This window comes from Megalobrama amblycephala, linkage group LG14, assembly GCF_018812025.1.
Source record: "Megalobrama amblycephala isolate DHTTF-2021 linkage group LG14, ASM1881202v1, whole genome shotgun sequence".
Lineage (NCBI taxonomy): Eukaryota > Metazoa > Chordata > Actinopteri > Cypriniformes > Xenocyprididae > Megalobrama > Megalobrama amblycephala.
The window spans coordinates 28,391,004-28,535,182 of NC_063057.1; the positions used below are offsets into that span (position 1 = coordinate 28,391,004).

Consider the following 144,179-nt stretch of genomic DNA (forward strand, 5'->3'; position numbering starts at 1 on the left):
ACTGTTCCATGTTTTTGCCATTTGTGGATAATGGCTCTCACTGTTGTTCGCTGGAGTCCCAAAGCTTTAGAAATGGCTTTATAACCTTTTCCAGACTGATCTCAATTACTTTCTTTCTCATTTGTTCCTGAATTTCTTTGGATCTCAACATGATGTGAAGCTTTTGAGGATCTTTTGGTCTACTTCACTTTGTCAGGCAGATCCTATTTAAGTGATTTCTTGATTGCGAACAGGTGTGACAGAAATCAGGCCTGGATGTGGCTAGAGAAACTGAACTCAGGTGTGATAAACCACAGTTATGTTTTAACAGCTGGGGGCAAGCACTTTTTCACACAGGGCCATGTGAGTTTGGATTTTGTTTTCCCTTCATAATAAAAACCTTCATTTAAAAATGCATGGTGTGTTTAATTGTGTTATCTTTGATTCATATTTAAATTTGTTTGATGATCTAAAACATTAAAGTGTGACAAACATGCAAAAAATTTAAAAAAATGAGGAAGGGAGCAAGCACTTTTTCACACCACTGTATTGAGCTTCTAGACAGAAACAGATCAAAACTATTTAAACTTTGTTTTACAACAATGTGAAATCCATGAACTTGATGATACCAGTTTCACCCAGCTAGATTTCCCATCATTCTTTATTTTTCTTCACTACAAATTTTGTAATGTTTCCCAAATCAGATAATCTTTTTATAATAATGTAACTATTTCCCAGTAACATTAATTTGACAGTGAAGTGAGGTTGTATATTATAAATGCTTCAGTGTATTTAAACTACAAAACCTGACCTTGTGATCGTGTCCTAAGAGTCCTTGTGAATTTCAGAGCCACTAACTGTTCAAAAGTTATAAAAAATGGTCAATCTACTTGTTGCCTTTGAACTGCTTTTCCTGCTCAAATCTACTCAACCCTTCCATGTGACGCCATTGATGAACTTGATCTGTCACATTTGTGTTATTGGCATGTTTGATAATCAAGTGTTTTCCTAGAAAGTTCACACATAGTGTAAGTGTCAAACACTAGAACTTATAGCTCTAACATGATGTAATGAATATGAGAAGAATGAAGCTGATGCTGTGAAAGTGCTGGATTGAGGAGAGTTACTAAAGATCAACAAGATCTGCTCAAATCTGACAGCAGTGCAGGTTATTGGCTGAAGTGTGGAGGTGATGAGCTTTGATTTCTGTTTTCTGTAGAGTTTCCAGTCTCTCTCAGCTCCTCCTGAATCTACAGATGTAAATGACGATCCCTTCAGTTCTCTCTCCTCTTTTGATGAAGTGAGAAAATCTGTCCGTCAGCTGAGAGACAAACTGGAGGATTTCTGCAAAGCGGAGCTCAACAAGACCTCTGACAGAGGTAAAGGCCATCATCTCGTATCATGTAGATCATCATAATAAAAACCTCTTATGCTGGGTACACACCACTGATAATCGGGCTGGATTTGGGCCGATTCCTCCCCTTCCGACAATAATGTCCTGATTATCTTGATGGTTCTATAGATTACCTTATCAGATTTTCCTGTGGTGTGATGTATGTTGAGTGACTGAACCTGCTCGGAAGAACTTTGGAGCCGCCCTGATCGCAAATCATAAATATTCAACATGATATTTCTCTTAATATGATAATCACACTTTTCATGTCTGTTGATTTCCACAGTCACTTTCACCAACATTGTTCCCAGAACCAGGAACGACTTCCTACAATGTAAGCCACTAAGAAAACAAGCAGAAAAACTCACTGAGTGTGTTCATGTTCTTCCTGTAGAAGGAGAAAGAAAACATGATAGAAGAGATTTATAGTTGATCATGTAAATGATGATTTGCACAGGATATCTGGTAAACTGTACTGAGACACTGCTGACATATTGAACATGAAGAGTTCAGATACATTAAAAGATCAGATTCATAATTCCTGATTCTGATGTGTTTTATCTCCATCAGATTACCATCAGTTCACTCTGGATCTGAACACAGTGAATAAACGCCTCCATCTGTCTGAGAGGAACAGAGTGATTACTGTCACTAAAACAGATCAGCCGTATCCTGATCATCCAGAAAGATTTGATTATTATCTTGAGGTGTTGTGTAGAGAGAGTGTGTGTGGACGCTGTTACTGGGAGATTGAGTGGAGTGGTGATGATGTTTTTGGTGTGTCTATATCAGTGTCATATAAGAGCATCAGCAGGAAGGGACGAGGTTATGAGTGTTGGTTTGGATATAATGATCAGTCCTGGAGTTTGATCTGCTCTTCCTCCAGTTACTCATTCAAACACAATAACATAGAAACTGAACTCCCTGAAGAGTTCATCAGCCGTAGAATAGGAGTGTATGTGGATCACAGTGCAGGAACTCTGTCCTTCTACAGCATCTCTGGAGACACAATGAGCCTCATCCACACAGTCCAGACCACATTCACTCAACCGCTCTATCCTGGGTTTTGGATTGGTTCTGGATCATCAGTGAAACTGTGTTGATGAATCAGAATAGACGTTAGAGAGATTCTAGAGAGATGTTATTGATGAGCTTTGCTACTTCCTGCTTCACTACTGTTTGGACGCTCTTGCTTACAGCTCCGCGCTTTGCTCTATTGCTTTTATATTTTATCTCCTAATTTTAACTACAGCAAATCAGCACAGTGCTCAAACGACAAATCTTGGCACCAACAAACTTTTTAACTAAAAGATTGCTACAAAAAGGGGGAATTTTTATCCGACCAACCTCCCACTGACAGCAGCCATCAGCTTACATTCCGGAGAAGGGAAAACACAGCTGCCTACATCCAAAAGGATTAGAAATAATATGCCTCCTCTGATTGAAGAATCTACCTGCTGCACAAACTGCACAGACTTCTACAAAGGATTGCAGTTCTTGAAACAAAGTTACTTGCGGGACTACCAAACCAGGAGGAACACACAACAGAGCTTCATCATGGACGTCCTCAGCACAGTCGGTGAGTCCCATGAATCTAATGCTCCTAAACAGGCCATACTGAGTGCCGTAACTGATCAACATACTAATCGATGGCACAAACGGAGCAAGACCCAAAGGCACTTGAGACATCAGATTGTTACGAGTATCACATATTAATGCAGTAGCATCCTCTACTCCAAACACTAGCTCCCTACCACCGCCAATACATCTGGAGAACAGATTTGAAGTGTTAATGAATGTGGGTGAGGAATCTCCAGACATGATGAATGTGGGTGATGAATCCCCAAACATGATCGGACACAGATCAAATCAGCCAGCAGCTAACACCGATGCTAACTGCCGCTCAAGGTCGAGCAGACAGCGGCACTCAGCTCATAGAGCAGCCGAGCCCAGGACTCTGATAGTGGGTGACTCTATTATCAGAAACATTAGCAGCAGGGATACAACTACATGCTGCCTTCCACAAGCAACAGTTTCTGATGTAAACAGGGAACTTAAGAGCATTCTGGTGAAATATAAGACTGCAAATCGACTAATCATTCATGTGGGGAAGAATGATATTCGGAAGGAGCAGTCAGAACTCCTTAAGAGGGATTTCAATGAACATTTTGAAATGGTCAGAAGACTAAAAGTTCAGTCGTTCATCAGTGGACCACTCCCAGCAAGAGGAACAAATAGATTTACACGGTTGCTTGGTCTTAACACATGGCTGCAAAAAACCTGCAACTTAAAAGGACTGAATTTCATCGACAACTTCAATCTGTTCTGGAGTCAGAGACAACTGTTCACTCATGATGGCCTGCACCCAAACAAACTGCTCCAAGAGTGCTAAAGGACAATATCTACTTCTCCCTCCATCATCCTTCAGCAGTGTGTGCAAATCCACTCAACCTGAATGGCACAAACACACCTGGACAGAGTACAACTGACCACAGGACTTCACTTCAGCACCTGAATGGAAATGCGGCTGACACATCCCACAAGGATAATGATAACACCACGCAGCCACAACAACTACCGCTCACGGACACAATCCTGACTGAACCCTGCCCACAGAGCTCACCAATAGACAGAGTCGTGTTAGAACTTCTCCAAGATTCAGCACCCAAGGACGACTTTCAGGAAAACAGCCAGGGAAGCCAGGACAACATATTACAGCCTCTGGTAACACTAGAGCAACAGCCTCTCTCACCGGACACATTATCCCTCTCTCCAGCATCCCCTCTTCTGTGCTTCTCTGAGAAAATGGAGGAACTGGTGTATGCTGGAACCAAACTCTCCCACTCTTTTGCTGCGAGCCCCCAGATATCAACAACAAAGCGAGTCCCGCAACCACCAAAGCCTGTGGGCCCAGCTTGCCCTCCCCCTCCTCCTGCGAGAGCTCTTCGGCCCCTGCCACAACGCCAGGGCCCTCACCCTCCTCCATCTGTTCTAGGTGAACCAAAAACAACCGATAACAGCTCTCAGTGATGTGTGTCGGGTCCCCGCTATGATAACAGTGACTTTATCAAATGTTTACAGAACAAGCGGGAACCCAGTGTGCCTGTTGCTTTCTCTATTTCTGTTTTATTACGTGATAGAAAGCCAAAGGCCTTCTCAAACCGTTGGCAAACCCATCTAATCTGCTGACTATTACACATCAAACTAAGATTACTGTAGAAATACAGAATTAAGACTGTTACTTTCTCCAAAAGGGGAGACTGAAACTTTGTGTATCAGTTTGAAGTGCCTTAACAGGTAGAGCTAGGCAGTGGTCCTGACATGTGAGGAAGATCCATTTAGATCCGCTCTGATGGATAGATCCGTTTAGACAAAATCCGCTCTGACAAAAAAAAAAGAAAAAAGAAAAAAAACGGCAACTTCCTAGCTCTTCCATCCAGATTTACTGTTATTTCTATTTATGTTATTATTACCATTGTGTATGAAATACTATACAAATAAAATTGCCTTGCCTTGCCTTACAGAGTCTCTTATTTTCTCTTCATTACATTAATACTACAGATGAACTTCTTTCAGTGAAATAACATGTCAGAATAAATGTGTGTAATGAATTCTCTTATTAGGCCTCATTTATGAAATGAACGGTGCGTATGGTTGTTTCTACTCAACTTGACGTTTATCAGTATGGACATGAGCAGTGGCTACGATCAAATCTCACGTCAGGTCTCAGTGTAATCTGGCGGAGAATTGTGATTAGAATTATACTGTGATGTATAACTCTTGTGAAATATGTTAAGAAATGTGAGTTAAGTGATAAATTAACTGTTGATTTGCTGTTTAAAAGTGTTTGTTTTTGCTAACTATGCAGACTCGTGTGCTACGAGCTATAAGCTAATCGATCGCACGTACGTCATTCTAAGACATTATTCTTCATTAATATAGTTATATTTCTTTTAAGGAAATATGTTAAAGGTGCTAAAGAGGATGTTTTGTTTTATACATTTTTGCAATATTACTTGAAGCCGTCTTTACTAACAGATAAAAGACTATTTATTAGGTGCACTGAAAGGAATAATATTAATATACATCATCTGTGCACGAGGTAGGGCCTTAAAAACATCAGCCAATCGTTTACACGATCGTCGCGTAAACGATTGGCCCTCTGGCTTGTCAATCACTGCCGTGACGTTCCTTGTGAGAGACGTGCGCGGCTGCATGCTCCAGTAACTTTCCACACTCCACATGTGCCGCATGCAATGTTTTTGTCAGGAGACAGGAGTAACAACTGCAGATTATGAGTTACCTGCGGTGAGTCCGACATAATGAATCCAAAAAACACGACACAGTGAATGCCGGTGGTATTTTTTGGGAGTTTTGGGAGGCGTTCCTTTGAAGTGAGCTGTGAAGGAGGGAGGTTGTTGTTACGCATGCGCTCATTTGAAAAACTCAGTAACAGTCTTTGGATTCTCAGTCGACGAAAAAATCCTCTCTATCACCTTTAAAGAAGGAAACAAGTGTTGGGATATATGTGTATTGATGCATTTTTAAACATTCATTGTGTTGAAAATGATCATTTTAAAATGTGAAATGGGAATTCATTGTAATTAACCCTTTGATGCGTACGGTCACACTGGTGTGATTAAAACATTCAGCACATCATGTGATCAACTGCCAAATTCAAATGTGCGTGCGCGCTTTGGCTTGCGCTAACCACAGTCGGACGTGCACAGCACTGTTCATATATCACAAATATGCAGTGTTTTCAACCATATAATGTGGTTTCAGACATTTAAATACACATGAGTACTAACAAAACAATACATTTAGAGTGTGTGACGTGACCAGCAATGACGTGCCACAGTGGAAACAATAAAGTGGTACATCCTAAATAACGGTCACCTTAAAAAAACTCACGCTGGGGGGGTCAGCCAGAATATTTTAAACTTAAGTGCGAAAGGGTTAATTGATTTTTCTGCCTTGTCTTGTCTTACCCTTACCCTTCTGTTTGTTGGACTCTTGTATAAAATCAATGTCACATTGAGTTTTAAATTGATCTAAATGCACATATATTTACGTCATTTTGCCTGCTGGAAATACATAATTGGTTTTAATGTTGTTTAATTTGCGTACCCCATACGATCATCCATAAAATGGGATTATCTACTGTATGACAGAATTATATATTGTGCACTAAATGATCCCAATTATAAAACATACACATGACAATATAGCCTTGTTCTTGTAAGTGTACACATTTTCAACATTTCACACTTCTAGTACAACATGACAGAACTGAACAAATTAGCATTTTAATACTTCATCAACAAGGGAAGAAGTTGGCCTCTAGATGTCATGTCTTCTATTAGCCTTTTTATTAGAGCTAATGTGGGTTGCACTTTTTCATCAAACTTCAGGCTTTTGAAGGTTTCTGGGTCCTGAAATGTGGAGCTCTGCGATTGGAGCCGTCGTCTTCCACACCATTGATCCTGAAGTCTTCTGTCATTGTGTGTTTTTGATGTTTGGCTGGGAGCAGCACATATTTCACATGAGAAGAACATTCAGAAGAAGAAGAAGAAATTCATATTTGAATGAAGTTCAACACAAACACTTTTAATCATATTGTGATTATATATTTTTACTTGTAAATCATATTTCTCACTGTTTGCATTTTAATTGGTATAAATGGTTTCTACACCCAGACAGTTTTACCTTTGAGACAGAATCTCACACTCGTTCATTAGTTTGGACAACATGTATTTAAATAAGTATTTCACCGAGAAATCAACTCTGAACTCATCTGACATGAATTTTAAATCTTCTCTGCGTTTGTCTGATTGAAAACAGGACTTTTATTTTGATCTAATGGTGTGACGCCATAAGGCTGCGTCGGCTGGGATTCGGCTGAAGAAAGGTCTGTGTTTTAAGCTTTTATTAACTTTTAAACTTATAGGAACCGTTCAATTGTTTTCAACGTTTTACAAGCGACGCAGTTTAACATGTATTAACGTTATATGAGCATACAGAATGAAATCACACGAGTTACATTAAAGACGCGTCTCATTTCCCTCCTTATATCGTGAATCAGTTTATCATAAACACGAATTCAGTCATGGCGAGTAGTGAGCTTTGAATGAATGAGCTTTTGATGAAAATGCAGCAAACACAAACATGAATATCACTGATTCTTGAGATAAGGAACAAAACATGTCCTACACACAAAAAATAAATACATTCATCAAAATAAGTTAAAGAAAATCTGGATAGGCTACTCAGGACATTCATTACTTTAATTTTTAAATAATTGTGTTAGTATTATTTTAATACATGCTCTAAATTTGAAAGATACATGCAATTTAGCCTGTCTAAATTTGTTAATTTTTAAAGAAACATCTTTTCCACCCTGGTTCATTGTGTTAAAATATTAAAACAGAAACTGAATTACATGATATCATGTCTGATTCACCTAAGATCATTGATTATATATGTTTAAGAAAAAGAAGAAAGAAAAACATTTACAGTTTTTATTTATTTATTTATTTTTTCACTTAGCTGCATTACTGAACACCAATATTACATAATTGAAGATTTTACACTGTTGTTGGATGGACCAAATTAAAATATCATGCCTTTTAATGCATCTGATGGAGTTGACACAAATTAAACTATGAACTGAGTAAATGTAAACACATTTCTGAGAAAAATATTTTCAAAACAAAAATGTTCCCTTGCATGGTTCATTAGCTGAGACCTTTGTCTAAAAAATATATCAGTTTAAAATAATGCATACTTAAATAATAAAGACTAACTTCTAAAACATGCTTTGTCTCTTATCTCAAGAATCAGTGCTAGTCTGTATAGTTTGTGTTCTTTGTAGTGTTAGTTTTGAGTGTTTTTATTCTAATCAGGTCATTTAAGTCCATTAACTCTCACTCTGACACACTTACCAGTGCGCTGAACTACTGAACTAGACCTGATTGAGACACACTCAGAGATTTAATTTTGAGTGTTTTTCTTTCTGTTAATTATTCTCATTTTATACATGACAGAGAGTCCAAACACACAGAGAAACTGCTGGTGAAGCGACTGAGATCCACTGACACACTATTATAAAGATGGCGTTTATTAGAGAGGACAGTGAAGACCTGAGGATTGAAGAAGTATTCAGTTTGAAACCAGAAGAAACTAAGGAACAATTGAAGATGGCGTTTATTAGAGATGACAGTGAAGACCTGAGGATTGAAGAAGTGTTCAGTTTGAAACCAGAAGAAACTGAGGAACAAACTAAGATGGCATTTATTAAAGAAGAGAGTGAAGACATGAAGATTGAAGAAGTATTCAGTTTGAAACCGGAAGATCCTGAGGAACAAACAGGTTGGTTTCATTCTCAAAGCTGAACTCTATCCAGTGTTGAGCATCAGTTAGTGTAATGCTTGATTTATAATCAGAATATAGTCACTTAAATAGTAAGGCATTGCATTAATTAGGGCTGCACGATTAATCGCATGAGATTGTCATGCGTGTCTCATCAGTAAAGCCGGTTCTGTGATTAGCGGTAAATGTCCATCACCTGCTTTCAAGTGGAGCGGCACTTAATACACAGAGCCGTAGTTCGCGGACAAGCTACGCAATATCGCGTTCATAATCGAAGGCGATTCATCTGCGATTATGAACGCGATATTGCGTAGCTTGTCCGCGAACTACGGCTCTGTGTATTAAGTGCCGCTCCACTTGAAAGCAGGTGATGGACATTTACCGCTAATCACAGAACCGGCTTTACTGATGAGACACGCATGACAATCTCATGCGATTAATCGTGCAGCCCTAGCATTAATTTAGTATTCAAACGTAAGACAGCATAGAAAATAAAGACATACCTCATTGTTCCTCGGCTAAATTCAATTCGACCATCCGTTTTCACACTTTCGTGTGATGTTAAACGACATGGTTTAACAGACAGAGATTTAAGACAGTTTAATTTGGTCCATGCTCGAAGTCCTTTGTTCATCAGAATAATCGTGTCATCGCGTTCCGATACACCACTGTATCAGTGTCCAGTTTGCACATGTTATTAATTTGAAGAAGATTTGATAAATATGTGTGCATACACTGTGCTGGTTAATATTTGGTGCAGGAGAATGTGTGAAATATGTCTTTAAAACTTTAAACATGGATACTTTATTCAGAATGAGCTATAATCCATGTGGCTAGTGTTGTTAAACACAACGCGAAGCTCTGCGCTGAAACCGATCATATGCGCGCTCTGATGTATATCATAATAACAATCGATTTTTCATGTGTTCGTATTCAAACTTCAGTTTTGACTGCATCGTGAGCAAAATACAAACAACACTCATGTGCTGCTGTGCTGAGGGAAACATACATACGGCTCGTGAGTCCGAACGCAGAGGTGAAGGAGTTGCACTTTTGTGACATGTAATGTGTAATGCAATCTTATGCCAACATATTTTCCATTTGTGCTGGTAAATTACAGCAAAACAATCCACATGCACCCTCTGGTCGCAGGAAAATGCATTTTTGTGTTTTAGCACTGAGGAAACGAGCACCAACAATATGTCTCTGAATGACGAGACTGAGGCGAGAGAAGTGATACTTCCTCATGCATAATACAGCAATTATAATCTTATACATACTACACCACATTGATTGGATTGAATGTGCTTTTTCTCATGCATAAATGCAGAAACTTTTGACATCAGCATGTTCGAGCAGCACATACATTGAGCCAAGCGGCAATCTGAATCTTGCGGTAGTACACGATGACTTCAGATTTTGTGACATTGGTCCAACATTGCTTTTCAAACCGGCAGACAGAAATCACTCAGAAAAATGCAAAAATAACTTATGTCAAATTATAAATAAAATTGAGTACCTTGATGTGCAGCCTATACATATCTGTTTTCTATCAAATGTTGAATTTCCTATATTTTGAAACATCCGGTTTTACAATGGGGACAATCTTAGAAGGATGAACAAATAATGTTTGTGGTCATCACATTAAAAATAACATTTTAAGTGCTGGAAAATAAACGTGTGTGTGTAATTACAGTCCCAATAGCTTTGTCTTTATTGCAATCAATAAAACTGGTTTATTGGCAAATTAGGTAAATGTGAAACTGCATTAAAATATGAATACAACATTAAAAAGTCAACCACTGATGGTTTTGTGTCGATGTACAGCGACTACAGAATGAACAGCTAAAAGTTCACCGGAAATGCCCAAGCTGGCTTAACAACAACTAGGAAGTAACCGTGCATATAGTCCATTATCCCTGAGGGGGAATTTAGGCATTACAAGTAACACTCCAAACAATAATAATAAAAGTTTGACCATAATAACAGAAATATCATTAAATGTAAATCATTAAATACAAATAAAAAGTGGTTAATATCCTTATTTAAATGTCCAGCAGAAAATGAATGATATTTTGCAGAAATTAATGATATTTTTGAAGAACGTCATGCGCACAATTCCCAGGGGTGAACTTTTTGAAAATAGCCCTGTAGTGAACAGCACATTCTAGGGCCTAGTTTATGGCCGGGCCACTCTCTGTCCATAACAGCGGACAAAGGATTGCTACATTTTGATTGGATCTTGGTGGACTAACACAAACAAACTGTCCAACGCCATCAGATAAAGTTGTAAGGACAACATCCAGACCTCTATTTGAGGGCAAGAAGAAAACCTCTTGTACCAAGCCTGGGAAGGACAGGACTTCTCATTGGTCCACAGGCAGTTTCTGCCCTTCACCCATCTAGAGACTACTTCCTAAGGTTGGCCAGAGACTGCCATAAAAATTCCTCAGGACCTTAGCAGCAATGGGTGAAACAAAGAGAGATCACAAAGATCCATCCAAATCCATTCAAAACTATGTTTGAAAACCTTAGAACTGATGCAAAACTACACATCCACTTCATACTTATTCACAGAAATAAGTATTCTCAGTGACAGCCATTCGTAGTGCAACATCTGACACAAATACAGCTGTTAATGTACAAATGAATGAATGCATGACAATTCATTCTTTTTCCATCATGTTTAGTCTCTATTTGTTTAGAATACAGGTTCTTCTCAAAAAATTAGCATATTGTGATAAAGTTCATTATTTTCCATAATGTAATGATAAAAATTAAACTTTCATATATTTTAGATTCATTGCACACCAACTGAAATATTTCAGGTCTTTTATTGTTTTAATACTGATGATTTTGGCATACAGCTCATGAAAACCCAAAATTCCTATCTCAAAAAATTAGCATATTTCATCCGACCAATAAAAGAAAAGTGTTTTTAATACAAAAAAAGTCAACCTTCAAATAATTATGTTCAGTTATGCACTCAATACTTGGTCGGGAATCCTTTTGCAGAAATGACTGCTTCAATGCGGCGTGGCATGGAGGCAATCAGCCTGTGGCACTGCTGAGGTGTTATGGAGGCCCAGGATGCTTCGATAGCGGCCTTAAGCTCATCCAGAGTGTTGGGTCTTGCGTCTCTCAACTTTCTCTTCACAATATCCCACAGATTCTCTATGGGGTTCAGGTCAGGAGAGTTGGCAGGCCAATTGAGCACAGTAATACCATGGTCAGTAAACCATTTACCAGTGGTTTTGGCACTGTGAGCAGGTGCCAGGTCGTGCTGAAAAACGAAATCTTCATCTCCATAAAGCTTTTCAGCAGATAGAAGCATGAAGTGCTCCAAAATCTCCTGATAGCTAGCTGCATTGACCCTGCCCTTGATAAAACACAGTGGACCAACACCAGCAGCTGACATGGCACCCCAGACCATCACTGACTGTGGGTACTTGACACTGGACTTCAGGCATTTTGGCATTTCCTTCTCCCCAGTCTTCCTCCAGACTCTGGCACCTTGATTTCCGAATGACATGCAAAATTTGCTTTCATCCGAAAAAAGTACTTTGGACCACTGAGCAACAGTCCAGTGCTGCTTCTCTGTAGCCCAGGTCAGGCGCTTCTGCCGCTGTTTCTGGTTCAAAAGTGGCTTGGCCTGGGGAATGCGGCACCTGTCCACCTGTCTGACTCAGTCCACTGCTTCCGCAGGTCCCCAAGGTCTGGAATCGGTCCTTCTCCACAATCTTCCTCAGGGTCCGGTCACCTCTTCTCGTTGTGCAGCGTTTTTTGCCACACTTTTTCCTTCCCACAGACTTCCCACTGAGGTGCCTTGATACAGCACTCTGGGAACAGCCTATTCGTTCAGAAATTTCTTTCTGTGTCTTACCCTCTCGCTTGAGGGTGTCAATGATGGCCTTCTGGTCGGCAGTCTTACCCATGATTGCGGTTTTGAGTAATGAACCAGGCTGGGAGTTTTTAAAAGCCTCAGGAATCTTTTGCAGGTGTTTAGAGTTAATTAGTTGATTCAGATGATTAGGTTAATAGCTCGTTTAGAGAACCTTTTCATGATATGCTAATTTTTTGAGATAGGAATTTTGGGTTTTCATGAGCTGTATGCCAAAATCATCAGTATTAAAACAATAAAAGACCTGAAATATTTCAGTTGGTGTGCAATGAATCTAAAATATATGAAAGTTTAATTTTTATCATTACATTATGGAAAATAATGAACTTTATCACAATATGCTAATTTTTTGAGAAGGACCTGTATTGCCAAAGGTATTCTGGTGGTGGTTTGGAAAGTGAGAAATGCATTGGTAAAATTTAAAGACACTGCAAAGACTTCCAACTTTGTGCTTGATGCAAATGAGTTCCACAGGGGAGAGAAGGGTGGGTCACATTCTGTGTGTCCCCTCTGATGCCAGCGGCCAATCACAGCACTCGAATGGAGAAGCGCCAAAATGCAATCTCCTCCTCATTGGAAAGGGATAAAGGTACCCTTTCAACAGACACTCCTTGTTCTGAGTCTTAACTATGTAAGGAGTAAGACATTAACAGATATAGCGTTCTGAGTCCCGGCTTGCGAAGCTGAGACACAACAGATACATCGTTCTGAGTCTGCCCTGCGAAGGGAGAAGACATAACAGATATACCATTCTGACCCTCTGGTCCATCCAGAAGAGACAACAATAGATCCCATGATCTGAGCCTACAGCTTGTGAGGCAGCAACAGAGACGACCACGTTCTGAGCCTCTAGCCTGTGAGGAAAGAGACATTAACAAACACTACGTTCAGAGTTTCCGTCCAGCAAGACAGTAACGACATCTGCAACAAGGTTAAGCTCAGGAGAGCAAACCTTCAATCCAAGGTCTGCGTGTTCCAGACTGTTAAGGACCTTCTGCACCTACACCAGGGCCTCATCTGCGTGTTCCAGATTTTAGGACCCTTTGGTGCTCCAGGAGATCAGCATCCCACAGAGCTTCGTGTTCAAGACTGTTGAAACAGATTCTGGCTCCTCTCCCCACTGCATTGTCACCCAGCACAACCAGTGGAAGACATCACCGTCATCGGACTCAACCACGTGGAACGTAAATATCACTTAACCAAACCTCTATCCAGAGACCTTGGCAGTGCTGTATATTATCAGTATATAATTTCTTAATTCCCATTAGATGATATAGCTGATGTTAGTTAATGACAAATAATCTCTCGGTTATTTGTTTGGTGCATAAGGTTCTCCATCTTCTTATTTTCAGAGAAACAGTTTATCTTTCCATAAGATAACGTAACTCTTCCATAGCCAAACCCAACTTAATCACTTGTATTTTTATGTATCTTATGCACTTTATTCCTTTATCATTCATGGTATTCATTTAGTAGTTGTGTTAGTTATTCTTGTTTATCTTTTTGTTAATAAAATTTATTTTATTACACTTGTGTCTTCCTTGTGCTGATAATACAGAAAAGGCTCTACAAGTTAGCAATATCACCAATCTTTCAAATAAATCAGTTGACCACTTAACATTAACTCTAAATGAATGAAAAGCCCCTGTTGAGAGTGTTCTCATACTGTCAAGGTAAAAGACCTTAAATAGTGCCCTGAACTAAGGTAGTGGTTATCTGATACTCATAACCACACCTTAAGAGACGTTTGATCCAAAATCACAACGTCAGCGGTGACGTGAGTACCAATCCCTATTTTACTTCGCGTCCTTGGATGGACAAAGTAAAAATCACTACAGCCCCCTTCGACTTGTAGTTAATTTTTGACTCAACACAAAGTTTGTTGGACCTAGAAAGGTGTGTGAAAAGTAAAAATAAAGAAAAATTAAGTCTCCGCACAAAAAAAAAAAAATCGATAAAACGCAAAAGTGTATGAGATGACAGAGAGGCACGACCTTTTCCAAAGTGTGGGTATCTGCACGTTGGAGTCACCTTTCAGTGAAATTTTGCAGTTTAAAACTTAAAATGCTGAGTTCTGCACGCTCATAGATCCTCTCAAAATAACAAGCGATTTTGATAATTTTCACAATTTTAATGCCCCCCAAAATATTTTGTTGTATGAATATCTGAACATGCAGTATATCAAAAAAAAAGAACAGACCTTCTGCTTTTAATTTCCCCCTGAATCCCCTCAGAATACACAATGGTATCGCTCTTTACAATGTCGGACACTGTGCTAATTGTTCAAAATCTGCGTCTGCGCCCTCTACTGGCAATTGTAACGATACATAACGTATATGTGTTATTTATTGTGTTTCTTACATTGTAGTATAACAGTCTTGTTCAATAAAACGTCTCAGGTTACGTATGTAACCATAGTTCCCTGAGAACAGGGAACGAGACTGTCTGTTAGATTGAACGATCTGGGGGAAAAAAACATACATTTACCCGCCCATAGACACTCCCCTCAAAAAATTAGGAAAGAAGTGGACAAAGAGACAGATTAAAGTACCAGGTGTATTCGGCAAGCCAACCTAGGTGTATATGGCTTTCTTCTTTCTGATGACATAAAAATCCTGACACCTCCAAGCTTTATAATGGCAGTGACAGGGATCAGTGAGTATGAGCTGAAGAAATTGCTTCCATCCACTATAAACGTATGCTCCGGAGGGTTAATAATATAGTGTTTGTGTAAAAAAAAAATAAAATCAATATTTAAACAAGTTATGAAGTAAAATTTCTAGCTTCAGCCAGACTGCCTTCTGGGTTTCTCTTGCAGTTCACTGGCAGAAGCTAGATATTTTACTTGTAATAATCTGGACCAGAGGACTTGGGTCAAGGGGTTCTGGAAGAGCAGTAGTGGACTGGGGCTTGCAAACCTAATTAATAAAATTAAACAGTAAAATTCTACTATTGTGTATTATCAGTTGGCTGATAAAGCCACAAAATCAATGATACCCTGCATTAACAGTGGACAGTGCAATTTCATCATGTTGTGATCTAAGGATATATTCTGAGAAAAGTAGAGGACCTAATACTGAGCCTTGTTGCACTTCATACTAGTTTTAAGATGTTGATATGTTTACACAAAATATAAGCAGATAGATTTAACCTAAACCATGTTTATGCTTATCAACAAATGACTCTCAAGTTTATACTTATCAACATGACTCTCAAGCTATCCAGTAAAATGTTTGTGATCCATTGTCAAAGAGCTAATAGTATTTATGCACTCATGATCAGATGCCAAAAGCAGGTCACGTATCACTTTAATAAATTATGGTGCTTAAATTCTTAATTGAAATTGTTTACAAGTACCATAGCAAAGAGAGGGGACTCTATTTCCTAATATTATAGAGATGAATGGCAAATTCTGGACTGGTCAATAATAGCAACCCAGTTTTGTTACTTTCATACTTTTGATTTCTGTTGATTTGAGGCACTTAACTGCCATTAACCTGCATTTATCTTTTTTGCATTAGACCTGATGGCACTGAAAGAAGAGAATCAAGAACTGAAAGAAATAGAAGAGAAAGATCTACATAATAGTCATGATTTCATGGATGTAGGAAAATCCACACAGACTGAGAAAATTGAATATAACAGTGACTTAACCTGCTCTTGTTGTGGAAAGAGTTTCGCTGAAAAATATAAACTTAAAACCACATGAGAGTTCACACTGGAGAGAAGCCTTACACCTGCCAACAGTGTGGAAAGAGTTTCAGTCAGAAAGCAAGCCTTAATCGACACATGAAGATTCACACTGGAGAGAAGCCGTTCACATGTCAACAGTGTGGAATGAGTTTAAGTAATAAAGGAAGCCTTGATCGACACATGAAGATTCACACTGGAGAGAAGCCTTACACATGTCAACAGTGTGGAAAGAGTTTCACTGATAAGGGAAACTTTAAACGACACATGATAATTCACACTGGAGAAAAGCCTTACACATGTGATCAGTGTGGAATGAGTTTCAGACTTAAATCAACCCGTGATTCACACATGATGATTCACACTGGAGAGAAGCCTTTCACATGTGGTCAGTGTGGAATCAGTTTCGTTGATAAAGGAAACCTTAAACAACACATGAAAATTCACACTGGAGTGAAACCTTTCACATGTCAACAGTGTGGAAAGAGTTTCAATGATAAAGGAAACCTTAATCGACACAAGATGATTCACACTGGAGAAAAGCCTTACACATGTGATCAGTGTGGAAAGAGTTTCAGACTTAAATCAACCCGTGATTCACACATGATGATTCACACTGGAGAGAAGCCTTTCACATGTGGTCAGTGTGGAATCAGTTTCGTTGATAAAGGAAACCTTAAACAACACATGAAAATTCACACTGGAGAGAAGCCGTTCACATGTGATCAATGTGGAAAGAGTTTCAGACTTAAATCAACCCTTGATTCACATAAGAGGATTCACACTGGAGAGAAGCCGTTTGGTTGTGTTCAGTGTGGAAAAAGATTCACTGATAAAGGAAACCTTAGACACCACATGAACAGTCACCCTGGAGAGAAGCTGTTTACACGTGATCAGTATGGAAAGTTTCTCCAATGTAAAGTAATCCTTAATTCCCAATTTCCCAATAGAAAACACTCAGGTGAGTTATGTTTTATGTCATTAGTGTGGAAAGAGTTTCAAACATAAAGCTACTCATGATTCACACATGAATAGTCACACTTAGACAGTTGCAGTTTCATCACATTGTGAGGAAATGTAAATCCAGGTTTTATTGGCTTTACATTTGATCATTTAACAGACATTTATCCCAAGTGACTTATAGATGAGGAGAGCAGTAGAAGCAATCAAACTGACAATAGGGCATACTTGTGTTTTAAAGGGGTGGTTAAGTGTTTTTTTTCTAGGCTTAACTGTGTTCTTGGGGCAGAGTTCATCATGTCTTAATGCTTTGTTTTTTTGAAAACGCTGTATTTTTCATATATTTGACCTTTTATTCTACACCTCTGTTTCCACTGTCATATGAACGGCTCGTTTGACTTCCTGCTTCTATGAAGCCACTCCCTCCGAAATACACAATGTGCTCAGATTGGTCAGCAAGGTTGGTAGCTGGCCCAGTGTATCTTGATTCGCTGAAACGACACGCCCCTTACCATCCGTTGCTTCAGTCAAAATGTAAATAATGGCGTCTATATTGCTGTATCAAATTGAGCCGAATTAGACCCAGATGAAGGGGGTCAATCGCAATCGCGGCTTTTAAATGACGTTTATTAATGGTATTTCATTTTGTATTTGTGTCAAAGTGTTTAGATGCTGTCACTGCTGTTTGTTAGCTTTCAATATACAGTTTTATCCTGATTAAAGCTTTACTGTAGCCGAATACATGACTGAGTAGTCGCGTTTTTGTAAAGGTAGAGTTTAATTTATAGCATGAACAACTGTTTGTCTATGAACATAGAAGTTTGTTGGTGTTTGTTGAATTTAGCTAACTGGCTAGCGAATCAAAAACGAGTTGCTCTTTGTTTGCGTCCTTGATGCAACCAAAAACAGCAACAGAACTATAGGTTTAAAAGACATGTACAAACAATAAAACGTACTTACAGTTTGAAGCCAATAAACAGCAGCTTCTGCTTTTAAAGTGGGAACTGCTTCATCTTTCAGTAATAGCCTTTGTGCATTCAGTAATAGCCATCCAGCATTGAACTTGTGTAGATTCTGGAAGCTGTCTTCAGCGCCACATCCAGTGTATAACATATCACAGATTATTATTATAATGGGTTCTATTATCTTTTGACGTGCCACTCGCGTCCGGTTTAAACAACTCTTGCTTCCACATGCTGCACCACATGGCCTCGCCCACTTTGTTGTGCATTCCCGGGGGCATGTTCTGCAAGGTTTATGATGACACCAACCCGGGAAGAAGCTTGTTGTAGTCCAAACCGGTCGTTTTTGTAGGCATTAAACTGCCATAACTTTAAAAGACAATATCTCCGTTTGCATTGAACTTTCAGCACTGTAACTTTGCAGATACTGTTTATGCTCAAGCAGCAACATTACACACTAACTAAAGTTAAAAAAGTGAAATAAATCGCATTTAACCACCCCTTTAAGATGTCTATTTGTTTATTTGGATAGATTTGACTTAAACCGTGCTAATGCTTATCCACAAGTGACAACATAATTCTAAAACTATCTAATAGAATGTTGTGATCTGTTGTCAAAAGACCTAATAGCACTAGAAGAAGGATGCCCTTGTGATAAGATGTGAAAAGCAGGTACTTTATAGCTTTATTAAATGATGGTGCTTAAATCCTGAATTTACCTGAATGGCAGATTCAGGAAGGCAATGCAGTTTTGTTACACAATGTTGATTTTGATATTTTAATATTTTAATCCTGGATATGATGTCTTCTTGTTGTTAAACCGCTATTAACTTGTATTTTTTTGCTTTGGACCTGATGGCACTGAAAGAAGGGAATCAAGAACTGAAAGAAGGGGATCAAGAACTGAAAGAAGGGAATCAAAAACTGAAAGAAGGGGATGAAGAACTGAAAGAAGGGAATCAAAAACTGAAAGAAGGGAATCAAAAACTGAAAGAAGGGAATCAAGAACTGAAAGAAGGGGATCAAGAACTGAAAGAAGGGAATCAAGAACTGAAAGAAACAGAAGAGAAAGATCAGTATAAGATATGTGATTTCATTGATGTTGAAAAATCCATACCGACTGAAACGACTTCATCACAAGTTCTGAAGACTGAATTTGACAGTAACTTCACTTGCTCTCATTTTGGAAAGGGTTTCGATCAAAAACAAAACCTTAACAACCACATGAAAATTCACGCTGAACAGAAGTCTTTCACATGTCAACAGTATGGGATAAGTTTAACTAAAAAAAGAAACCTTAAACAACACAAAATTCACACTGGAGAGACGCCGTTCACATGTGATCAATGTGGAAAGAGTTTCAGACTTAAATCAACCCTTGATTCACATAAGAGGATTCACACTGGAGAGAAGCCGTTTGGTTGTGTTCAGTGTGGAAAAAGATTCACTGATAAAGGAAACCTTAAACACCACATGAACAGTCACCCTGGAGAGAAGCTGTTTACACGTGATCAGTATGGAAAGTTTCTCCAATGTAAAGTAATTCTTAATTCCCAATTTCCCGAGAGAAAACACTCAGGTGAGTTATGTTTTATACGTCATTAGTGTGGAAAGAGTTTCAAACATAAAGCAACTCATGATTCACACATGAATAGTCACACAGGTGAGAGTCCTTACACCTGCAAACAGTGTGGGATCCACAGAAATGCACCATCACTACTGTAAAGTGACATGACTGGGGGATTTTGTTCCATGCACTGTGTGTAGATGTGATTAATAAACAATAAATTGGTGATTATTTTCGTTGTCTATCATCAGTTGGTTGATACAGCTGCAAAATCAACAATACTCTCTCCTAACTTGGACAGTTGCCATTTCATCATCACATTGTGAGGAAATGTAAATCCTGGTTTTATTGGCTTTACATTTTATCATTTAGCAGACATTTATCCCATGTGAATTACAGATGAGAAGAGCAGTAGAAGCAATCAAACTAATAATAGGGCAACAATATTCAAGTGCTGTCATCAGTCCCCAGTTACTCTAGTACATTACATGTTCATGTAGTGAGTTTTTTTAATAGATATAAAAAAACATAGTGAACTCTAATGATAATGTGCCTCAGGGACAGCATATATTAGGAGAAAAGCAGAGGACCTAATACTGAGCCCTGTTGAACTCCATACTTGTGTTTTAAGATGTCTATTTGTTTATTTGAATAGATTTGACTTAAAGGTGCCCTAGAACATTCTTTCACAAGATGTAATATAAGTCTAAGGTGTCCCCCTGAATGGGTCTGTGAAGTTTCAGCTCAAAATACCCCATAGATTTTTTTTAATTAATTTTTTTAACTGCCTATTTTGAGGCATCATTAACCATGCGCCGATTCAGGCTGCGCGGCCCCTTTAAATCTAACACTACCTGCCCCACGAGCTCTCTACTGTAATACAGTGCATTTACAAAGTTCACATGGCTAATATAACCCTCAAATGGATCTTTACAAGATGTTCGTCATGCATGCTGCATGCATGCTTTGGACCATGTGAGTATAGTATTTATTTGGATGTTTACATTTGATTCTGAATGAGTTTGATAGTGTTCTGTGGCTAAAGCTAACAATACACACTGTTGGAGAGTTTTATAAAGAATGAAGTTGTTTATGAATTATACAGACTGCAAGTGTTTAATAATGAAAATAGCGACGCTCTTGTCTCTGTGAATACAGTAATAAACGATGGTAACTTTAACCACATTTAACAGTACATTAGCAACATGCTAACGAAACATTTAGAAAGACAATTTACAAATATCACTAAAAATATCATGATATCATGGATCATGTCAGTTATTATCGCTCCATCTGCCATTTTTCGCTGCTGTTCTTGCTTGCTTACCTAGTCTGATGATTCAGCTGTGCACAGATCCAGGCGTTAATACTGGCTTGTCTAATGTCTTGAACATGGGTTGGCATATGCAAATATTGTGAGTGTACATATTAATGATCCCAACTGTTACGTAACAGTCGGTGTTATGTTGAGATTCGCCTGTTCTTCGAAAGTCTTTTAAACAAATGAGATTTACATAAGAAGGAGGAAGCAATGGAGTTGAAACCCAATGTATGTATTTTCCATGTACTGAACACTTGTTATTCAACTATGCCAAGGTAAATTTAATTTTTGATTCTAGGGCACTTTTAAACCGTGCTAATGCTTATCCACAAGTGACTACATAATTCTAAAGCTATCTAATAGAATGTTGTGATCTGTTGTCAAAAGACCTAATAGCACTAGAAGAAGGATGCCCTTGTGATAAGATGTGAAAAGCAGGTACTTTATAGCTTTATTAAATGATGGTGCTTAAATCCTGAATTTATCTGAATGGCAGATTTAGGAAGGCAATGCAGTTTTGTTACACAATGTTGGTTTTGATATTTTAATAATTTAATGCTGGATGTGATGTCTGTTGCTTGTGGGCCATTAAACTGCTATTAACTTTTTTTTTTTTTTTGCTTTAGACCTGATGGCACTGAAAGAAGGGAATCAAGAACTGAAAGAAACAGAAGAGAAAGATCAGTATAAGATATGTGATTTCATTGATGTTGAAAAATCCATAAAGACTGAAACGACTTCATCACAAATTCTGAAGACTGAATTTGACAGTAACTTCACTTGCTCTCATTTTGGAAAGGGTTTCGATCAAAAACAAAACCTTAACAACAGTGAGAAAATTCACGCTGAACAGAAGTCTTTCACATGTCAACAGTGTGGGATAAGTTTAACTAAAAGAAGAAACCTTAAACGACACATGATGATTCACACTGGAGAGAAGCCTTTCACATGTGATCAGTATGGAAAGGGTTTTAGACTTAAATCAATCTATGATTCACACAAGAGGATTCACACTGGAGAGAAGCCTTTCACATGTCAACAATGTGGAATGAGTTTCACTGAAAAAGGAAACCTTAAACAACACATGAAAATTCACACTGGAGAGAGGCCTTTCACATGTGATCAGTGTGGAAAGAGTTTCCGACGTAAAGAAACCCTTAATTACCACACAAAGATAAAACATTCAGGTGAGTAATGTTTTATTTGTCATTGGTGTGGAAAGAGTTTTAAACTTAAAGCAACTCATGATTCACAGTGAACAGTCACACAGGTGAGAGTCCTTACACCTGCAAACAGTGGGGATTCACAGAAATGCATTATTCATTACTGTAAAGTGATCTGACTGGGGGATTTTTTTCCCATGCGCTCCATGCAGACGTGATTAATAAGCAATAATTATATAGTAAATAAATTATACATATCCGACAGCCTATGACTTCACTACTAGTGCGACCCCAATGCACATAAGGGGCGCCTAGAGAACCAGTCATCCACTTATCATCTGAAGGGACTGTTCAGCAGGCAGTCCTGAGGCATGACAGGGAGATGCAGTGTCTCATTCCCTGATCTCAGGGAACAATGGTTACATGCACAACCTGAGATCTTCCCTTTCAAAAGTAGGTATGGGGAATGAAATACCCACACAGCCATGCTGAGGGGAGTGCGTGCAAAAGAATAGCTGACAAAAAACTGAAAATTTCAACAGAAATGTCAAAATCGCTCCTCCTACGGGTTGAATAGGCTGTCAGTGACTGTATTCCCTAAGGCCAACACCCAAGCTATAAGCCTCACAGAGGACCCCAGAAATATCTAGAGGCCTACCAAAGCTGCTCACAGGCTTGGAACCAAAACTTCAAACAGAAGGGTACCTTTTAAGGGAATGTGGCCAGGGAGCTGAAAGAAGGCCTGGCCAGTCACTTCTCAGGGGAGCATGTCTACACCTAGCCAGGCCAATAAACTGACGTCTAGAGAGAAGGACTGCAAACTGACAGTAACCAGCTCAGACCAGATCGCAGAGACGTGCATCCTGGGGCATCCTCAGCATAGCACTATGAACCCTTGCAATCAAGGGGAGTTATTTTGCTCAAATTAGGACCTACAGAGTGCTTCTTAAACAAGGCACTCTGGAGGCTGAGTACTCTACATAGGGTCCCTAATGAGAGGCAAATCTCCAGCTCCAACAGGGGCTGATCTACCATGGAAGTTCTTACTAAAAAATAATCTCTTAAAGAATTTCTTAATAACGATCTACCAGGGAGGTCTCACAAAAGGCCTTTAACCTGGACTGTACTCTAAGAATGACCCTTAATACGAGGAGAGTACCATCTGGACTCAACTGAGACGAGTATTGACCAAGCTCAATGCAAGTGATGATATAACTCTAGGGAGTAAAGATACTAACTTGGTCAGAAGTTATAAGGACCTACTCAACCCAAAGGATTGCCTTCAAGGAGGCCAGCTTGAGGGGCAACTACTTAGTAGCAGATCTAGAATTCTGGGGCTAGTATCAGGGAGGCTGTACTGGAGCCTGAGCTACCTGATTACCATCTGCTCAACTCTAGGGAACTAGAACATCAGGAACCTAGCTCAACCTGGAGGATCGCTGTCAAGGAGGGCCAACTACTTGGTAGCAATCTATCTAACTCAAGCAGCAACTAGAGGTTTGCAGGCTTGGAATACTCGTTTGAATTGCCATCACAAGGCGTGTACTCTGCATATCACTTTTTAACTTTAAAACGAGGGGAGTACAAATCTATGCGACCAGGCTTATGAGGAGGCCCCAGATAGGGCAGACTACTCTAGCATAACACGACCACAGCCCCGGGACTAATGCTCAAGCTCTAAGGGAGAAATTAAATTTTTTGATGAAAACATTCCAGGATTTTTTCCATATAGTAGACTTCAATGGGCACCAATCAAAATTAGTTTCACTGCAGCTTCAAATTGTTCTACACGATCCCAGATGAGAAATAAGGGTCTTATCTAGTGAAACCATCGCTCATTTTCTGAAAAAAATTGAAAATTATATAAGTTTTATCCATAAATACTCATCTTGAACTGGCTCTCCTCTTCTTCTCTATTTGAATTCCAGCATTGTAGACACTGCTAAGCATATTACTGCCCTCCGCAGGTCAAAGTTTTGAACTAATTTTTATATGCAATATGCTAGTTCAATAGTACATAACAATTAGTTCAAACTTTAACCTGTGGAGGGCAGTAATACGCTTAGCAGTGTCTACAATGTTGGAATTCAAATAGAGAAGTAGATGAGAGCTTGTTCAAGATGAGCATTTATGATTAAAACTTATATAATTTTCCTTTTTTTTTCAGAAAATGAGCGATGGTTTCACTAGATAGGACCCTTATTTCTCATCTGGGATAGTGTAGAACAATTTGAAGCTGCAATAAAACTTACTTTGACCTTCAACTGTTTGGTGCCCATTGAAGTCTACTATAAGGAGAAAAGTCCTGGAATGTTTTCATCGAAAACTTTAATTTCTTTTCGACTGAAGAAAGAAAGACATGGACATCTTGGATGACATGGGGGTAAGTAAATTATCAGGAAAAGTATTTAAAAGTGGAATAATCCTTTAATAGCCATAATGCAGAAGGTCGGCCCCGGTCATGGACGACTCTCACAATGACAGGAGGAGTATTAGGATCACTAGTTGCCAGTCCTAAGCTTGAGAGGCTCTCATAGGAGCAGCCAACTCCAAGCTACGGCATGCTAGGAGGCGGGAAAGCTACAGCAAAACTGCCTCTGTCTAAAGACATGTTCTTAAAGTACTAGTCTAGTCTCTTGATAAGATGCCAAAAGCAGGTCATTTTTAGTTTTATTAAATGATGGTGCTTAAATCCTGACTGAAATTGTTCACAAGTACCATTGCATTAGTGAAGAGAACAGTTTTTTTTTTTTTTTTTTTTTTTTTTTTTTTTTTTTAAACCTGAATGGCAGTTTCAGGATTGGTCTATGACAATTCAGTTTTGTTGCACAATGTTGGTTTTTATATCTTTATATTTATATCCTGGTTGTGATTTCTGTTGCTTTGAGCTGTTAACTTTTTTTTTTTTTGCTTTAGACCCGATGGCACTGAAAGAAGAGGATCAAGAACTGAAAGAAACAGAAGAGAAAGATGAATATAAGAGATGTGATTTCATTAATGTTGAAAAATCCATACAGACTGAATTTGACAGCAACTTCACTTGCTCTCATTGTGGAAAGAGTTTCAAACAAAAACAAAACCTTAACAACCACATGAAAATTCACACTGAACAGAATCCTTTCACATGTCAACAGTGTGGGATGGGTTTCACTAGAAAGGGAAACCTTAAACGACACATGATCGTTCACACTAGAGAGAAGCCTTTCAAATGTCAACAGTGTGGACTGAGTTTCACTGACAAAGGAAACCTTAAACAACACATGAAAATTCATTCCGGAGAGAAGCCTTACACATGTCAACAGTGTGGAAAGCGTTTCACTGATAAAGGAAACCTTAATCGACACATGATGATTCACACTGGAGAAAAGCCTTACGCATGTGATCAGTGTGGAAAGAGTTTCGTTGATAAAGGAAACTTTAAACAACACATGAAAATTCACACTGGAGAGAAGCCGTTCACATGTGATCAGTGTGGAAAGAGTTTCAGACTTAAATCAACCCGTGATTCACACAAGAGGATTCACACTGGAGAGAAGCCTTTCACATGTCAACAGTGTGGAAGGAGTTTTGCTGATAAAGGAAACCTTAAACAACACATGAACCGTCACAATGGAGATGAGAGAAAGCGTTTCCGACGTAAAGTAACCCTTAATTCCCACACAAAGAGAAACCACTCAGGTGAGTAATGTTTTATACGTCATTAGTGTGGAAAGAGTTTCCGAAGTAAAGTAACCCTTAATTCCCACACAAAGAGAAAACACTCAGGTGAGTTATGTTTTATACGTCATTAGTGTGGAAAGAGTTTCAAACATAAAGCAACTCATGATTCACACAAGAACAGTCACACAGGTGAGAGTCCTTACACCTGCAAACAGTGTGGGATTCACAGAAATGCATTACTCACTACAGTAAAGTGACATGACTGGGGGATTTTTTTCCATGCACTGTGTGCAGATGTGATTAATAAACAATTAATTGGTGATTATTTTCGTTATGTATCATCAGTTGGTTGATAAAGCTGCAACACTCTCTCCTAACTTGGAAAGTTGTCATTTCATCACATTGTGAGGAAATTTAAATCCATTGGCTTGACATTTAATCATTTAACAGATGCTTTTATCCCAAGTGACTTACATATGAGGAGAGCAGTAGAAGAAATCAAACTAACAATAGGGCAACAATATATCTAAGTGCTATCACCAGTCTAGCACAGTCCATGTAGTGAGTTTTTAAATGGGTGGTTCAGTGTTTTGTTTTTTTTCTAGGCTTGATTGTGTTTATGGGGCGCAGTTTAACATGTCTTAATGCTTCGTTTAAAAATATATATATTTTACCTTTTTACACCACTGTTTCCCTTCTCCTAAAAATGAGTTTCTGGTTCCATGAAGCCCCTCCCTCAGAAATATGCAATGGACTGAGATTGGTTAGCTGGCCCAGTCTATTGCAATTCGCTGTCTGGAATACGTTGTCATGATTCACGTAGTCCGGAAACGCCATGACCCTTACCATTACGGGTAAAAGTCATAGTCTTTGCTTCGGTGGAAATGTAATTAATGGCAGTAATGATGAAGAGCATCAAGCAGAATCTTTTTTAGCACAGTTTTTAATGTACGTTTAATGTCACTAGAAAATGTTACTGCTGCTCCATATTGTTCTGATTAAAGCTTTACTGTAGCTGAATACATTACTGAGTAGTAGCATTTTTGTAAAGGTAATAAACAGGGTTTATGATGTCACCAACCTGGGAAGAAGCATGTTGTAGACCAAACCGGTCGTTTTTGTAGGCATTAAACTGCCATAACTTTAAAAGACAATATCTCCATTTGCATTGAACTTTCAGCATCATAACTTTGCAGATACTGTTTATGCTCAAGCAGCAATATTACACACTAACTAAAGTTAAAAAAGTGAAATCTCAATGAACTACCCCTTTAATAGATAGAGAAAACATGGTGAACTCTAATGATAATGTGCCTCAGGGACAGCATATATTAGCAGAAAAGCAGAGGATCTAATACTGAGCCCTGTTGCACTCCATACTTGTGTTTTAAGATGTTTGTTTGTTTACACAAAATATTAGCATTTGGATAGATTTGACTTAAACCATGCTAATGCTTATCAACAAGTGACAACATAATTCGAAAACTATCCAATAGAATGTCATCCATTGTCAAAAGAGCTAATAGCACTAGAAGAAAGATGCACTCATGATAAAATGCCCAAAGCATGTAATTCATTGTTTTAATTTAATGATGGTTCTTAAATCCTGACTGAAGTTGTTCACAAGTACCACTGCATTAAGGAAAAGGGACTTTCTAAATTTTATTTTATCTGAATGGCTGATTCAGGATTGGTTATTAACAGGGGTGGCTAACCCTGGTCTTGGAGAGCCACATTCCTATAGACTTCAGCTCCAACCTTAATCAAATACACCTGAACAAGCTAATCAAGGTTTGAAAGGTTGCTAGAAAGCTATAGGCAGGTGAGTTTTATCAGAGTTGGAGCTAAACTCTTAAGCACTGAGGCTCTCCAGGACCAGGGTTAGTCACTCCTGGTTGATAACAATGCAGTTTTGTAGCACAATGTTGGTTCTGATATTCTAATATTTTTATTCTGGTTGTGATGTCTGTTCCTTTTAGCCATTAAACTGCTATTAACTTGAATTGTTTTGCTTTAGACCTGATGCCACTGAAAGAAGAAACTGAAGAACTGAAAGAAACTGAAGAGAAAGATCAATACAAGACATGTGATTTCATTAATGTTGAAAAATCCATACAGACTGAAAGGACTTCATCACGAAAAAAAATTCAGAAGACCAAATCTAACAGTAACTTCACTTGCTCTCATTGTGGAAAGAGTTTTGATCAAAAACAAAACCTTAACAACCACTTGAGAACTCACACTGGGGAGAAGCCTTTCACATGCCAACAGTGTGGGAAGAGTTTCAGTCAGAAAGGAAACCTTTATTCCCACATGAAAATTCACACCGGAGAGAAGCCATTCACATGTGATCATTGTGGAAAGAGTTTTCTGCGTAAAATAACCCTTATTGTCCACACACAAAGAAAACACTCAGGTGAGAACTATTTTATATGTCATCAGTGTGGAAAGTGTTTAAGACATAAAAGTTGTCAAAAGTGCTAATGGCACTAAAAGAAAGATGCAGTCATAATTAGATACCAAAGCAGATCACGTTGTTAATGATGGTACTTAAATCCTGATTGAATGTGTTTAGTATCATTGCATTAGTGAATATTAGTGAATAATTCTCTAATATTATTGACCTGAATGTCTATAGCAATGCAGTTGTGTTGCACAATATTGGTTTTGATGCCTGTTGCTTTGAGCCCTTAAAAATGCCATTAACTTTTGTCTTTTATTTTTTCACTTTAGACCTGATGGCTCTGAAAGAAGAGAATCAAGAACTGGAAGAAATAGAAGAGAAAGAACAAAATAACAGACATGATTTCAATGATGTCGAGAAATCCATTCAGACTGAAATGTCTTCGCTAAATAAAGCACAGAAGACCAAATCTAAAAGTAACTTCACCTGCTCTCATTGTGGAAAGAGTTTCAATCAAAAACAAAACCTTAAATGCCACATGAAAGTTCACACCAGACATTTCACATGCCAACAGTGTGGAGAGAGATTCGTTCACAAAGGAAGCCTTAATTCCCACATGACAGTTCACACTGGAGAGAAGCCGTTCACATGTGAACAGTGTGGAAAGAGCTTCAAATTGAAAAAATCCCTTAATTCCCACATGCAGAGAGGACACCCAGGAGAGAACAGAGTAAACACTCTGAACCCTTTCACCTGCAAACACTGTGAGAAGATCTTCACATGTAAAGCACAACTTGATTCCCACATGACAATTCACACTGGGGAGAAGCCATTCAAATGTGATCAGTGTGGAAAGAGCTTCAGAATTAAGCCAATTCTTGATTCGCACATGAAAAGTCACAGAGTTAAGAGTACTTACACCTGCAAAGAGTGTGGGAAGAGCTTCTCATATAAGAAATCATTTGATGCCCACATGAGAGTTCACACTGGTGAGAGCCCTTACGTCTGCAAACAGTGTGGGAAGATTTGCTCAAGCAAAGGAAATCTTACGGCTCACATGAGAAGTCACACAGGAGAGAAGCCATTTATGTGTCTTGAGTGTGGAAAATGTTTTACACGTGAACCAACCCTTACTTTACACATGAAGCTTCACTCAGAAGAGAACTCTTATAATTGTCAACAGTGTGGAATGAGTTTCCCAGACAAGAGACGTCTTAGCTGGCATTTAAAAAGGCACTTAAAAAATAACAGGCGAAAGAAGTCTTTCACGTGCAATGACTGTGGAAAGAGTTTCAGAATTAAAGGAAACCTCAAGACTCACATGAGAGTTCACACGGAAGAGAAACCTTTCACATGTCTTAAGTGTAAGAAGAGTTTTGCATATAAAGGTGACCTGAAACGTCATTTGCAAAAACCTTGTGGAAAGAAGTTGCCGTGCTCTGATAGTGGAAAGACGATTAGAAAAAGTAGTGTTCAACACATTCAATCTGAAGAAAGGCCGTTTAGTTGTGATCAGTGTAATAAGAAATTCATTTTGCCATCACACTTACAGATACATCAGAAAAGTCATGCAGATGTGAAACCACATTTGTGTTCACTGTGTGGAAAGAGATTTAAATGGCTCGGTGGTTTAAAATGGCACCAGAAAATTCGTATCTTTGTGAAAGTAAGGCTACGGTCAGGCCGCAGATGAATCTGGCCCAAATGTGATTGTCCACCTTAGTTACAATTTACATTCTTCACTTTTTTTTTTATATAATTTAGGCTAATTTTTATAATTTAGGCTTTATTTTTTGTCTTTACACATGCTCTGTATTGCCAAATGTTTTGGGATGTCTGCCTTTACTTGCAAATGAACTTTAAAGGCATACCATTCTTAATTCGTAGGGTTTAATAGCTATAACAGCCTCATCTCTTCTGGGAAGGCTTTCCACAAGGTTTAGGATTGTGTTAATGGAAATTTTTGACCATTCTTCTAAAAGTGCATTTGTGAGGTCAGGCACTGATGTTGGACAAGAAGGTGTCTCCACTCTAATTCACCCCAAACCTGTTAACCTGTTAACCTGGACTTTACTTTGTGCACTAGTGCTCAGTCACAAGAAGGGGGTATCCGCAAAATTCCCACAATGTTGGGAGCATGAAATTGTCTAAAATGTCTTGGCATGCGGAAGCATTAAGGCTCAGTTTCACAGACAGGACTTAGCCTAAGCCAGTACAAGTTTCTTTGAGTTTAAACATGCATTGTAGTCTAGGACTAGCTTAAGCCTTGTCTGTGAAACCGGGAAAAAGAGTTCCTTTCACTGAAACTAAGGGGGCAAGCCCAGCCCAGCCCCTGAAATACAACCTCACACCATAATCCCTTCTCCACCAAACTGTCCTTTGGATTGCCAGACAGAGAAGTGTAATCTGTCTAGTGGCGGCGTGCTTTACACCACTGCATCCGACACTTTGCATTGCACTTGGTGATGTAAGGCTTGGATGCAGCTGCTCAGCCATGGAAACCCATTCCATGAAGCTCTCTACACACTGTTCTTGAGCTAATCTGAAGGCCACACAAAGTTTGGAGGACTGTAGCTATTGACTCTGCAGAAAGTTGGCAAATTCTGTGCACTGTGCGCCTCAGCATGTGCTTACCCTGCTCTGATTTTACGTGGCCTATCACTTTGTGGCTGAGTTGCCGTTGTTCCCAATTGCTTCCACTTTGGTATGATGCCACTAACAGTTGACCGTGGAATATTTAGCAGTGAGGAAATTTCATGAATGGACTATCATGATACCATGCGTGAGTTCGCTGAACTCCTGAGAGCGACCCATTCTTTCACAAATGTTTGTAGAAACAGTCTGCATAGGTGCTTGATTTTATACACCTGTGGCCATGGAAGTTATTGGGTGTCCCAATTCTTTTTGCAATATACTGTATGAACTCCTGTGGCTGCACCTGACCATCTGCTTTGCTCAGTTGTTGTTGTTGTTTTTTTTTTAGTTCAGTTCTTTTTTTGCCTCAAGGCACACATTTATGAATATGAAATTAATCTTTTAATTTTTTTCTCCAAATATTTTTACATTCACAGATGGCTATATTTCACTCTTCTGTCTTTCTGTGATAAATGCTGCAATGAAAGATTATAAATAAAAAAAACATGAGAGAAATAATGAATGTTGTACTGTGCATTATTTGATTGACTTAACATTGTTATTAAATGCACACATAAACACACCAATCAAGCCTAACATTATGAGCACTGACAGATGAAGTGAATAACACTGATCATCTCTTCATCACGGCACCTTTTAGTGGGTGGATATTGTTACGTCCAAGGACGTAATTTATTTATTATTTGAATTGTTGTTTGCATTTGTGTATCTTGTGTTGTTTTTTTCCTTAGTTTTTTCTCTCTGTTTCTCTCTCTGCGCTATTAACAGGTTGAGGGTTACCACCTGTGCTTCATTAGTCATGTGAGAGCTGTGTGCACATTGATTGGTGTATTTCCTGTTTACCATCGTATAAAACTGCAGAGAGCGCAGTGATGAATGAGAGAGACAACGCGGTGTGTGAGGATTTGGTTACTCTTCAGTCCCAGACGGTAGCGCTGGTTGCGCTTCTGTTGTTCTTTGTTGAGTTGGGTTGTATTATATTACGTGCTTTGAGTGGATAATTTTTTATATATATTTATGGGTAAAGTAGGGTGGAGGATTCCGACATCTTTTCTCCTGGTTATGGTTTAGTTAAGGAGGGAGGGAAGTTAATTGTTGTTTTGTTGTTTTCTTTTGGTGATAGGTAATTTAGTATTAATTCTTTTAGGTAGAGGTTTAATTCTTTTTCTTTTATATGGGTCCTCCACCTGAGGTAATGGTTTGTTTGTTTTCTCTTATTTGTTTGAAACACTACTTCATGATTATTCTTTATTTCATACTCCTGCATTACAAAATAAAAGGCAAACATGCCACTTAAACTGCAACCCAGCATTTAGTGTTTTTTTCAATTGTGACTCTGGGAGTGAAGAGTAAGAGATCCTCCAAGTCTCTCCACTTTTAGTTGTTCGTTCGACCCCTATTTACCGGGGATAGAAAAGGGAGAACGTAACAATATATTAGGCAGCAATTGAACATTTTTGTCCTCAAAGTTGATGTGTTAGAAGCAGGAAAAATGGGCAAGCATTGAGATTTGAGCGAGTTTGACGAGGGCCAAATTATGTTGGTTAAATGACTGGGTCATAGCATCCCCAGGTGAAAAAAAAGTGCTCTATTTTCGTGCACTAATTACTGTACTTAATATACTAAACTATACTAACTTCTTTAGTACTTCTTAAGATAATCTTAAGAACATCTAAGTGTACTCAGCTGTGCTATTTTGAGACACCATGAAATATGAACTTGAATGTGCTTTTAATATACTGTCTCTGTATTTAAAAAATGTATTTATATACAACTTATAGTACATTTGAACCCGTAGTGTACTACTGAAAGCTCCAACAGTGGACACGTGAGCCTCAGAACTGGACCACGGAGCAATGGAAGAAGGTGGCCTGGTCTGATGAATCACGTTTTCTTTTACATCATGTGGATGGCCGGGTGCGTGACCGTCTCTTACCTGGGGAACACAAGGCACCAGGATACACTATGGGAAGAAGGCAAGCCGACAGAGGCAGTGTGATGCTTTGGGCAATGTTCTGCTGGGAAACATTGGGTCCTGCCATCCATGTGGATGTTACTTTGACATGTACCACATACTTAAGCATTGTTGCAGACCATGTACACCCTTTCATGAAAACAGTATTCCCTGGTGGCAGTGGCCTCTTTCATCAGGATAATGCTCCTGACACAAAGCAAAAATGGTCCAGGAATGTTTTGAGGAGCACAACAACGAGTTTTGAGGTGTTGACTTGACCTCCACATTCCCCAGTTCCTGCAGCGCAAACATGCTAAAAAGCAGGTACTTCGGACAATTATCACAGGGACTATGAAAAGGTTATCGGCGCCAGAGTGAAGGAGGGCTTGGATGAATGAATTCTGGATGCACAGGCCCTGTGCAAAGAAACTGTAATTTCTTGAGTGATAAGAATGTAAAAAAGAAAGCGTGGAAGGCGAGACCACTAGTGATGCTAGCAGGCTAAAGCTATTAGCGGATGGATGGAAAGTTGAATAAAAACTGGGTGATGTAATGAAATCAGTCTTGCTGTCATCTCAGGATGGGTACAGCTGATTGCAATAAATTCCTCAATAAAAATTGCAATAATTTCTATTTTACTGGCCTATCTGACATGGTACCAAGAAACAGAAAGAGGAAAAGGGGGAACTTTTGACATAACTTATGGAGATGGAGGAAAGAGAATCATACATTTGTCCTCTGTATTTAACCCATCCAGTTAGTACACACACATTAGGAGTAGATGGTATTGAACACACACATACCCCGAGCAGTGTGCAGTTATTTTTTTCTGTGGGGCGTAATTGGGGGTTAGGTGTTCAAGGGAGCCTGAGACTCGATCCCATAACCTTTGTGTTATCAGTCTGACTCTCTTACCATTAGGTCACAACTGACCCAGGGTTCTTGGGGTTTTGTATTCTTTTCACAGTTGGTGACATCATCATCATCATCTCCAGCTTTAATTACGTCACCATTGGCAAAGCACATATCACAGCAGGTCACTATAGTAGGAACAAAGTTGGGGTTCACCTCCAGAGCTTTAAAAAAATTGACCTCCAGCATGACTTTGGCATGCCAAAATCCTGATTAACAACACACCTTGCACCTTGCACACAGTGATGCCTACTGTAATGAGCTTCAGCAGGGGTAGCAACAGGCTCACAATAGGGGCTCATAATGCATATGGGAATGCATATTTTGACTCTCATGTTCAGTATCTCAGAAATATTGCTAGACTATTGATTAATTACTATTATTAATACTTTTGATTTTCCCACATTGACTATTACTATGCACTTCTGGCTGGGGTTCCTAACACATGCGACACATGCGCAGTACACATTTTTTCTATACTCTTTACTAGACTAGTTTACTAGTTGTGTCATCAATGGGACATTAGCTGGGCAGGATCAGAGAAGAAAAAAAAGTGCATCCACCATTGCAACATAGTTCAGAAGATACACCAAGAGAACAGGAATCAAAAACGATGGAGAAGGCATGCTTCTGAGTTTACTCGTCTTGTTTTTGATTCGATCTTTACACACTCTTCTTTGACGACTGCATATTGTGCTCAGTACTGTGCGTATTGCCACCTAGTGGACTCTTCTTTGCTGCTTGCACATGCGCTGTTGCACGCGAGCCCTCCACATGATGAAAATTACGTCATGCGGACGGTGCATGAACGGCCGAAGTATACCCGGGGCTTAAGGCACTGCATGGTCTGGCCCCTCAGTATCTGTCTGCACTTTTAACCTTATATACACCCATGCGCCATTTACATTCCTCACAAGTTGGTCTATTAGCAGTCCCACAGACACAGTTGCATTTTGTAGGGGACAGGACTTTCTTATCCTACGAGAGTGTGGTAGCACAGCATTTTAAATGACCGTCTTTATGAGTTTGTCTGCATCCATGTTGTATGATTCCTCTCTCCCTTGTAATGTGGTATGGAGCAGTTATTTCTTCTGCATCTTTTTCCTCTCATTTTCTTAATCTGTTTCTTTGAGGTTCCAACTAATGGTTTGATGGCTTAGATATAACAACACTTACACATTCTCTCTCTCTCTCATGTGTTTGGCAGTTGATACTTCTATGAAATTATTTTGTCTTTGTTACTCTGTAACTAATAAAATAGTTTTTTCACTGATTTTCTTTATTTTGGCACAATCCCTAAATTGAAATAGATGAGATGGTTGTCTGCTCATCTCACATGAAATTGAACTGCTAAAAGTCTTCCTGATTACCTGACTTATTTGTGACTTGCAAAACAATGTCTTGGTTTATATACACTATGTATGTGTGTGTGTGTGTAAATTATATATATTGTTTTATGATGCGTCTCTAAGCACCTTTACCTTATTTTTATTATTCTCAAGTTAGGTAAGAAAGTCAAATCTGACCTAAATTATAAGCATTTTAAAATACTTACAATCAGACAGAAGACTTCTCCGTGGTCTGTAAAGGCTCAACGTGTCATGACCATTACTGGGAGTGCCCTTGTCTACCTCTAGAGGGCACTCCAACCCGGACTGTCCTTCACCCCACTTGTGAACTGCATTTCCCATAACCCACTTCCCGGACTCATTATCCCTTCATTGCACCAGCTGTTTTGTGTTTCATCATTAGTGTCTGTCTATTTATACTCAGTTGTTTCTGCCTTTGTTTGTGGTTCATTGTTTCGTGTTAAGTGCACCGTGTATCCCTGGTTTTCTGTTTTTTGTGTTTTTTTGTCTGTTTTTTTCCCTTGGTGTTTGACCCTTGCCTGTTTTCTGGATTTATGACTTTGGATTACCCTATATAATAAAGCTGCGCTTGGATCCTAACATCTTGTCTGTGTGCTAACGTGACAGAACGAACCACCAATGCAAGGATCCAGCAGCGAGAGAGTCCGGTCCCCGACCAACACACGGGAAGCTCAGAGCAATCCCCAGAATTTGGCGGCGCTTCGGCAAGGCGGTATGAAGATGCAGGCATTCATACAGAGATTCTGGTCACAGGCGGAGAAGTTTAGCCTCCCTGATGTGGTCCTCAAGGACATATGTAATAACTGTTTGAATGACCCTCTACTGCAGTGGAACATGGAGATGGTGGAGAGGCTAAATTTTTGGAACTTTGCCAGGTACCTGTATCTGCGTAAGAATAAGCCGATTCGGAGACCTCCTGTACCCACTCCAGCCCGTGTGTCCTCTCCAAGGCCCGCTCCAGCTGGTGAGCCCGCCCCAGCCCGTGAGTCCGCCCCAGCCAGTGAGTCCGCTCCAGCCAGTGAGTCCGCTCCAGCCAGTGAGCCCGCTCCAGAGACCGCTTCTGTCCGTGAGTTCGCTCCAGAGCCCTCAGAGGAGGTGGGTACAGAGTCACCGCCTCACTCACGAAGGAGGAGGAGAAAGAGTAGAAGGGGTTCCATCCCTCAAGGCCCGGAGGCTATTCCAGAGCCCGCTGTTGGCCCAGAGGTTTTGGAGTCGAACGCCTCCCCGGTGAGTCCTGACATGGCCAAGAAAACTGTATTTCTCTTTTATGTCTTGACAGTTTTGCGTGCTTGGAGAACGCTCGTAGGGTCTGGTGACCACGGCCCAGAGCAGTCCAGGCCCGCTGCAGTCCCGAAGCAGCCCGAGCAGCCTGCCGTCGTCCCAGAGCAGCCCGAGCAGCCTGCCGTCGTTCCAGAGCAGCCCGAGCCCGCTTCCGTCCCGGAGCAGCCCGAGCCCGCTTCCGTCCCGGAGCAGCCCGAGCCCGCTTCCGTCCCGGAGCAGCCCGAGCCCGCTGCCGCCCCGGAGCAGCCCGAGCCCGCTGCCGTCCCGGAGCAGCCCGAGCCCACTGCCGTCCCGGAGCAGCCCGTGCCCGCTGTCGTCCCAGAGCAGCCCGCTGCCGTCCCAGAGCAGCCCGCACTCCCTGATACGGCCACAGTGGCCATCACCGAGCTGCCTGCTCTCCCTGATACGGCCACGGAGGCCGTCACCGAGCTGCCTGGTGACCACGGCCCAGAGCAGTCCAGGCCCGCTGCAGTCCCGAAGCAGCCCGAGCAGCCTGCCGTCGTCCCAGAGCAGCCCGAGCAGCCTGCCGTCGTTCCAGAGCAGCCCGAGCCTGCTTCCGTCCCGGAGCAGCCCGAGCCCGCTTCCGTCCCGGAGCAGCCCGAGCCCGCTTCCGTCCCGGAGCAGCCCGAGCCCGCTGCCGCCCCGGAGCAGCCCGAGCCCACTGCCGTCCCGGAGCAGCCTGAGCCCACTGCCGTCCCGGAGCAGCCCGTGCCCGCTGTCGTCCCAGAGCAGCCCGCTGCCGTCCCAGAGCAGCCCGCACTCCCTGATACGGCCACAGTGGCCATCACCGAGCTGCCTGCTCTCCCTGATACGGCCACGGAGGCCGTCACCGAGCTGCCTGCTCTCCCTGATACGGCCACAGAGGCCATCACCGAGCTGCCTGCTCTCCCTGATATGGCCACGGAGCACCCTTGGTCTGCCCTGTCGCCGCCGCCGCCCAGGTCATCTGCCCTGCCACCGCCGCTGTACAGGCCGTCTGTCCTGCTGGAGTCCATCTGGTCAGTTCCTCCAGCGCCACCCTGGCAATCAACCAGGACTCCAGACCCTCGGGAACCCACCTGGTCAGTTCCTCCAGCGCCGCCCTGGCAATCAGCCAGAACTCCAGACCCTCTGGAACCCGCCTGGTCAGCTCCGCCAGCACCTCCCTGGTATCAGTCGGGACCCTGGACTTGGCCCGCCATCCCTCCCCCTGATCCTCCTTCAGTCCACCTCCCTCCTGAGTTTTTTGTGGTTTTGTTTTTTTTTGTTTGTCTGGTGGGGCGTCTGGTAGCCGCTCCTTTGAGGGGAGGTAATATAATAAAATATAATAAAGCTGCGCTTGGATCCTAACATCTTATCTGTGTGCTAACGTGACACAGCGACTTAAATTAATGCCACATGAGGCCGAGTTTAGTTATAAAGTTATAAGTTCATTTATTTATTACATTAGTATTACTAGCATTACATATATTCTACTAACATTCTATACAAGTAATTAAATAAAGTATAAGTATTAAAAAGTTCTTCAGTCAAGGCAATATCAGCAATTGAGGCTTCATCTGGGTTGGTTCTGGTGTCAGAGAAGCAGCCTCAGGTGTGAAGCAGCCCCTCCTGTTCTCTTCATGTTCCAGCCTTTTATAAACTATCTGACCACTTGATGTCATCTTCTTGGGAATTCCCCTCATATGTCTATATATAGAGGCCTCGTCTCTTTGTTCTGGACTCTTCTCCTCTGCTGCGTCCAGCTCTTCTGATCAAGACATCCTTCAACGGTAAGATTGCCTTTCTTTCTAATACATGTTATTTCCTTTCTAACCTACTAACATGTTACTAACAAATGCATTACCAGTTGTTTTTTATTCTTTAATAAGCAATTAATATATGCTTTAATAAAGGTGTTACATTAGCCTACCAGTTGTCTGTCATTCTTTAATAAGCAATTAATATATGCTTTAAAGGCGTTACAATACCACTTGTCTGTCATTCTTTAATACAAACATCTGTTGTTGGGGTTTCTTTTAATTTTTCCACACATTACTTTCCAATTTATCAACAGTTTGTTTTTATACAAAAGTTATCACTCATAATCTGTCTCTTTACACATCAATTTCCAATTCATCAACAGTTTGTTTTTATACAAAAGTTATCACTTTCAATTGTTTCACTGTTTACCCATAAACAAGTTATCTATATCTCTTACAACAGCTGTACTTTATAAACAGCTAACTTCCTTTCACTTGTTTACACACAAACATGTCATTGAACATGTTTCTTCCTCCAAGGCATCTCTTTATGATAGCTGTATTTCATAAACAGCTAACTTCTGTTTATCTTCAAATCTCAGTTGTGTTGTCATTATTATTACTTATAAATCACTTATTTCAATAAATGTTTTTTCTTCTTAAATCTCAGTTGTGTTGTCATTATTATTCTTTATAAGCTGAAGAGGTACAAGTTGCCTAGAAAAGTTGCATTCTTTAATGAAGCAGGGTGTGGCTCATATCAACAATGTATATGAGTACATTAGTACAAATGTGGTGTTACTGAGAGTGGTTTAAAAAGTGTTTTCTTCATGTGTGGAAGGAAGTTTTTTTCAGCCAAATGGTGTATATTTTATTTATTTTTTTCTTCTCACCTTGGATATCAAAGACTGTGAATAAACACCACTGCACTGAAGTGCTATTGTTACTCAGCCATCATTTCTTGTACAGGACACTATTACTGCAGTGTGCTTTACAGACATGCCTGTTTTGCACACGGCACTCAAACACAGAACCAGTAAACAGGAAACTCTTCAGTTCAGAGAAACTGAAACTAAACTGTAGTTGAGCTGTTGTGTGTCGCTGTATTCATGCAGTAAAATGGCAGAAGCCAGATTTTCTGAAGATGAGTTCATGTGTCCAGTGTGTCAGGATCTCCTGAAGGATCCAGTGACCACTTCCTGTGGACACAGTTATTGTAAGATCTGTATTACAGGCTGCTGGGATCAGGGGGATCAGGAGGATCAGATGGGAGTCTACAGCTGCCCTCAGTGCAGACAGACCTTCAGTCCAAGACCTGTTTTAGCTAAAAACACCATGCTGGCTGAAGTGGTGGAGAAACTGAAAAAGAGAAAACTTCCTGCTGACTGTTACGCTGGAGCTGGAGATGTGCAGTGTGATGTCTGTACTGGAAGAAAACACAAAGCCGTCAAGTCCTGTCTGGTGTGTCTGAACTCTTACTGTCAGAATCACCTTGACCAACATGAGCGTTTCTTTAAAGAAAAGAGACACAATCTGACTGAAGCCACTGGACGACTGCAGGAGATGATCTGCCAGAAACACAACAAGATCCTTGAGGTTTTCTGCCACACTGATCAGAAGTGTATATGTGTGATGTGTATGGATGAACATAAAAACCATGACACTGTATCAGCTGCAGCACAGAGGACAGAGAAACAGGTATGAACTTAAAGAGGTCTCATTATGATCATTTACAGGCTCATAATTTTGTTTATAGGGCCTACTACAATATATTTACATAATTTAATGTTAAAAAAAACTAATTTTTCTTATATTTTACATTGTTTTCACCCTGTCTGTCTGAACACTGTTTTAGTTTCAGGGGGAATGAAAAAAAATTACATTTCTGGGTGAACTATCCCTATAAAACCAAGCATTGATGAAATAATTGAACCTATAATATTACCATACAAGTTCTTTAACCCCTCAGTCTCACCACTTCACTGATACTGGATTCATATCTGTTTACTTGATGATTTGTGTGATGATTTAGCCCCAGCTGAAGGAGACGCAGAGGTTGTTCCAGCAGAGGATCCAGCAGAGAGAGAAAGATCTTCAGCAGCTGAGAGAGGCTGTGGAGTCTCATAAGGTGAGTCTGGAGAAGAAGAGAAGTTTGAGAAGTCTCAGTCAGGACTCACTGAAGCCACTGTGTGATTGTGATGTGTGTCCTAACAGCGCTCTGCACAGACAGCAGTGGAGGACACTGAGAGGATCTTCACTGAGCTCATCCGCTCCATTGAGAGAAGCTGCTCTGAGGCCACACAGCGGATCAGAGATCAGGAAAAGACTGCAGTGAGTCGAGCTGAAGGACGACTGGAGCGACTGGAGCAGGAGATCAATGATCTGAGGAGGAGAGACGCTGAACTGGAGCAGCTTTCACACACACAGGATCACATCCATTTCCTGCAGGTAACAGAGATCTAGAAGAACAGGATCATAGTGGACTTGAGCAAGAGACTCACAGAGAAACATTTCATGAGAGCAGAATGAGCCGTGACTGAAGTGTTGATCTGTGTGTTCGGTTATTAAATAATCATCAGTCAGACTCTCATCTGATCATCATCTTTTGAAAGAGACGCACTTACAAATTCAGTTCAGCTCTGGAAATCTCTTAGGAAACATTTTTTCTGAAATATATATTGAGATTAAAAACATATTTAACCTTTTTTTCCAACAACATGAAATCCATGAACTTGATGGTACCAGTTTCACCCAGCTAGATTTCCCATCATCTCTTTACTTAACTTTACTACAGTTTTTTAGTGATGTTTCCCAAAATCATATAATAATTTTATAATAATTTTCATTAACACATTAATGAATTTGACAGGAAGTGAGGCTGTATATCAGCAATGCTTCAGCGTATTTAAACCACAAAACCTGACCTTGGGATTGTGTCCTAAGAGTCCTTGTGAATTTCAGAGCCACTAACTGTTCAAAAGTTATAAATTATAGTCAATCTACTCGTGCCTTTGAATTGCTTTTCCTGATCAAATCTACTCAACCCTGTCATGTGACACCATTGATGCTCTTGTTCTATTACGTTTATGTTTTTGCCAGATGTTTGATCATCAAGTGTTTTCCTAGAAAGTTCACATATAGTGTAAGTGTCAAACACTAGAACTTATAGCTCTAACATGATATAATGAATATGAGAAGAATGAAGCTGATGCAGTGAAAGTGCTGGATTGAGGAGAGTTACTAAAGATCAACAAGAGCTGCTCAAATCTGACAGTAGTGCAGGTTATTGGCTGAAGTGTGGAGGTGATTTGATTTCTGTTTTCTGTAGAGTTTCCAGTCTCTCTCATCTCCTCCTGAATCTACAGACGTAAATGATGATCCCTTCAGTTCTTTCTCCTCTTTTGATGTTGTGAGAGAATCTGTCCTTCAGCTGAGAGACAAACTGGAGGATTTCTGCAAAGAAGAGCTCAAGAAGATCTCTGACAGAGGTAAAGTCCTGGAGATTCATCTGCTCTCAGAAATTATTCTCATGTAGAAGATCATATTAGAAATGTCTTAGGAATGGATGCAGGGATCATTTTCTCTTGACATGATAATCACACTCTTCATGTCTGTTGATTTCCACAGTCACTTTCACCAACATTGTTCCCAGGACCAGGAACGACTTCCTACAATGTAAGTCACTGAGAAAACAAGCAGAAAAACTCAATGAGTGTGTTCATGTTCTTCCTGTAGAAGGAGAAAGAAAACATGACAGAAGAGTTTTATAGCTGATCATGTAAATCATGATTTGCACAGGATATCTGGTAAACTGTACTGAGACATTGATGATATATTGAACATGAAGAGATACAGAGATATATATCAGATACATTAAAAGATCAGATTCATAATTCCTGATTCTGATGTGTTTTATCTCCATCAGATTCCCATCAGCTCACTCTGGATCCAAACACAGTGAATAAAAACCTCTGTCTGTCTGAGAGGAACAGAGTGATTAGATTCACTGACACAGTGCAGTCATATCCTGATCATCCAGACAGATTTGATGGATATAATGCTCAGGTGTTGTGTAGAGAGAGTGTGAGTGGACGCTGTTACTGGGAGATTGAGTGGAGTGGTCTTGGTGTGTTTATATCAGTGTCATATAAGAGCATCAGCAGGAAGAGACGGGGTGATGAATGTCGGTTTGGATATAATGATCAGTCCTGGAGTTTGTTCTGCATTTCCTCCAGTTACTCATTCAGACACAATGACATAGGGACTAAACTCCCTGTAAAGCCCATCAGCAGGAAAATAGGAGTGTATGTGGATCACAGTGCAGGAACTCTGTCCTTCTACAGCATCTCTGACACAATGAGCCTCATCCACACAGTCCAGACCACATTCACTCAACCGCTCTATCCTGGGTTTGGGATTTATAATAAATCATCAGTGAAACTGGGTTGATGAATCAGAATAGACTGTTTAGAAATTCAACCAATAATGCTTTGAGCTGCATGATAAATCAGTCAGAGATGGCTTATATTTCCTCTTAATTGCATTAATAATACAGCTGAACTTCTTTTTTTACTGAAATAACATGTCAGAATAAATGTGTATGATGAATCCTCATATGTGAAATAAACATACGACAGAAAATTGGATATACAGCCGTTTCCATGCAAAGCTTCTTGGGTTACAACTGTACCCCTGGTACCCTGAGAACAGGGAATGAGGCATTGCGTCCTGAGATGCTTTTGGGGAACAACTCCACGTAACTGGTATCTGAAGCAACTGTTAAATTACGGCAATCCTATTGGCCGGCCACAGCCTATGACACCATACTAGTGTGACTATGAAGTATACAAGGGGTGCCTAGAGAACATGTCATCCACTTATCGTCTGAAGGGACTGTTCACAGGCAGCCCGGAGGAATGGTAGGGAGACGCAGTGTCTTGTTCCCTGTTCTCAGGGAACCAACCCGAGACATTCCCTTTCGAAAGGGAACTCGCACTGCAGTCTCGCACTGCGTCCTTTTTTGGAACAAAATACCCACGCTGCCATGCTGAGGAGAGTGCATGCCAAAAAATGGCTATGACCAAGCACAAATAATGGCAGTTTCAACAGAAATGCCAAAAACCACTCTCACCACTTCTGGTCACAAAGGAGTGACAGTACTCCTTATGGCTACTGCCTGTGCCATCATGCTTCAATAAGGAAGTACCTTCGTAGTAACAGAAGGACTTGTCAAAGGCCACTCAAAGGCTTGGAACCAGCATCTTGACTGGGAAGGGGATCCTTTAAGGGAGTATGGCCAATGGGCCGAAAGAAGCCTTGGCCAGTCACTTTTAGGGGGACTTTATGTCAATCCCTATAGCCACCAGGAAGGCTGACCTGGTCTAACTTGTGACCCAGTCTAGCCAACAACCTTTCTGATTTATAAACAGAATCTCTTACAGGAGAGGTAACCAAATGAGAGGGGCCGCAAAAGAGATAGTAATCAACTCACACCATACAAAGAGACTGTGACAGGACTCAGCATAGCACTTTCCAACCCTTACAAATGAGAGGAGTTACTCTACAGAGTGTTTCTTTTCCAAAGCACTGAGGTTGGGTACTCTACATAGGGCCCCTAATGAGATGCGTACCTCCAGCTCTATCAGGAGCTGATCTACCAAAGGGGTTCTTTTTACAAGAATCTTCTAAACCTTCTCACAATAGTCCTTCTACCTTCTGATCAGACTCTGGGAGTGCAGTACTCTATAGAACAACACTTTAAACAAGGGGAGTACAAATTTCAAATTTACATCCAAGCTCGAGTTGAAGATGGACAGCCTTATTAGCTTAAAGATGTTATGAGGAAACAAACTCGTGAAACAAGGGCAGTTGACATAGCTTGACCCAAGACAATGCTCAAAGGTGAAGGCCTGAGAATCTTGCTCTAAGACAAGTTCTTAGCAGTCTGAACTCAGCTCTGGAGGAATGGAGGCCTCAAGGGGAAGAAATTCCACAGGAGAGGCCTGCAACACTCAACCCTGCGACTTGATGGTAATCAAGGAGCTTTCGGTGGACAGCCTGCTCTAAAAGCCTCAAACTACACAATGCTACTACCAAAGCTTTAGAGAGTGGAGACTTCAACATAGTGCTTTTCACTCTCTAATTGAAAGGAAGTCTAACAATGCTTAAAGGACAACCACAGGGGAGGCTTTCTGCAATAGCCTGCAACACCTGACTATTTGTTTGTGCCTAACACCACTAGGGAACCATAGCTCAGCAAATCGCTTTTACTCTAGTAACATGGGGAGTCTCAGCTCAACCTAGGCAGATTGAGGAGGCCACAGGGCCTGTTACTTGCATTATTAGCCTAATGCAGAAGGCAGGCCCTGGCTGGACGACTCTCACAGTGAGAGGCCAGGATCACTAGCTGCCAGGCTTGAGGGGGATGGGGGCATAATGCCTTCTATGCAAAAGTGGTCCAGCTCTTCAGAAGAGGAGGGGCATGAGAGGTGATTCTAGCCCTCTGGCCCGGTCTGCGGGCCAAACTGGGACAGCCAGGACCCCCTGGGTGTTTAAGCGTAGACTCAGACTGGCATGGTCAGATTAAAATTTAGAACTAAATGCTGGTCCAGTCTTCAGCAGTTCAGCTTGTATGCTTAAAGCACTCCCATTGCAGTCCAGCATGACCTGCTGCCGTGTATGTGCTGCCATATAAGGGCAGGGCCAGATCTTTCTGTCGATGCCTCTCCAGCTGTGAGATAGTTAGCAAACATCTCATCTAAGGGGGATCGGCATGTATCCAAGCTCACACACCCCCTCGGCATCTGCATAATTTGCCTGCTGATGTCGGCGGATGCGGGTCAAATAAGGATTCTTCCATGCCCTCTCAATCTCAGTGTGGAGGTAGGAAAGGAAGGGAATTTCAGGAAGGAAAACAAATCATATTGCAGGGCAGCTGAGAGGGCTCAGATGCCCTTTTCACCCTCAGCAGTTATATCCTGCTCTTCCTGGCTTGACGTCAGTGGAGCACTCTCTCACTTCTTCCAGCCACTAAAGAGAGAGGTAACACTTCTTTCTAACTCTTTAATCTGAGACCCCCACAATCTCAGTCTCTTTTCAGTGAGAGAGACTGAGCTGCTGGGTACAGATGCCTGTCCCTCTTCCCTCAGTAAGATAGACAAACAAGATTGGGGTTTCCTAAAGAGGAAAGGTTCACAGTACATGCAAACATCTCTCTCAAGAACTGTGTGTGCTCGTCGCCCAAACAAGTAACGCATAAGTTGTGTATGATCAAGTGTCAGAAAACCTTTGAACACAAATCCACACACCACTTGAAACATATGCTTACTCAAGACATACTTACCTGATTTGAACAATGGCTTTAAACAAACATAACAGCCCTTGAAGACGAAAAGAGAATGAGATGTTCTCTAGGCACTCCTTTCTTTCTGGTCACACTAGTATGAAGTCATAGGCTGGCCAATAGGATTGCTGTGATTTAACAGTTACTTCAGATACCCGTCACGCAGAGACATTCTCCAAAAGCGTCTCAGGACCCAGTGTGAGTTTTCTTTCAGAAGGGAACTTGGCATTTATCAATATGGATGTAAGCGGTGACTATGATCAAATCTCAGTTGCATGTTCAAATCATGTTATTTAACATGAATTATATCGATCTTGCTAACATGTCTTTACAAATATATTTCATTTTCCAAATGTCCAGCCATTGTAAAGATTGTAAAGAAAACTTGCTTGTTAATTCATTTTATTTGTAATTTACTACTAACAATAACCTCAACAATAAGCTTATTGCTTATTTATATTAAAATGCATGTTTTTGCTGTTTTGACTGAAAGCAAGTTGCACTGCCATATGCACGGGCCATTCCATGTACTGTTTTACAAAAGAGTTTTATATTTTATCCTGTAGTTCACTGGTAGCCACTTGAGAGAAGCTAAAGTAGGGGAGATATGGTGATTTTTCTTAGCACCCACCAGCAGCCTAGCTGCTGCATTCTGAACTAATTGAACTATTTTAAAAATTGAGCCCAGGGGCAACATATACAAGGAAAATAAAATAGGGTCAATAACAGAACCCTGGGGGGCCCCACAAGTAACAGGTGCTGCTATTGAAACAAAGCTACCATACTTCACAGTGAATTATCTATTTGAAAAGTAAGACTTGAACCACTTGATGCCAGTGTTATTGTAAATTTTTTGTAAATTTTGAAAACAGGTTTCAAAGTGCAAGTTTTTGAAAACCGTCTCTGTCAAACAAGTTCTCTGTCTACAATCACTTGTATGATGGGTTGGCTGCATATGAATGTTTGATAAATCACACAGGAACACTGGGAGTAAGATGATTTCTGTAATGAACTGCATCGTTTTATTTTTTTGTGATGTTTCCTGCACTTATAATGTTATGTTAGTATGCTTTTTACATCAAAATTTGTAATCATTTAAAAAATAAAAGGCTTATTTTGCAACCCTGATTTTAGCCCTCTGATTTGAACACTGTTTTAAGGGGCGTGTCTGTGAAACTTCAGTGTAAATTCCCACTGCTGTGATTGGCTAACATCTTTTCATTTGAAAAAGCCAAGTATTACTGTCTCTTTTAGCACGTTTTTACTATTACAGCTCTCATGGTTAAAGGATTAGTTCACTTTCAAATGAAATATAGCCTAAGCTTTACTCACCCTCAAGCCATCCTAGGTGTATATGACTTTGTTCTTTATGATGATCACAGTTAGAGATACTGTAATGAAGCGGGACTCATGGTAAGATCCATCTGCAAGCTTTATTAGCAGAACTCGTGGTCAAACAGGCAATGGTCAAACAGTGGCAAACAGGTATGGCAGAGAGCAGGTAGAATCGTAGTCGAGGAACAGGCAATGGGTCAGGGCTGGCAGATAACAATCATAAATCCAAAAACAGAGCAAAGGGTCCAAAGGGCAGGCAGCAGAATATCGTATACAAGGAACAGACAGGATCAAAAACAGGCAGACAAACAGGAATCATGAACGCTCAGAAATGTAACATAAGTTAACAAGGCCTCGCAATGAAGTGTGGTGAATGAGAGTCTTATATAGTCCAGTTAATGTGCTGCAGCTGGGTGTGAGTGATTACTGATTGGATGAGTGAGTGCAGGTGATTGTCAGGGAGGATTCTGGGAGTTGGAGTCCGGGGATTGACAGGAATCGTGACAGATACATTAATAAATATCCTGACACATCTGAGCTTTATAATGGCAGTGAATGGAACCATCAAGTATGAAGCTGAAGAAAGCTTCATACTTGAAAGCTTCAAAAGTGATCACCTTTAACTAATCGTAAAAGGTGCTGATTATTGTTACGTGTGGCTGTAGTATAGACGAGGCAGTCACGGAAATCCACAACAATGGGTTTTTTAATATATGAAAGAGCAGACATACAACCAAACACTTCAAACTAACAAACAAGAACAGACAGGGAGTGAAGGGAGTGAGTTCATTATATGGGGAGTGCTGATGAGGAAGTCCAGGTGCAGGTGATGAGTGCTGATGGGGAGAAGACGAGGGAAGTGAGTGCAGGTGTGGAGACCAGAGGATTGTGGGAAATGGAGTCCGGGAAACATGGGAACTGTGATAATTATAGCCCTATATTTAGATCTATGGCATTATATTTAGATAGTGGCATGAAGGGTTGCATGAGAAGTCCAGGACTCATTCATTGATAAACTTGTGCTGTTTGATTGACAGCTCCAGCGATTGTAAAGGGAGTGTTCTTTAATCGCTTTCTATATATAATTTAATCACTGTTTAAATAACAGATTATTGGAAACACTTTATTTTAGGTTCTTTTAACTAGTTGCTTATTAGCATGCATATTACTTGTATATTGGCTATTTATTAGTACTTATTAAGCACGTATTAATGCCTTATTCTGCATGACCTTATTCTACATTCTTAATCCTATCCAATACATAAACTTAAAGGGTCATGAAACCCCAAAACACTTTTTTTGAGATGTAAACAGATATGTATAGGCTGCACATCATTGAAAACACTAAAGGTACTCATTAATGTTATTCATAAGCGAAAAATAGTTTTGTTTTTTTTTTGCATTTTTCAGAGCGATTTCTGTCTTCCTGTTTGAAAAGCTGAGTCGGAGCAACGTCACAAAATCTAACGTCATCGCGTTACTTTCGAACATGCTGACGTAGATTCTCGACATATATTCATGACATAAAGCTCATTCAATCCAATCACTGCGCTGTAGTATGCATACGATTATAATTGCAGTATTATGCATGAGGAAGTATCACTTCTCTCACCTCGGTCTCTGTCATTCAGAGACATGTCGTTGGTGTTCGTTTCCTCAGTGCTTCAACACAATGGGCCCTATAATACACCCGGCGCAATGCGACGCAAGGCGCAGCGCAAGTGTGTTTGCTAGTTTGCGTCCGGCGCCGTTCGCGTTTTCCCGTTTTTTATATTGTATTTATATTTTACACCTCTTGCATTTATATTTTTTCCACATTGTACAGTTTATTATCAGCTATGCATTGTTGAAATAATATCTCTTGAGTTAATAAAATACACATCTTATACAAATATCAAATCTTGAAATCATTAGATTTCAAAATAAAAATGTTAACACTTTCAATTAAGGTACACATATTCACTATTAACTAGTTGCTTATTAGGCATACTGTTACTAGCATATTAGGTGTTTATTAGTACATTTAAAGCACATAATATTAATCCCTTAATCTGCATGACCATATACTACACCTAACAGACCATTAACTAAGAGTTTTTCTTTAATAAATGCATAGTTACTGCCAATGGCGTAGCCAGAATTTTATTTTTGGGGGGGCCCATCTTTGGGGGGGGCCCATCTAAAAATGGGGGGCCGCTACTATATATATATATATATATATATATATATGACACTTAATGTACAATGACACTATAATTCTTAACTTCTAAAAGAAATGAATCAATCGGTATTATTAATAGATCGAGACACAAACCTACATTCAATCGTTTGGTCCCATTTATATTTGATCACAGGCATACTACATATAAAACTTTTAGCTCAAAGGTGCACATTTGTAGAAATACCATTTACCTCAGATTTCATTAGAAGAATTTATAGAACATGTACGCAGAGTTCTAATTACAGAGGTCTAAAATGTAGTTTGCTAGGGGGTACGGGGGCAGCTCCCCTGAGAAATTTAGATTTCTTGGTGTAATATGTGCATTTTTAAGATGTTAGGCCAACAATCGATAACAATAGCTTTAAAACTTTCAACAAATGCATGCATGCACATTTTGAGGCACTTTAATCGCATGTTTGGCCATTTCATTTTCAAACGACGTATTGCTCGTAGTTTCTATTGCGCTTTTTTAAAGTTAATAGTAATTATGCAGCGAGCGCTCCATTTGCGCATGCAATTCTTGAGTGCGCGCCACGAGCACAGTAGCTTAACGGCTGATTGGTCAGTCGTGTTATTTTTTCTGAGTTTTACCGACATGGCTGAATTTCATCTGACCTTTCTAGCAACATTAAATCCAGGGAGAAGACAATTTAGAGAAAAAGCATTTGATTTACATGGAACAAAGTTTAACGCACAGCCGCACTCGCAATATCTGAACGAGAGCAAATAACGCTACGGAAACTGCCTCAAATTAACTATAATGACGAGAAGAAAGCTTTCTACAGAGGTTCTTGATTCCAGACTTTTTATTAAAGTGGAGAGTAGGCTTGCTCGAGCATCCACCGGATTTAGCTTTGAGATGCAGTCCTGGAAACGGGAAGCCTCGAGTGTGGCCACTCTACCGCATAATAACATTAGCGCAAAGATAATAACAGAGAGACTCGCGCACTGAAATAACAAACCAACAAGTTAAAACAGCTTCATTTTACCGCGCAGCATACATTAGTGTAAATCAACATAAAAAATAAAAATCGCTCAGAAATCTGGGGGGCCTGCATGTTAATGAGGGGGCACCCCCTCAGGCCCCCCGTGGCTACGCCACTTTACTGCTTATTGGGAGTAAGGCAGTTGTTGTATGAGAATTATGATCTAGTATGGGCCTTATAAGCTGGTAGTACCAGAAGAATAGTCATTCTCTCTTAATAAGACTTAATAAATAGAGACTATTCTTTTGTAACATCACTCATAACTACAAGTGTAATAGTGTCCAATTAACTCTTTCTAAGTCTGAATTTGTTTGGGGTTTTTTGCATTTTAAAGTGATAAATGATTTCTACACCCAGACATTAAAGTTTTGCTTTTTAGACAGAATCCCACTCTATCGTTAGTAGACCACTTAACATTTTCAGTACATCATTGGACAACACATATTTAATTATGTATTTCACCACAACATCAACTCTGAACTTTTTCAGTGCATTTGTGTGATTGTAAACGGGACTTTTATTTTGGTCTGATGGTGTGACGTCATAAGTCTGCGTCGCGCTCGTGCATCTGTTGTGATTCGTCTGAAGGAAGGTTTGTGTTTTAAGTGTTTAACTTTTAATCTTATAGAAACCGTTCATTTGTCTTACAAGTTTCACAAGCGACACAGAATGAATGATGTGTTTTAAATGTAACACTGCGTTGCTTTATCTAACATTTATTAACGTTATGTGAGTAACAGGATGAAAACACACAAGAATGAGTAACATTAAAGACTCGTCTCATTTCCATTCTTGAGATAAGGGACAAAACATGTCCTACACACAAAAGCTCTGTTTATTTATTTTATTAAAATAAATACATTAATCAAAATAAAAATGCTTAAAAAGTTACATCTAAAGGAAATCTAGATACTCAACACATTCATTGCTTTTATTTTTAAATAATTGTGTTAGTATTATTTTTAATACATGATCTATACTTGGAAAACACATGTAATTATTCTGTCCTCAGAATGAGGTCACAATGTAAAATTGCCAAACGAAGTGTTTAATGCAACAAATTAAAAAAATATATATATCAAACAATAAATAAAATGTCTTGAATTTTCCATAAATGCCTATCAAAGTTGTGTTCTCATTTTGCATCAACATTCTCAGTTTGTTATAATTTTGTTTTTTTTATATTTTATACAATGTTGAAACCTCTGGGGCCACAGCTTTAACATGTCAGTATTTGTTCTGTAAATAATTGTGGGATAAATCTGGGCATTTTTGATATGTTTAGTAAGGAAGGAACAACTGAGAAAGAAAACTAAATTGCTCCACTGTACAACATGTGGTTAAAATGAAAAAAAAAAAAAAAAAGTCAGGTAAAACTTGATTTTATGTCTGATGGTTGACAAGTGCTCTCAAAAAGTCTATATAATGTGATTTAATATGGGAATTCTTCTAATGTTGTTTCGTGATTTTATTCACATATACTGTATATGCGGCTACACCGTCAGTATTTGTCAACTCCATCAGTGATGCTGCCTTCACCCACTCTCGGGATTATCATAAATACAAATTTCTGAGGTAAAAATTTCAGAACTTGAATGCAATGAGCTCGTAATCACGACTTCAGAAGTGGGAATTATCAAATCTCTGATAGCATGTGAACAGCAAAAATGTTAATTTTGAAAGAAACATCTTTTTCTTTTTTTCAATTTACTGTGTGAAAATATTAAAACATAAACTGAACTACATGATATCATGTCTTATTCAGCCAAGAACGTTGATTATATATGTTTTAATAAAAAAGTAGGGTACAGAATTAAGAAATTTAGGAACTGAATTGTTCATAATAACAATAAGCCAAGAAAAAAATTAGATTTTTTTTTCACTTAGCTGCTTTACTGAACACCATTATTGCATAATTGATTGTTGTTGGATGGTTCAAATTAAAATATGCTTTTTAATGCATCTGATGGATTTGACACCTTTTGTCTCTTATCTCAAGAATCAGTGTTAGTCTGTGTAGTTTGTGTTCTTCTATTAGTTTGTAGTGCTAGTTTTGAGTGTTTTTAGTCTAGATCAAGTCCATTAACTCTGACTCTCTCACCAGTGCACTGAACTACTGAACTAGATCTGATTGAGACACACTCAGAAATTTAATTTGGATTAATTTTTCTTTCTGTTAAATATTCTCATCTTCTACATGACAGAGTGTCCAAAAACAGAAAAACTCCTGGTGAAGTGACTGACACACTATTATAAAGATGGAGTTTATTAAAGAGGAGAGTGAAGACATGAAGATTGAAGTATTATTCAGTTTGAAACATGAAGATACTGAGGAACAAACAAAGATGGAGTTTATTAAAGAGGAGATTGAAGATGTGAAGATTGAAGAAACATTCACAGTGAAACATGAAGAAACTGAGGAACAAACAGGTTGGTTTCATTCTCAAAGCTGAACTCAGTCATTTGATCCTTATTAACATGTCCAGCTCTACAGAAATTGATATTTTTGAAGAACGTCATACGCACAGTTCCCAGGGGGGAACTTTTTTAAAATACCCCCTTCATTTTTGCTTAGTTTCTGACACAACACAAAGTTTTATGTAAGCTGTGTAAAAATTCAAATTTACAGTCTCCGCATAAATGGGGGAAAAAAAAAATGTATGAGATGACAGAGAGGCACGACCCTTTCCCAAGTGTGGATATCTGCATGTTGGAGTAAACTTGTTCACCTTTCAGTGAAATTTTGCAGTTTAAAACTTAAAATACTGAGTTCTGCACGCTCACAGATCCTCTCAAAATAACAAGCTATTTTGATAATTTTCACAATTTTAATGCCCCCCAAAATATTTTGTTGTATGAATATCTGAACATGCAGTATATCAAAAGAAAGAACAGACCTTCTGCTTTTAATTTCTCCCTGAATCCCCTCAGAACACATGATCCACAGACTCAACTTTAATGCTGTAAATGCTGCACAATGGTTTAGCTCTTTACAACGTTGGACACTATGCTAATTGTTCAAAATAGAGCATTTGGCATTTGAAACTGAGGGCTTAAATACAAAAATGGTAATAAGAAGCTAAACACTGCCCAGGCAGGACCAGTGGATAAGGGATGTTGAATGGGGGAGCATGAGTGACTGGTTCATTCTAGGGTGTGTAGAATCATGGTTTCCACCTGGTATTAAGATGCATTTTGGTCGATCGGATTACAAGTGCACTATGCTAAATACAGGTGTAGTCTATTTTCGACCATTTCCATAGGTAGTTGAAATGCCTATTCAACCGGATTGTTTTCGTAGTGGAAGTGCTTGTGTTTGAACAGCTGCAAAAGACCGTCTACTGACCTAATGTTTAAACATTATGGGAAGCGCATGCTAGCCAAACATGATTTAAACTTTGTCAGCTAAAGACCCAAGTTTGACACAGTGGTTAACGTGGTACTGCGGCTATCAGCAGAAACGAAAGCTAATGCTCTCTGTACATTTTTTCGTTGTCTCAGGGCGTTCATATGTACATTGCGTGAGCTTATTTTGTCCATTGGATCGAAAGATCTGGGGGAAAAAAACACATTCACCTGCCCATAGACCCTCCCCTCGAAGAAATCAGAACAGAAGTGGTTGAAAGAGGACAAAAGAGATGGATTAAAGTACCAGGTGTGTACGGGAATGTGTCTACGATCGACCTAAACACATCTTAATACTAGGTGGAAACAGGGCCCATGACTGCTAGCTCTGTAACCACCAGATTTGGGAGCTCCTGGACCAGAGGACTTAGGTCAAGGGGTTCTGGAAGTGTAGTAGTGGACACTAGAGTCCCCAAACTTGTGACTCCAATATGCAGCATGAATAATACAGAAGTTCACACAACAAATATAACTCTCAAAATGGATTATTACAAACTGTTTGTGATGAATCAGATCATGAAGGTATGGCATGTATTTTGTGGATGTTTGCTAACATTCGATGAATGAGTTTGATAGCGTGCTGCAAGGCTAACGGGGCTAAAGCTACACTCTGTTAGAGAGGCTCAATAAGAATAAAGATGCATTTATGAATTTTACAGACTACAAGTGTTTTCAGGTTAAAAATTAAAATAATGACATGGCTCTGATCTCCGTGAATACAGTAAGAAAAAATTGTAACTTTAACTGCATTTAATAGTACATTAGCAACATGCCGACGAAACACATTCAGAAAGACATTATGCAAACATCACAAAATATATCATGGATCATTAACAGTTGGTATCGACCATTTTCGCTATTGTCCTAGCTTGCTTCTTGACAATACCAGCAGAACTTCTGATGAACTTCCACATTAATACTGCCTGGCCTTGAACATGGGCTGGCATATGCAAATTTTAGGGGGTATAAATATTAATGATCCCCGCTGCAACATCACAGCCGGTGTTATGTTGGGATTCTCCCCTTTTTCAGTGGTCTTTTGCATGTACAAGATTTATATATGAAGGAGGAAACAATGGTGTTTGAGGCTGTCATTTCCATGTACAGAACTCTTATTACTCAACTATGCCAAGGTAAATACAGTTTTCCATTCTATGGCAACTTTAATAAATGATGGTTCTTAAATCCTGATTGAAATTGTTCACAGGTATAGCATAGTGAGGGGGACTCTATTTCCTAATATTTTAGGGCTGAATGGCATATTCAGGACTGGTCTATAATAACAACCCAGTTTTGTTGCATAATGTTGGTTTTGATGTATTTATACTTTTGATGTCTGTTGCTTTGAAGCATTAAACTGTCATTAACATGTATTTGTTTTGTTTTTGCTCTAGACCTGATGGGACTGAAAGAGGATCAAGAACTGAAAGAAACAGACGAGAAGGATCAATATAGGAGACATGATTTCATGGATGTAGAAAAATCCACACAAACTGAAACAACTTCATCACAAAATAAAAATCAGAAAACCAAATCTAACAGTGACTTCGCTTTCACCTGCTCTCGCTGTGGAAAGAGTTTTACTCAAAAACCTAACCTTAAAATCCACATGAGAACTCACACTAAAGAGAAGCCTTACACATGCCAACAGTGTGGAATGAGTTTCAGTCAGAAAGCAAACCTTAATTCCCACATGAAAATTCACACTGGAGAGAAGCCGTTCACATGTGATCAGTGTGGAAAGAGTTTCAGACTTAAATCAACCCGTAATTCACACATGAAGATTCACACTGGAGAGAAGCCTTTCACATGTCAACAGTGTGGACTGAGTTTCACTAAAAAAGGAAACCTTAAACAACACTTGAGAATTCACACTGGAGAGAAGCCGTTCACTTGTGATCAGTGTGGAACGAGTTTCAGACTTAAATCAACCCGTGATTCACACATGAAAATTCACACTGGAGAGAAGCCTTTCAGATGTGATCAGTGTGGAAAGAGTTTCAAACATGAAGTAACCCTTAGTTTCCACATGAACATTCACAGTGGAGAGAAGCCATTGCATATGATCATTGTGGAAAGAGTTTCCTACATAAAGTAACCATTCATTTCCACACAAAGAGAAAACACTCAGGTGAGAACAGATTTGTGTCTCATTAGTGTGGAAAGAGTTTCAGATGTTAAGCAACCCGTGATTCATACATGAAGTTAGAATTGCATTCCACACATAAATCCACAGAAATGCATTATTCACTACTGTAAAGTGACATGACTGGGGGATTTTTTTTCCATGCACTGCATGCAAACATGATTAATAAACAACAATAATTAATTGGTGGTGTGTCATAGAGGGAAGGTATGTGCCATCTAGATGGTTGCAGCATGGGGACTACAAACCAAGATGGCCAACCCATCTGGGACTACACTTGCCAGGTTCCTTGGCGGTGGAAGCACTGTTGCAAGTGAAGGAGAAAAGTTGAGAACAGAGAGACGTTCCCTGCGTTCCATTCGGAAGGGCTCATTCCTATGCCCTAATCCCTTGAAAGGGTTTACCCTCTGGAGTGAGAGCTTCGAAGGGATGAAGGGTGTAGGGGTCAAAAACTCTTTTTTTGGAACGCACTTCTGCATCATCTTAACGAGACAATCAAGGAGGGGCCTTCGTCTTTTTTCCCCTGGTTTACTCTTTGTATTAAAACACATTAATTTACTGTAGTAACATTATAAGCTACTGCCGGTCTTTTATGTTAAATTTAATGTATATTGTGTGTATGTATTTGAAACGTTTGAATGGACTAATAAAGGGAGCTGTAAAGTATTTTTGTTGAAGTACAATGTTGTTTTGAGCACAATAATGTACCAAATCTAACTCGTATAAATATTACAGTAGTATAGAAAAATACTATACATACATTTATAGGTAAAATCGAACTCTGTACCTCCTGTACCTATTCTGTGATGTCAAACAACTTCCCTGTGCAAAGGATCATGGGGGCCCGAAGTGTCCATCAATTGTACCCTTCGAAATCCTTCATTCCCAAGAGCCCTTTTAAGTGGCCAGTTTTGACCTTCATGTCTTCAATATAGCGGCCATGATTGTTTTCACTCCAAAGTGCCCTTTGGAGGGCGATATATCCCGTTTGGAACACACCCTATGTGTGTCTGGATACAGAGAGAAGCTGAAATAGTATTTTTTATTTTCTGTGTACAGTCTGAAGTTCAAGTTTAAGTTTATTAAAAAAAGAAACCAGTTGCTTGATCTCTGCCTGGACTTGATTTGTGAAACACACTTTGGTGATACCCTACCCCTCCTGATGCCACAGTGATTATCTATTATCAGTTGGTTGATACAGCCACAAAATCAACTATACTCTCCCCTAACTTAGACAGTTGTGCAGTTTCATCGTGTTGTGAGGAAATGTAAATCCAAGTTTTATTGTCAAAACATTTACAATTAATCATTTAACAGACGCTTTTATCCAAAGCCACTTACAAATCAGGAGAGCAGTAGAAGAAATTAAACTGACAAAAGGGCAACAATATGCAAGTGCTGTGACCAGTCCCAAGTTAGTCCAGCACAGTACATGTAGCACTTTTTTTTAAATAGATATAGAAAACATAGTGAACTCTAATGGTAATGTCCCTCAGGGACAGCATATATTAGGAGAAAAGCAGAAGATCTAATACTGGGCTCTGTTGCACTCCATACTTGTGTTTTAAGATGTCTGTTTGTTTACACAAAATATTAGCATTTGGATAAATCTGTGAGAGAGCTTTATTCACAGAGGAAAGCTTAATTCCCAGATGAGAATTCACTGTTTTCATGTGAACGTTATGGAAAGAGTTTGAAACATAAAGAAACCCTTAATTCCCACATGCAGAGAGAACAGAGTAAGCCTCAACACTCAGAACCCGTTCACCTGCAAACAGTGTAGGAAGAGCTTCACATATAAGAAAACACGTATGCAAACTGTGTGGGAAGGGTTGCTCAGACAAAGGAAATCTTATGGCTCACATGAAAACACACAGCAGAGAAGCCATTTGTGTGTCTAGAGTGGAAAATGTTTTACATGTGAAATAACCCTTACCTATCACATGTGGCATCAGAGAGAACTGTTTTAATTGTCAGCAGTGTGGAATGAGTTTCCCAGACAAGAGACGTCTTAACTGGCACTTAAAAATGAACTCCCAAGAGACGTTTTTCATGTGCCATGACTGTAGAAAGATTTTCAGATTTAAAGGAAACCTTAAGACTCACATGAGAGTTCACACCGGAGAGAAACCTTACACTTGCACTCACTGTGAAAAGAGTTTCAGTCAGAAAACACACCTCCAACTACACCGTGTGACTCAAGCCTGTAACCTTCATGTTATCAGTCTGACTCTCTTACCAGTAGGTCACGACTGACCCAGGGTTCTTGGGGATTTGCATTCTCTTCATGGTTGGTGACATTAACATCTCCAGCTTCAATTACATCACCATTGGCAAAGCACATGTCACAGCAGGTCACTATAGTGGGAACAAAGTTGGGGTTCACCTCCAGAGCTTTAAAAAAATTGACCTCCAGCGTGCCTTTAGCATGCCAAAATCCTGATTAACAACACATCTTGCCCTGGAGTGATGCCTGTTGTAGTGAGCTTCAGCAGGGGTAGCAACAGGCTCACAACAGGGGCTCATAATGCATATTGGGGATATCAGGCAGGGAAACCCCCATCTCCTAGGATGCACCAGTCCTCAGGTGGGTACAGTTGTTTACAATAAATTGCGCTGTGTTTCAGGAACCATGCATTGTGCACAGAGCCAAGAAAGCCTATGCAGCCTCCAAGAATTTTCCTCAGTTGTCAGACACAGCCTGAAACTTCAGTTTCCTGTTGAAGTAACAGGCAGCGTTGACTGATGGGGGCTTTATAAGAATATGTCAGCCGACAATGGCTTCGACTGCCACTCTGAAAACAGGAGAGCCTGCCAGCCTGGCAAATCTAGCATTCACATCTTGCTCTTCAGCAAGCCTTTTGGATGTCAAAGGCTGAACCACCCTGTAGGATGCAGAATGTGCCAGCCAGTAGATGAACAATAGCACATCCATTTCTTTTGAGCACCCCTGTTGAACCTCATATGAGGTGCAGTATGGATGCAGATCAGGGCGGAGTTCAGACTCCCCATCAAAATACAGCCTCAGGATCAGGACTGTGCCATTAATTTGAGAGTAGCATGGAGGGTTTCCACTCTACAAAATGATCAATAAACAATATAGTGTCATGCAAGTGTCCTCTATTTTTTCCTGATGTACAATATTTAATTAAAATTGTGAAATATTTCTGCTTACATCTGTCGTAAAGCCAACACTGACACTTTATTTAGTGTCATTTCATTTCACTGATGTTAGTTTTTTTCAACTGCTTACATACATTTTCAAAAGTTTGCCTCTTTTTTTTCAAAACTTTACACACAAATCCAAGAACTTGCACACACAAAATGCCTCACACATCTCTCTCTCTCTCTCTATATTGTGTATATATATATATATATATATATATATATATATATATATATATATATATATATATATATATATATACACGCAGTCAACTCACCTATGTTTCTCGACAGTTCCGCCTGGTTACTTTCCTAACCAGAAATACAGGGGGAGTACTCAGGGTTCGGGCCAAATACCGAGCTCAGAGCCCTATCCTTGGACAGCACACAGATTATTTGTAACTGTGAACTCGTGAAATGACAAATAGGTATGTTAGGGTGTACTCACACTAGGCACGGTTGCCTTGAACCGAGCCCGAGAGCGATTGTCCCCACTCCCCCGGTGGCCCAAGCGGGCCAGGGCTGACTAAACGAACAGCACCAGGGCACTGAACGGAGCACTCACACGTGTCAAACGAACCAGGCTTTGAGGGTCAAACATGCTCGGGCACGGTTCAGAGCGCCTAGTGTGAGTACACCCTAAGTTTTCTTAAACGTAACAAGATAACACTAATGCTGTGCGCTCAAGTGTAAACCACATCCTGTAAAGATGAAAGATGACGCATGTTGCATTGTGTGTGTGTGGGTGGACATGGGTTCTGGGAGCTATATTGTTGTGTGTAACAGTTAGGAAATAAATGTCTAGTTAAGTAAAAATCTGACAAAATGTACAATAAAAAATGTGTGAATTACTAAAGCCATTGAGGCAAACAGGAAATTCATCAATGCAAGTAAAAAAAGGGTGATGGACACAAGTAACATAGCGTTTGACGCATGCAGGTAATATGTTAATGCAAGTAGAAGCCACATGTGTGTAAATAAAGAGATAATGTGCGTCAGAAGTGAATATAAAAACAGGGGCCCTTAGAGCTCTCTGATATGTGTAGAAGATCTGTTGAAGAGAGAAAGAGCTTACAAGCAAGCAGCAAGCGGAAGCCGGCGCCAGACCACAGCCCTCAGAAGATCAAAGGAGACACATGATTTGCTTAGAGAGAACATATACTGAATAGAGAAGAGGGTAAGCTTTAAAATGTAAATATTTATCTGGCCCAAGGAACTTCCAGCCTAGCTGGCATAGAGTGGTGTATTAAGCTTTTGCCTTTGCAAGAAATAATAAAGAGGACTGCCCTCAAACTCTGATAGTATTGTCTCAGTCTGTTTATTGTTTGTAGAGCAGTGGTCTCAAACTCAATTCCTTGAGGGCCGCAGCTCTGCACAGTTTTGCTCCAACCCTAATCAAACACACCTGATCCAGCTAATCAAGGACTTCAGGATTACTAGACATTTCCAAGCAGGTGTGAGTTGAGTATTGTAGGAAAACATATTTCTGGCCTATGTGAATGTGGGAGTCTTGAAACAGTAAGGCATGTTTTTCCTGGAATGTAGAAAATATAGGGTAGAAAGAAATATAGTATTTGTTAAACTAGCAGGACTTGGAGTTTAGCCTTTTTCTGTTTTATCTTTGTTTGGACAAGCATAAACTGATAAACTACCAAGGAAATTCTAGAGAATTCAAAGAATTTAGTTTAAATTTTGACCTGTGGAGGACAGTAGTACACTTAGCAGTGTCTACACTGCCGGAATCCTACAAGAAGAAGAAGAGTTTGAGCTGGTTGGAGGTAAACTGTGCAGAGCTGTGGCCCTCCAGGAATTCAGTTTGAGACCACTGTTGTAGAGTGAGAATCCATTTGGGGTATCAGAAGTTGACTGTCCGAAAAAGATAGATTTTTATAAATATATCCCAATGGACTTTACAAAGTCAGTCAAGGTTGCCAACCAGTCGCAACAGAGTGGGCCGTGGGAGTGCATTAGCAGGCATAGCTGTCCTCTGAGGGCGAAGAGCCAGCTGTGGTGGACTAAATGGAAGGCTTATGCTGCGTTTCAGGTGGGTTTTTGAGCCCGTAAGTCACGACTTCAAACCACCACTCATGACTTTGTAGCGTTCCAGGCAAGTCACGCCAAACTGCCTGAGTGTAAACAAACCAGCATGGCTGACCGTACAGGGCTTAAGGTCATTTACAATCATTTCTATCACCAAAGGTGCTTACTCCTTGCTTATTTGAGGGAAATGGAGGAGGAAAAATGGCACATAAAGCAAGAGAAGCTGTTATACCTTTTACTCTTACATTATTTTACCGTGCACTTGAATAAACACCGCATCCGTAGGGGCTGCCATTGTTGTTTCGCGGCCTATGTGACGTCAGAGCGAGGAAATGGGAGTACATCGATCTAGTACGAGTTCACGGGTGGGAAGTCATGGCTGCAGTTCCAGTGCACTTTCACGGGTAGAAGGTTGGAAAAACACGGGTTACGGGTTGCCTGGAACGCGGCATAACCCACCCCAACCAGGAAGGCTTGGTTGATATCTGAACCGTAGGCCTAGGAGGTACGGTAGTGATCAGAAGTAGACCCTGAGATAATATAATCTAAGAAGATAATATTATACGCCTAGCTACTTATACGCCCTGAATCTATAAAGGTAAACCTTGAGTAATATGAATAGAGGAAGTGGCTTGTGACCAAGATAGAGTTATGTGGTCGCGGTAGAAACCACCCAGGGGGTGACGTGGCACACTAGTGAGCAGCAGACCAAAAACAGCACAAGCAGAAATATCTCCTTTAATCTAAAGGTGTATATATTACTGATACAATATAATGAACACAACAGAGTACCAATATGAGGTCAATATGAACTAGTAGCTAATCTACTTTTGGCAAGGCTATAAACAAATGTACTGCAGTGTGTATAAAACAGAAAACTGTATAAAACTGTATGACAGAACTATTTAGTGTGCACTAAATGATCCCAATTATAAAACATACGCATGACATTATAGCCTTGCACATTTTCAACATTTCACACTTCTAGTACAACATGACAGAACTGAACAAATTAGCATTTTAATACTTCATCAACAAGGAAAGAAGTTGTCATGTTCCTCTATTATAGCCTTTTTATCAGAGCTAATGTGGATTGCACACTTTTTCAGCAGAAGACAGCAGGGTCTCATTCGCAGGATCAAACATTCAGGCTTTTGAAGGTTTCTGGGTCCTCATATGGAGCTCTGCAATTGGAGCCATCTTCTTCCACACCATTGATCCTGAAGGCTTCTGTCATTGTGTTATTTCGATATTTGGCTGGGAGCAGCACATATTTCACATGAGAAGAACATTAAAGGTGCCCTAGAACTTTTTTTTTAAAGATGTAAAATAATTTTAAGGTGTCCCCTGAATGTGTCTGTGAAGTTTAAGCTCAAAATACCCCATAGATTTTTTTTAATTCATTTTTTTAACTGCCTATTTTGGGCATCATTATAAATGAGCCGATTCAGGGCTACTGGCCCTTTAACGGGACTCGCGCTTGCCTTAAACAACAGTTCAAACAGCGAATATAACCCTCAAAATGGATCTTTACAAAGTGTTCGTCATGCAGCATGTCTAATCGCGTAAGTACAGTATTTATTTTGATATTTACATTTGATTCTGAATGAGTTTGATAGTGCTCCGTGGCTAAAGCTATCATTACACTCTGTTGGAGAGATTTATAAAGAATGAAGTTGTGTTTATGCGTTATACAGACTGCAAGTGTTTAAAAATGAAAATAGCGACGGCTCTTGTCTCCGTGAATACAGTAAGAAACGGTAACTTTAACCACATTTAACAGTACATTAGCAACATGCTAACGAAACATTTAGAAAGACAGTTTACAAATATCACTAAAAATATCATGGATCATGTCAGTTATTATCGCTCCATCTGCCATTTTTCGCTATTGTTCTTGCTTGCTTACCTAGTCTGATGATTCAGCTGTGCACAGATCCAGACGTTCTGCCCTTGTCTAATGCCTTTAATAATGTTGGGAACATGGGCTGACGCAGAATGATTGATGTGTTTTAAATATAACGTTGTATTGCTTTATCTAACATTCATTTACGTTATGTAAGTAACGGAATGTAAACACATGAGTAACATTAAAGACGCGTCTCATTTCGCTTCCTATATCGTGAAAAGTTTATCATAAACACGAATTCAGTCATGAGCTTTGAATAAATGAGCTTTTGATGCGAATGCAACAAACACAAACATGTATATCACTGGTTCTTGAGATAAGGAACAAAACGTGTCCTACACACACAAGCTCTCTTTATGTTAAAAATTAATACATTTAACAAAATAAAAATACTTAAAAAGTTACATCTAAAGAAAACCTGGATACTCAGGACATAAATTACTTAAATAATTAAATAATTGTGTTAGTGTTATTTAATACTTGCTCTATTGTGGATCTCACAGTCGGACACATAGGCCTGGAAGTTTAATATATATTTTATATATATTATTAAAACAATGTTGAAGTCTCTGCAGTCACAGATTTAACACTAACTCCTTCATCCTGGTGTAATAGTTTATGTAAATAGTTGTGGGAAAAATCTGGTCATTTTTGATGTTTATTAAGGACTTCGGTAAAGTTGGTTTTATATTCGCACATTCGGACATCCGTATTCAATAGCCTTGTTAATCACACTACGTTGGACATTCAGTGGACATTCACAAGTAAATATGCCATTAAAACAATACTTGCCTATTTTGATCGACTGTGAAAAATGTTGTAAGTTGACAATCGTTGGTTGTCAATATCATGTCGCTGCTTAAAATTCGCAAACATTAATTTATTGCACATTTATTGGAAAGTCTGAATTTATCAGAAGTCCGAATGTGCGAATATAAAACCAACTTTACCCAAGTTTATTAAGGCCGCTACAACTGAGAAAGAAAACAAAATTTGGAAAGAAACATTATTTTTTCAATTTGTGTTAAAATATTAAAACATTAATATGATATCATGTCTGATTTACCTAAGAACATTGATTATATAAGTTTAATATTAAAAAGAAAGTTAGAGAATTAAGGAATTTTGGATCTGGAATTTCACTCGGCTCCTTTACTGAACACCAATATTACATAATTGACTGTCGTTGGATGGTTTTTCAGAAAAAAACTGTTCCCTTACACAGTTCATTAGCTGAGAGCTTCGTCTTTAAATATATCAGTCTAAGAATAATATATTATTAAATAAAAACTAACTTAAAACATGCTTTGTCTCTTATCTCAAGAATCAGTGCCAGTCTGTATAGTTTGTGTTCTTTGTAGTGTTAGTTTTGAGAGTTTTTAGTCTAATCAGGTCATTTAAGTCCATTTACTCTCACTTTGATTCTCTTATGCTGCATTCACGGACCCCACAATTCAGTTCGGCAATGCATGATGTCGGCATCCCGTGTGAATGCAGCGTTACCAGTGCGCTGAACTACTGAACTAGATCTGATTGAGACACACGCAGAGATTTGATTTGGATTCATTTTTCTTTCTGTTAATTATTCTCATTTTAAACATGACAGAGTGTCCAAACACACAGAAAAACTGCTGGTGAAGCGACTGAGATCCATGTGACACACTATTATCAAGATGGAGTTTATTAGAGAGGACAGTGAAGACCTGAGGATTGAAGAAGTGTTCAGTTTGAAACATGAAGATACTGAGGAACAGACAAAGATGGCGTTTATTAAAGAGGAGAGTGAAGACATGAAGATTGAAGAAACATTCAGAGTGAAACATGAAGAAACTGAGGAACAAACAGGTTGGTTTCATTCTCAAAGCTGAACTCAGTTATTTGATCCTCATTACACACAATTCCCAGGGGGGAACTTTTTTTAAAATTTGTTACTTTTCATATGAAGCAAAGTCTCAGATTTCAAATAAGGTCCATCTTATTATGAGATTCAAAAAATAAATACCGCTTTGGCTTCATTTAATGTGACGTGACAGATCGCTGTAGCTCCTCGGGTAAAAGGCACTTTAAACAGCAGCTGCTGAAACAACGGCAACGTCGATCTGATGTTCTTTTGCGGCCGAATTTAACTGCTACATGTTGACGATCTAATGTAACCGCCTGGTACGGAAGAATAGCTGGTTTGCTGTAGTCGATAATACGTGACAGATTAAACAAGTAAATGTTATGTTTTATGGTTATGTGGCATTTTAATTGTATCTGTATGTCATTTAATGACAAAAGCAACTATTCTCTTGCTTTATTTAAATGTCAAATGATTAAATGATCCGTTGAGTCGTCCTCTTTGTTGTTGCTCAGCGATTTTTGCGTTCTTTAGCTACAGCAGCTGTTGCTTAAAGTCCCTTAAGAGAAGCATGTGATCATCCTCTCCTCTGCTTCAAAATAAACATGAACATCTGAAGGTATGTTAAAATATACAGTACAACTTACTGAAATCCGTATCATGTCTCGTGTAATCACTGAATCAGTGTTTCAACCTCGGAAAGACTCAATAAAACAGCTTCAGTGTCACATGACGTCACATTTACCTCAGAAAAACATATTCAGTGACCATAAACTCATTAGTCAGCTAGAAAAGTGAACTCTAGAAAGCAGCATTCTGATAAATATAGCTATGCACCGTTACATATTCATTATAATCATTAATGTTCTTCAATATTTAATGCATGTTTGAATAAATCAGTTATGACAGCCGCGATTCAAATGTTTATTTAAAAAAAAAAAAAACGGAATGAAGTCAAAATACGATTATGTAATTCTAAACTTTATTTATTATAAGAAACGGAGTGTAATTTAAGTGTTTATATATAAGTTAATTTTAACCTTAAATATTATGGTAAAGGTGTACCAGCTGACTCTCATGTGTAGTTTACAGCATTAGATTTTTTTCCCCTCTAAAAATTTATCATGTACAGTAACTGATATACTACATACAAAATAATCAACATCGAATCGAAATTAAAATCAAATCGAATCGCAAGCATGTGAATAGAAATGAAAACTGTGACAATACCCAGCACTAGTAAATGCTGCACAATGGTATCGCTCTTTACTACGTTAGACTCGGTGCTAAAAACCACCTGGTATTAAGATGCGTTTTGGTCGATCGGATTGTGGAAGTGGACTATGCTAAATACAGGTGTGAACAGGGTGTAAAAGGTTTTGAGCTTGTCTGCTTTCGACCACTTCCAGAGGTAGTTGAAAACTCGTTCGACCGGATTCCTTTCGTAGTGGACAGCTGCAAAAGAACGGCTACTGACCTAATGTATAAACATTATGGGAAGCGCGCAGTAGGATGGGATTTAAACTGTCGACTAAAGACCCAAGTTTGGCACAATGTTCTCACATTCCTGATTTTTTCAGATTTCATCCAAGATGTTCAAGTCTTTCTTTCGTCAGTTGAAATGAAATTAAGGTTTTTGATGAAAACATTCCAGGATTATTCTCCATATAGTGGACTTCAGTGGTCTCCAAATGGTTGAAGGTCAAAATTACAGTTTCAGTCCAGCTTCAAAGAGCTTTAAACAATACCAGACGAGGAATAAGAACAAAGAAAGAAAAAAAAAATACAACCGTTTATGCTTTATAAACACAAAATATCGTCTTGAACATACTTCCCGTTTCCGCATTCTTCAAAACGCTTACGCCTTATTCCTCGTCTGGTATCATTTAAAGGTGTACACTCACATATAAACGTAAAATAAATAAAAATAAATAAATAAAAGTCTTGTGTCATCCATTGCTGCACACAAATGAGGTAAGCTTTGTGTTTTACATCATCTGACGCATGAATATGTTTACAAGACAGCAAACTCGGCGAAAAAGCCAGCAAACTCAGGTTTGATTTGGGTATGCAAGAGCCTATATTGCGGTCTCTGTAATAACTAATATAATGTTTATTTATCATATTTTCTGGCTAGATTAGTTTTCTATAATGTACCATACTTTAACACTCTGAGGTCTGAGGGTATCGCCGGCGATACCACCGCGTTTTTTTTCTTACCAGTGTGAAAGAGACTCAAAATACTCCGTCAATGTTGCACATACAATTAAGAGTTATACACCATTTTAATCTGTTGAATATCTTCTTTCATTTGTGTACAGAGTAAAAACAAAATGCTGTGCTTTTTGTAAAATAAAGAAAACTAACATGTAAGAAAGACATAAACATATAAGAATCCATCAATATTTCTCCAAATGTGCATGCTTTAAGCTAAAAGCCTATATGAAATGCCACAGAGGTAACATAATTGTTCAGACACTTTGCATCACAGAAATACATTATATTTTAAAGAATATAATAGAATACCATTATTTTAAATTGAGCTGAGACATGATTACAGAGTTTTTTCACACCCTATCTGACTGAAAGGCCTCATTAATATGCAAGTCATTTCAGGTCATTATTATGTGATTCTTTTGTCTTCTCAGGTGTAAATGGCCCATTATTCATGCAGATTCACGCCTCCACGCATACTGTGTTTCATGACAAAAAGTGACTTACAAAAACTAAATCAATATATTGTTTTATATGAAGGAGTAGGCAGCATAATTTTTACATAATTCTGAAGCAAAAACTCTAGTCTACAAACTCCAATACCCAGAAGTCTTGTGAACACACTTTTAATACTTTTAATACTTTTTTTGGCCTTATTTCAGTGACTTAAGTGTTTTGTTATTTCAATAACCATGCATAAACATTATTCCTTCAAAAACAAAAACATGTACATACATGTTCCTCATATATTATTGTAGCCTAGTTTGTGTTGAATACAGTATAATGACACTTGTGTCATTAATGTGTTTATGAACAAATGAAAAAAGCACAAATGTCAGGGCATGTCAAAACTTCTCCAGGCCCCAAATCAGCCTCAGACTCCAGAGGGTTAACCCAAACTGAATAATTAAAAACAAGTTTAAATGAGTAAATCTTCTATAAATGTTTTTTATAAATTTTTCTTTCCTAACATACTTCAATTCTTGTTAAAACACATCTACACTGCGTTCCAAATTATTATGCAAGTGACATATCAGTAAGATTTCAGTACAATAAACATTCAGATTTTAGTTTTTCTAAGAAAATGTTTGTTTGTTTATTTATCCATGTCTTTTTAGATAACTGGTATCAATCTCAGATCAAATAATTTGCCAGATCTATGGAAACCCTACTTAGAGGTTGTTCCACATTATTAAGCAAGTCACAGTTCTCATGCAATATGGGGAGGAAGAAAGATCTTTCTGAAGATGAAAAGCATGAAATGGTGCAATGTTGTGCAAAAGGCATGAAAACAACTAATATTGTGAAAACTGAATGGAGATTATCAAATTATCATAAGATTTGTGAGTGATATAGAGCACAATAGAACTTGGTCAGATAAAGGCTTATTAATGAAAGTTCCTGTCAAAATTTAATTGTATTACAAGAGGCAGCTATAAAAAAGCCAGTGTTGAGCAGCAAACAGGTATTTGAAAGCTGCTGGTGTCTCTGGAATCTCGAAGAAGCTCTCCATGCAGGCTGGCAGTTGTGCGTAAAGATGCATTTTAGCCACTCACAAACCAAACCTAACAAAGAGAAACATTTACAGTGGGTGTAGAAATACATGAAGACTCGTTTTTAAATAGTTTTATTTACTGACTAATGCTGTACTACAATAGAAACGGATGGATTTCTGGATGGTTGGTGAATGGCCACCACGTTCCAACAAGACTGCGACGTCAGCAAGGAGCTGGTGGGTGATGATTTGGGCTGGAATACTGGGAAGTGAGATGGAGGGTATTAAAATTACTTTTGCAAGATATGTGGTGTGTGAGCTCATAACTGGCCATTTTCAGCTATGGTATAAAAAGGAGGATAGTGCATAGTACAATGCACTATTGTACAATGCACTGTGCACTATCCCATGCTGCAAAAAAACACCACAGCAATAAAACTGTTTGAAAATGTATTTCTTCACCAACTGTTAATGTTTCCATAGATCTGGCAAATTATTTTGTCTGAGATTGATACCAGTTATCTAAAAAGACATGGATAAATAAACAAACAAACATTTTCTTAGAAAAACTAAAATCTGAATGTTTATTGTACTGAAATCTTACTGATATGTCACTTGCATAATAATTTGGAACGCAGTGTAGATGTGCTGAACACTTTTTTTGTGTGAAATTATATTTATTTTGTCCATCAAAGGTGTACTTTCACTTTAATTGAGCGTTAGCAAAAATAGACCCATCTGCGTGCGGTGTGAACGCTCTCATCTGTTAACATGGGCACCGAAAAAAATACACGCAGCTTACGCTCCGCTGACGCATGTGTTTAGCATTACAATTATTTCTTACTGTATTCACAGAGACCAGAGCATATGCCGTACTTATGATATGCTGCATGACAAACACTTTGTAAAGATCCATTTTGAGGGTTATATTAGCTGTGTGAACTTTATGAAATGTATTATAGACATGCACAGAATCTGCACATTTTTAATCACACCCCAAAACAGGCAGTTAAAACATTGTTGGGGTCTTTTGAGCTGAAACTTCACAGACACATAGTATTAGCAGTCAGATAGATTTGACCTAAACAGTGCTAATGCTTATCAACAAATGACTACATCACTCTCAAGCTATCCAATACAAAGTTGTCATTTTCAAAGAGCTAATAGTATTCATGCCCTCATGATCAGATGCCAAAAGCAGGTCACGTATCACTTTAATAAATGATGGTGCTTAAATACTTAAGTTTCATAGTATAGTAAGTGGGAATCTTTTTCCTAATATTGTAGAGCTGAATGGCAAATTCAGGACTGGTCTATAATAACAACCCAGTTTTGTTGCATAAAGTTGGTTTTGATGTATTTATACTTTTGATGTCTGTTGCTTTGAGGCTTTAAACTGTCATTAACATGTATTTGTTTTGTTTTTGCTTTAGACCTGATGGGACTGAAAGAGGATGAAGAACTGAAAGAAATAGAAGAAAAAGGTCAATATAAGAGACATGATTTCATGGATGTAGAAAAATCCACACAAACTGAAACAAAAAATCAGAAAACCGAATCTAACAGTGACTTGGCCTGCTCACATTGTGGAAGGAGTTTCACCCAAAAACATAAACTTGAAATCCACATGAGAACTCACACTGGAGAGAACCGTTTCACATGCCAACAGTGTGAGATGATTTTCACTGCAAAAGCAAGCCTTAATTACCACATGATGATTCACACTGGAGAGAAGCCGTTCACATGTCAACAGTGTGGAAAAAGTTGCATTTCAAAAGGAAATCTTCAATCCCACATGAGAGTTCACAGTGACGAGAAGCCGTTCTCATGTGATCAGTGTGGAAAGAGTTTCCGAAGTAAAGTAACCCTTAATTACCACACGATGATTCACACTGGAGAGAAGCCATTCCCATGTGATCAGTGTGGAAAGAGTTTCCGAAGTAATGTAACCCTTAATTCCCACACAAAGAGAAAACACTCAGGTGAGTTATGTTTTATATGTCATTAGTGTGGAAAGAGTTTCAAACATAAAGCAACTCATGATTCACACATGAACAGTCACACAGGTGAGAGTCCTTACACCTGCAAACAGTGTGGGATCCACAGAAATGCACCATCACTACTCTAAAGTGACATGACTGGGGGATTTTTTTCCATGCACTGTGTGCAGATGTGATCAATAAACAATAATGAACTGGTGATTATTTTCATTATCATCAGTTGGTTGATGCAGCTGCAAAATCAACACTCTCTCCTAACTTGGACAGTTGCAGTTTCATCACATTGTGAGGAAATTTAAATGTAAAATCAATGGATTTAATCATTTAACAGATGCTTTTATCCTAAGTGATTACAGATGAGGAGAGCAGTAGAAGAAATCAGACTAACAATAGGGCAACAATATATCTAAGTGCTATCACCAGTCTCCAGTTAGTTTAGGACAGTACATGTTGCGAGTTTGTTATTTTAATAGAAATAGAAAACATAGTGAATTCTAATGATAATGTACCTCTATATTAGGAGAAAAGCAGAGGACCTAATATTGAACCCTGTTGCACTCCATACTTGTTTTGAGATGTCTATTTGTTTAAAAGTGCCTTAGATTGGAAAATTTTAATTTACCTGGGCATAGTTAAATAATGGCATACAGTGAGTCTCAAATGCCATTGTTTGCTCCTCCTTATGTAAATCCTGTTCATGCAAAAGACTACAGAAAAATGGGCAAATCTCAACATAACAGACTGTGACGTAACAGTCGGGATCATTAATATGTACGCCCCCAACTTTTGCATAAGCCAGCCCATGTTCAAGGCATTAGACAAGCCAGTATTAACGTCTGGATCTGTGCACAGCTGAATCATCAGACTTTATGCAGGTAAGCAAGCAAGACAATTGCGAAAAATGGCAGGTGAAGCGATAATAACTGTTCATGATACATGATATATTTAGTGATATTTGTAAATTGTCATTAGTGTGGAAAGAATTGTAAATTTGTAAACTGGAGAAAAGCCGTTCACATGTGATCATTGTGGAAAGAGTTTCCAACTCAAAGTATCCCTTAATCTCCATAAAAAGACAAAACACTCAGGTGAGAACTGTTTTATGTGGCATCAGTGTAATTAACATTAACAATAAAATTAATTACTGATTATATTCATTATTAATTAGTTGTTTTTTGTCAATGTAATGAGTTGGTTGATACTGCCACAAAATCAACAATCTATGCTAACTTGGACAGTTGTGCAGTTTCATCACATTGTGAGGAAAGATAAAGCTGAGTTTCAGTGGCAAAACATCCAATGATAATGTCCCTATATTAGGAAATAAAGGCATATATTATGAAAAAAGCAGAGGACCTAATACTGAGCCCTGTTGCACTCCATACTTGTGTTTTAAGATGTTTAGTATGTTGTGATCCATTGTCAAAAGAGCTAATATCACTAAAAGAAAGATGTCCTCGTGGTAAGGCGCCAAAAGCAGTTAATTTATAACTTCATTAAATGATGGTTCTTAAATCCTGACTGAAATTGTTCACATGTACCATTGCATTAGTGAAGAGGACTACATTTCTCTCATATTTTGACCTGAATTGCAGATTCAGGATTGGTCTATAGCAATGCAATTTTGTTACACAATATTGGTTTTGATGGCTGTTGCTTTGAGCCCTTAAAATGCCATTAACTTTTATCTTTTTTTTTGTTTTAGACCTGATGGCTCTGAAAGGGGAGAATCAAGAACTAACAGACTGTGTATTAACTGATGTAGAGAAATCCGTTCAGACTGAAATGTCTTCACTAAATAAAGCACAGGAGACCAAATCTAAAAGTAACTTCACCTGCTCTCATTGTGGAAAGAGTTTCAATGAAAAACATAACCTTAAATGCCACATGAAAGTTCACACCAGACATTTCACATGCCAACAGTGTGGAGAGAGATTTGTTCACAAAGGAAGCCTTAATTCCCACATGACAGTTCACACTGGAGAGAAGCTGTTCACATGTGAACGGTGTGGAAAGAGTTTCAAAAATAGAAAATCCCTTAATTCCCACATGCAGAGAGAACACCCAGGAGAGAACGGAGTAAACACTCTGAACCCTTTCACCTGCAAACACTGTGAGAAGATCTTCACATGTAAAGCACAACTTGATTCCCACATGAGACGTCACACTGGAGAGAAGCCTTTCTCATGTGATCAGTGTGGAAAGGGCTTCATTCACAGAGGAAACCTTAATACCCACATGAGAGTTCACACTGGAGAGAAGCCTTTCACATGTGATCAGTGTGGGACTAGCTTCTCGCTCAAAGCAACTCTTAAGACTCACATGACAATTCACACTGGGGAGAAGCCATTCAAATGTGATCAGTGTGGAAAGAGTTTCAGACTTAAGCCAATTCTTGATTCGCACATGAAAAGTCACGGTATTAAGAGTACTTACACCTGCAAACAGTGTGGGAAGAGCTTCTCATATAAGAAATCATTTGATGCCCACATAAGAGTTCACACTGGTGAGAGCCCTTACGTCTGCAAACAGTGTGGGAAGATTTGCTCAAGCAAAGGAAATCTTACGGCTCACATGAGAAGTCACACAAGAGAGAAGCCATTCATGTGTCTTGAGTGTGGAAAATGTTTTACATGTAAACCAACCCTTGCTTTCCACATGAAGCTTCACTCTAGAAGAGAACTCTTTTAATTGTCATCAGTGTGGAATGACTTTCCCAGACAAGAGACGTCTTAGCTGGCATTTAAAAAGGCACTTAAAAAGTTAACACGCGAAAGAAGTCTTTCAAGTGCCATGACTGTGGAAAGAGTTTCAGATATAAAGGAAACCTCAAGACTCACATGAGAGTTCACACTGGAGAGAAACCTTTCACCTGCACTCAATGTGGGAAGAGTTTCAGTCAGAAAGTAACACTTGACGGTCACATGAGAGTTCACACTGGAGAGAAACCTTTCACATGTCTTAAGTGTAAGAAGAGGTTCGCATATAAGTGTGACCTGAAACGTCATTTGCAAAAAGGTTGTGGAAAGACGCTGTCGTGCTCTGAGAGTGGAAAGACGATTAGAAAAAGGAGCAATATCAAAAATGTTCGACACATTCAATCTGAAGAAAGGCCATTTAGTTGTGATCAGTGTAATAAAAAATTTATTTTGCCATCACACTTACAGATACACAAGAAAAGTCAGGCAGATGTGAGAAAACATTTGTGTTCATTTTGTGGAAAGAGATTTAAATGGCTCGGCGGTTTAAAATGGCACCAGAAAATTCGTATCTGTGTGAAAGTAAGGCTGCGGTCAGGCCGCAGCTGAATGTGGCCCAAATGTGATTGTCCACCTTAGTGACAATTTGTATTCTTCACTTTTATAATTTTGACGTTTTATAATTTTGACATTTTTCTCTTATACATATGAAGGGTTAGGGTTAGCGTTAGTTCATTGTTTTTTTTTTTTGTTTTTGTTTTTTTTACATTTGTGAATATGAAATTCATCATTGAAACATTTTTTTGCAGATTATTACATTCACAAAAAGATATATTACACCCTTCTGTCTTTCTGTGATAAATGTTGCTATGTGAATGAAAGATTATAAATAAAAGGACATGAGTGAAATAATGAATGTTGAACTGTGCATTATTTGACTGATTAACATCGTTAGTGAATGCCCAAAGGTTTGTCAAATGGAGTCACAAATCTCGTTAAGTGTTATTAGTATTAAACCAGTTGATGTCTGCTGTTAAGTTAATCAATTATCAAACTCAATTATGAAGGCATAACTTCTGCCCCTTCCCCACTGGACCACCTACAAAGTGACCACTCATGACGTTGACCCCCTACATTGCGTTGACCTTGAAAAATGAAGATGGATTGTTTTTGAACTTTGACACAGCTTATTTGAGTTCCTCAGGTTTGTTTACGAAGTCTAATTTTGGTTTGCATCTGCAGAGAAATGTGTGCAGACTTTCACATTTTGGTTCATGCCTACATAAATAGACCCCCAAGCATTTTGAAGAAACAGAAAAGAGCTGTGAAACGGCTGGTTTATACTCTTCTAAAACCCCTGAGACAGAATGGGATGAAGAGATGATGGAAAGTCTGTTTTTGGCTCTGAGAAATCCGCATTAAGTTGAGGTTATGGGGATGGCATCCTACATAATGAACATCACCATTTGTATGTATTTGTACCATTTGTGCAAGTTTTTTGTTCAAGTGGTGTGATCTGAGTCTGCTGAGTTCCCTTTTTTCAATCATAAACAAAATGCTTAAGTGGTGTGACTTGCATGATGGATACAGCAAAATTGAAGTGCTGCTGTTCCACCCCAAAGATGCACGCAGAGCAGTAAATACACTCTGTCATCCCCGCCCATTCACTACAGCTATTATAAGCCACAGTAAATCAGACCCTCCCCACAGAGCATCTTTATAAGCCATGTTCAAGTCGAAGCTTCGGAGCAGAATTCTTCAGATAGTTCTTGCTGTCAAAGCGACCACTACTAACATCTCAGTCCCTCTGCACAATACTGATGAGCTTGAAAATGCAGAGGAGATTTTATTATCCAGTGAAACAAGGCAAATAATGGTTAGTGTTTCTATGTAGACATTTTAGTTATTCAATTTTTGGGGTATTTGACTTATGTTCTCTCTTCATTGTGTATTCTGTATGGCAGATGAGATGCTTCAGCATAATTGGGGGAACCTCACTGGAAATAATGGTTCATCACAATGTGTATATTTGGTGAGTTGTTACGATCAATGATTTTATTTGTCTGTCTGCCATTATTTTGTGTACTCAGATATCTAACTTGGTCCATCCAATATTCTACCTTGCTGCATCAAATATCCCTTTCTAGGGGGGAGCTATTTGAGAACAGGATCGGACACTGGAGTGGGCTCATGGGCTTAAGAGGACTCTGGAGCAGGCTTGGGAACTTGGGTGGCCTCCTGGCTGAGCTCCGCGGCTGAAGCAGGCTTAGGGCTAGGCACTATCGTATGTGCAGCCCAGACCCACACAAAAGCTAGTGCCATAATTAGGCAGTGTTCAGAGGTTGGAGTCTTCACTGGGCTTTTTTCAAGGACTGGAGCCTTCTCTAGGCTGAACTTGGGAACTAGAGCAGTCTCTGGGCTGAACTCTGGATCTGGAGCCATCTCTGGGCGGAACATAGGAACCGGAGCCATTTCTAGCCTCCGGTCAGGAGTTGGAGCCATCTCTAGACTCCTGTCATGGGCTGAAGCTTTCTCTGGGCTTGGAAGGTTGGAGTAGATTCTGAGGCTGAGGTACGAAGAAGGGAAGCTGATTTCAGTACTGACTAGATAGAGATAAACGCTGGATCTGCCACTTTTGCCTCCAGGTCAGTACTGACAGAAAATGTCTTCCGGGCTCAGGAAAACATGGGTGGACAGGAGGGGATGGAACCATTGGAGAGGTATGTGGAGGGTGCTGGCTGAGGGTGAGCTGGAGCACCTACACGCTTCTGGATAGGGACTGAATAGTGATTTTGATTGTCCTCAGCTACATCAATAAAGAAATCCAAACCATTTAAATAGAGAACATAATTAATAAAGTTATAGGTCTGTAACCTATAACAATTGCCAGGAGAAGGGAATTGAAATAAATGATCATCATCCAAACCCATCTGGAAGCAGGCATTAATCATAGCATCACTCCAGCTTACCAGATGGGAACATACAGGAACTCCTCCACACAATTTTCCAAAGGCCACCCGTTCTGCTGGATGGTGAGGAGCTTGTCTTCCTCCCAGTTCATTGTTTTTGTTCCAGTCATCTGTAACAATGTATGCAGGTAATCTTAAGAAGACAGAATCAGGTTTCCAAAAACTCAAATGTTTATATTCTAACTCAAAAAGCAAGCAAACAGGCAATGCAAACACATCTTAACATATCAATGACTGGACAAAGAGTGAAGGCAAGGGTACAGCTTAAATAGGAAACAGAAACAAGATAACAGTTTAAACACAGCTGAACAGAACTAAGGAAGGTTCCTCCTATGTGAAAGCCCATAATAACAGACTAGAAGATCCAAAAGAGTATAACACTTTAGTATATACACTATATTGGCAAAAATATTGGGACACCCCTCCAAATCATTGAATTCAGTTGTTCTAATCAATTCCAAGGCTACAAGTGTATAAAATCAAGCACCTAGGCATGCAGACTGCTTCTATTAACATTTATGAAAGAATGGGTCAATCTCAGGAGCTCAGTGAATTCAAGTGTGGTACCGTGATAGTCCATTTCTGAAATTTCCTCACAACTAAATATTCCACGGTCAACTGTTAGTGGTATCATAACAAAGTGGAAGCAATTGGGAACAACAGTATCTCAGCCATGAAGTGGTAGGCCACGTAAAATCACAGAGCGGGGTCACCACATGCTGAGGCACACAGTGAGCAGAAGTCGCCAACTTTCTGTAGAGTCAATAGCTACAGACTTCCAAACGTCGTGTGGCCTTCAAATTAGCTCAAGAACAGTGCGTAGAGAGCTTCATGGAGTGGGTTTCCATGGCCGAGCAGCTGCATCCAAGCTGAAAGATTGTGTATTTTCATTATCTTTAGTTAGATGCATTTACATTGTGACTGTGCCTCAGATGCAATCAATTCTGTCTGTGTTTGTAAAGGTATGAACCAAATGGCCCATACAGACGTATCACCCACAGAAACTGATGAGTGTGAATGACAAAGAAACAGCATGGCTCAGAGTAGATTGCAGGGTAGATCGATCTCCTGTTGGAGGTCCTAACAGTGTTCTATTGTGTTTAGCCTTTTTGTCTGTGGGACAGAACTTTGGGTTAAGATATTTTGAAGGCTGAGATGCTGACTTCAACGCTGAAGAACTGTGCTACACTACTACCTTCAATAAAATCTTCTTCCCTCAAAAACTCTGGTCAAGCTTACTTATTTTATGTAGAGAAATCGAATACGTTGGCAAGCCACCCAAACGACTGGTCAGCCAAACACAGCAAAATCTAACAATTTGACTAGCCAGCCAGGAGAGACTGACAAGAAGAGAACTCACCAACTGCAACAAGAAGTGAACAGAAGAGTCTTGGAGATTCTACAGTTTTTATGTTGAAAATCAACAGATTGTGTCTGTGGATACAATTTATTTGAATCAACTGGATCCTGTCTAAAATATCCTAATTTGGTGAGTGAATCTTATCAGATCTCTTAAAGAACTTACTTCAAAAGGAATAATAAGCAGTCCAGTAAAAATTTGTAGTGTAGTCACATACAGTGTAGCGCTATTGAGAATTTTAGGCTTGGGCCTTTCTGGTGGGTCTGTAGGAACCTTTTAAATGTTTAGTTAATTCTCCTGAGACTGTAAGAGCTATAGAAATAAGGTTTATAGCTTAGCCCTGTTCTCTTGAGTCTGTAAGAATCATTTAAGAAAAAGGTTTAGTCTGTTTTCATGAGACTGTAGGAGCCATAGATATCTAGTAACAAGGCTTGGGCCTTTCTCATGAGTATGTAGGAACCCTTTAAATGTTTTAGTCTATTCTCCTTAGACTGTAGGAGCTATATATTTAAGGTTTATAGCTTGGCCCTGTTCTCTTGAGTCTGTAGGAATCATTTAAGGAAGAGGTTTTGTCTTTTCTCATGAGACTGTAGGAACCACCAATATATAGTACACGGTTTGGTCATTTCTCTGGAGTCTGTAGGAATTGTTTAAGAAACAATTTGGTCCATTCATTAAGAGATTGTAGAAGCAGAGGCTTGGTCCTTTCTCTTTGTGTCTGTAGAAAATTAATTGTAAAAAATATATATCCATTTCCGCATTCTTCATGACGCTTACGCTGAATGTCCTACGCCTTTCCTATTCAAGTTACGGAAAAAAACGAAACTGGCGCCACGTTCGTTCCATAAGTAGAATAGGGAAGGCGTAGAACATTCAGCGTAAGCGTTATGAAGAATGCGGAAGCGGGAAAGTACGTTGTTTTGTTTATAAAACATAAACGGTTGTATTTTTTTCGTAAATGACCGATCGTTTCGCTAGATAAGACCCTTATTCCTCATCTGGTATCATTTAAAGCCCTTTGAAGCTGCACAAAATCCTGGAATGTTTTCCTCAAAAACCTTCATTTCTTTTCGACTGACGAAAGAAAGACATGAACATCTTGGATGACATGGGGGTGAGTAAATTATCAGGAAAAGTGTATTTAAAGTGGACTAATCTTTTAATACGATCATTTGTAGATTTGTAATGGGCAAGGAGAGGGACAAGCCTTCATTGATGGATCAACAAGCAATAATTTCAGCAAAGACAAAGAATCAGGAATAACAGCAACAGGCATTTTAAAAGAAATAAGGGCAGACTCAGCTGAACTTATCTAATGCACAGACAAACATTCAACCCGTGTATACCTGGTCTTTTTTCTTCTTCTTTTTCACATCCAGCCAAATAGAGCTCTGGTAGTCATATGACCCATTGTGTTTATGCCACCATGCTGGCAGGCAGGGACAGCCAGGAGCGAATATGAAATGAATGGTGCCAGCATCGGAGTTCACTGCGCACTTTAATTAAAAAAACATAAGACATGTACATAGCAAAATATATTAGATTAAACATAACCGATCCCTATAATGCCTCCGGAATGCTTTTAATGTATATCGATAAAGGAACAGGTAGCTTACCTGACCTGCATTATCCTGATATCTACAACTACCTCATCAACTTTCCCTCATCCCACTCTGGAGACTCTTTAAAAGCCTACAAAAACCTGGAGGGGTACAAATGGACACAATTTAATTTTGTGATGAAAACAACGTCAAAAGTTGTGTCCCAATTCAGGTCTACGCAACAAAACCATCTCAAAAGTAGTGTAATCACAGCACAAGTTTAAAAGTATCCCAATCCCAGACGTGGCAACAAAGAGCCAAGCATCGTTATGGCGAGCGGCTGTGTTACAGACAGCTGAAAGTTGACGTTTGTGTGTGCATTTTAAAGTTTTATGACTTTATTGGGTTTTGACATGCTTCACTGCCGGTGACGACAGAACACTGGACCAAATAATGTATGGTTAAACTATGTAATGTTAGTTTTATAAGATTAGTCTGAAGTCTTTTGCTTTTGACTATGGGTGAATCTTCAGTTTTCACTGATGATTGTCAGTGTCAGATTGATGTGAGAAAAGGCTATAAATGATGCGCTACAAGCAGCATCCTCACATGATAAAGCCAAGTAGCTGGGACTCCTTTTTTCTGTTTACAGGCGTGACGTAATGACGCAAAGATAAACTGCTGCATGCTCGAATTTCCCGCTGAAATCCACCAGGTCACTCTTATTATAAAACATTATTACAAGTTTACCGTTGTGAATTGAGATAAGATAAGATGGTTTTGAACACTGACTGGATATGTACTTGGTCAAAAATTGATTTTGGATCATTTTTAACCAAAAAATTGCTACTGAACTTTGGGTCCTAAATGGTTTAGCTCCTGTGTTTTTAAAGAATTTTATAACACCCTACAATCTTTCACGCTCTTTTAGATCACTAAACTCTGGGCTTCTGGTTGTACCTAGGATATCTAAGACCAGACCACTAAAGGTGGAAGAGCGTTTTCACATTTGGCTCCTAAACACCATCACCTCTGATAACAGATCACTCTAAATTGTAATATGGATGTTTTCTGTGAAGCTGCTTTGAAGCTATATGTATTGTGAAAAATGCTATACAAATAAATGTCAATTAAATAAATTTAACTGTTTGTACTCTTGTGCTCTGTAAGTATTCCATGCACCCTGAGGTATTGTATTTCATAATAAATAAAAGTATACACTGAGCGATATCTATGGACTTTGATTATCAGGTGAACAGCTAAGCTATAGTTCTTTTTATAGTTTGTATTTTACTCATTTGTCATGTATTCAAATGTAATCCAAATTAGGAGGGAGTGGGTGATTTTATGGATTTAGCTTTATTTAACAGATTTTGTTGTCATTCATTATATACATTTTTATTGAAGCAGCTCAGAAAAAAAAAATCACTGATTTTTTTATGTTTTTTGTGTGATGGTTATACTTTAGGCTTTATCCCCTTTTGGTATCCGTTTTATTATTACACCATGTGTTTAGAAAAATCATTCAGTTTTTTTTTTTGGTTTTTTTTGTATGTGTTATATGTTAATTTTTGAAGAGGCCCATTTGTTGTTTGATGATGATGAGGTAGTAACTGATTGTGACTGATAATTGATGGTTCTTTGCTGTAACTGGTCGTGAGTTGATTTTATATATTTTTGTACTTTGAATATTTTGTCTAGATCAGCGTGATGGAGGTCATGGGACTGAAACGTTGTGACTAATAAAGACTTTTTGATACTTGCATTGATAGTGTGTGAGATTTTCTTTTTGTTTTTGATCTTTTCACTACAATACATTAAGATCTCCCATTACATATGGCAGTGCTAAGCAGATTTAAAGTCCCCTGAAGTCAATTATTTTATCCCTTAACTCATCTTTGATAACCAAAATTATATATTTTAAAAAAAATTCAAGTGAAACAAATTCTTCATGCCTTAAAATAGCTTAAATGTAACTTTACAACCTTGCCTCAATTAATATACATGGATCAACGAATATGCAATTTAGCCCCGCCTCCACTCACTCACGCAAGCTCGGAGAGTCTAGTGTTGCTATAGTGATAAGCAATTTGTTGTTTGCTTTGTGGCTAAAGTTGCATGAAATAAATGCACATCCTTGAATGAGTGCGGATTTCCAGCATATTTACTTGAACTCATCAGGTAGGAATTTATAGTGAACTGAATATCAAGTATTTGCAATCTTTAAACCCTTTAAGAAGGATTTTTCCATTAGTCAGTGCTGAAGTCATGCCTGAGGAAAGGCACTTTTACAGACATCCTGACAGTGCAGTGTTTATAGAAATCAGATCAGAAGCTACTGTACACATCTCTGTAATTCATTACATTTAGTTATCCATATCAGAAATTGCAAATAAGTTCTATAGAAACTATGCCTATAGAACCAATATCTATAGAAATATATAGGTGTACCAAATGATTCATTGATTAATCATTAAGTTCAGTTGGATTAAATAATAGACAAATGTATTAAACTGAACGAAAAGAGATGCAAATCAAAAATCATCTTTAGAACACAAATTAAGATATTTTTGATATCTTATTTTTGATAGCTTCTCCAGCAAGTTAATTTACACATTCAAATGTCCAGAAAGCTACTAAAGACATATTTAAATCAGTTCATGTGTCTCAAGTGGTTCAACCTTAATGTTATGAAGCGACGAGAATACTTTTTGTGGACCAAAAAAACAAAATAACGACTTTATTCAACAATATCTAGTGATGGGCAATTTCAAAACACTGCTTCATGAAGCTTCGAAGCTTTACGAATGTTTTGTTTCGAATCAGAGGTTCGGAGCGTTAAAGTCACGTGATTTCAGCAAACAAGGCTTTGTTTCGAAATTTCAATGGTTCACGTGACTTTGGCAGTTTGATTCACGCTCTGAACCACTGATTAAATAGCTTTCTGGGCAATGTAAATGTTAATTGTCTTCCAGGCCTCACTGAACCATCAGATTTCATCAAAAATATCTTAATTTGTGTTCTGAAGATGAATGAAGGTCTTACAGGTGTGAAATGACATGAGGGTGAGTAAGTGAACTAACCCTTTAATATGTCAGCCATACATTACATTTTATCCAAAATATACTGTATGTTCATGCAAACCAAATACAAACCGAAACACAAGTGGAGCTTTAAGTTACTTGTGTGCTGTTATATTTGATTTTGTCCTTGCTTTTTATTTGTTCATTCATACAGGGCAACTGCACTTATAATAGAGCTGAGCCAACTTCTCAGGGACCAAACAGGAGTACAATGTTGGACTGACTGGACCGAATGCTGGACTGATGGGGCCGGCTGCTGAATCTGGTACCAATTTTCCCCCAGCACCAACAATTGTACCTTCAACTGTCTGGCTCTCATTCCCCTTCCTGTGTTGGTTTTCAGCTAACCGCCCAGACAACGTCACAGCATCTTTGAGCAGACTCTTTCAACTCTTTTTACAGTACAGTAAATGCAATCCAATACAAACTCTATGCAGTTATCAATTATATTTGATGATAGTGGTCCTGACAGAACGTTTTTTTGACATTGTGTTATTTTATCTCAGAAGAGGGAGTTGTTTGCCAGGCTCTGCGTTGGCTCAGAGGCAGAGTAGGTTGGTATTCAGTAGCAGCGGTCGTGAGGCTCTGTTTTCTAAATTATTGTGTTTGTGGAGGTTGCTCAAACTCCAGTCTGTCAGGACATTGAGTCCACAGGTTTCCTAATAAGAAAAAGTGCAATCTTTTGCGTTCTGTGCAGGTGAAGAGATTCCGATTCCAGAAGGTGGGTTTCTTGTAATAAACATATACCTGATATAGATCAACCGTGAGGACCGCTTTCCTTCCATTCTGGTGAAACTGTTTCATAATGGGGATTAATATTCTGTTCTGAACCATCCATGGAAATCGATCAAGTCCGAATGTAGTTCCTTGCAGTTCTTCACCCTTGCTCTTGACCAGTTCTTTCTGTTTGTAATGTTCAAATTTTGCAATGATGGGACGTGACCGTTTTGTATCAGCATTTGTTTTATCATTGTTAGGGCCAAGGCAGTGGATGCGGTGAAAAGTTATTGACAGTTTCTTTTGGGAGTTTAAAAGTAGAAATCATGACCAGGCTATCTTGAATACTATGGCATTGAACGTCTTGTTTGGATTCCTTCAGCAGTTATTTTTGGTATAAAGCTTTGTTTATATAGGTAATGTGTTATTAATTTTGGATTATTCATAATAGCAGCTATGTGATTCAGCAATGTTGTGGCAATTATTTACATGATATTAAAAGCATTTAGTGCATAAAAGATTCCCCTCTTACTGTATTACTTAGACACACAGACATGAAGAATCAGTGTATGAATCTTTTATTAAAATTCAAAAAATATTCAGATTAACAGATCAACTCTGAACATAAAACTAGCTGCTAAAAAGTCACAACAAATGCAGGAAATAGTAAGAATCAAAGAACATTAGTCAAACAATTGAGCTGCATAATTTATTAACAAATAGTACATCTGTCCTCAAACTAAGCTCATGCTCCACTTGTCACCATATTGGCAAACCCCCCCAAAAATCCCAACATAACAGAAATTCTTCTAAATTAGCAGAGCTAAACATAAACATGATTAAATATCTCACTTAACATTAATCTTGCACAAAAACATTTGATTGAAATAATATGTTTAATGTAAGTTTACCCTACTCAAACCAATGAATTACTTTGAGCATAACAGCACATGGACATTAAGAAAACTGGACATGTTAACATTCCCATAACCAAAACAACCAAAACCAATAACCAAAACCGTTTGGATAACTCTCTTAGAACAAAAACTTGTTAGGTGGGTACATACAATAAACCTGAAACGTTTGATTTACAGACAACAAAATTAAGCCCTCTGATTGAATAATTATACTGAAGATATAAACATTAGTGGGCATATTTAGCCACTTTAATCCTGTTGTATGTATTACTGTTTGATCTCTCCACAACCACTGTGACCATTACAACAGACATGCATAAAATGGTTAGCAAAGTGTCCTAATCTTTCTTAAAATATTTTTTATAGATAAACATTCCTGCAGCTACAGATCCTCCAATTACAGCTGCACATCCTCCTGCAGCTAATATTACTGGTCCTGCTGCTATCTCTGCTGTTACTAGTAAGACACTTCCTGCTACTACAGCTGCTGTTCCTGCTGATCCCAGGCTTGCTGCAAAAGTAAATAGATAACGAAATTTTTTGAGAATTGTTTTGAACATCTCACTTGTGCAGTAACTCCATCCATTTTCCTCTGCCATCTTCTCAATTTTCTCCAGCAGTTCTGTGACCTGAGAGCGGTTCTCCATGTCTTCATTGTTGAATGAGTGAAATCTGCCTCCAAAACTCTCAGTAAATGCCTTTAGATCTGGAGTGTGTCTGATATACTCTTCTAATGATCTACCCCTCAGAAGATCAGCGTGAGTGAACAGAATGATGGTGTGACGAGCAGCAGCTTTTCCAACATTCTCCTGAAACCAATTCTCTGTGTTATCTTCTTCTTCTGTGAATCTCTCATCCAGTCTGATGACCAGCAGAAACACATGAGGACCAGGAGCAGACATCTTGATGCACCTAAATATTTCACCCATCATCCTTCCTGGTGCATCAATCAGTCCTGGAGTGTCGATTATCTTCATGCTCTTTCCATCCACATGTGCTTCATGTGCCACACAGGTTTTAGTATCAGAATCTGCTGAATTTCTCTGTAAATGCTCTCGGCCCATAATGGTGTTTACTGCGCTGGTCTTTCCTGATTTACTTTTACCCAGAAGCACAATCCTGGGTTTTCCTGACCCTGTCAATCAGAGTGTGAATTAAAACAAAGCAATCACAATTTACACATTAAAAATATAATGAATTAAATTACAATAAAGACTAGACTCAACAGGTGATATCAATACAAAATGAAAGAAACAGACACAGAGACTGAAACTCTGCTCAATATATCATGAAATGAAAACACAGAAACACACTTACAGAACTTCTTCCTCTGAGCTTCCCGAAATGTCTTACAGGTATAGTGCCGTCCTTCATTCACCTCCACCATCTTCTCAAACTTCTTCATCAGTTCAGTGACCTGAGAGTGGTTCTCCATGTCTTTAATGTTAAGTGAGTGAAATCTGCCTCCATAGACAGAAACAAGAGCATTCAGATTATTCCTATTGATATACTCTTCTAATGATCTACTGCTCAGAAGATCAGCGTGAGTGAACAAAACGATGGTGTGACGTGCAGCAGCTTCTCCAAAGTTTTCCTCAATCCATTTCATTGCTTTCTGTGAATCTTTGTATTTCTTATCCAGTCTGATGACCAGCAGAAACACATGAGGAACAGGAGCAGACATCTTGATGCACTTGACTATTTCACCCATCATCTTCTTTCCTGGTGCATCAATCAGTCCTGGAGTGTCGATTATCTTCATGGTCTTTCCATCCACATGTGCATCTTTTTCCACACAGGTTTTAGAATCAGAATCTGCTGAATTTCTCTCTAAATGCTCTCGGCCCATAATGGTTTTTACTGCACTGGTCTTTCCTGATTTACTTTTACCCAGAAGCACAAGCCTGGGTTTCCCTGACCCTGTCAATCAGAATGTGAATTAAAACAAAGCAATCACAATTTACACATTAAAAATATAATTAATTAAATTACAATAAAGACTAGACTCAACAGGTGATATCAATACAAAATGAAAGAAACAGACACAGAGACTGAAACTCTGCTTAATATATCATGAAATGAAAACACAGAAACACACTTACAGAACTTCTTCCTCTGAGCTTCCAGAAACTCCTCACAGGTATAATGCCGTCCTTCATTCACCTCCACCATCTTCTCAAACTTCTTCATCAGTTCAGTGACCTGAGAGTGGTTCTCCATGCCATTAATGTTAAATGAGTGGAATCTGCCTCCATAGACAGAAACAAGAGCATTCAGATTATTCCTATTGATATACTCTTCTAATGATCTACTGCTCAGAAGATCAGCGTGAGTGAACAAAACGATGGTGTGACGTGCAGCAGCTTCTCCAAAGTTTATTTGAAACCAATTCTCTGTGTTATCTTCTTCTGTGAATCTCTCATCCGGTCTGATGACCAGCAGAAACACATGAGGAACAGGAGCAGACATCTTGATGCACTTAAATATTTCTGGTGCATCAATCAGTCCTGGAGTGTCGATTATCTTCATGGTCTTTCCATCCACATGTGCTTCATGTGCCACACAGGTGTTAGTATCAGAATCTGCTGAATTTCTCTCTAAATGCTCTCGGCCCATAATGGTTTGTACTGCACTGGTCTTTCCTGATTTACTTTTACCCAGAATCACAATCCTGGGTTTCCCTGACCCTGTCAATCAGAATGTGAATTAAAACAAAGCAATCACAATTTACACATTAAAAATATAATGAATTAAATTACAATAAAGACTAGACTCAACAGGTGATATCAATACAAAATGAAAGAAACAGACACAGAGACTGAAACTCTGCTCAATATATCATGAAATGAAAACACAGAAACACACACTTACAGAACATCTTCCTCTGAGCTTCCAGAAGTGTCTCACAGGTATAATGCCGTCCTTCATTCACCTCCACCATCTTCTCAAACTTCTTCATCAGTTCAGTGACCTGAGAGTGGTTCTCCATGTCTTTAATGTTAAGTGAGTGAAATCTGCCTCCATAGATAGAAACAACAGCATTCAGATCATTACATCTGTTGATATACTCTTCTAATGATCTACTGCTCAGAAGATCAGCGTGAGTGAACAAAACGATGGTGTGACGTGCAGCAGCTTCTCCAAAGTTTTCCTCAATCCATTTCATTGCTTTCTGTGAATCTTTGTATTTCTTATCCAGTCTGATGACCAGCAGAAACACATGAGGAACAGGAGCAGACATCTTGATGCATTTCACAATTTCTGGTGCATTAATCGGTCCTGGAGTGTCGATTATCTTCATGATCTTTCCATCCACCTGTACTTTTTGTACTTCACTGGAATTTGTAGCAGAATATGGTGAATTTCTTCGCTCATCTCTGTCCAGAATGGTTTTTCTTGCACTTGTCTTTCCTGATTTACTTCCACCCAGCAGTATAATCCTAGGTATTGCAGACCCTGTCAATAAGAATTTTAAACAAAATTTGAGCGATTACAAGCCAGATGTTTACATGTGATTAAGGAAACATTCGAATACTGCCAGTCCCATCGTATGAATGATCATAAGTTGATAAATGTGGGGGCTCAAAACAATCGTCACACCCCTAAAAATTCTGTCAGGATACACAGACCAGAGAGATGGTGTCACGATTCCTGTCATTTCCTGGACTCCAATTCCCATAATCGTCCCTGCCAGTCACCTGCACTCACTCCACACTAATCAGTAATCACCACACCCAGCTGCAGCTCATTATCCATACTATTTAAGCCACTCATATCCACACACGGCGAGATCTTGTATTGCCACAGTGTACACTTCTGAGCATTATCCTGTATTATCTGCCTGTCTGTCACCGATCCTGTCTACCTCTCGTCTACGATTCTCTGCCGCCTGCCTTTGGACTGTTTATTGTTACCTGTTCTGTGAGTGATATCCACCTGCCTTGATCCCTTGCCTGTACCCTGACCACGATTCTGCCTGTTCTATACCATTCCTGTTTGCCCGTTCGACCCTGCCTGTTGTACTATGCACTCCTTTTAATAAAGCTTGCAAATGGATCCCTGCCTGAGTCCCGCTTCGTTACAGATGGTAAGTAAGGTTAAAGTCAAGCTGTATTGAAAACAGCAGAATGGTTATTGCGATGGACGAACAGGTATGTTTAGAAGACACTGCCGGAGGATAATTATGCTGTTCTCAGCTCCAGTTTTGCAATTTAGTGGTGACATATCATTTATTCTGGGAAAAGAAAGAATCACTCTTGTCTTGGATCAATACAGTTCTGTCTGATCTAATCTCATCTAAATTCATTTGTGACTGTTACGTGTCTGAATGTCGCTGAGTGTTTACTTGTATCGTGTAACGTTGTGTGGAGCAAAAGTTGTGTGTGAAGTGCTCTCTCTCTCTCTCTCTCCCCCTGTTGCTCCGTGCTAATTGTTGTGAACACAGGTGCAGCTGTTTATGTGGGTGGATCCGGGAATCGTTCAGTGGATAAAAGCTTGGAGGGAATACTGCTCGATGAGTTCCCTCTCCTGCTTCCTGTTGTTGTACCAGCCGAGTGTGTGTGACGCTGCTGGATTAGCCTTTAAAGTAAATCCTGGTGTGGAGTACAAATTGTTAGCCGTATAGGCCAGTATTGCCCTTTACCATGCAGACCGTTTGTTAGTGGGAGGCCCTTTTTTGTTTAATTACTATTTTCTCCTGTTTATCCTGTAAGCAGGGAGGTAAGACTTGTGTTTTTCTTTTGTTATCTCTTTTCCAGGGAATATCTTTAAAAGTAGGTAGATCCCCATCTTTTGTTTGTTGTTTTGGCCGACCCACGGACTTAAAGTCATCCTTTTATTTTCTTTATTTAAGAAATAAACAAACTTCCTCTCTGACTCAACTGGTGACATTGTGGTGTTTGTGGGAGCAGGAGACGGGACTCCGGGCGACACATGTTACAATGTGTCGCTCTCTATGTTACGACCGAAGGCTGTGTTTGTGGAATTCGTAACAGTGACAATGAGACCACAACTCATGTCAATGATGTGATCATAATTGATCAAAAATATTTTTGGCTGCTTAATCCTTATGTTCTGTTCAGGGTCTCCAGCAATAAAACATGATTAAATGCATTTTCCTTTATGCATCAGTGAAGCGACAATATTTTTCAAACCAGCTGTCTCAACTTTCCGATACTGCATGACGTTTGAAGCTTTAAACGTCATCAATCACGTGGTATTGTCATTTCGATACAAGCATCGGTACACTGTGTGATACAATAGTGCTTTGAAACTGTGTCAGAGCATCGGAGCCCAGGTATCAACCGTCCCATCACTAGTTATAGATCATGGTGTTGTATTCGGAGATGTTAATTGAGTGTACATGTGTATATATAAAACTATCAAGCACTCTTCAGCTTGTTGGATTCATGTTGTAATCTGGGTATTTATTGTCAAGAATCTTTCAATGATGTTGCATTTTAAAGCTTGTGTGAACATTTGCATACTGCGGGAAATGTAAGCTGTGTGTCCTGTAATGTTGTTTACACTATTGCTATGTATGTTGTGCTATTTATCATTGAAAGTGGATGTATTAGAAGTTGCTTATGCTCATCTATGCTTCTGTTGTTGTTTTTTGCAGTTTTAGACCACTTCCATTAAATTGCACTCGGATTCAGTTCTGTCTCAAGTCTTTTTTGGAGGAGTGTTAAGCTTGCTGCATAGCTATGTATGCCTACTCATAGTTAGGGCAGTAAAATAATAAACAGATATGTTGCCACACACACACACACATTTCTCAGGCACTGATGAATAGATAACAAACACTTTCTTTTCTTACAGGATGAACACAGTATTTGGAGTAGGACAAGTAGAACTGAAGACTGGAGAGAAGGAGCTGGAGAAGGGGGATCGAAGATGTGGAGAATGGAGACTTGGGTGAGGAGAGGAACAGCAGGTAAGGAGTCGTCAGGTAGGTAATACAAGGGGGAGATATGTGGTTAGTTTCTAATTTCTATGATGAGACTAGACAAGGGCTGTGTCCGAAAACTAGAAAATGCTGCCTTCGGAGCACACATTTCAAGGTAGGAAGCCATTAAGGCATGTCCAAATCCAATGTTGGCTTCACTTCCTGAGATACCTTCATCTGATGAAAATAGATCTAAATCTGATCAAAATAGGGAAGGCACAGGACATACAGCGTAAACATTTTGAAGAACGCAGAAAGCGGAAGTACGTTCAAGGTGATCATTTGTTTATGTAAAGCGTATACAGTTATATTTTTTTTTTAGAAAATGACTGATGGTTTCTCTAGATAAGACTCTTATTCCTCGTCTGGTATCATTTAAAGCCCTTTGAAGCTGCACTGAAACTGTAATTTTGACCTCCAACTGTTTGGAGGCCATTGAAGTCCACTATAAGGAGAATAATCCTGGAATGTTTTCATCAAAAAATGTTTTTCATCAGAAAGACATGAACATCTTGGATGACATGGGGGTGAGTAAATTATCAGGAAAAGTTTATTTAAAAGTGAACCAATCCTTTAATATAGATAAAGATGGTAAGCAGGCTTTGACTAAGTGAGTTGGTAAAGGGTCAAACCAACAGGTACACTGAGGGCTGTTAATTTAACACTGTGTCTTTTGTGTCTTTAAAACAAAATACCACAAATATATAAATAAATGGCAGAGCAAAAATCCCCAAACACTTACAGAACTGGTCTCTGTATATCTTCCTCTGAGCATCCTGGTACATCTTATTGGTGTAGTAGTCTGTATTACTGTTTGGTGCTTTATTGTTCCTCACCATCTCCTCAATCTTCTCCATCAGTTCAGTGACCTGAGAACGGTTCTTCATGTCTTCATTGTTGAATGAGTGAAATCTGCCTCCACAGTTATTAACAAGAGCCTTGAGATCATTACAACTGTTGATATTCTCTTCCAATGATATACTCAGAAGATCAGCATGAGTGAACAGAATGATGGTGTAACGTGCAGCAGCTTCTCCAAAGTTTTCCTGAATCCATCTCACTGTGTTTCTCTCTTCTTCTGTGAATCTCACACCCAATCTGACCACCAGCAGAAACACATGAGGACCAGGAACAGACATCTTGACGCAGTTTACTATTTCAGTCTTCACTTTCTCTTCTGACATTGTCGTATCATACAGGCCTGGAGTGTCGATTACTGAGATTTTCTTTCCATCAGTCTGTACTTCTCCTCTCTGACAGGTGTTAGTAACTGACCCTGATGAAGCATCAGCCTTAAAACACTTTTTACCAATGATGGTGTTTCCTGTTGAACTCTTTCCTGATCCAGTTTTACCCAGAAGAACAATCCTGCGTTCAGATGAAGTTGATCCTGGGAAATGGATTATAATATTTGGGATTAAACATGGCATTTAAAATTATTATTATTATTATTATTATTATAATGATGCATGTACTAATTAAGATTAAGTTATTCTAGAAAATGTGAATATAAATGTTGGTTTTAATATAATGATTGTCCATTTAAATACATACTTATAGTATTGTCTTGTGTCCTTTGCTGAATCCTCTCATGATCCTCTGAGTCGTCATGAAGGTAAGACTGATTCACAAATCCAGCTGTGACACGGACGTTATAAAAATATAAAAATAATATTGAATGAAATATTTATATTCTGATTCCAATAATATCACAAATCTCACATGTTGATCATATCAGAAATAATGTTTCAATACATGCAATTTTTGTTCTGTTAGGATGGCTGTGTGATGTTTGTGCTAAAACAAAAAATGCATTTACACTGCAAGTCTTAATGCGCAGATCCAATCTTGTGACCATATCCAATTTTTTTTGGCCAGTGTGTTTACGTTCACTTTAGATGCGACTGGTATCCAATATCTGTGTTTACATTAATTCCCATGCACATGGTAGACCCTCGGGTTTTGAATGGCTGTGCTATTAAAATTATTTATATATTTCATGTCGGGTGGCCATGATCATCTGCCAGAATGGATAGATGAAGTTAACAGCTGTCAGTGTCATGGATGTATTGCAGCGCGAATTCTGACTGAACGGATATAGACCGGAAAATAAAGGTAATTTGCGTTTGTTGTTATATCTACAGTCGTTAGATTAGATTAGATCCATTTCTAATTCTGAAGTGAAATAAAGTAGCAGGTAAGATTGCACTTATTTGAATGAATTTAAATATGAATGAGAATGAGAACGAGAGCGAGTAACCAACCCAGTGAAGCTTTTGGTTTAAAGGGGACCTATTATACCCCATTTTACAAGATGTAAAATATGTCTCTGATGTCCCCAGAGTGTGCAGGGAAGAGTGGGGAAAGATGAGCCATTTTTTACTTATGTAGCGTCTGGACTAATCAGGCACACAATTATGAATTACCCATAAACTCACTTTATCAAAGTTCTGTGAACCCATCCCCCTAAACTGCAACTATCATCCCAAACGTAGCTAAACCACAGGCAGAACTAGGTGTCCTGTTACAGATACTTGGTACTTTTATGATCAGAAAGAATTTTTTGTGGAGACTAGTGACTCTGACTTCATTCTTTCTGAGAAGGACAAATAAACTCTCTTAATCCTTTATATTCTCTATATAACCACTTGGGAAATGTATAAACATGTATCCAAATTTCCCATCTCATGACTTTCCTTTTATAGGCTTTATTCTATGTATTAATTCTCTCTTTTGAACTATTGTGGTATTAATGTTCCAGAGTTGCAAATGTATAGTTAACTGAGATCACATTGGTAGCATGTTTGGTATCTATGGACTCCAACTTTCGTTTCCTATTTGGTAATTCATGTTACATGTTACTAACTCTGTGACACATTAGTATTGTAAGAATCTAGAAGGTTATTCTCTCATTCACCCAATCCAGTGTCTTATGCTAATATCTTGCTACAGAACAAAGACTCGTAAAACTTCCCTCTGAAAGGGAAACTCCTTATTGGCTCAGACACCTCAAGAGGGTGTGAAATCTCCACCCCTTATATTCACTGATCACAAGATCAAACCCTCTAATCTTCCTGCTCTTCCTCCTCTTCCTCTTTTTTACTGACAAATGCTGACGTCAAGATGATGCTGTAAGAAGCTAGAAGCTTCTAAGGAACCCCAAGCTTGTGCCAGGCCTCGGCCTAGACCTTCCATTCACCAAAGATCCTCTGAATCCAACTGGCTCTCTTTCATCAAGACAATATCAGCAAAGATTCAACGGAAGCCTCCACAAATTGCATCAGGACAGTTTTAATTCAACTTGGAGAGACATGCAAGTATCAAACTTAGTCGGTAACACTTTACTTGAAGGGGTGTGCATAAGACTGACATGACACCTTCATAATCTTGACATGACACGTGTCATGAATATGAAGGAGGTTTTATGAATGTTTATGACAACTGTCATTAAGTGTCATTCGCTCAATTATGTCATTTTTAATGCAAAGATGACATTGTTTGAGATGTCCGAGTTATGACAACTTGACATAAACCAATACATCATAACCTGTCAGTGTCTTTGTCATGACAACTTGACATCATTTAGCTTTATGGGTTAACATTGCATTAAACTGTCATGTGGTTGGTTTTGACATTGGCTGTCATGAGGCCATTATAATAGTGTCATGAATATGTATCTTGAGCTCAAGTACAGTGGTACAAATTGAACTTGTCATTAAAATGTCATTAAGTGACAATACTCTGACAAATAATTTTATAACAGCGTCATGACTATTTTTCATTTCATGTTTTTTTTTTTTTTTTTTTTTGTTTGTTTTTTGTTTTTTTAAGTTTCCACCAACAGAAGGTCAGATAATAGACAATTTCAAATTTCTTTAAAATAAAGTGTTACCATTATTTTATAACAGTGTCATCTTTTTTGAGTCTTTTAACTAGTTGCTTATTACTATTAGCATTCATATGGCTAAAATATTGGCTATTTATTAGTACTTATAAAGCACATATTAATGCCTTATTCTGCATGATCTTATTCTACATTCTTAATCCTACCCAATACCTAAACCTAACAACTAGCTATAATAAGCAGTAAATTAAGAGTTTATTGAGGGGAAAATCATAGTTAATCCTTTATATATGTGTTCTCTATACTGAAGTGTTACCAAAATAATGTCATGTAATGTTAACCCATAAAGCTAAGTAGTTTTTTAAGTTTGATAATTAATCTGCTATATCATGTTTATGACAGGTTATGATGTGTTGGTTTATGTCAAGTTGTCGTAACAAAGACATCTCAAACAATGTCATCTTTGCATTAAAAATGACATAATTGAGCGAATGACACTTAATGACAGTTGTCATAAACATTCATAAAACCTCCTTCATATTCATGACACATGTCATGTCAAGATTATGAAGGTGTCATGTCAGTCTTATGCACACCCCTTCAAGTAAAGTGTTACCACTTAGTCTTATTATCGGATACATTAAGTATCCTTACCCCTTTTAAAGAAGGGCCTGTTAAAACTAAACTGATGGTTTGCTCAAGGCTGTTGATCTGCTGAATGTCCAACAATGCTGTAACCTCTTGCTTTTCTGTACACTGCTTTAGCTCTCTCTTTCTCTTGGTAAACTGTATGTGTGTGAATGTTAGAGTAGTTAAGTGTTTAGTCTAGTTAATAAAGTCTCGTTTATGTCACATGTAAAGTTGTCCGTGTTTCATGCTCATATACTGGAGTCCCTATCCATGCAGATCCTGACTTACAGGCTTTTAGTAGTACTGTACAATAAGATTGATATTTCCTATAACCTGGAAATGAAAATTTCTTAGAAGTAATAAACAATTAACACTGTGTGTTCATTGGACAACGGGTTAATTGATTGTAATATTAATTTTATTACATTAAGTTAATTTTATTAACTTATCCAATTATTTATAATTAATTATAACTAGTTATGATTAATTATTAATATTTATTTTGAGCTAATTTGCTACACTTATGTGGTCCTCAAGATAAGGAAAATGAGGCAGAAGTACAATGAAAGTATTTAAAGTAATTGTTTCCTATCATTTTAAATGATCAAAATACATCGATGACAAAGCTAGGGTTCTAAAAATATGGCTTCTTATAAAAAAGTGTTCCTCTGACTTAATTTACCCCAGATTAGGGGTAAGTTGAGCCGAGTCAGTAGGTGAGTGTAAACTGACCATCTAACTGAATCTGAATCAAACCCATGCGAAAATTTAAAGATAATGTACCTATGGGCCTGTTTACACCTGGTCACTTCATGCATTTTTTCTTATCAGATAGATATCTGATTGTGAAAGGACCAGGTCTAAATGCCCTCAGAAATGCACTCGAAACGGATATTAATCTGATCGTTCAAACAAATGCATCTGGTTGTTGAAACCACTTATGTAAATTTAACTCCTCCCAAAAATACTGAAAGAATAAATGTGTTATAGTCTATATAACATGTTATAGCCAGATATGACAGCGCAACTGCAGTACGCATCACCGCAGATGAGCAGCTGATATCTCTTCAGCAACACAACGTGCAAATTGCCCCAAATCAAACTGAAAATAAGTCTCAGGCGCTCAAAACACAATAATCTTCATTAAAAGTAATGAGATTAAATGATCTTGCCACGCTCTCTCCTATTGCGGTCTTTGATTTTTAAATTAGCTGACGATTAATAAAATGCAGCTCATATTTTTTTGCTTATTAACTAATATAATAATCACATTTCCTTTTACAAATATTCTTTGTTAAAATATTTTACAATTTTTTTTAAAGCTAAATTAAACAATATAAAACCAACCAAATGAAGTTGAAATTTCAGTATTTTTAATTGTTTGCATTTCTGAAACAATATGTTGAACACAAAAGTTGTAACCTTCCCATAAACAGACTAAACAGAGAGTTTGTTGAGTAAAATGAAATTAAAACTAAATAAGAATGAATAAATGTCACTGAAACTAATAAACATTTCAGTCTTGACATGGTAGTTTTTCTGCAATGTCGACCATGTTAGGCCATTAGAGACTACAGGTGGAAAGATATAAATGATTAAACATCCTCTGGTTCGTATCAGAGAAGGGTTTGGTGTACTTGTACACTGTTCCTATCAAATAAACTAAAAAATGAAGATAAACTAAACCAGTTGCATAATTGAAATGACACCAGTTTATACTACAGATTTAAATTAAATTCAGTGGCTCAGTTTACCCCACAGCATTTGACTCACTTTGCCCCATAGCTGCCATTTTAGGAAAAGCTAGCTAGTTTACTAATTCAGGATAATATTTATCTAAATGACTTGCATGGTTTTATACGTTGCTAAATCACCAATATGCATCATAAATAATCTTAGACCTTGACAAATTTGCTTTGATGAAACAGCCATTACATCTGTTATGCTAAAATTTTACTTTGACAAGCCAAAAATGGTAAATAACCACTTTTCCCATGTGCTTCTCCTTTTCACAGTCTGGCAGAAACAATGGGTGGTTATAAAATATGGTTACATGCAGGGGCGTAGCACCAAATTTTGGGCCCTGGGTACAAACCATCTTGCTGGGCCCCCGTACCAAATACCATAGTGATACCAATGGGTGGGGTATTGCATTTTTATCATAAAAACACTTAAAATGTAAACAAAATAAGCCACACTCTGATTAATATATTTTTGTTTTATTGTCAACTACTTACTGAGATGACAAAAGGTCTAGCAGGTCCAAACCTGGACTAAATCAAATATACTCTAAAGCAGTTCTGAACAATGACCATACCAAATGAGAAAAAAACTTTGGTCTGAACATTAATAAACACAAACTAAATAATGTCAGTTTTTACTAAATGCCCATTGACGGGTCTTTGCATGCGTAAATTTGCTGATCAGGTCTTTAAAGTCCAGTTTTTTGGCCAACTGACTTTCTACAGAAAGTCGGTAACCAAACGACTGATGGACCCCATTGACTTCCATAGTAGGAAAAAAAATACTATGGAAGTCAATGGGGACCAGCAACTGTTTAATTACCAACCTACTTTAAAATATCTTCTTTTGTGTTTAGCAGAAGAAAGGAAATCATACAGGTTTGGAACAACTTGAGGGAGAGTAAATGATGACAGAATTTTCATTTTTGGGTGAACTATTCCTTTAAAGCAGAGGTCTCCAATCCTGCTCCTGGAGGGCCACTGTCCTGCAGAGTTTAGCTCCAACCCTAATTAAACACACCTGAACCAGCTAATCAAGCTCTTACTATAGGCAAGAAAATTCCAAGCAGGTGTGTTGAGGCAAGTTGGAGCTAAACTCTGCAGGACAGTGGCCCTCCAGGAGCAGGATTGGAGACCCCTGCTTTAAAGTTTAAATGTGTACAATAACAATGTACCCATTTTGCTTATTTCCTCTTAACACTTAATTACTAATTACTAAGTGTTAAAACAGGCAATTCTGCTAAAAGCTCACCTTGTCTCACTGTCACATCCACCTCACTGTCACTGCTTTCACCTGGCCATGATGAGGGGCCTGCTGCTGCAGGGTCTGAAACGGAAATATATGGCTTCAAATGGTTGCTAAAATATCCTTTATTGTCACAATACCTTTTTTAAAGTGTAGGCTAAGTACAAGTTAATTGCTGATTATTTGTCTGTTTAAAATAAATGCAGACTATAGAATCACAGGGTACACTAACCGCCAAACTAGACACTCAGTCTTTGAATTACGTTTTAAAATAAGTCATTTTCAATCATTAAGATGTGCATTAAACTGAGAACAATCCTGTACTTAATGTAAGAGTGTGCTCGAGCTAATTTGCATAACAATGCGGTAAAATAGGCGCTAACGATCTGTGTTTTTGCGGGTGTTAGATTTTGACAATGGAGGGAAATATACAGTGTTTTCATGTAAACTTATGACTCTGGGGAGAACTGCAGCAGAAGAGGAGAAGAGTGGCAGTGTGTTGAGCTCCCAGCTCCGCCTCCGTCTGCTTCTCACTCCCTGTTATTTACCCAGAAATATTGTTTGCTCGCTATGTAGGGTGTGATACTATAAAGTATTGGTATATTATTCAAATAGAGTACGAACATAAATGTATGCTATTCTACCTGGAGTAGATATTTATGTTAAAACAATGTCAATGCTCGATGATGCATTTGGAGCTCACCTTTCTTTTCAAAAAACGTACTCGTTACTAACGTAACCTTGGTTCCCTGAGATACGGAACGAATACTGCATATGGGGGAAAAGTCTCCCTTTTTCCCAGCTACTGAAGCCTTTTCAATAACGCAGTGTAACTGCATCGTCATTGGTTCACTCATAGACAAGTTGTTGAACCAATGACGGCGCGGCATAGCTGCGCGGCCTATGGCGACAGAGCGCGCGAACTTTCCCGCCGAAAGGGGCGGGTAATGTGCTATATAAGCGAGCGTTTCGCCATAGGCCATCAGACCATATTGACTGAAGCGACGACACTGAGCCGCAGCCTCGTTGCACGGCAAGTAACGCAGTACTCGTTCCGTATCTCAGGGAACCGAGGTTACGTTAGTAACCGAGTACGTTCCTTTTCTTTATTTCACTCGTACTGTGTATGGGGGAACGAATTCAACCGCGCCGTGCCACGGCTGGGGAACGACAGAACTTGACTGGACACCATAAGGGGGACCAAGGACAAGTGAAGGCCGAAGCCGCCGTTACCCTGTTACACTACAAAAGGAGAGAACTCCTAGGTTGTGCAAAAAGCGGAACATATTAAGGGCCGCGAATTTACACTGAAAGGACCCGAGCTTGTAAGGTCGGAACGTCCAACTGATAGAACCTGACAAAAGTGGACGGCGAAGACCAGCCAGCCGCCTCACAGATGTCTTTGATTGAGACTCCACTGGACCAGGCCCACGACGAAGCCATGCCTCTAACTCTGATGGGGCAGGTTGCGCCCATAGAGGAGTAAGAGAGAGCTATAGCGTCGACAATCCATCGTGAAAGACGCTGTTTTGAGACGGGAGAAGCTTTGGTGCGGCCACCAAAACAGACAAATAGCTGATCAGACTGCTGGAAAGGCTGTGATCGCTCGATGTAGACGCGTAAAGCCCTGACGGAGCATAATGATTCCAGCTCTAGCTCATCCAATGAACGGGGAAGCGCAGAGAGTGAAATAACTTGTGCTCTGAACGGCGTTGAGAGCACCTTGGGGACGTAGCCAACCCTCGGTTTCAGAACGACCATAGCGCAGCGCAGAGATGCCAGACTCATGCATTCGCAGTGCGGGCATGAGCCGCCAGTGAGTGCGTCATCCGCGTGGGACTTGCCCAGGCATCCAACGCACTCGCTGTGTCCGTCTTCTTCGTGCAGTACCACGTACCACAGGAGTGGTGTGGCATTTAGAAATGCCAGGCGCCGTGAAAACGGCGATTGGGAGGCTCTTAACGGCGAGGGCCGGGCTCAAAGCGGTGAAAACCGCTGGAAAGTGCTCAAAAAGCGGCTGTAACACTGCGGGAAGACGCTCTCTATGACACGCCGGATGGCGGCAGGAGACGTGCTGAGAAGCGGCCGGTAGCAGGAGCGGGAGGCGGCGACTCGTAGACGGTGCGAGGCGGCAGTCGGCGAGGGCGAAGGCACTGGCTGGGTCCGGCGAGTCAGCAGGGTCCGTTGCAGGGCCTCTTCGACGGCGGCAGAGCGTCTTGTAGGCGGCGAGCTTCTTTCTCGGCGAGCAGGCTTCGGCGAGGATCAGCGAAGAGAAGTAGAGTCGTTGCTGAAGGAGAAAGGACTGATGGCCTATGGTGAAATGCTCGCTTATATAGCCCTTTACCCTGCCCCTTTCGGCGGGAAAGTTTGCGCGCTCTGTCGCCATAGGCCGCGCAGCTATGCCGTTACACTGCGTTATTGAAAAGGCTTCAGTAGCTGGGAAAAAGGGAGACTTTTCCCCCATACGCAGTACGAGTGAAGTATCGAAAGGGAACTGAGTGAGCAACTGCTTGCCCTCATTTGCCTTTCTCTCTTTAATCTTCTTTTCTTTTCGTTTTTGAGCCCCTGATTTTCCTTTCTTAAGGAAAGACATGACTCTTCCCCTGTCTTTCTAGTTCATATCACGGCTAACTCCAGCTCCTGTCTCATTAACTGATTCACCGCAGGTCCGCAGCAGAAGCACCTGACCTGCGGGTCATACCATTTACATTGATTCGAGAGGGGTGGTGGGGCCCTGCACAGCATGAAAATGACTTTTTTTTATACCAAACCAGTGCCTAACTGCAAAAACTAAACTTGTAGTTAGGCACTGGTTTGGTATAAAAAAAAGTCATTTTCACTTCTAAGGGGCCCCTTAGAAGTCAGTTTTCTATACATACATATACATGCATGTATAGAAAACTGACTTCTAAGGGGCCCCCCCCTGCCTCGGGCCCTGGGTACTCGGTACCCTTCCCCCCCCCCAGTCCGACGCCCCTGGTTACATGACAATAAAATGGTACGGTTGCCAAGATACAGGGGGTGTGTCAACTTACCCACTGGCTCATCTTACCCCACTCTCCACTATGTGAAGTTTTAGCTCAAAATACTCCACAGATAATTTTTTATAGCATGTTAAAATTGAAACTTTTAGTGGTTGAGCAAAAACGTGCCGTTTCAGTGTGGTCCCTTTAAATGCAAATAAGCTACTGCGCTCGTCCTAAGAAGGCAGAGTCAGAATGTCAGAAACTGTGAATATATGCTGCATGGAGATAAAACAGGTATAGTTTAGTTCAATTAGGGTTATAACTTATATTGTCTTCTTGTTTTTAATCTACCAGATTAGTACAGGCCTGTTGTACTGTCCGAATGATGGCCAAAACTTTACAGATGAGTTTTGTGATGTTTATTGTACCTCACAGAAAAGATGAAGTGTCTGTTTTCACTCTAGAAAATCACTGTAAAGGCCTGTTCACACCGGGACGAATATCGCGCACGATTTTCGCCGATGTTTAACGCCTCGTGACTAAACAACGGGCGCCAATGTGAGTGTGCACACCGACGCGAAAAACGCGAGGCGTAAAAGCGTCATTTTTTAAAAAACGCCTCGGGTTCGTTTTTTTGGTTTGACGTGCCGCGTTAAAAACTGGCCGACCAATGAGATGCTTTTGTTCACGTGCCTGGAGCTGCTGAAGTTACAGTGAAACACGACTTGGTGGCGCTCAAGCACAAAACAGTCTTGCTGAGCACACATTGATACCAAGACGACGAAGAGAAAGTAAGTAGATGAGGAAGACCCCTACAAACTATCCTTGCGTCTCAAACAGCTCCCTAGCTTCCTAGGCCGTGTATCAGTATACCATTTAAATGAATGTGGCCGACTCCCTGATCAGTGCCCTGACTAGTGAACTAGGGAGCTGATTGAGACGCACGCTATGGGTGCTCTGCCAGTTCTTGGCCATACCAATAGATGTGTATTATTTCTGTATTTTTGCTGTTTTTTTTCTTTTACATTCAAGAAATATAGTTGAGAATGTCTATTTCATAAATGTTTATTTGCACTACTGTTTCTGACTACCATCTCTCATATATGCCATTTAATATCTGCATTTTTATCTTCTTTAACTTTACTAATATCATATGTTTATTTGCACTACCGTTTCTGACTACCATCTCTCATATATATGCCATTTAATATCTGCATTTTTATCTTCTTTAACTTTACTAATATCATATGTTTATTTGCACTACCGTTTCTGACTACCATCTCTCATATATGCCATTTAATATCTGCATTTTTATCTTTTTTAACTTTACTAATATCATATGTTTATTTGCACTACTGTTTCTGACTACCATCTCTCATATATATGCCATTTAATATCTGCATTTTTATCTTCTTTAACTTTATTAATATCATAAATATGTTTATTTGCACTACCGTTAAGCACAAGCGCCACATACTGTCCGGGAGTGAATTTGCACGTTCAATCTGCGCATCGCCAGTGAAAATCGCTTGGGTGTGAACACAAAAAACGTCTCAAAAACACTGGCGATAAACGCGTGCGATATTCGTCCCGGTGTGTACAGGCCTTAAGAGCTTAATAAAACACTGCAAGTGTGCATTAAAATATTATCCATAAACTCTCTCTCATTATTATCAACATACACAGCAAAGTACACAGAAACACTTGTTACAACTAACAGTAAACAAATATATACAGACCTTCATTACTGCCGTATCCAGTATCACTCTGGAGACTATCCTTGAGTAGCACATTTTTAGCACAGTCTCTGTTTTGTATTTTCCCTTTGTGTTGACATGAACATTTGTTCACAAAGCAGTCCGGTGTGACATGATTTGCACAGACATAAACGAATTTCGGTAGAGTTGTGGGATAATTTTTTTTTTGAAAACAAAATGAATCCACCTCGTTTTCAGCAGCTCAGATTTAGGGAGTAAATGGAGAGAGCTATGTGGATTAATCCATCCAGCTACAGAACACCTAAAACACTTGGGAGACATTCTCGTCAGTGCAGCAATGGCGGACTCGCTGTGAACGCGCTCAGGGCGGGTCTATGTTCAAACAGCAGTGTCTGTCAACATTTGTGGGCAGGGCCTGTGACTAATGTGACATTTTTATCACTATAGGGTGGTTGTGTACACACACTGCCAACACACATTTATGTCCAAACACCAGGGATGGGCATTTTTCCAAAATAATGTATTCAAATTTGGGCTCGTAAAAAACGAATATTTGAATATTAATTTATTTAAATGACGTTAAAAAAAAGAAGGGCGTTATTTTTTAAAATTCATCAAGATTTTTTTTACCATTTCTGAACAAGCTTACAATTAGGCAATATACACAACAAGCTTATGTTATATCTTAAGCTTTTCTTTCTTTTAGTTCAAAGCATTAAACAATATGTGCAAACAAAAAAATATAAAGCACAAAAGCATTTAATCTCAAGCAGCGCGAATGGGAAAAAACGCTAATAAAGCAGACAGCGCCAGTTATCGTACAAAACGTACATAATACACTTGAGTCAGTATATGGTTATCGTTTTCATATTGTTTCACATGTTCATGTTGAGAAAAACAATAATATCCACATGCTCGGGTTAGAAAACGAGCCGCGCTGACAGACATTGCAGAAACACAAAGATAACGATAATACATAATGGTATGCTAAGCTAAGGTTTATAGCACTTTGTGTTTTCTTTTAGTAAATATATCTCCCTTGAAGAAATTTAAAGGAAGCATATGTCTCAAAATCATTTTGCTATCAGATAAGTTATCTTCTCGGCTCATTCAGGTTACAGCTGCGCTTACCTGTCGTGAATGCAGTAAGTTAATGGACAGCTGTCTTTCCTCATTCGATGGGTATTTAGATTTCATGTGCTTTCTCAATATGGACGTGATATTATGATAACTTGGTTTCATTAATTCATTTGATCAAAAGCAATTCCATTTTGTAAGATCATTTTCATCCAAGTAATTCCAAACTTTGCGAGACAGACGACAACATTATGTGACGATCAAATTCAATAAACTTGTTAAACACGCTCCACAGTTTTAGTGCTTAGGACTTATCATGGATTCACTGCATTTATGGCCAGCAAAGCAACATAGTAAAATTCGAATAGTATTTTTATTTTTCACATATTAATTACAGGTCGAATATTCGACTATTTGTGAACACCCCTACCAAACACCATGCAGAAGTGAATTTTGCATAATAGGTCCCCTTTAAAGGTGCCATAGAATGCTTTTTCAAAAGATGCAATATAAGTCTAAGGTGTCCCCTGAATATGTCTGTGAAGTTTCAGCTCAAAATACCCCATAGATATTTTTTAATTAATTTTTCAGGCTGCAGCCCCTTTAAATCGCGTGCTCCCCGCCCCCGAGCTCTCGACTATAATACAGTGCATAAACAAAGTTCATACAGCTAATATAACCCTCAAAATGGATCTTTACAAGATGTTCATCATGTATGCTGTATGCATGCTTCGAATTATGTGAGTAAAGTATTTATTTTGATGTTTATGTTTGATTCTGAATGAGTTTGAGGCTGTGATCCGTGGCTAACGGCTAATGCTACACTGTTGGAGAGATTTATAAAGAATGAAGTTGTGTTTATGAATTATACAGACTGCAAGTGTTTAAAAATGAAAATAACGACGGCTCTTGTCTCTGTGAATACAGTAAGAAACGATGGTAACTTTAGCCACATTTAACAGTACATTAGCAACATGCTAACGAAACATTTAGAAAGACAGTTTACAAATATCACTAAAAATATCATGATATCATGGATCATGTCAGTTATTATTGCTCCATCTGCCATTTTTCGCTGTTGTCCTTGTCTGATGATTCAGCTGTGCACATCCAGAAGTTAATACTGGCTTGTCTAATGCCTTGAACATGAGCTGGCATATGCAAATATTGGGGGCGTACATAGTAATGATCCTGACTGTTACGTAACAGTCGGTGTTATGTTGAGATCCGCCTGTTCTTCTGAGGTCTTTTAAACAAATGAGATTTATATAAGAAGGAGGACACAATGGAGTTTGAGACTCTCTGTATGTCATTTCCATGTACTGAACTCTTGTTATTCAACTATGCCAAGATAAATTCAATTTTTGAATCTAGGGCACCTTTAATAAAAAATTAAACACACACACAGGGGACTCTTTTAAATGAACCGGGCAGAGGTTGAAATTCAGCTGCTGAATGTGTAAGAAAAAAATACATGGACATATTAAGTTTCCATCTTAATAATAAAGCTGTGAATTTTAGTGCAAGTGCACTGTTAAACCTTGCTGTAAAAAATGACCAAATTCTGACAGTAACAAACCATTTTCCATTAAAAGAGTAATTCTGTAGAAAACTGTGCTTTCTGGGTTATATTTGTCGTTTTCAAGAAAAATAGCTGTGAGTTAACATCACTTAAAGACGACACTCAGAGGCTGTATTCCAAATCACACCCTATTCCCTCATTCACTATTCCCTACATTAGTTCACTAATATAGTGCACTTGACAGAGTGAATTTAGACACTGATAAACACCTGATTAGCAGAATTACTGAAGGAAAGAGGAACAACAAGTCCAGAAAGAAGAGACGAGCAGAAACACAAGAACTAAAAAAATGAACAAACATATAATCACAGGGCAAATATATTTCATAATATAAAGTTGATAACATCTGACAAAGACTGCATACTTAATCTTGGTGATGATTATGTTGTTATCAGTAACAAATCAACATTACCTGGATGCAGTCTCTTTTGGTATTCCTTGCCATAACAAAGGTGTTTGATAAACAGTTACAGTAGCCATGGAAAGTATTATGATAAAAAGTCAAGGGTCAAGAGCCCCACTACGATATTGAGATATTAAGATATATCAAACACTGATCACCATGATGGAATAGTGATTCCTAAATACTAAAACATCAACATCTAAACCTCTGTTAATTCTCAGTAAGTACTTAAGTAGACGTCTGACAGAAATAAAGTCAGTCTGGTCAGTAATAGGTGAAGCAGCAACATTTTGAATTCGCAATGAGCTCACCTATGTGACCCTGCCTGTGCAAACCCAGCTAATTTTTTTGTTATATAAAATCATGCCATATAATGTAAGAGAACATTCTGTGAAAATTAGGGCTCTTGATTTAATGCATTAATTAGATAAATTAAAGTGACAAGCTAAAATTAACACGTAGGTCATCTGACATTTCATAAAGTTGATGAAGGTTGTTAAATAATTGCCTAATATAGTATTCAGACTAGTGCTGCAAGGATATTGCACAGCACCAAGATAACACTTTCTCATCTGAGCTGTCAGCGGTCTGTCAGTGGTCGTCAATGTTAACATTTTTGAGATCAAATCAAACTAGGCGGGCTTTATGTTCAGGGAAGCTGCTGAGTGCGACACTTCAGCTAGCCATCATAAAGTGCGAGATAAGATGTAAGTAGCTAAACTACACATTTCTTGAGAACTGTTGCTTGAAATGTTAAACAACCAACAAAAATAATCAGGGATGCAAACTAATAAACTTCAGTCTATTGATTTTGCCGTTTTGAGTAGTAGTTATAATTTATGTGATTAATGTGATAATTAGTAGTAGCATAACTGTCAATGTGAGGGGCCAAGAAACAGTAACGAAGCCATTTCCATCATATATTAGGCATAAGATTAATAATAAATGCATTGGCCCAGTTTCACAGACAAGGCCTAATCCTGGTTTAGGGTAAGCCCTATTTCAATTAGGGTATTTAAAGGAACACTCCACTTTTTTGAAAATAGGCTCATTTTCCAACTCCCCTAGAGTTAAACAGTTCAGGTTTTAGATGTTAATGTTTTAATGAAAGTTTGGTTTCAAGTCAAGATTCACTGGTCACATCCAGTATTATTAACATTATAAATATTTTATTAATTTTTCATTATAGTAAATTTATGATGTTTCAGTTTGAGATCCAGCAGTGCTTTTTTAACCTGAAGATTTTATACAAACACACACAGACATCAAGGCCCAATCCCAATTCTACCCCTTACCCCTTCCCCTTTCCCCTTCCCCTTCGTTTCGCGCGTTCACGTGAAGGGGTAGGGGTGTCCCAATTCTCATTTGGTTGGAGGGGAAGGGCCAGGTAGCCCTTCAAAGGAAGATTTTTTCGGGACCACACTTCAGACGAAGGGGTATGATAAATTTCCAACATGGCCGACCGAGCGAGCAGAGAGACCCATAAATGTAAGTATTTTCGTACAGTAAACAGTATTTTAGTAATAAATAATCACTTGTTTTATGTTGCCTTTAATCGTGTGTTCATGTATACGGATATGTTCTCCGAAAAAAGATTTGTTAAAATCGCTATGAAAAAAGTTCGCTAATGTTTTTTACTTTATGATAGTTCCACAACATATTTTTTTATATTTTATTGAAACCCGCGTTGATTTGACAACATAAATTCAAATCCGGTGGCAGCTAACTTGTCTTTTTGCCGCATGCCTGATTAATGTATTGTTTTGTTGTGGTTACGTCCATAAATACGTGTACGTTACATGATATAAACAAAAAGTGCATTCAGTTTGCGTGCTTATTCATCAGTATTGTATGTAGGGACTCCTGAGGAAACACGCAGGCTCATACGTTTTCGTGCAGAAAACGAGCAGCGTTTCTTGAAATCGAAATACACAGCAAAACAACTTTGGGAGTGAGTCATCTGTTTAACGTTTATGTTGCTTGTGCCTGATTACGGTGAGATATGTGCACTAATAGTAAAAATAGCTGTCGCCCAAGCAACAGAGATCACTACAGCTATCGATGGCATCTTAGAAGTGTGTGATAAACATCGGCGCATCTATGACGTAGGAGCTAGCGACGACTTATGATGACGTGTAACGGTCTAGTAGTGGTGTCCCATTTCTTAGGGGAATATTTCCAGCCCTACCCCTTGACACTCTGTTTCAAGGGGCAAGGGGAAGGGGTAAGGGGAAGGGGTATAAAATAGAATTGGGATTGGGCCCAAGAATCAGCATATGAGCCTCAACAATGGTGACAATCAAACAAAATGCTTCATGTAGCAGTGCATGATGGGAGCCACCAATCAAAATGTCATTGCTTTGAATGCAGGCCTCACTGAGTCATTGCATTTCATCAAAAATATCTTAATTTGTGTTCCAAAGATGAACAAAGGTCTTACAAGTGTGGAACGACATGAGGGTGTGTCAGGTCTCGGGTCTGATCACCTGTCTTTGTGCTCGTGTTTTGTGTTTTGGTGCGTGGCTTTGTTTTGACAGCTCGCCATGTGCTTGTGTCTCTGCCCTTACCTGTTCCTGCTCGTTAGCTCATCTCTCACACCTGGTTCTTGTTCTCCTCATTATTATTTCCCTTTATAGCCCCTGTTATGGTTTCTACCGCTATTCTGACTGCCTGTGTCCGTATCAGTACGCTTGTCTTGTCTAGTCTCTTCCTGTCTCGTTCAGGCTCCAGTGCTAGTGGCTGCAAGTTGTCTCGCCATTCTACTGCGCTCACTGTGGACTCAATCTTCACTCACGTTCGGCGGCGGTTGTCTGGATTTGTGAGCAGCCTTTCCCGTTTGTGCCGATTGCAGCGGTCGTGGCTTTTCCTGACCCACGAACTGTTTCTCTGACGCTTCAGTTATTTTCTGTTCAATAAACCTTCTGTTTGCACCCGCATCTGAATCCTGCCTATTTACCTGACAGAACAGTCTGACCAATGATGGATTCAGCGGGATCCGACACGCTCCGTTCTGCTCTCGTTCAGCAAGGGGTTTTGCTGGGCCAGCACTCCAGCCAGATCAACACTACTGCTCAGGAAGTGGACGCGCTGAATGCCCGAGTCGCGGAGCTCCTTTCACGGGTCGATGAGCTTCAGCAAGAGGCGGCTAACCGGGCGCCCGCTCCTCGCGCAGTTATTCCTCCTGAACCCGAACCACACGCCAATAATCCACTGATCTATGACGGCGATCTGAAGTCCTGTCAAGCATTCCTCTCTCAGTGCGCTCTGGTGTTCGCTTTACAACCTCGACGCTACGCCACAGAAGAGGCAAAACTGGCGTATGTCATCACTCTTCTCTCCGGTCGCGCCCGCGAATGGGGAGTGGCCGTGTGGAATTCTCGTGCTCTCTACTGTGCTTCTTTTGAGGATTTTCGTCAAGAAATGACGAAGTTATTCGACCATTCAGCACAGGGAGATGAGGCGGCGGCTCAGTTGTCTGGTCTGACTCAGAAGAGGAGTTCAGTGACTGATTATGCGATACAGTTCCAAACTTTGGCGGCTGCTTGTGCTTGGAATGAGGGCGCGTTACGTGCTCGTTTTCTTGATGGACTGGATCATGCCATTGCAGACGAACTGGCTGCTTTGGATCTGCCTCGGGGATTGGATGACATAATTAATCTCGCACTCCCTGTTGAGGGGCGTCTCAATCGTTGCCGTCAGCGCCGTCTGTCTACTGCTCCGTCGCGCCACCTGGAGTCCTCTTCGCATGATGCCACAAGTTCCCTGTAAACTGAGGCTGAGCCGATGCAGCTGGGTCGTCTTCGATTAACACCACAGCAGAGACAGGAGCGTTTAACCCAAGGATTATGCTTGTATTGTGGCAAGCCGGGCCATTTTGTCCTTCAGTACCCGTTAAAAGCCAAAGCCCAGTGAATCGGGGAGTCCTGGTGGGCGCTTTTTCCTGTTCTAACTCTCCAGCCTGATGCCTTTTCATCTCGCCTTCCGGGGAGATGTCCACTCGGGTCAAGCGCTTATAGATTCAGGGGCTGAGGGAAATTTCCTGGATTCTGCCTCCGCTCTCAAATGGAATATTCCAACCATCCTCTTGGCTGAACCCATTGTAGCATGGTCGCTGGCAGGAAGTCCCCTTACTACCATCACACACGTCACTCCCCGTGTAAGCCTTTCACTTTCTGGTAACCATTGTGAGGAGATTGAACTGTTTATTTTGGACTCTCCTAATGCTCTGTTAATATTAGGACACCCATGGTTGCTAAAACACAACCCGCAGGTTGAATGGGTCAATAATTCCGTTTTAGCCTGGAGTCAGTCTTGTCACGTGTCTTGTTTAGGTGCTGCGTTTTCTCCTGTCTCTGTGTCTTGTGTTTCGCAGGTGGATCCTCCTGACCTTACCGGTGTACCTGCGGAGTACTTTGATCTTCGGGCGGTCTTCAGTAGGTCTCGGGCCACCTCACTTCCTCCGCATCGTCCTTACGACTGTGCCATTGAGCTCCTCCCAGGCACTTCTCTGCCTAAGGGTCGTCTTTATTCCCTTTCTGGTCCTGAAAGAGAGGCTATGGACAAGTATATTCGTGAATCACTTCAGTCTGGGCTCATCCGCCATTCCTCCTCTCCTGCTGGTGCAGGGTTTTTCTTCGTTCAGAAGAAAGACGGCTCCCTACATGCTCCACTGTCTGACATCCAATAACCCAAGTTCCTGGTGCCAACAGCTCTCTTGGATTGAGTACACCCCTAACTCCCTTCCGATGGCGGCTTCAGGTATGTCCCCCTTTGAGTGTTCTGTGGGTTATAAGCCTCCTCTGTTTCCATCACAGGAACCCGATGCTGCGGTCCCGTCTGACCTGGCTTTTGTCCAGCGTTGCCGTCGCACCTGGAGAAAGGTCAGGGGGGTTTTGGCCCAGACCTCTAGACGAACCAAAGCAGCAGCCGCCGGTCCTCTCCTCCTACCTATGTGTGTGGTCAAAGGGTATGGCTCTCTACCAGGGATCTGCCTCTCCGGGCGCCCTCTCGTAAGCTGGCACCCAGATTCATTGGTCCATACCGTGTCACCAAGGTGGTTAATCCAGTGGCGGTCAGGCTCAAGCTTCCCCCTGCTCTTGGTCGGGTTCACCCTGTGTTTCATATTTCCAGGGTTAAACCTGTGTTTTCCTCTCCCATCAATCCTGCTGGCGATCATCCAATCCCCCCACCCCCTCGTCTTGTGGATGGCTCTCCCACCTATACGGGTAGGAGGATACTCGACGAGCGGCGCCGCGGTAGAGGGTTTCAGTATCTCGTGGACTGGGAGGTCTATGGTCCAGAGGAGAGGTGCTGGGTGCCATCCCGGGACATTTTGGACCGCTCGTTGATCGAGGACTTCCGTCGGGGACGAGGTGAGCCTCCTCCTGGGGCGCCTGGTGGCTCTCCTGGGAGGGGGGGGGGGTACTGTCAGGTCTCGGGTCTGATCACCTGTCTTTGTGCTCGTGTTTTGTGTTTTGGTGCGTGGCTTTGTTTTGACAGCTCGCCATGTGCTTGTGTCTCTGCCCTTACCTGTTCCTGCTCGTTAGCTCATCTCTCACACCTGGTTCTTGTTCTCCTCATTATTATTTCCCTTTATAGCCCCTCGTGTCTCTGTCCTTTGTCAGACTGTTATGGTTTCTACCGCTATTCTGACTGCCTGTGTCCGTATCAGTACGCTTGTCTTGTCTTGTCTCTTCCTGTCTCGTTCAGGCTCCAGTGCTTGTGGCTGCAAGTTGTCTCGCCATTCTACTGTGCTCACTGTGGACTCAATCATCACTCGCATTCGGCGGCGGTTGTCTGGATTTGTGAGCAGCCTTTCCCGTTTGTGCCGATTGCCGTGGTCGCGGCTTTTCCTGACCCACGAACTGTTTTTCTGACGCTTCAGTTATTTTCTGTTCAATAAACCTTCTGTTTGCACCCGCATCTGAATTCTGCCTATTTACCTGACAGGGTGAGTAATAAATGACAGAATTTTCATTTTTGGGTGAACTAACCCTTTAACATCTAAATCTCTGTTATTTCTCAATAAGAAATTTTGTTGATGTATGACAGAAATAAAGTCAAACTGGGGTGCATTTCCTGAAAGCATCGTTGGTGAACCATGGTCGTAAGTCCCATTGAGCTCTATTGGTAACGACGGAACTTGCGACCATAGTTCGCTTTGGGAAACGCACCCCTGGTTAGTAATAAGTGAAATAATGTGTAATGGCTGGAAGTCAGTTGTAGTTGTAGTGGCTCTCTTTTTCTGTTCTTGCTGTTTCTCTTTCCCTCAGTGATTCTGCTTATTAAAGGTCCCGTTTTTCGTGGTTTTTTGAAGCTTTGATTGTGTTTATAGTGTGCAATATAACATGTGTTCATGTTTCGCGTGTAAAAAAACACAGTATTTTTCACATAATTTACTTATCTGTATACCGCTGTTTCCACTGTCATAAAAACGGGCTGATGACTTCCTTGTTCTATGAAGTCCCTCCTTCAGAAATACGTAACGAGTTCTGATTGTGCCAGCGGTTCCTGTGTTGTGATTCGACAGCTCTGAGCGCATCTTGCCCGGAAAAGTCAGGCCTCTTACCATAACGTGGAGATGCACGCGCTCAGTGTTATTGTAAACATGTCTTTAATTTTACCCTATCAATTTGAGCCGGAATCAGACCCGGTGATTGGACTGCGGGATGAAAATAACAGCGTTTCGACGACATGGCGACAAACACACTCTACAAACGCAACTCTTGTGTATTCCTGTGGGCGGAGGTTAGTCAAAAAACTGTTTTAGTGATGTCATTAAAGAAGGAAGTAGAGGGATGTAGTCCAAACTGGCCGTTCGATGTAGGCGACTTCTGTTAAATAAAATATCTCGCTTGGCATTGAACTTTGAGCTTTAAAATTTTACTGATTTTATTTATACTCTAACAACAACATTACACACTAACTAAAGTTTGAAACATGGGATCACGAAGAACGGGACCTTTAACATCAGGTGTCACCACTAATGGTCAATCATAACTTGATTAATCATTTAATTATCTAATTTGACTGTAACACTGCTTCACTGTTACATTTAACACCCTGCTGTTGGTTCCCATATGAAGACAGAGCAGTGTTTAACCCTGGAGAATTTACTGTGTGGAAACAAGGCTGCTTTTGCTCACATCTGACACAGATCGGAATTAGTTGCACACGTGTAAACACAAAAATCCATACGAGATCAGATTTTTCCGCATCCAATCTGAGCCACTTCCAAATGTGGTTTTAAATCTGATACATATCTGATCTCTGGACATGCGACCTATGTATAAACACGCATATCTGATTCCCATTGGAATTCCAAGCCATCACATGGCGAGGGCGACACGTCTCGGATACCAGTCACATCTAAAGTGAATGTAAACACATTGGCCAAAAAAATCAGATATGGCCAAAAGATTGGATCTGTGCATTAAGACTTGCAGTGTAAATGCAGCCCAAGAGTCTTACAGCACATAATTCCAGTTTTATTTCTGACCTTATTCTGTCTTCTTGTCATTCAGCAACATTCAGTTTATTAAAGCATGCTTTCACAACATTTATATGTAATTATTAATTGATCATAAATTTATGTAACTATATTTTCATTCTGTATGGGGCTGTACAATTATACACATATTGTACACACAATGAAAATATCTGAGGACACTGAAGTGAAATTAATGAATAGATCTTACCAGGTGACTCGTCATCTTCTGATGAAATGAGAGGTTCTGTGAAGATACAAACATAATGTGTCTGTTGATATTTTAAAATACATATTTTTACTGATTATATCTAATGATTGCCATGTTAGATATTTGTAAATCTACTTACCCGTGTCACTCATTTTCTCACTGTTTGGTATTACTTCTGTAGAAGCTAAATAAATAAATCACTTATGTGTTATTATTTTGAAGCCCACAGGGTTTGTACATAACACAGTAACATAAGTCAAGAGTCATTTGAGTAATTTGCAGCTGAAGTGAAACCTTTATGCTCTTTTTTATCTCGTAAATCTAGTGCACGTCACATAAGCATCTTACAAACATGACACAAATATAAAAACATTCCAAACATGACACAAATATAAAAACATTCCAAACATGACACAAGATAACAATCTTAGTTATAAAGTCAGAATTCTGAGATATAAAGTCGCAATTGCGTGATAAAAAGTCAGAATTTTCTCACTACTGTGAAACGTTATTTCTCACAGTTCTTTGCTTGCGTTTCCTTTCATTGCGACTGACCATCAGGATTACTGCTTTGTTATTATTATACATAAAATAGAGGACATCATAAAGGATTATTTTTAGCGCCGATTTACCAATAAAGAAATATTGATTTTACTGGAGGAGACACATAAAGATTAGTCTCCGGACATATGCATTATGCAGGAATATGCATATAGAATGTTTCCACGGTAACCTTGTACACAGCGTTTCAAGGAGAAAAAACAGCTTTTACTGCCATCTAGTGGGCTTAATACTAAAACAACCAATACCTATCATGTTTCATTAACTTTGCAACTCAAGGGTAGAATCATGCAATTCTGCAAATTACAGTCGAGGTATTTGGGCAATAAAAGTTGTTTTTAACAGAATGGATACACTAATGAATTTTACACAATAATAACAATATAATAATAATCATAATAAGAAGAAGAATCAGCTGTGGCGGAGGCGCAATAAATCAGACAAAGCTGAAGTGGCACATTTTATACACCGACAGCTTCAGACTTCACGGTAGCACGTTGGATTGGATATCGTTGGATGCACTGTTACAAACAGAGATACTGACCATCAGTTAATTACGAGAAAAAAAGTCAGAATTCTGACTTTTTATCACGCAATTGCGACTTTATATCTCAGAATTCTGACTTTTTATCACGCAATTGCGACTTTATATCTCAGAATTCTGACTTTATAACTCACAATTCTGACTTTATAACTCCCAACTGCGACTTTATATCTCAGAATTCTGACTTTTTATCACGCAATTGCGACTTTATATATCAGAATTCTGACTTTTTATCACGCAATTGCGACTGACTTTATAATGCGAGTTTATATCTCGCAATTCTGACTTTATAACTCCCAATTGCGACTTTATATCTCAGAATTCTGACTTTTTATCACGCAATTGCGACTTTATATCTCAGAATTCTGACTTTATAACTCGCAATTGCGACTTTATATCTCAGAATTCTGACTTTTTATCACGCAATTGCGACTTTATATCTCGCAATTCTGACTTTATAACTCGCAATTGCGACTTTATATCTCAGAATTCTGACTTTTTATCACGCAATTGCGACTTTATATATCAGAATTCTGACTTTTTATCACGCAATTGCGACTGACTTTATAATGCGAGTTTATATCTCGCAATTCTGACTTTATAACTCCCAATTGCGACTTTATATCTCAGAATTCTGACTTTTTATCACGCAATTGCGACTTTATATCTCAGAATTCTGACTTTATAACTCGCAATTGCGACTTTATATCTCAGAATTCTGACTTTTTATCACGCAATTGCGACTTTATATCTCAGAATTCTGACTTTTTATCACGCAATTGCAACTTTATATCTCAGAATTCTGACTTTTTATCACGCAATTGCGACTTTATATCTCAGAATTCTGACTTTTTATCACGCAATTGCGACTATATCTCAGAATTCTGACTTTATAACTCTTTAACTCTGACTTTATAATTGTGAGATATAAACTCGCAATTGCGACTTTATATCTCAGAATTCTGACTTTTTATCACGCAATTGCGACTTTATATATCAGAATTCTGACTTTTTATCACGCAATTGCGACTTTATATATCAGAATTCTGACTTTTTATCAGGCAATTGCGACTTTATATCTCAGAATTCTGACTTTTTATCACGCAATTGCGACTTTATATCTCAGAATTCTGACTTTATATCACGCAATTGCGACTTTATATCTCAGAATTCTGACATTTTATCACGCAATTGCGACTTTATATCTCAGAATTCTGACTTTATAACTCGCAATTGCGACTTTATATATCAGAATTCTGACTTTTTATCACGCAATTGCGACTTTATATATCAGAATTCTGACTTTTTATCAGGCAATTGCGACTTTATATCTCAGAATTCTGACTTTTTATCACGCAATTGCGACTTTATATCTCAGAATTCTGACTTTATATCACGCAATTGCGACTATATCTCAGAATTCTGACTTTATATCACGCAATTGCGACTTTATATATCAGAATTCTGACTTTTTATCACGCAATTGCGACTTTATATCTCAGAATTCTGACTTTATAACTCGCAATTGCGACTTTATATCTCAGAATTCTGACTTTTTATCACGCAATTGCGACTTTATATCTCAGAATTCTGACTTTATAACTCTTTAACTCTGACTTTATAATTGTGAGATATAAACTCGCAATTGCGAGTTAAAAAGTCAGAATTCTGAGATAAAAAGTCGCAATTCATCTTTTTTTTTTTAGTCGCTTTTTTTTATTTATTTATTTATTTTTTAGTGGAGTTTTTTTTTTTTAGTGGCGGAAACAGGCTTCCATACTATTCAGTTCAGTTCCAGTTAAATCTGAATATCAATCTCCTGAACCTACACTGATCTTTTTCTAAAAATGAATTCACACAACTTTCTGAGTTATCTTTTTTGACAAATGGAATGTTGTTTGAACTTAAAAAGTTTAGTTATAACTTTATAAGTTTAGTTAACTTTATGAAAGTTAAGTGAACTTACTTTTTTAAGTTTTCAGTACATACATTCCCTGTAAAATGTTTTTTGTTCACTCAACTTTGAGGTATTAATTTCCACTGACTTATTTAAGTTTTGATTACATAGAACCCCATTTTTATCATTGATTTTATTTATTTAGCACGTAATTCAGTGCGTAAAATAAGCCCATAAGGGTAAAAAAAAAAAAAATTTAGAGAACAATTGTGTAGGAACTATTTCTTCCACTCATCTGAACATACAAGACCCAACCAAGCAATCACAGAAAGCGTTTGCTGCTGACGCTTCGCTCACAGTGCTTGATCAAATAGGGCTGCATTTCCATTAAGCATACAATAAGGCTCACAATGCATTTGGGAAATGGAACCCTGAACAATGCTTATCAGATGACTGAGAAACAAGCAGGAGTTATTTCACAATATTTCAAAATGTTGGCATCAATAAGATTTTTTTTTTAATGAAATTAATCATTTTATTTTGCAAGGATGCATAAAATGAATCAGAAGTGACAGTAAATGCTTTTACATTGTTATAAAAAACAAACAAACAAAAAAACGTTTAACTTTGTTAATCAAATCTGAATAAAATGTATGGTTTCCACAAAATTATGAAGCAGCACAACCATTTTCAACATTGATTTTTATCAGAAATGTTTTTTGAGCATCAAATCAGCATACTAGAATAATTTCTGAAGGACACTGAAGACTGGAGTAAAGATGCTGAAAATTCAACTTTTAACAAAGGAATAAAATACATTTTAAAATATATTAAAGTAGAAAACAACATTTTAAATTGCAATAATACAGGGGTTCCCAACCACTTCTACCGCATTTATTAATCTTTGTTAATTTCAACATTTACTGATACATTATTAAAATCTTGTTAACATTAGTTAATGCACTGTGAACTAATGTATTTCCATTAACTAACGTTAATAAAGAATGTATTGCTCACAGTTATTTCATGTTAGTTAATAAATTAATGTTTAACAAATGAATCTTATTGTATAGTGTTACCCTGTTTTTACTGTGTTTTCGATCAAATAAATGCAGCATTGGTGAGCAGAAGAGAATTCTTTCAAAAACATTAAAAATCTTACTGACCCCAAACTTTTCAACAGTATAGTGTACGTATAACATTTATTATAATAAGGCTAGTTTGTGCAAGTAAATGTATTTATATTGAAAGTTAAAAGTTACAATGGATTGTGTTAAGTTCTGTAATTGTTCTGTAATAATTAATCTGTCAGAAAAAAATGTGCAAAAGTATAGCTTGTAGCTTGTCACTGGTAGCCCTTTACAAAAATTAACAATGGCTTTGCTACAGTAGCTAGCTAATCATACACACGACTAATTGCAGGAGAGCAAAAATCACAAAATCTTTTAGTGGTTATGAAAATGTATTCAGATTTATCATGTTAATGATGCATTCACTTCATAAATCATGACACACTGCTTTCCCCTAAAACAGGGGTAGGCAAGTTCGGTCCTAGAGAGCCGCTGTCCTGCAGAGTTTAGCTCCAACCCTGAAAAAAAACCTTCAGCTGCCTTTAGCCTTAGTAATCCTGAAGAACTTGATTAGCTTGTTCAGGTGTGTTTGATTAAGGTTGGAGCTAAACTCAGCAGGACAGCGGCTCTCTAGGACCGAAATTGCCTACCCCTGCAAGGAAAGTAAATGTAAGTTCAAGTGCATGCTTTTAAAAGTAAAAAGTAGCAGTATTGTTATCGGCAATACTGGCCCTTTATTTACTTGGTATCGATATCGCCCACCCCTATTTGTTACAAAACGAACATGAAGTGAATATTATCTCTCAATAGCAAACAGTCAAATGGAAAACACTGTTGCATTAGTTATTGATCAAATTGAATATCAATAAATAATCAGATCAGGTATTGTTATTAAATATTGTACATAAATCCTATCAAATCCATATGAAAATAGCTCGTATTACATACATACAAAAGAAAATGACACTAAAACAAATGTAGACCCGCTCTAAACCATATATGGTTCGTCTTCACTTCCGGCCGAGACGTGTCTTGTGATCCTCCTGAAACATGTGATGCTGCAGGGCAGCAGCTGGATATAATTTATTTGCATGTGCGCAATAATCAACAATCGCTGACTCTTTAAATTTGTTTCTCATGTGATCATAAATGAAAAAATAATATTACTTTATTATATTAATTTTAAAACTACTAATGTGATCATCAAATGTACAATAATGCTCTTGAGCATTAACGTGTCCTGTTGGAGAAATGTTTTCAAACTCAAAATGACTCATTATTTTATGTACACAACCTAGAAATATTCATATATAAATACATGATTTTAATGGTAGCTATTATATAAAACAATGAAATCAGGAAATCAAAAGTATTGAAAAGCGTTCAAATTTATTTAAACATTAATCATCAACGTTTCCTCCTTATTGGCTAGTTGGTTTTGGTTATTCGAAATGTTTCAAAGCCCATGTAAAGAAGAGCATAAATGTAAATAACAGCTCATTTGTATATGTCTACATATTTACATGAAGAATAAGGTTTGAACTTACCACTAAATATGTGGCTGTTTAAACTCCCAATGTTAACAGGTTTGAAGCCTCGGAATGGTGTATCTTCTTTTTCTTTCTCTTTTTGTTTTCTTTTCTTCCTGGTTAAGGTGTGTCTTGTTTGCTAACACAAGTACCTTGTCTCCACTAATATGAAAAACAAACCCACTCCCTCTTGTGGCGCAAAGCATCATCAACAGGACGGTAGCCACAATAACTGTCCAGGTCAGTGGTTCCCAACCACGTTCTTTTTGTCTTTGTGGGGTCCAAGTAAATGACAATGACACAAATACAATCTTTTATATGAGACTAAATGTTGACTTAATTTACTATCGTCCTTCCCTACACTATACACCAGAGATGGGCAAACTCAGTCCTGGAGGGCCACTGCATAGTTTAGCTCCAACCCTGATAAAACTTGCCTACCTCTAGTTTTCTTGTAATCCTGAAGGCACTGATTACCTGGTTCTGGGGCCTGTACCATATGGCGGGCCGGAAGGTCCAAAAATATGGCTACCGACTTGTCGCGGGAATTCACTATACAATTGCCAGCAGCCACTGAGTTTACCACTGATAGGCCGGCGGTGCATCTGCATACACACTCTCCTCACGCAGCGACTCACCACTCACCACTGACTCTCCTCAGCCGGCGACTCACTTTCCTCACGCAGCGAACGACTCACTTTCCTCACGCAGCTGACCACTGACTCTCCTCAGCCGGCGACTCACTTTCCTCACGCAACGAACGACTCACTTTCCTCACACAGCTGACCACTGACTCTCCTCAGCCGGCGACTCACTTTCCTCACGCAGCGGACGAATCACTTTCCTCACGCAGCCGGCGACTCACTTTCCTCACGCAGCGGACGAATCACTTTCCTCACGCAGCCGGCGAGTCACTTTCCGCAGCCGGCGACTCACTTTCCGCAGCCGACGACTCACTTTCCGCAGCCGGCGAGTCACTTTCTGCAGCCGGCGACTCACTTTCCTCACGCAGCATTAACTCTCCTCACGTTTCTTTTCAAATACTGTGATGGTGCAATAACTAACTACATCTAGTAAAATTGATCATTTTTGTGTTGTAAATGTAATTTATTCTGAAGCAATATTCCCATCAGTGTTCTGTAAACTGTTACTGTTAAGATGTAAACTGTTAATCATCAGATTTGTATATGCCCCCTTAAAGGGATAGGTCAATCAAAAATAAAAATTCTGTCATCATTGACTTACCTTCTAGTTGTTCCGAACCTGTATGAGTTTCTTTCTTCTGTTGAACTAAAAATATATTTTGAATGTCAGTAAACAAACAGCTGACTGTAGCGAGTGACTTTCATAGTAGGAAAAAAAAAAAAATATGGAAGTCACTGGCTACCATCAACTGGTTACTGACATTCTTCAAAATATCATCCTTTTTCTTTCTTCTGTTGAACTAAACTCATATAGGTTTGGAACAAACTAGAGTGTAAGTCAATGATGACAGAATTATCATTATCATTATTATCATCAATTATCACAGGTTTAACGATCCCTTGAAATTGATTGTCATGGCATTTTTTTTTTTTTTTTACCTTTTTAAAAAGGTACTTTTCCCCTAACCTTGGCTATCAGTCTCATGTTAATTAGAATAACTCACTGTAGGGCTTTTACCGTTATTTTTTCCACGGCAGAGGAAACAGAATCTGCATCAGAAGTGGCATTTAGATGCATGTATAAAATTGAATATGAATGTGCAAAACAAGCATGAAAAACACTGTTTAACAACTTTACAATAAAGATCTATAAAGCTTTTGTGGATTTTACAAATTATCTTTAATATACAATATTCTGAAAAAGTGACATTTCCCTTTTTGCAAAGTTCAAATGTTGATAAAATATATAACTTTAACTAAAGATACATTTTTGATTTGCAGCTGTCATGCTTAAACACTGGTTCTGCAGATTTTTGACATTTCAAAATTGCATTGTTTTTGTAACCATCACATTAGACTCAGTGAAACAGTCACTGTTTAGGGGCCCAAGCTGTTGGTGCCTTGTTTAAAATGTTATTTGTAGTGAATGCTCTTTTGAATAGTGTTATCAAATAAGGAATCTGTTGTAAGCTGATTAAATTTTTTTTTTTAAAAAAACATGAAAGTAGCGTATACCATAAACTAATGTGATGGTTACAAAAACAATGCAAATTTGAAATGTCAAAAATCTGCAGAACCAGTGTTTAAGCATGACAGCTGCAAATCAAAAATTTATCTTTAGTTAAAGTTATATATTTTATCAACATCTGAACTTTGCAAAAAGGGAAATGTCACTTTTTCAGAATATTGTATATATTGTATAAAGATAATTTGTAAAATCCACAAAAGCTTTATATATCTTTATTGTAAAGTTGTTAAACAGTGTTTTTCATGCTTGTTTTGCACATTCATATTCAATTTTATACATGCATCTAAATGCCACTTCTGATGCAGATTCTGTTTCCTCTGCCGTGGAAAAAATAATAAAAGCCCTAGAGTGAGTTATTCTAATTAACATGAGATTGATAGCCAAGGTTAGGGGAAAATTACCTTTTTATAAAGGTAAAAAAAAAATAAAAAAATGCCATGACAATCAATTCCAAGGGACAGTTAAACCTAAATGATAATTCTGTCATCATTGACTTACACTCTAGTTTGTTCCAAACCTATATGAGTTTAGTTCAACAGAAGAAAGAAAAAGGATGATATTTTGAAGAATGTCAGTAACCAGTTGATGGTAGCCAGTGACTTCCATATTTTTTTTTTTTTCCTACTATGAAAGTCACTCTCTACAGTCAGCTGTTTGTTTACTGACATTCAAAATATATTTTTAGTTCAACAGAAGAAAGAAACTCATACAGGTTCGGAACAACTAGAAGGTAAGTCAATGATGACAGAATTTTTATTTTTGATTGACCTATCCCTTTAAGGGGGCATATACAAATCTGATGATTAACAGTTTACATCTTAACAGTAACAGTTTACAGAACACTGATGGGAATATTGCTTCAGAATAAATTACATTTACAACACAAAAATGATCAATTTTACTTGATGTAGTTAGTTATTGCACCATCACAGTATTTGAAAAGAAACGTGAGGAGAGTTAATGCTGCGTGAGGAAAGTGAGTCGCCGGCTGCAGAAAGTGAGTCGCCGGCTGCAGAAAGTGAGTCGCCGGCTGCGGAAAGTGACTCGCCGGCTGCGGAAAGTGACTCGCCGGCTGCGGAAAGTGAGTCGCCGGCTGCGGAAAGTGAGTCGCCGGCTGCGTGAGGAAAGTGAGTCGCCGGCTGCGTGAGGAAAGTGATTCGTCCGCTGCGTGAGGAAAGTGAGTCGCCGGCTGAGGAGAGTCAGTGGTCAGCTGTGTGAGGAAAGTGAGTCGTTCGCTGCGTGAGGAGAGTGTGTATGCAGATGCACCGCCGGCCTATCAGTGGTAAACTCAGTGGCTACTGGCAATTGTATAGTGAATTCCCGCGACAAGTCGGTAGCCATATTTTTGGACCTTCCGGCCCGCCATAGTACCATGATGGTAGATGAACAAACTCAGGGTTATAGGATTAGTTTCGAGTTGACAAAACAAAACCACTTCAGTCCGGCTTTGTTGGTACCATGATGCTGATCATCAACTTTCTCTGTCAACTCGGGGTTTGATCCTGAGTTTGTGGAGCGCGTGCACATGAATCCGTGACATCAGTGACAAACAGCCAATCACATGCCTCGCAACAGAAAGAAACTCTGATTCACTTCTCGCGAGAGAGCCAGCGCGATTCAAAACTCTTTTGCTGAAAATTAAGAATTTAAACGCATTTACACTAATGGAAAATACTTGTCTGTGAAAGAGGACAAAAAGAAATGATCTTTCTCTATCAGTGCAAGTGAAAGTTGTGAAGTTAGTTTATATAGTTATTATATAGCGAAAGAGACTTAAACATACAAGGTCACGTCATATTTAAATGTAGTATATTTACACCTTATTTATATTACATATGATCTATAAATATTAATTGAAACTAAATGCTTAATAACAAATGTTAAACTAAACATGCGTGTGTGTAATGGATTAATAAAAGCAGTGGAGTATAAGTTACTATGGCGATGAACACTGCTAAAAGTCCAGTCACTTTCATGGTACCAGGATTGGCACAAACTAATCTGAAATTTACCTAGCTAGCCAGCTAATCCAGCTTCATGGTACAGGCCCCAGGTGTGTTTGATTAGGAGTGGAGCTAAACTCTGCAGGGACAGACTCCCCTGGTGGTCTAAATGATGCTGTAGCTGGGTTTTTGTTTGGTTGTTTTGTGCATGATGTGTTAAAAAAAAAAAAATCCTTAATGGTGACATCCAACCAAATATTTGCAATTAAACATCAACATCTAAACTTCTGTGAATTCTCAATAAGAACATCTGTAGAAATAAAATCAAACTGGTTACTAATAAGTGAAGCTGGTAATGCTGTTTTTGGAGTTGTTAAATCATCCTCTGCTCAGGGGCCTGTACCATGAAGCCGGATTTGCTGGCTTGCCAGGTACGTTTCCTGGGTTTTAGCTACCATGAAAGTGACTTGGCTTTTAGAGGTGATCATCACCATAGTAACTTAAGCTCCACAACTAACCTTATGTTCTGGGTTAGAGATCTCAAAGTGAAATTGGACCAATCAGATGTGAGCTAAGTGACACTGACACATCCAACACAATAAAGTCACTCCAGTTCCTCTTCCTCCAAATTAAAGGTCACTATATAGCAAAAAAAAAAGTCACAATGAAATTGTCTGGCTTTAATGATAATTACTTAGAATTATTTTATGATTTATATAATTATTATATGATCTATATTATTATTAATCCATTACGCACAAGCAATTTTAGTTTAACAGTTATTATTAGGCATTTAGTTTAAATGACTATTAATATATACAGATCATATGTAATATAAATAAGCTGTAGAATCAATAGATAACTCTTTAAAAATGACTACATGTGACCTTACATGTATGAGTCTCTATTCCTATATATTATCAAGCAACTATATAAACTAACTTCACAAGTTTCACTTGCACATTTTCGCAAGAACAGAATCATTGTTTCTCTCTATTGCAAGGCATGTGATTGGCTGTTCACCACTGATGTCACGGATTCATGTGCACGCGCTCCACAGGATCAAAGCCTGAGTTGATGATCAGCATCATGGTACCAACAAAGCCGGACTGGAGTGGTTTGGTTTTGTCAACTCGAAACTAATCCTATTACCCTGAGTTTCTGCTTCAAATGCAATCAATAACTTATTTCTAATTTCATTTATTTTGTTACTCTTGTGGTGGGTCAGAAATCAACAAGGCATTGTGTCAAAAATGTCACCAAAATTAATACAAATACAAATTAATACACCCCACAAAGTCTTGGTCTCGACACACACTGGTCTTGGTCATGACTAGGTCTCGGTTTAGGTGGTCTTGACTATAACACTAGTTCCTACGTAGTTTGGAAAAGTATGGAAATTGATTTAAGTAATTCCCAGGTCTGGAAATGTATGGGAAAAAGAAAATGGGAGTATGGAAAAATATTTGTATATATATTTGTAAAATATTTGACTATTTCTCCTCTTCAGTTTTCTAAAATATAAAATTAAAAATTGAATTTATCTTACAACCAGAGTTATTTCATGGCAAACGTTTAGTGATCATAATTGTTGAACATAATTGAATGAAAGGAGCACATTTTCATTAGGCAAAAGTGTTTTTCTTTACCACTTCACTAAATGGTTATTCGGCAGAATTTTTCGTTATTCGGAAAGGCATGGATAATGGCTTCAAATCGAACAAGGTATTCAAACTCCAGTTCTTCACTGAACAAATCCAGAGAAACTCTTTGAAAGACAGCAACTCTGGGACTTCTTGACAGAGGGTAGTGAAACAACCAGTGTGCCAGGGGTAACAAAGACACAGGGCCACAAAGAAACGGGTGGAGAAGAGAGGACAGCAAAAACACCAAAGGCCTTAAACTTGACACATCAGTTGCTTGTGCAGATTTTGTAAAGGGTCCAAACTGTCTTCACATACACACAGGCTTTCCTGGAGTACCAGGGAAATATGTTTATTGTCCTTCTAAAATATTTTCTGTTTACCAACCTCAGGGAATGCAGAAAGAGATGACATGGAAAGAGTTCAGAGAGTCTACATTTTATGAGATGGGAGGCAGAAAAACAGAAATGAATGATATTTCCAGATCTTTTGCCCCTAAGTAATATTTAACATTGGTATTTATGTTTTGATTTTATTATTCAGTATGAGATTGCAATATGTATATACTGTCAGAGTTCAGTCTATACATTTCTCTCTATATTATTTTGTGTTGATATTTACTATTTTTAAAAAGTGATTAAAGCATTTAATAAAAACAACTGAAAATCTCTTTAAGTTCTGTGTGTTCCTGTTCATTTTATAGTTTCTATGGTTTTGGAAACATTTAATTGATCACATAACTTAATTGTGACTTAAACTAAAACTTAATTCAATACCTGAATATTACTGAGTTAAGTTTAAATGTCTCTTATTTACATTGCAAAAAAAAAAATTAACAAAAAAAAAAATTTTTAAAAATTAAAATTAAAATTTTTTAATAACTTTAATGCTCAATTTTCTTTTCTTTTTTAAAGATTTTAATTAATAGTAAAATTCTATCATATTGAATTGAATAATCCTTATATATTATTCAATAAAAATGTTATTCAATAAAAATTAGGGATTATTGAATTTAATTTCATGGGACTTTTACTATTAATTAAATACATACTGTAAATGCATAAATCTTAAAGACCTGTATATGCATTTACTATTATTTCACTGTAGATATTTTAATATTAATAATTTATTCAGCACATTGCCCATAATCCAAAAGAGAAAAAAATACATTTAAAATACTTTGCAGCTGTACTGCATTGTTGAATTGTATAATTTTGTTCAAAGCTGTGTGAAATAATAAATATGTGAAAAAACCTGATTGGCTGTGACATAATTTCCTCTCTTTGATCAGCAGTTGAAATGCTTCAGTTTGATTGGTCGGCACTTCATTACAGCTATTCGCGACTGTTTGGTATTTGTTCTGTGAGAATTCATTTAAGTTTGTTAATAAAAATATATATTTATAATATTTCTATGATTCCAAAGAACACTAGGTCTGCAACAACTATTTGATAAAAAAAAATAAAATCGATAAAAATCGATAATGAAAATCATTGACAATGATTGTCATTAATTATCAATTAGTCGGGTCTGCCCACTTCTGCCAAGTCGCGTCAAATTACAGCACTGAATAACGCATTGTTTTGGACAAAATGCATCTAAAAATAGCGGAGGAAGCAGAGTGAGCTGCTGCAGGAAAGGTACGGGATCCAAGCTACCCAAAACATGAGAATTCTTTATTTTAAGCTTCAAGCTAATGCATTAGCGTAATGGCTTGCCCTCTCAACTTTGACAGATGCGTGTGCGTCCTCAGCGCAAAACGTTCATTCTATGGCTATATCCTTAACGCAAATACACTTGAGCATTTCCACTTTGCATAAAGGTTTGTCCTGACAGTCTGTGATAAACTTCAAACTGTGTCCAGAGAGTGTTCCTGCAGAACATTTATCTTGTGTGTTGTTTGTGATTTTCTTTATTATCTTTATTACTATCTTAATTTTTAATTTAGAAATTTACACTATATTCACTATATAGCCTACAGTGCTTAACAAATTGATTAGACCTCTGCCACCCAATGTAAGGTTTGTGCCACAACTGTCCTAAACTATCAGTATTGGTGATTACTAAAATCACTTTTCATGTTTCTGTAATGGTTAATCCACCAGTATGTGTAAGTTCATTAGTTACAATATAATTATTGTTGTAATCCATGAATTTTCTGTTTTAATCTTTTACAAAAAAGGCAGGGAAAAAAAGTAAAGCACTTTATAGTTGTTGTTTTTTAGATGCCCATTTACTGTCAATAACAACAGAGACTGTTAAGATTTTTTGGATATTATGTGTGAATAATGACTATTTAGTTGTTTCAGTTTGTTATTTGCATAATAAATGGCAATAACATTTTTAGTTTTAAACAAGTTTTTAATAGATTTAAAAATATTTGTGTTCTCTTTTTTATTTTATTTTTTAAGCACTGTATGTTTTCATAGCATTAAATTGACACATTTATTTGAAGTACATTGGTAGAATGTACAATAGCGTGTTTTTTGTCAATAAAAAAATAACATTTTTATCTGATTAATCAAAAAAATAATTGGCCAACTAATCAATTATCAAAATAATCGTTAGTTGCAGATATAAAGAACATAGCTTTCAGTGTGCTCATAAGGTTACCATTACAGACGTAGGTAGAGAAGAAGAATACAGCAATGTCAATAATGGCATACATTAATATTACAGGTCCATAGGTTGGCACACAGTATGTAAATGTAGCATAAGCATTTGGAAAATAATAAGCAGGTGGAGGAAACGTATGGCTGTTTGAGTTCCTACTAACACCAACACTTGCATATATTGTGAATTCTGAAATGACTGATGATTTTGCCTGTTATAGTTCCATCTGTGGCACTGTCCAAACCAACTCATTATACAACTGCTGAACTGCAGGTATCACCAGATGATGGTAAAATCACTGTAATCAGGTTCATGTAATCAAATGTTGGGTTAATTTTGGTTACATAAGAATAGTCTATTTACATTAGTATAGCTCCAGCCTCTCCAGGCCTGAAGAGGAAAACACCTGTGCCCCTTCCAGCAGAGCTGACCTTCCTAGTGAAGGAGACAACAGCAGAGAGGCCTGAGTCAACTCTAGATATGTTTCTATTTTAGTGTAGGGCTGTTGCTCAATTACACATCTGCTTAATGCATAGCAGATTTAACTCAGAATCATTTCATAAACACAACCAAAATTTGTCATCATATCATGATGCTAATCAGTCCCTCCAGAAAAACGCGGATTTTTTTTGTGATTGTTGCGGGCTAAAATGCTTGATTTTGCGGCACGTTTTCTTAAAAAATGCGATGGAATATGCGGGATATTTTTGCAATTTTATGCGATGAAATTGGGGGAACTTGCAAAAACTGCGGTTTGATGAAAAACAGAAAAAAATAAAAGGTGATTTCCCCCAACACCCTGTTCTCACTAGGCTACTACTTTAATGTAAAGAGTAATTTCCTATTACTTCCTATGATAAGCAAGCATACTAAATCACAGAATATTTAAGTTCTCATTCTGTTTTATTTCAGACCTTAATTAACACATGGCTCAAACTTACAAAACATTGAGTCAAACAAGTTCTGTAGCTTTACAAAAGGTAGAAAGGCGCTATATAAAATAAACGTATTATTATTAATATCCAACAACTTCTATAAAAATGAATAAATAAAATATTTTTAAAAATGTGTGCTTCTTCCTGCCTGCTTCCGCTGCTGCTTTAACCATCCTTGGCGGTGGCAAAGTGAAAGTGGTTTTCCAGCGTCAACACGCAGTTGCACGGAGTGCAAAATACTTTGCCCCCACTGTCATGTAACACACTGGGAAACTGCTTCGTGCGGTCTTTTGCGCTTATTTTTATTGGCAAATGAGAATGATTTGTGTGCTTCATCATGGTTTCATGGTTTGCAGATGACATTCACATCGCGTAATTACGTCACTTCACAAGGTTCCCATGGCAATAGGGGGAAAATAATGGCGCTTTACTAGTGTGAAGTAAACACAACATTTTTCAACTTTCTGCTAAGATATATGTGACTTTTTTGCAACGAAAATGCAGGGCCCCGCATATATTTTGCTTGCTGAAATCGGCAATTTATGCGGCGAAAGTGCGGCGTATTTGAAAAAATGCGACCCCCGCATAAATATGCGGACTTTGGCTGATTATGCATGAAATCAGGCGATCGCATAATCGCGTTTTTCTGGAGGGGCTGGCTAATAGCCTGTACAAATGCAAAACATTAAGACTGCACTTCATTTCAGAACTCCACACAAGTGCTGCTGGTGTCATGATCATTACTGGGAGTGCCCTTGTCAGCCTCTAGAGGGCACTCCAACCCAGACTGTTCCTCATGTCGAACAAAACAGCTGGTGCAATGAAGGGATAATGAGTCCGGGAAGTGGGTTATGGGAAATGCAGTTCACAACTGGGGTGAGGAACAGTCCAGGTTGGAGTGCCCTCTAGAGGCAGACAAGGGCAGTCCCAGTAATGATCATGACAGCTGGCACCTCTGCACGCAAAGCTCTTGCCTTTAAGGACAGTGGTGAAAAAGGTAAGAATGAACTGCATGTAGACAACCCCTCCATTTTGTGAACTCCTGACGCTAAGATGTTGTCTTAATTCTGCTTTAATCATTTTGTTTTTCACACTATGCAATCTATAATAATTATTAGGGCAGTATAATGTTTAAAGGTACAATATGTAATATTTTGCGGTAAAATATTAAAAAACCACTAGGCCAGTGTTATATATTTTGTTCACTTGAGTACTTACAATATCCCAAATGTTTCCAACTATTTGTAAATCGTGAGAAAATTGCAATTTTATCCAGGGCTTCGGGACGTGTGAGGAGTCGCCTGTCAATGGGGTCATACCCGTGTTACCCTCGGTTTCCGGTTTAATTCTGTAGAAACCATGGAAACACCAAAGACTCTTTAAAATATTACATGTTTTAGTAGACAAGCGAACATCTGTTTTGATATATTTATAGATAGAAAACTATTTGTTATGTAGCTCAACACGTTTAGTCTTATTGTTTAAATCTAATTTGCTTGATTTTTTGCGAGTACCATGCTTTACCATGCCTCAGAGAAAAACACTATTTTGTGAAGTCGCTAACATAGCATAATCAGATGCAGCTTTATTTTTAGTAACAGTAATACAGCATTTTCTCTATCATGCAATATATTTTAAAATGAATTGCATGCCATTTATCAACACAAGCCATCCAGCATTTAATATGTTAATATATTAACATAATTTTCAACACTCTGAAATGTGTTAAACAGAGCTGCATTACCTCATACTCATGACTGGAAAAGCGGAAACAGCGACTGTGGCATAATAAAAGTCCCGCTGCTCGTGAGGCGTGTGTTGTGCAATCGCTCCAGCTCCTCGTTCAGCTCCCGCAACACTCGCTCCTGCTCTGCTTCATACTACAGTAATGTTAACCCTCTGGAGTCTGAGGCTCATTTGGGGCCTGGAGAAGTTTTGACGTGCCCTGACATTTGTACTTTTTTCAGTTGTTCATAAACATATAAATGACAAAAGTGTCATTACACTGTATTCAGCACAAACTAGGCTACCATAATATGTGAGGAACATGTATGTACATGTTTGTGTTTTTGAAGGAATAATGTTTATGCGTGGTTATTGAAAAAACAAAAAACTTAAGTCACTGAAATAAGGCCAAAAATATATATTAAATCTGTGTTCACAAGACTTCTGAGTATTGGAGATTGTAGACTAGAGTTTTTGCTTCAAAATTATGTAAAAATTATCCTGCCTACTCCTTCATATAAAACAATTTATTGATTTAAATTTTTTAAGACACTTTTTTGTCAAGAAACACAGTATGCGTGGAGGTGTGAATCATCATGAATAATGGGTGATTCTCACCTGAGAAGAGAAAAGAATCACATAAAGAGCTCTAATGACCTGCATAAATAATGAGCTCTTTCAGTCAGGTAGGCTGTGAAAAAACCCTTTGTGATCATGTCTCAAGCTCATCATGGTGTAAATCAAACATACAGAAAAAACAGCAATACTATGAAATATTATTACAATTTAAAATAATGGTATTCTATTATATACTTTAAAATATAATGTATTTCTGTGATGCAAAGTGTCTGAACAATTATGTTACCTCTGTGGCATTTCATATAGGCTTTTAGCTTAAAAGCATGCACATTTGGAGAAATATTGATGGATTCTCATATGTTTATGTCAATTTTCTATACAGAGGAGTAATATTTATTCAATATTTAGTGTCATCACTTTGAGCGCTGGATACTGTGTTTTCAATTCATACTTGCAGCCGGAGGGCGCTCTGTGCACCTTTAGTCCACAAATGCCTGAGCACTAAAGAAGAATAGGCAATCCAGGAACTAACCGAACTAACAGAGGCCAGGGATCACAAACTATGGCTATTCAAAACACTTTTCAAGACAATAAATACACGATTGAGACGATGTATGCATGTATTGACTGAATTTGCGTCTGAATAGCGCTCGCTCCGTGGGCGTGGCCGCATTAGCGGGTAATGAGCTGAATCACAGACTTCTGACATGGCTCTCTTTTCATACAGATTACATAAACAGAGAATACTTGTTTTCGATTTGACTTACACGATTTAAAACCTGACATTTCAATGTTTCTTTAGACATAAATCAAATTTTTTATGATTAGTATTCACTAAGTTACAGTTCATTTTCTGAGAACTATCAGATTGGACTTCGTTCAGAGGGAGATGACAGATCACGCATCATGTTAGTTTTCTTTATTTTACAAAAAGCACAACATTTTGTTTTTACTCTGAGTGTACACAAATAAAAGAAGATATTCAACAGATTAAAATGGTGTATAACTCTTAATTGCATGTGCAACATTGACGGAGTATTTTGAGTCTCTTTCACACTGGTAAGAAAAAAACCGAGGTGGTATCGCCGGCGATACCTCAGACTCCTGAGTGTTAATGATCGCATCCATGAACATGATTTCTTCCCGAGTCCTATCCCTATTCTTTTGCACCATCCGTTGAGGTGGAGACCACATGTCCCAAGATTCTGCTCTTCAAACTTAAGGCTGGTTCACACTGTGCGATTTTGGCCACGATTTGGTCGTCTGAGACAAATTTGGCAAATCCTAAAAGATTCCTATAATCCTAGCCTAAAATCTGTAGTCTTTGATCGCTAGTTTGACATGTTCACAGACAGCCGGTTAATGACCATTGCAATCAAATTTGACCTCAAATGAAATTCTGGCAGTGTCAGAAGATTTGGCGCACAATCCCCCCAGTGTGACTTCTCCTACGACAAATGTCAAATTGTCTTCGTTTTTCAAGTCAAGCCGTGATCAAAATTAATGATAGAGATGTCTTTGTTAGTCACCATTTCAATGCAGCTCACAGTCACTGAACGTGTGTGGGTTGATGATATAAAACTCCAGTCAAGTTTTCATGTGCGCGTCCGTTTTTAATGTGTCTTGACTGTCGTACAGTCTGACATAAATAACAGCTGAGATCCCACAGTGTGACATGAGGATCATGTTTGTACAGTCTGATAAGCAACAATCCTGTTATAAAAGTGCACAGTGTGCACCCAGCTTTAGCGTCATCAAGCTACGCATTTGTTTTGAATAGGCTTCTAGCAACCTCTAGCGGACAAAATTATTACATACTGCACCTTTAAATTCTAGTTCCCTCAGCTCAGCCACCTGCTCCTGTTCCCGTTCTCCTGCCAGGGCACGACCACGACATGAGTAACTGGAGCTGCTCTCAACACCAGAAGTTCTGGATGAGGATAGATCTCGGGCTGTGGCCTGGGTCTCGTTCAGTGCGAAACCCAGGGAACACAATTTCACTGTGGTGTCTTCCTCCACAACCTGAGCTTGTCAATATGGTGGCTGAGCTCCCATCCCCTAGCTTCTTCCAGCTCCACCCATTTTTCATCTGGAAGCCCCAAGAGTCACATCATGGTCAGGTTGAGGAACTATTACCTCCTCATCCACAGGTGGTCTCTGCAGGTGTGGGCAGGCCCCGGGTGATTGTTGGCACCAGTGGTCAGTATTACATCTTGTCCTCATGACTCTGCTGCAAGGCCTGTCGGAGGAACTGGTTTGCTGACAATCCACGATGGCTTGAGAAGTTGCCCAAGTGGTTTACCAACCTTCTGCCTGCCTTCCTGACCTACAAGAAGGCCATCTGCAAATCTGTGATGGATGAGCTGAGGCGCACTGGCAAGTCACCAACAGATATGGCAAACCTTTGTTATCTGGCACCATGTCAAGCTATGCAGTTATGAATGAGAATTGGATGATTGCCTCCTGGATGATGGTGCAGTCTGAGAGAGATAAGTCCCTTGAACCCATGTACAAGGGGTTAGCAAATAGGTACAAGGATGCAGGGCTGGAGAAGGCCAATTACCACTGGGTAGAAATAGACAGGTGAGAAATATCTGCACCTACTTCCAATATGACCCATAACATATATGATATTTGTGACTCTCAAAAAGTAATTTTTGCAATTCTAATCAGTTCTTCCTACAGGGATTGCTGCACACCATTCAGAATCCCCAACCTTTACTAAAAACGTGTCTGCAGTCTGTAACTTTTGGCGTTCTAGCGGTTTAATAAACAGAACCGCATGCGTCTTGCGGAAGAACATTGTAGCTGGAGCTACTTCTCTCTGTTTATGTCTATGGCGATTCATGCAGGTACTGTGCTACTTCACAGCAGTGCTGACCTGTCCGGTCTGAAATAGTCTGAAAATAAACACTTATTATAAGTGTACCATAATGATTCAGGGTAAGACAAAAACACGGTTTGGAAAATGGATTCATGTTGTACATTCTCATTATATAATTTTTATAAATTTTGAACACAAAAAAGTCACGGATCGCAGCTTTAACGCTTCTTGAGGTTAACATATTTTAATTCATAACTAGTGCGGGATTTGATGTTTACGGTCGCTGTTGACGATCAAGATGAAGATCGCTGGACAAAAGGCTGAATTTGGATCAGCTCCTTACATTCATACTTATTCTAAATATTTTGATGATAGCGGATGAATAAAATAAAATTGATGACTTTTGTCAATTTGTGTTGCATTATTTTATAGTTTATTGTCAGTCACAGCATAGGAATATACTGAGAAAATACCTTTTCTGACCAACGCCAATATTACAAAAAAATTAATGGTGATTACAGTGATGGTGATTAAAAGTGATTACAGAAATGTTATTCATTTTAATGTTTTAAAGTGTAGTCTTGTTTAACATTATGTAATCCTTTGAAAGGAGTTTGCAGCAGAACTCACAAACAGAGTGAAATGTTATCATTTCATAATTAGAAGAGTAAACTGCATTTAATAAATTCAACTGAAAATGTCATTCATATTACAAACTGAATACACTAGAATCAAAACATTAATGGCATGATTTTAATATTCATAAACATTTGTGCACATTTGTAAATCTGTTGTGTAAATTTATGTTTTAATGCTGTCAATATTGTATGTTTCAGTGCGTATGAAAACATAAGTAAATGGTAGTGTGCTTGGTAGTGGTATGTGGTAAAAATACACACATATTCTTGTGATTGTCCAATTTTGTCTCTTTAGTAGTCGTTGACTTGCATTAAATGAATCACCAAGGTTTCAGCAAAAATCTTTACTGTTCTATTGGAAAAGGGAAAAAAAGGTCACCTACATCTTGGATGACCTGAGGGTGAGAAAATTAACATCAAAATTTAATTTTTTGGGGTGAACTATCCCTTTAAAATAAAAAATAAAAGTCCTGTTTTGAAAAAAAAAAGAAAAAAAAATCATGAAATTGTGTTATTTATGTCCTAATAAGATGGAAATTAGCAATAAATTAATTTTAATAGTAAAATAGCCACAATCGAATTGGTGATTTGCAAAGATAGTAGCAAAGATAAATCTATATCCGCACCTGCAAGGATCTTCCTTTGATATTATTAGTCACAGGAGGGGGTTCCAGGGCCACAGTGTTCGGTGGGATTGGCAGTAAGTCTGCTGTATATGGGCCATTCTACAGAATTGGTGCAAGGTCAGAGTTGGAAATGTCTTGGAATTTTTTTATATATATCTTTTTCCACAAATTTTGTATGTATACAAATTGTATAATAGCCAAGGTACACATTACTAGTAATTGTGCAGTTAATTCAAACATGGGCGACATTGTTAAATTGCTTTAGCCATAACCTCCGACAAATTATCGGTCTGGCGAGTTTGTGATCATGAGACCTGCGTTAAATGGCTGTCACAAGGCTCTCTATGCAACATAGATTCCCAGTGAACGAGTACAATAAGAGTAAAGAGTTAAATAGAATAATCAAATGACTAAATAAATTATCATATAAATGGTCAATAATCAATTAGCATTCTAACCTAAATTTGGTCATAATCAAATGGAGTCAGATAAAAGTTTAATTGGAATTAAACTACTTTGCCACGCTGAAAAGACCGAACTTGCAAGAACTTCCCAGCCCTATGGGAACCCTCTTTGGGCAGATTGGGCTGGCCTTACGGGATAAACATCCAGCATCCCCTGCTCCCTCCACCTCCATCACCAACTTGGACTTTTTTGTTCCTCCTCTCTCCATCCCTTCGCCATCTCCTCATCCTCAACCTCTGTCTTTGTTCACTTTGTAATGGTGAAACTGGGATATTGGTACTGTCCTTTGTACAGCAGGTTGACGGAAGCAGAGTGAAGTAGACTCACGGAGACGGTAGGTGAACTCACACACAGATACACTGGCACAAAGACTGGGAAAACATGCTGGAGTAGAGAAGGTAGGTAACAACGATGGTTTGGAGCATAACATGAAAAGTCCTTGGTATGAACGAGACCGGACAGTGAACTGAGGTGAGTGATACACTTAAGTATCTGTGGTGATTGAGTGATGATGAGAATCAGGTTTGAGGGAGTGCGTTGTGATTGGCTGATGGTGGAGCCTGGCGGGTCTGTGACAGCAGGCCTTTGATAATGTATGAACTCAAATTCCAAAATGTCATGACACATAGGGGATCAGTATTTTTAACTTTCATTCTTAGATGTCACTGATTTGTGTTTTTCTGAAAGAAGTTAACAAGTGTTTCAAAGTTCTTTGTAAAGCCATATACTTTTATGACCATTGTTCTACCTTCCATAAATGGTATGTTACACATTTAGGGCATGAAAGAACACTTGTGTAATCACTTGTGTCAAGACACTTTTGAACAGATCTAGAGCAAAAGGCATATGACACTTAATCTCAGGTTTTGGCCCTACAAAACATCTGATTTAACCAAAAAAATAATGACTTTTATGTTATTGGATTTAGGTTGTACAACTTTATACAAAAAATAAACATTTAAAATCATTTTCAGTTTTAGATTCAGATATTTTGTTCAGTATCTATACATGCAAAGTGCATAGCTGTGCATAATACATTCATATTCAGTGGCAAGAAAAAGTATGTGAACCTTGGAATTTCATGGTTTTCTGAATAAATTTGTCATAAAATGTGATATGATCTTCATCTTAGTCAAGGGTATTGGCAATGTAAGACTTGATTTTTCTGCTAGACAAAAACTGAGATCAAGCACCCTGCAATAAAGTAATAAAACTCATCTAAGGAGAGAAGATCTCAAAGAAATAGCATAGGACAATGCCTTGCTCTCACACGTCTACCTTGTTAGCTTGATAATCAAAGAGTGTCTGGTGAGTGGTTCACAATTGTCTCGACTTATTAACAATACTCATGTTGTCTTGTTTTCTGTCTTTCAGGTGAAGACAGAGATGAGGAGGTATTTCTTCTCTTAGATGAGGACACTATCAAAAATCTTGTCCCTCAAGTTCAATCCAGTTATTGAATGTTATCAAATGTTTGAGAGAATGAGTTGTTTATTTTTCTATTTTTTCTAATGTCTAATGTTATTACAGTGTGACCTAAAATAAATAGGTCCAAGTGTGTGTGTTTTATATAGAGTTTAATTTAATTTAATGCAATAAAAATGTAAAAGTGCTTGAAGTGTGTAAGTGCCTGAAGTTTTATTTTCTGAAATAAGGCATACTGGCTGGTTATTTCAACCCAGATATTGGGGGTGTTCTTTTGACTCAGAAGTTGGGTTATATTAACTACAATGTTGGGTTATTTTAACCCAACATTTGGGTCAGGTATTTAACCCAGAATTTGGGTCAAAAAGAATAACCCATTTTTCTGGGTTGAAATAACCCAGAAATAAGTTGGTCCCTTTTTAACCCAGGATTTGGTTGAAACAATTTGGATTTTAACTCATTATGGGTTATTTTTGACCCAGGAGTTTTTAGTGTGTGATGATTAATTTCTAATTGGAAACACAACCTAAGACTAATAATCATTTGAAATTGGAGTCAGATTAAACGAGTGAAATTATGTGAACTTCACAGGGGCGCTGAAAAGACATACACGCGTTAACCTTCGCCCAGGCCATCTGGTTCCTTACAACAAACATAATGTGTCTAATAATAATTACATAAAAAAAATTCTTATTTTTTATGTCTTTATTGAACACACTCATTCAACATTCAAAATGGCAGTGGAAAAGATATGTGGACCCTCGAGTTAATGACCTCAAAAAAGCTAATTGGAGTCAGGTTTTAGCACACCTGGAGTCTCGTTAAGATAATACGTTTGGAGGTGTGGACTACAGCTACTTTGACTGATAAAAACCCCTCAAACTTTTGGAGTTTGCTCTGCACAAGAAGAACATGCTTATGTGTAGCCATGCCTCGCCAAAAAAAAGCTTTCAGAGGAGCTACGATCAAGAATTGTTGCTTTACATAAAGCTGGAAAGGGTTACAAAGTTATTTCAAAGACTTTAGTAATTCACCAGTCTACATTTTGGCAAACAATCTACAAATGAGATGCTTTGGGACTGTTGCTACTCTACCAAGAAGTGGGCGCCCAGTCAAAATGACACCAAGAGCACAACTCCTCAATGAGGTAAAGAAACAACCCCGAATGTCAGCCAAAGATTTGAAGGTATCAATGGAACTTGCTAACATCTCTGTTCATGAGTCTACAATACGTAAAACACTGAACAAGCAGGGTATCCATGGCAGGACACCATGAAGGAAGCCACTGCTTACTAAAAAGAACATTGCTGCACGCCTGAAGTTTGCAAAAGAGCACACTGACACGCCACAGCGGTATTGGCAAAATATTTTGAGGGCTGATGAAACTAAGATTGAACTATTTGGAAAAAACAAACAGCGCTACATCTGGCGTAGAAAGGGCACGGCATATCATCATGAAAACATCATCCCAACTGTAAAGTATGGTGGTGGAAACATCATGATTTGGGCCTGCTTTGCTGCATCAGGGCCTGGCCAGATTGCAATCATTGAGGGGAAGATGAATACCCAAGTATATCAGACAATTCTTCAGGATAAAATGAGAATGTCTACTGAAACTGTAGAAGTTGGGTAATGCAACAGGACAACAACCCAAAACACTGAAGCAAGTCCACAACAGAATCTGCACTCTGGAATGTGCTTCCATTATCCATAAAATCCTCGTCAAGCATGGACATTTTTAAAAAGAACTTGAAGACCTTCTTATTTTATCGAGCTTTCAGAGTTTGATTAGGTCAACTGTGAGCGACTGATGGCATGATCTTCTGGGTGTTATGTTTGGTTGTTATTTTATGTTTGTATTAATTTTATAATCTACTATTTATGAACACTTTGGTCCATTTTTATGGTTTTGAAAGTGCTTTACAAATAAAAATTGAGTTGAGTCCAAAGAATATGATAGAGCTAAAGCAGTTCTGCCAGGAAGAATGAGCTAAAATTCCTCAACGATGTGCAGGTCTGATCCACAGCTACGAGAAGTGCCTGGTTGAGGTTATTGCTGCCAAAGGGGGGTCAACTAGTTATTAAATCTAAGGGTTCACTTACTTTTTCCACTGCCATTTTGAATGTTGAATGAGTGTGTTCAATAAAGACATGAAAGATCAGAATTTTTTTGTGTAATTATTTTTAGACACATTATGTTTGTCAATACCCTTGACTTAGATGAAGATCAGATCACATTTTATGACATTTTATTTATTCAGAAATTCCAAAAGGTTCACATACTTTTTTCTTGCCACTGTATATGCAATATAATGACAGTATATGCAGTATAATGAAAAAAGTAGTTTTACTTTCTCTTTTCCACAGATTATATTACTGTTGCAATCAGTGATTGTCTGCAAGTAAACAATACACTTTATCAGTCTATGGCGAAACAAACGTGATGGTATACATTATTGCTCTCTTGTGAAATCCAAAAGATAAGAAAGATAAGCACTATTTCTTAAAATGAATCGTAAGTGAGAACAAAAAAAGGTGTGGGTTAAGACGTCAGTCAGTTATGCCTAATTGAATTTTACTTGGAAAAACATTAAATTCACCTTACTGTGCATGCGGAAAACCTCATAAAAGCTCACTGATACAGATGGAACAGACACAATAAAGTTCTCATGCTGTTCTTCTGGCAGGATCATTTTATTTAGCAAAATATCTCACTGATGCTTCCAGGTCGCATTCACCATTATATGTTTGGTCTAAACACAACTGCTCATGTTCTGCTGCAGTAAATTTTCTGTCATCTTTGCAGACTGCGATATAAATAGTGAACAAAGTACATATCTTTATCAGCAGTGTGAAAGTGAATACAACATAGGCACAATAGTGGTATAAAACATACATATCTATCGGTTCAATATGTGTCACATGACTAAACATGCGTCATCATTTTCAAATACCTCAATTTTTTACAGTCTACACTAAAATGCGAAAACAACGTTTTTCAAATTTATCCACTTGGGAAAGCGTTTTTAAAAAGCTTTGTTTTCACAGGACAAAAAGGTAGTTGAATAATTAAGTGATTCATTGAAAAAATACATCAAGATAAAGTCAATCTGGTAAGTAATAAGTAGAGCTGGTAATGTTGTTTGTGGAGTTATTTAATCATCTGCTGCTGAGATCTGATTTCATGTCGTCTTTTATCTTCATTTGATTTCATCTAAGGCTGTAGCTGGAAGTCAGTTGTAGTTCTTGTGTTTCTCTTTTATGTTCTTGTATATCTGCAGTAATTCTGCTTGTTAACAGCAGGTGTTCATCACTAATGCTCAATCATCCCTCTAAGGAAGAAGGTCGTTTATTTCAGTCTTATTTTTTTCAGACATAATCAGTTAAATAACTGGAAAAATGTGATACACAGTTAGCGACCCTATATAATTTTTACAAAAAACGAATACAAAAATAAGCATTCTTTTATAATTTTATGATTTTTTTTCTTGTTATATTCTTTATAATGAATTGATTGAGGAATACCAAGAAGGTTGATGTCTAACTTTAAAAAATGAATGAGGAGGAGGTATGCATTTAAGGCTTAAAAGTTAAAAATATGAGTGGACACTAATTGATTTTTAGAGTGTGTTTTCTGTTCATATTTCTGGGTATTTTGATCATTTTCATGAACTCGATCTTTGCATGTACGCCATTTTCTAGTGATGGGCAGATCAAGGCTTCACAAAACTGAAGCAGCTGAAGCAAATGTCCCGTAATGTGTCGAGGCTTCGAAACAATCTGACAGCCGTCTCCACGGTGAACCCTGCTGGTCAAAACAGAGTAAATGCAACAAAACTCAGGCCAAACATGCATTAAAAACACCTTTTTACAAATCTATTGCAAATGTTTTATTGAAAGTAAAATCTATTAAATGCAATTAATTAATTATCTGATAAGATTAAATATAGAGTGCCTGTATAATATGTGTTCTTTTATCAATTTTTAAGGCTTGTTTCTCTGTTCCATGGCTCAAGCTAAACAGGCAAATCAGGGGATTAATAACCACCATTATTCATTTTAATTATTCTAATGTCTAATTAAAACGTCTACAAATGTATAAAACTGGTAAAATTATAGAGTAAAGCCCATAGACACTTGTTCAATAGTTCTCAGTGAATCTACATGATTCATGGGCTCACTTTATCATCGCCCTCTACCGGCGAACCATTGAAATTGAAACGTTTTAAAACAATTATGACATAACAAGCCCAGTTTACTGAAATCACGTGACTTTGACAGTATGATACACGCTCCGAATCACTGATTCGAAACAAAAGATTCATAAAGCTTCAGAGCTCAGTGTTTAGAAATCAGCCATCATTACCATTTTCCCATGTGCTTTCTAACAAAGTGAAATGTTTTTTTTGAATAGATGGAGCTGTAACATTATTCACTACTCTCTCTTTTCCACTGCATTGTTTGCAGGTAATTGTTTTGTCTTAAAGCATTTAAGAATTTACTGTGTTTTTAGTAAATGTTTATTGCAAACTGTGTTTTGTAGAGCACATTATTTCCATTAATTTAATATTACATTTAACATAAATTGGATGATGATTATCTTAAATTCAATATATTATACTTTCTCTGTCTATTCATATCATTCTTCACGTTTTACAAAAAAATGTTTCACAAAACATTAAATTTAAAAAGAGAGAAAAAAAAGAAAAGCCATATTGTATTGTTAATAATTTCTGTCTGCATAATTTTGTTTTTGTTTGGGATCTTCTTTTTTCAGACACTTTTCAAGGGCATCTCTGGTGTGTTGTTGATATTCGCCATTCTGGAGTTTATTCTCTCTATTTGTCTGTCAGCAATCACCTGCAAAGCCAATGGCTGCTGTACCCCTCAGGTGAGTCGTGTGGTAATAAATAGTATAAATGATTAGTGATATAGAAAAAAAAAGTTTCTAGAAAATGCCATATAGTTTCCACACCAGGGGCCTCGTTGCATATAGAAACTGTTCCACAATTTGATCTTCAATCATTTCTCAAATGTGTGATTCAGAGAACAAATGAATGCACAAAAAACATGCGTTTGCCTCTCTTCCAGATATGAAATTTATAAATCACAAATGAGCTTGAAATTGTGTGTAGCTGAATGGTTTAAGAGCTCCGCCTAATGAATGCACGCTATATAAATGAAGCCCCTGGACATTTCTTTTCCTGTCACCTATTACATTTAGGGGCTGTTCACACGACACTGTTTTCAACTAAAAACGGAAAACTTTGCATGCATTTTGGCCGTTCATTTACATGAAAGTGCAAACTTTTGAAAACAGGTTTCAAAGTGGAAGTTTTTGAAAACGATACTGTTGTCATCTCCGTGTAAACTGCAAAAATGTGAATCTGTGAAAACGGTGACGGCATGCACATGCGTGTTTAGTCTAACCACCTTATTTTTCAACACAGAATGAAGGTATTTCTGTGAATGCACGAGACTTACGATTTATTAGCCGCTATAGAGAAATAAGGAGAAGAATATCAAAGTGCAGTAAATTGTAAAAATAAGGTGGATAGGAATATGCGTTTGGCGCATCCTTTGATTTCTTAAACGCCTCTGATTGGCCACTGTGTGTTCAAGTTACACTGCTCAAAAGAGTGTAGTTTGTTCAGTGCTGAGTTATGAGTACAGACACTATGTAAATAAGAGATTCATTGTGCAGTGTAGACAGCTTCAGTAAATATAATGGAAGTTTGTGATATCGTGATGAACTGAGACGAGTGACAGCTTTTTTTAAAGATTATAAAGGGAGTTTGCAAATGTAATATTGATTTTATACAACATTTTAATTAACATGAAGTTAATATTAAGTGACTACTTACATTTTAGGAATGGCATTGTCAGATTTTGCTCTATTTTGTTAAAAGCTGCTGTTCGTAATTTTTTTTTTCTTTTGAATCATTATGGTACACTTATAATAAGTGTTTATATTCGGACTATGTTTATATTCGGACTGTGTTTATATTTCAGACCGGACTGGTAGTACTCGGCACAGAGTATCACGGTAACTGCGTGACTCGCCATAGACATACACGGAGAAAAGTAGCTCTGGCTACAATGTTCTTCAGCAAGATGCGTGCAGTTCTGTTTATTAACTGCTAGAGGGCCAAAAATCACGGACAGCAGCTTTAATGAAAATAGTTCCAAACAACATCAAAGCTGAACTGCTGCGCATTAGTGATGGGAAGTTCGGTTCTTTTCCGCGAACCGGTTCTTTCGGACAGTTCGATTCAATAAACCGGTTGAAAAAAACGGTTCACCGGTTCTTACGCGATGGCGTCGTCTATCGCGGGCCGGGATGAAAAAACACATTCAAATAAAGTCAGTAATCATAACATCAGTCAACTAAAACATTATAATCTAAAGCGTTTCTTACAATTTAGTTTTGCATCTAAAGCATCCAAACACATGACATATACAGGCAGTGATGTGCAAACAAAGTTTTACAGTTATAAAGTTAATAAATTTGTCTTCATCAGAGCAGAAACCCTGATCCGCTTACATTACGATTTATTTGTAATTAAATAAACTTACGTTTCGCCCGATTGGCCCCTCATTCGAGTCCTCTCATAGCATCAGTTGTCCTAGATAACCGGTGCTCTGACAGTCATTACTGTTCGGTAACTTCAGATCACACGCTGAATCACGCATGCGCAGTATCATCAGCTCATCGGTGCTCAAATCGGACACGTCCGAAAGAAGCGGTTCTTCGGTTGTGTACTGATGATACGAAAACCGTTGCAACCGGTTCTACTCGAGAACGAGATTGAGATTCGAGAACCGCGAGAGCGATTCAAAAGGAGTCACTTGTTTGCTCTTGCTGTAGTTATCTTTATATCACCTTGTTTAGAAATTAAATAAGCTGGCCATGGATTATTTATGAAACAAATAAATGTTTCCAATCTTTAAAAAAAATAACTTGAAAGCACAACTGCACAACTTTCACTATATTGCTTTTTAAATAATATAGAAAAATAAATTTGTAGAACTTTTTCTGAACATTAGTTTGATCTGTGTACAAAATATTATGTTCATGTTGGCATGTAGTTTATTATGTACAGTATTATGTACAGTATTTTATGCTATTAATCTGCTATGGTATATTTGGAAAAGCACAAAAAAATTAAGTCTTAAATATATTTCCAGTATGTTTTATCACACTGTCCAATGTTCAACAAAACTTGACTAACGTGCTCTTTCATTCTCTCGCAGTATCATCAGCTCACCAGTTCTCAAATCGGACATGTCCGAAAGAATTGGTTCTCGGTCGTGTACTGATGATCCGAAAACCGTTGCAACCGGTTCTTGACTCGAGAACGAGAACCGTGACAAGCCGTGTATGTTCGTGTGCGCCGCGCATGCGCACTCATCAGCTGCTCTGCAGCTCGTGCCCATCATCATCAGTTCTCTCTTTACAGCAGGTTAAGTCACTGTACTGTTGGAGTAACTGAATAACTCCGGGATGTTGGTTTATTTCGAGAGGTAGTGTCAGGCACGTCAAAAAGTGAGTAACTTTAGTAATTTGTGGATTCGTGTTTGCTAACTGGAGATGCGAACTGTTTGGAACGATTCAGACCAATTTGGTGAACTGGTTCAACCGGTTCACTGAAAAGAACCGGTTAAAAAGAACGATTCGTTCGCGAACTGGACATCACTACTGCGCATCTCCGAGTAAACACAGTGGTGTTTTGTTTACGAATGAGTTTGCGTTTTCAAATGAATCTAGTGAGTCAATGATTCAATGACGCATTCATAAACCCTGCGTTCCATTCGGAAGGGCTCATCCCTGTGCCCTAATCCCTTCAAAGGGTTTACCCTCCACAGTGAGAGCTTCGAAGGGATGAAGGGTGAAGGGTGTAGGGGTAAAAAAAACTCTTTTTTTTTTGAGACAATCAAGGAGGCGCCTTCATCGCACATTTTGTACGCTAGTTGACCCCCCAAAAAACACACTCTGAACAATGAGTAGATTGTGCAAGCTGTTTATTTATTTATTTTAGGTTTATCGCACCATGTATATTGTATCTATGTATTTTAAACATTTGAATGGACTGATAAAGGGAGCTGTAAAGTGTTTTTGTTGAAGTACAATGTCGTTTTGACCATAATAATGTACCAAATCTAACTCGTATAAATATTACAGTAGTATAGAAAAATACTATACACATATTTATAGGTATAATTGAACTCTGAGCCTCCTGTACCCATTCTGTGATGTCAAACAACTTCCCTGTGCAAAGGATCATGGGGGCCCAAAGTGTCTATCAGTTGTACCCTTCGAAATGGCCAGTTTTGAGCACTTCGGTTTAGAAACTACCCTTCAATATGGCGGCGTTTGGAATGCACTGAAAGACAGTCGCTTGCTGTGCTCCTGAATGAATCAGTCATTTGAACTCAATGAATTATTCAGTGACAAAGACAGTGACTTGCCGCCCCCTACTGCTGGTTTTA

General features: G+C 38.7%; 5 protein-coding genes and 2 pseudogenes across 9 annotated transcripts; 6 read left to right on the top strand and 1 right to left on the bottom strand.

Annotated features, from left to right (window-relative positions):
• The window catches only part of LOC125245194, a 9,542-nt pseudogene extending 7,547 nt beyond the window's left edge, over positions 1–1,995 (top strand).
• On the top strand, positions 1,930–3,468 carry LOC125244399 (stonustoxin subunit alpha-like; the record flags this gene model as incomplete). Its single annotated transcript, XM_048154487.1, has 1 exon — positions 1,930–3,468. A coding segment is annotated over one exon (546 nt), but the record flags the coding sequence as incomplete, so codon positions are not given.
• Positions 3,469–7,180: 3,712 nt separating this feature from the next.
• Positions 7,181–30,876, top strand: LOC125245175 (annotated as a pseudogene).
• Positions 30,877–39,277: 8,401 nt separating this feature from the next.
• On the top strand, positions 39,278–45,543 carry LOC125245190 (tripartite motif-containing protein 16-like). The gene is made up of 6 exons (XM_048155694.1): positions 39,278–39,962; positions 40,297–40,392; positions 40,479–40,712; positions 41,593–41,752; positions 41,892–41,939; positions 42,190–45,543. Exons 1-6 carry the CDS (start codon positions 39,384–39,386, stop codon positions 42,711–42,713), a joined length of 1,641 nt encoding a protein of 546 aa, XP_048011651.1. The 5' UTR covers positions 39,278–39,383; the 3' UTR covers positions 42,714–45,543.
• Positions 45,544–50,688: 5,145 nt separating this feature from the next.
• Positions 50,689–56,365, top strand: LOC125245201 (gastrula zinc finger protein XlCGF7.1-like). The gene is made up of 4 exons (XM_048155717.1): positions 50,689–50,740; positions 52,353–52,578; positions 54,948–55,684; positions 55,900–56,365. Exons 2-3 carry the CDS (start codon positions 52,407–52,409, stop codon positions 55,649–55,651), a joined length of 876 nt encoding a protein of 291 aa, XP_048011674.1. The 5' UTR covers positions 50,689–50,740; positions 52,353–52,406; the 3' UTR covers positions 55,652–55,684; positions 55,900–56,365.
• Positions 56,366–64,395: 8,030 nt separating this feature from the next.
• On the top strand, positions 64,396–73,973 carry LOC125245187 (gastrula zinc finger protein XlCGF57.1-like). 2 transcript variants are annotated; one of them, XM_048155692.1, is made up of 4 exons: positions 64,396–64,658; positions 69,796–70,344; positions 72,068–72,523; positions 72,608–73,973. In XM_048155692.1, the coding sequence occupies exons 1-4, from the start codon at positions 64,487–64,489 to the stop codon at positions 73,051–73,053; spliced, it is 1,623 nt and encodes a 540-aa protein (XP_048011649.1). In that variant the 5' UTR covers positions 64,396–64,486; the 3' UTR covers positions 73,054–73,973. The 2 variants fall into 2 exon arrangements, with proteins under 2 accessions (XP_048011649.1, XP_048011648.1); XM_048155691.1 differs by having other exon boundaries at positions 72,068–73,973.
• A 9,320-nt stretch (positions 73,974–83,293) lies between these two features.
• On the bottom strand, positions 83,294–118,271 carry LOC125245177 (GTPase IMAP family member 8-like). 4 transcript variants are annotated; one of them, XM_048155671.1, is made up of 10 exons: positions 118,120–118,270; positions 112,640–112,684; positions 112,501–112,536; positions 97,064–97,138; positions 91,150–91,233; positions 90,338–90,985; positions 86,729–87,104; positions 85,751–85,956; positions 84,966–85,568; positions 83,294–84,783 (listed from the first exon to the last, which is right to left on the bottom strand). In XM_048155671.1, the coding sequence occupies exons 2-10, from the start codon at positions 112,650–112,652 to the stop codon at positions 83,987–83,989; spliced, it is 2,838 nt and encodes a 945-aa protein (XP_048011628.1). In that variant the 5' UTR covers positions 112,653–112,684; positions 118,120–118,270; the 3' UTR covers positions 83,294–83,986. The 4 variants fall into 4 exon arrangements, with proteins under 4 accessions (XP_048011628.1, XP_048011629.1, XP_048011627.1 ...); XM_048155672.1 differs by lacking the exon at positions 85,751–85,956 and adding an exon at positions 85,957–86,335 and having other exon boundaries at positions 84,966–85,171; positions 86,520–87,104; XM_048155670.1 differs by having other exon boundaries at positions 85,751–86,335; positions 86,520–87,104.
• Positions 118,272–144,179: the final 25,908 nt, after the last annotated feature.

Bases quoted from the DNA above. Each gene is read 5' to 3' on its own strand.
- LOC125245190 (XM_048155694.1), top strand. From the start codon at position 39,384: ATGGCAGAAGCCAGATTTTCTGAAGATGAGTTCATGTGTCCAGTGTGT. The intron at 39,963-40,296 runs GTATGAACTTAA...GTGATGATTTAG, and splicing joins CACAGAGGACAGAGAAACAG to CCCCAGCTGAAGGAGACGCA. The intron at 40,393-40,478 runs GTGAGTCTGGAG...GTGTCCTAACAG, and splicing joins AGGCTGTGGAGTCTCATAAG to CGCTCTGCACAGACAGCAGT.
- LOC125245201 (XM_048155717.1), top strand. From the start codon at position 52,407: ATGGAGTTTATTAAAGAGGAGAGTGAAGACATGAAGATTGAAGTATTA. The intron at 52,579-54,947 runs GTTGGTTTCATT...TTTTTGCTCTAG, and splicing joins AGAAACTGAGGAACAAACAG to ACCTGATGGGACTGAAAGAG.
- LOC125245187 (XM_048155691.1), top strand. From the start codon at position 64,487: ATGGAGTTTATTAGAGAGGACAGTGAAGACCTGAGGATTGAAGAAGTG. The intron at 64,659-69,795 runs GTTGGTTTCATT...TTTTTGCTTTAG, and splicing joins AGAAACTGAGGAACAAACAG to ACCTGATGGGACTGAAAGAG. The intron at 70,345-72,067 runs GTGAGTTATGTT...TTTTTGTTTTAG, and splicing joins CACAAAGAGAAAACACTCAG to ACCTGATGGCTCTGAAAGGG.
- LOC125245177 (XM_048155670.1), bottom strand. The intron at 87,105-90,337 runs GTAAGTGTTTGG...TCTTATTGACAG, and splicing joins GATATACAGAGACCAGTTCT to GGTCTGCAATACCTAGGATT. The intron at 85,569-85,750 runs GTAAGTGTGTTT...TCTGATTGACAG, and splicing joins AGCTCAGAGGAAGAAGTTCT to GGTCAGGGAAACCCAGGCTT.